The 136,795-nt window shown below is 64.7% G+C and overlaps 5 protein-coding genes across 8 annotated transcripts; 2 read left to right on the top strand and 3 right to left on the bottom strand.

Annotated features, from left to right (window-relative positions):
* The first annotated feature begins 3,406 nt into the window (after positions 1-3,406).
* Positions 3,407-16,341, top strand: FADS1 (fatty acid desaturase 1). The gene is made up of 12 exons (XM_055141041.1): positions 3,407-3,793; positions 5,641-5,751; positions 6,139-6,336; positions 6,596-6,697; positions 6,813-6,941; positions 10,354-10,414; positions 11,656-11,732; positions 12,654-12,751; positions 13,380-13,476; positions 13,581-13,660; positions 13,762-13,887; positions 14,134-16,341. Exons 1-12 carry the CDS (start codon positions 3,602-3,604, stop codon positions 14,183-14,185), a joined length of 1,323 nt encoding a protein of 440 aa, XP_054997016.1. The 5' UTR covers positions 3,407-3,601; the 3' UTR covers positions 14,186-16,341.
* Positions 16,342-22,719: 6,378 nt separating this feature from the next.
* Positions 22,720-28,417, bottom strand: FEN1 (flap structure-specific endonuclease 1). Its single transcript, XM_004620797.2, has 3 exons — positions 28,146-28,417; positions 25,295-25,413; positions 22,720-24,842 (listed from the first exon to the last, which is right to left on the bottom strand). Exon 3 carries the CDS (start codon positions 24,823-24,825, stop codon positions 23,683-23,685), a length of 1,143 nt encoding a protein of 380 aa, XP_004620854.1. The 5' UTR covers positions 24,826-24,842; positions 25,295-25,413; positions 28,146-28,417; the 3' UTR covers positions 22,720-23,682.
* A 107-nt stretch (positions 28,418-28,524) lies between these two features.
* Positions 28,525-31,941, top strand: TMEM258 (transmembrane protein 258). Its single transcript, XM_012935547.2, has 4 exons — positions 28,525-28,600; positions 30,213-30,322; positions 30,681-30,815; positions 31,829-31,941. The coding sequence occupies exons 1-3, from the start codon at positions 28,598-28,600 to the stop codon at positions 30,805-30,807; spliced, it is 240 nt and encodes a 79-aa protein (XP_012791001.2). The 5' UTR covers positions 28,525-28,597; the 3' UTR covers positions 30,808-30,815; positions 31,829-31,941.
* Positions 31,942-32,601: 660 nt separating this feature from the next.
* On the bottom strand, positions 32,602-60,572 carry MYRF (myelin regulatory factor). Of its 4 annotated transcripts, none has more exons than XM_055143145.1 (27): positions 60,419-60,572; positions 51,410-51,497; positions 51,066-51,314; positions 48,574-48,635; positions 47,519-47,813; positions 46,340-46,596; positions 46,121-46,244; positions 44,607-44,802; positions 43,799-43,875; positions 43,208-43,318; positions 42,856-42,946; positions 42,428-42,628; positions 41,646-41,757; positions 41,155-41,264; positions 40,755-40,915; positions 40,587-40,659; positions 40,138-40,226; positions 39,674-39,742; positions 39,359-39,439; positions 39,130-39,218; positions 38,885-39,049; positions 37,891-38,142; positions 36,102-36,189; positions 35,913-35,987; positions 35,623-35,728; positions 34,646-34,720; positions 32,602-34,359 (listed from the first exon to the last, which is right to left on the bottom strand). In XM_055143145.1, exons 1-27 carry the CDS (start codon positions 60,462-60,464, stop codon positions 34,279-34,281), a joined length of 3,423 nt encoding a protein of 1,140 aa, XP_054999120.1. In that variant the 5' UTR covers positions 60,465-60,572; the 3' UTR covers positions 32,602-34,278. The 4 variants fall into 4 exon arrangements, with proteins under 4 accessions (XP_054999120.1, XP_054999121.1, XP_054999122.1 ...); XM_055143146.1 differs by having other exon boundaries at positions 39,130-39,215; XM_055143147.1 differs by lacking the exon at positions 39,359-39,439 and having other exon boundaries at positions 39,130-39,215.
* A 7,425-nt stretch (positions 60,573-67,997) lies between these two features.
* On the bottom strand, positions 67,998-113,506 carry DAGLA (diacylglycerol lipase alpha). Its single transcript, XM_055141663.1, has 20 exons — positions 113,348-113,506; positions 88,648-88,786; positions 88,263-88,474; positions 87,312-87,413; positions 87,011-87,149; positions 84,294-84,381; positions 82,060-82,194; positions 81,731-81,808; positions 80,428-80,552; positions 78,011-78,164; positions 77,389-77,472; positions 77,205-77,282; positions 76,947-77,027; positions 76,177-76,319; positions 75,499-75,567; positions 75,219-75,291; positions 73,733-73,929; positions 73,118-73,247; positions 72,662-72,849; positions 67,998-70,956 (listed from the first exon to the last, which is right to left on the bottom strand). Exons 2-20 carry the CDS (start codon positions 88,740-88,742, stop codon positions 69,978-69,980), a joined length of 3,150 nt encoding a protein of 1,049 aa, XP_054997638.1. The 5' UTR covers positions 88,743-88,786; positions 113,348-113,506; the 3' UTR covers positions 67,998-69,977.
* Positions 113,507-136,795: the final 23,289 nt, after the last annotated feature.

Genomic DNA, 136,795 nt, shown 5'->3' with positions numbered 1-136,795 from the left:
TAACCCCTGCGAATCGCCAGGTATGACCCCCCCCCAAAAAAAAATCTTGGCACAATCTGCCTGCTCCCCATTTTCTTAAGAGTAAAATTATTTCATCAAAGAGAACAAATGATATTCTGACTATTGCTGTACTCTGCGAAATAGGGCAAGATTGGTTATAATTATTGTTTCACAAAAAGGGACTGGTTTACAGGGACTGGAGCAATAGTACAGCGATAAGGGCATTTGTCTTGCACGTGGCAGACCAGGATTTGATCCCTGGCTTCCCACATGGTTCCCTGAGCACAGACAGGAGTAACCCCTGAGCATGGCCGGGTGTGATCCCAAGAGCTAAAAAAAGCAAGCAAACAAAAAATAATTGATTGAATTGATTCACAGAAGGGCAGCTACATAGTGACGGCCGGAACTGAAGCTTCCCCCCAAACTTGCCTCCTTTATCTGATCTACCAGGAAGGACCAAATGGGTTAAAATCTGTTTCTACTAGAAACCTAGCCCCCCATCTCCCTCACCCCTCACCCCCACCCCTGCTTCTGCATCTCTGCAGAATCCAGGGCTGTCGCTAGCTCCAAGGCTGAAACTTGACCTTGGACCTCTGGCCACACATTGGCAGGCTGCTTAGAATGTGCACCCCCCAAAATGTTTCAAACCACTCAGGAGCTGCTCCCTGGCCTGAAAGTGATGAAGTCAATCAAAGCTTCTGCCTCCCAGGGCTGGTCTGAGAATGAACCCAGCTGACGTTTGCACAACCCCAAGATTGCGTCTGGCTTTTAAGTCAGGGATTTATAAGAAGCATTTGTTGAGCCCATCAGAGAAAACGCAGGGGCCAGAGCAATAGCACAGCATGAAGGGCACTTGCCTCACACGCGCATGACCGGGTTGGACCTGGGCGGGCATCCCATGTGGTCCCCTGAGCCCGCCGGGAGTGATTCCTGAGTGCAGAGCCAGGAGTAGCCCCTGAATACTGCCAGCTGCGGCCCCAAACAAACACACAAAAAATTGTTCAAGCACGCTGATTCTCCAGGACGCAGCAGAGACGCCTCAGCCTGAAGACCAGAGTGTTTCACATCGGGGCTCCCAGAGGTCAGGGAGGCTGGACCGTTTCCTTTTTTTCTTTTTTCTTTTTTTTTTTAAGGGTCTTGCTCTCCGAGTGATAGCCCTACAGTGGGTAGGGCATTTGCCTTGTATGCGGCCGACCTGGGTTGGATTCCTCCGTCCCTCTCGAAGAGCCCGGCAAGCTACCGAGAGTATCCCGCCGGCACGGCAGAGCCTGGCAAGCTCCCTGTGGCGTATTCGATATGCCAAAAACAGTAACAAGTCTCACAATGGAGACGTTACTGGTGCCCGCTGGAGCAAATCGATGAGCAATGGGATGACTGTGATACAGTGAAGGGTCTTGCTCTACTTGAAAGCAAACTCAGAGGGGCCGGAGTGATAGTTCAGCGGGTAGGGTAGTGCCTTGTGTAAGGGCAACATGGGTTTGATCCCTGGCATCCCCACGTAAGGCCAGGAATGATTCCTGAATGCCGAGTCAAGGGTGACCCCTGAGCATCACCCAGTGTGGGCCAAAAGCAAACAAAAACGAAACCGAGATGACACACAAATTCGTGAAGCGTTCCATATTTTTGCTCTGCATAGACAAAAGATGTGCCTGAGTTCTGACTTGGAGGGGGGGAAAACTCCAAAAAATAAATAGTGAATTTTTTGTTGAAATATTGAATATAATCAAAGTAAAGAGAAAGTAAAGTGAAATTTATCAGCAACACAGGCGGGGGGTGGGATGGGAGATCGGGAAGGGGGGAACATATACTGTGATTCTTGGTGGTGGACTATGTGCACTGGTGAAGGGATGGGTGTTCGAGCATTGTATAACTGAGACTTAAGCCTGAAAGCTTTGTAACTTTCCATATGGTGATTCAATAAAAAAATTTTAAAAAGCTATGCCTGAGAAACACATACCATCTGTACGCAACCACTGAATATCATGGATATTAGTAACAAATGATAAAGCTTGTGTACAGTAGACAGCATATTTCGGTTTGGTATTCTACACGCCCAATATGTAAATAAATTACTCTTAATAAACAAAAACTCTAATGACAGATAAAAAAAACACGAAATCGAAGCCAACGGAGAGATAGTACAATGGGTGCTTGCCTTGCACGCCATTAAGGGTTCGATTCCTAACACCTCTTATGGTTCCCCTTGCCCTGAGAGGAGTGATCAGTGGCCATAGGTCAAGGATATACCCTGAGCACCCTGGATGTGGCTGGAAAAAAAAAATAATAATAACATTTAAGGGGCTGGAGCGATAGCACAGCGGGTAGGGCGTTTGCCTTGCACGCGGCCGACCCGGGTTCGATCCCCGGCATCCCATATGGTCCCCCAGCACCGCCAGGAGTAATTCCTGAGTGCAAAGCCAGGAGTAACCCCTGAGCATCGCTGGGTGTGACCCAAAAAGCAAAAAAAAAAAAAAAAAAGAACCAATAATAACATTTAAGAAAACAGCAAATCAGGTGCTGAAGAGCTAGCACAGTGAGTGGCAGATATGATAGGACAGTGAGTGGACAAGGGTAAGGCTTTGCTTTTCACCAAGCTTGGATCCCCTGCACCCCTTAAAATCCCTGAGCACGCCAGGAAGAAAGCTCTGAGCACTGTCAGGTGGGCCCCAAACACCAAAAAAGGGGAAAAAATAAAAAATGAAAACCAACACAAAATACAAGCATAGCAGGGTTACATTCTTTATTTTTAAATTTTTTGCTTTGGGGGTCACATCCAGCGATGCTCAGGGGTTACTCCTGGCTCTGCACGCAGGAATTACCCCTGGCGGTGCTTGGGGTATGGGTTGCAGGGGATCGATCCCAGGTTGGCTGCATGCAAGGCAAATACCCTATCCCGCTGCACTATCACTCCGGTCCAGTAGGGCATTTTTTTATTATCCTACAGAGCAAAGAAAGACCTGAACACCCGCAAAAGCCCCACCCACCCCCAAACCCCCAATTAGCCGTTTCTGAAGCAAATTACTGTGGGGACTCTTACCGGGAGGCCGCAGAACCGTTGGATAGTGATAATTATAATGATAATGTGGAGTTCCTCAGAGGGGAAGGGGTGGCTGCCGGTCAGCGCCCCTCAAATATTCCCCCCCCTCCCCACCCCGTCCAAAGATCAGATGCTGAGACAGCAGCGCCCCCACACACCCTCGGGCCAGCCCTCCCTCCGGCCTCTGCCCACCCAGCCCGGTCCAGCACCGCATCCCTCCCCGAGCCGGAGGCGAGAGAAGGGGTGGGGCAGGGGCGTCCGCGGAGCGCGCGGGGGGCCGAGCGCAGGGGTGGGGTCGCGCCACGCGGCTCGGCCAATGGCAGCGCGCGCTGGGCGGCCCGGCGGTCCGCGCCCCGACGGCTGAAAACCAGGCGCGCCGAGGGAGGCGGCGCGGCGGGCGGACGCGCGCAGCGGACCCGCTCCGAGCCCGGCGCGCGCCACCCCGCGGGACTCCGAGCGCGTGCACGCCGGCTGCTCCTGGCTGCTGCCGGCCAGCCCCTGGCCAGCCAGCCGGCGTCTCCGAGGCCCCCACCCCCGAGCCACCCCCCCCCCACCCCAGCCCCGATGGCTCCCGAATCCCCGGCCCAGGCGCCCGGCCCGCGCTACTTCACCTGGGACGAGGTGGCGCAGCGCTCCGGGCGCGAGAAGGAGAAATGGCTGGTGATCGACCGCAAAGTGTACGACATCAGCGAGTTCGTCCGCCGCCACCCGGGGGGCTCCCGGGTCATCAGCCACTACGCGGGCCAGGACGCCTCGGTGAGCGCGCGCTGCCCGGCCGGGGGTGGGGCGTGGGGGCTCGGGACCGCAGCCAGCCGGGCACCGCGGGCAGCAGGGGACCTGTTGCCTGATGTGCCGCGCCACGGGAGAAGCGGGGCGTCGTGCCAGCGGACCCCCGGGAGCCCGGGGGTGGGCTGCAGGCCTGCAGCGTGTGCACGCACGAACAAAGGGGCCGCGGCGCCCGGCCCAGCTCGGCCGTCTCTGGGCTCGGCAGGGCCCGGAGCTGGCCGGGCAGGAAGGGGACAGCCCCGGGCTGTCCCGCGCGCTGCTGGCGGGGAAGGGCGCGCATTGGCCGCGGGAGAAGAAGGCGCCCTTGGGGAACCAACTAGGCCGAGGCGGGAAGCCACCTGCGCGCGCCGCTCCCGGGACTCCCTGCCCCGGGTGATGGCACGGGTAGGGTTATGATGGGCTTTGGGGCACTGGGGGGTGAAAGGCGGCGAGCTGCAAGTGAGGGTCTCCGGAGCGGCCTCGACCACCCTCCCCAAGCCCCAGCCATTCGCCGAAAACCCTGGGCTCTAGGGCCGGCCTGGGGCAGCGGCGGGGGGGAGGAGGGACACCCTGGGGGGTCAGGCGCACCCCAGCCCCGGCCCAGCTGCTTCTAGGGTCTTGGGACCCAAGGGTCGGAGCGTCCGCGCGCTGCCCCTCTGTGCCTCTCCAGTCCCATCTGGGGCCCGCGGTGTAACCATCCGGTGTCCCCACCCCCTGCTCTCCCAAAGTGTGCCTGGGGCCACCAGGGTTCCGTCCCGTCGCGGCCGAGTTTGGATGGCAATCCGGTGGGTGGTCGCGCCCCCCACCATCCGCCGGGGGTCCGGGGCGGGGGTGGGGCCGCGGCCCGAGGCTGCACGCGCCCCCGGAGTCCCGCGGCAGAGTGGGACCGCGGCGAGGCGTGGCCCGGCGCCTGCGCACACGGAGCCGCCGCCTCGGCCCCCGGGCTTCCCGCTGCGCGCCCTTGGGGGCCGGGGCGGCCGGGGCGGGGGCCGGCGATTGGTCTGGGACGCGTGGTGCCACCAGGCTGCCGGCTCCGCCCCGGCTCCCGCCGTCGTGCCGGGCCTGGGGCCTGACCTAGGGACGAGGAAGGATGAGCCCCACCTCCCCCTAATCCAAAGGCGCCGCCCCGGGCAGAGGGGCGGGGAGGGGGGGGGACGCCGAGTTTCCCGGGAAACCTGGAAGTTCCCCCCGATCCGCGCTGCGCGTGCAAACTTCCCGGGCTCACACACTGGAGTCTTGTCCCCCGGCTCGCGGTTTATGGGGGAAGAGGGCTTTGCTAACAAGACTCACAGCGGGCACTGTGCTTGCCTTGCACGCGGTCTGGATTTGATCTGACACCCCATGTGGTCCGCAAGCCCTGAGCACAGCCAGAAGTAAGCCTGGGCACTGCCAGGTGTACCCCCAAATAAATAAATAAAAACTTAAAAAAAAAAAAGGGCCGGGGTCCGAGTGACATATAGTGCAGCGGAGAGGGTGTTTGCCTGGCACGTGGCTGACCTGGGTTGCATCTTGAGCATCCCATAGGGTGCCTGAGCACTGCCAGGTGTCATTTCCCAGCGCAGAGAGCCCTGGCACCTTCGAGTGTGGTCCTATGCCCCTCCCCCCCAGATATTAAAGGGCCTCGGAGAAATTCCCAGATGCCTCCATATCCCGCCAAGCCCTCTGGCCGCTTCTCTGCTCTACCTAAGGTCCTGGGGTGCAGAACTGACCCCTCTTTGTGGTCTGTCTCACGGGCTCCTGGTAGCAGAACCCAGCTGCAGGGTGAGCTGGGGCTCCGGGTGTCTGTGAAGCTGGCCCGCCCACCCGCCTCACGCCCACCCTCTTCTCCTCTCCCGCAGGAACCTTTCGCGGCCTTCCACATCAACCAAGGCCTGGTGCGCAAGTACCTGAACACCCTCCTGATCGGGGAGCTGGCCCCGGACCAGCCCACCCTGGAGCCCAACAAGAATGTAAGACCCCCCCCCTGCCTGTCCCCACTCCGCCCCACCCCATGCCGGGGAGTTGGGGGCCAGATGGACCCCCCGGAGCCCCCTGTCTGGAGTGGCTGAGGGAGCTGGGCCCAGAGCCCGTCGACTTCCAGCACCCAGCACCCAGCACCCAGCCGTCCCCGCACCTGCCCCGTGGACAGGCAGCCGCCCCACCCCACGTGCAGGCTGAGAGGTCACCCGCCCCTACAGAGGCCGGGCCGCGCCTCCTGCAGCCCCCTTGCTCCTGGGGGCTGGGCTCACCTTTCCCCATGGCCTCCCCTCAGCCATGCTGGAGGGGCTGGGGGGGGGCAGCTGGGGGGGCAACACTGGGCCCAGTGACAGGCCTGCCCCCCTGCCCCCCCCCGGCAGAAAGCCCTGTTGGAGGAGTTTCGCGAGCTGCGGGCCAACGTGGAGCGGATGGGGCTCCTGAAGGCGAACCCCGTCTTCTTCCTGCTGCACCTGCTACACATCCTGCTGATGGACGTGGCCGCCTGGCTCACGCTGTGGTTCTTCGGCACGTCCCTCGTGCCCTTCCTGCTCTGCGCAGTGCTCCTGAGCGCCGTGCAGGTGAGGGAGACGGGCCCGAGAGAGCAGACAGAGCCGGCCCGGCCGGGACCCGAGCCACGCGGAGGCTTTGCGTCCTCATGGCCGTTCCTCCTGGGGGTGCGGGGGCCCTGCTTCCTGCATGGGGGGCCGGCCCAAACTGTGACCCGGGGAACGCTCCAGGCTGTGCTCTGGGACTGGGAGGGAGGGAGGGAGGGAGGGGGGGACAGCCCCCACTCCCCCCACGCACGCACACACTGCACACGCTGCCCTCTGCCCCCAGGCCCAGGCCGGCTGGCTGCAGCACGACTTCGGCCACCTGTCCGTCTTCCCCACGCCCGCGTGGAACCACTTGCTGCACCAGTTCGTGATGGGCCAGCTGAAGGTCCGTGGGGTTGAGGGCGGGGCGGGTCCCTGACGGTGCTGGGGCGAGAGGGGCCGGGCCTGCCCGCGCCCACCCGGCTCTCACCCTCCACATCCCTGCGGTATGTGTGCCCCAGGGGGCCCCGGCCAGCTGGTGGAACCACCTGCACTTCCAGCACCACGCCAAGCCCAACTGCTTCCGCAAAGACCCGGATGTCAACATGCACCCTTTGTTCTTTGCCCTGGGGAAGGTCCTGTCTGTGGAGGTGAGCGGGGACCCCTCACTGATGCGGGCAGGGTGGGTGGTATAGCACGTGCGGGTGGGCCGTGGGAGTGCAGATGGCAGGCTCGAGGCTCGCCGCCGTGCCGCAGAGAATACCCCTCTTCCTCACCCCCCTCCCCAAGCCCCTGCAACGGACCATCTTTGCTTTTTTTGGGGTCACACCTGGCAATGCTCAGGGGTTATTCCTGGCAGTGCTCGGAGGACCCTATGGGATGCCGGGGATTGAACCCGGATCAGCTGTGTGCAAGGCAAACGCCCTACCCGCTATACTATCACTCCGGCCCCTGCACGGGCCGTCTTCGGGGGGTGCTTTTTGGACACGCATCCCTGTGTCGGCCACACCCCCCTCTCTAGCGCTCGCTCGAAGCCCCACGGTGTCAAGGCCTTCTCTGTCAGGGGTGGGCTCGTTTGCTATTAGATGCTCAGGGCCCGGAACATTCCATCAAGGGGCATCGCTTCCCGTCTGGCCCAACCTCGAGTGACCTCCTGAGTGCCCATCACTGGGTGTGAGGTGACTGCCATGGGTGTGAGCCAAATTCTGAGCGAACTCGAGGCAGAAGGAGACGCGGACGGCCAGCCCTGTTCTTCAAAAGAATGCTGGGGGGCCGGAGCGATAGCACAGCGGGTAGGGCGTTTGCCTTGCACGCGGCCGACTTGGGTTCAAATCCCAGCATCCCATATGGTCCCCTGAGCACTGCCAGGAGTAATTCCTGAGTGCAGAGCCAGGAGTAACCCCTGTGCATTGCCGGGTGTGACCCAAAAAGCAAAAAAAAAAACAAACAAACAAACAAAAAAAAACAACCCAAAAGAATGCTGGGACCCTTTGTCCAGAGACCCCGGGTACAGAATTCTGCCCGTTCCCCTCACCCAGAGGGCACAGACACACGGACAACTCTGCAAAGCCTTCAGTCCCCTCCTGGGTGGCCCCAATCCCCACTCCGTAAGCACGTCCTCTGTGGGTGGCACGTGCAAGGCCGGGGACCTGCCCTGTCCCCACCAGCCACTTCCGGGCAGTTACTTATTGGGCAGAGGGGTGGGGGGGCCCTCTGGGACTCAGCGTCTAGGGTCAGAAATTGGGGCCTGAACCACAGTCTAGAGAGCAGGGCTCTGGCCTTGAAAGAGGCCGACCCAGGTTCGATCCCCGGTATCCCCTCTGCCCCACCCCCCCTGAGTCCCCACCCGAGACATCCCTGAGTGCAGAGCCAGGAGTGAGCCCTGAGTGCTGCCGGGTGTGGCCCCCCACACCCCAAATAAACAAAGCATAATCCCAGTGGGTGTCTGAGTGGGACGGACCTTCCTGCCCCGCTGTCCTTTTGGGGTCGAGCCCCTTGCTGGGTCCCCGGAGCCTCTGTCTGAGACGCAGAGCAGGAGGTGCGGCCACTGGCCAGTTTCAGCCCTTTGGGGAGGGGGCACAGCTGGCTTTTTGTTTTTTTTTTTTTTTTTTTGCTTTTTGGGTCACACCCGGCGATGCACAGGGGTCACTCCTGGCTCATGCACTCAGGAATCACCTCTGGTGGTGCTCAGGGGACCATATGGGATGCTGGGATACGAACCCGAGTCGGCCGCGTGCAAGGCAAACGCCCTACCCGCTGTACTATCGCTCCACCCCACAGCTGGCTTTTGATTCAGGTTGGCGGGTGCCCACCTGGCCGCCCAGCCACGCACCTCAGCGACCCCCAACTCTCCCAAGGGTGTGGGGTTCCCGGACGGACGCCTCGATGGCTTCTGAGGGTTTGGACACCGGGGGGTGCAGGTGCAGGGCTGCCTACGACCTTGGCTGCCCATCGAGGGGGCGGCCGTGGTGGGGGGGCCCTTCCCCAACCCTGCTGGGGTGCGGGAAGCTTTCACCAGAGGTCGCCCCAGACCAGACTCTCCTCTCCCACTTCCACCCGGCAAGGTTCCGCCCCCTGTCCCCCAACGCACCCCAAGTCCAGCTCCCTGGCTCCGCCAGTGCCCAGCCAGCAGGACCCCAGTGTCCCCGCAGAAGCCCTCGCGGGGTACCCAGCAGGTGGTCATCCCACACCCACTGGGAGCAAGCGCCCCCCCTGCCCCTCCTGACCTTCCAGAGCTGGATTTGGGGTTTCATTTTGGGTTTTTGGGGGGCTACACCCGGCTCCTGGCTCTGCGTTCAGGATCACTGTTGGCCGGGGAACCAGAAGGGGTCTTGGGGATCGGACCCGGGTTGACCCATGTGTGGGGCAAGCACCCTACCCACTGGACTATCTCACAGGCCTCCCTGGAGCACAGCCCAGGTCCCTCCACAACTCACACGAGGCAGATTTCGTGTCTGACCCCCGGCTCTGGGACGCCACCTCCGACCCCACCCCCCGCCCCCCTCCCACGCCCGCCTTCCCTTCTGTCTTGTTTTCCTGATCTTCATCCATCATGACGATGGATCACCCACGACTCTCTCGCCCCTTCCGGCCACCGTCTCTCCGAGGGTCCGAGTCCTGTGCTGCCCACCGAGGACTGTGACTGTGTCCTCAGCACCCACAACTCCTCCCGGCCCGGCTTCCTAGAGACGTGTCGGGCCGGGGAGAGAGAGCAGGAGGCCAGGCACTTGCTCCGCCTGTGGCCGACCGGCCCCCCCTCCCCCCCCCCCCCCCCCGCCTTCCCCACACCCCCCGCCCCAGAGCCTCAGACTCTGAGTGCAGAGCGCAGAGCCAGGAATGGCCGCAGGACAGTCGCTGAGGCAGCCCCCAAATCCCTGCTGCCATACTTGTCGCCTAGACCAGCACCCAGAGCGGGCAGGGGCCCGGGGCTTGGTCTAGCAGGAGCGCCTGGCGCGGGAGGGGCTTACTGGATAGGCTGCCCCGGGCGGGCCCCGGTGGCCAGATCTCACCGGGACCAAGACAGGAGACGCCACCGGGGGCAGCTGGGTCTTCCGTGGCCTCCCAGAAGGGTCCTTCAAACTGGGCTTTCGAGCCGGAGCGATAGCACAGCGGGTAGGGCGTTTGCCTTGCACGCGGCCGAGTGAAGAGCCAGGAGTAACCCCTGTGCATCGTTGGGTGTGACCCAAAAAGCAGAAACAAACAAAAAACAAACAAACAAAAAAACTTGGCTTTCAAGCGGTTCTCTGAGGCTTCTGCCGAAGCTGGATGGAGCCAATAGGATTTAAGGGGGCGGGGCCAGGCGCTGGGCGCGGCGTGAGGGCCTGTGTAGGGGTGCGGGTGGTGTCCCTGGAGAGGACAAAAGCACCAGCAGGGGAGAAGGGAGGGGAGAAGGCAGAGGAGCCTGAGTCGCTAAGTGGGGGGTTCTGAGAACGGGCGGGGGGTCAGGCTGGCCTGTGGGCGCCTTCCGGTGGCCCCAGGAAGCTGGTAACGCCACCCCCCTCCCCAGGGGGCTGGGCCGGGGGTGCGGGTGTTGGTGCTGACCCCGTGCGCTTGTCTCCACAGCTTGGGAAGCAGAAGAAGAAGTACATGCCGTACAACCACCAGCACAAATACTTCTTCCTGAGTGAGTCGGGGTGGGGGAGGCGGGGAAGGTGCCCACCGTCTCCTGAGCCCAATCTCTGGGCCAAGGCCGCTTCGGGTGGTGGCAGGAAGCTGTCCACCCCCCACACACACATCACCACCCCTGTCCCACTGTGTCCCCTCCCTCCCTGCCTGATTAGGCTTTTGACCTCACTCCCAGCCTCTTCAAAGCGAGATCTGGGTCAAGGTCACCTGTGGGACACGGCGTGAGGGACAGGGAGGCCTGCGCTGGGCCGAGGAGGAGGCCCCTTCCGCCCTCACAGCACGGCTGGGGGTGGGCTCTGAGGCGGGGGGGGGGGGGGGGCCCGCAGAGGCAGCAGACAGGGACTAGGGCAGAGGAGTACGGGGGGCTTCCCGCCCTCAGTTAGTCCCTCTGCTCCCGTAGCCTGTCCCCAGGAGAGCTGCAGTGACATCACCCCGGGCTAAGGAGTGAGCGTCTGGGGCCCTGAGAGGTCAGCAGGGACACACACACACACACACACACACACACACACACACACACACACACACACTATCATGGACACACACATTGTCCTTACTCAGCATCTTATATACACACACACACACACACACACACACAAGCACATCTTAGACATACAGTGTCTTTTCTTCGTGTGAACACACAGACACACCACACACACCACATACACACATACACGTGCCCACGTATACACACATACACACACCACACCACACAAACACACACAGACACACATGCTTCCATGCACACATAGGCACATTGCCTTACTCAGCATCTTAAACACACATACACACACACACACATCTTAGACATACAGTGTCTTCCCTGCATGTGAACACACACACATACACGTGCCCACGCATGCACATGCACACACACACACCACACAAACACATACACACACATCTTAGACATACAGTGTCTTCCCTGCGTGTGAACACACAAAGACACACAGACATTTAGACATAGTGTCTTCCCCACATGTTCCCCACACGCACTCTCTCTGCCTTACAGTCACACTCACACACACACACACACACACCTTACGGTACCTTACATCCAGTGTCTTATCCTCAGTGCCTCACACACATAAATGGGGGCAGGGGGCAGCCAGGGCCGGCAGAGGTGAGGGACGGCCCCGCTGGGTCAGGGAAAGGCCTGGGAGGCCCCCTGGGGGTGGCGGGCAGCCCCCGATGGACACTCCCCCCCACCCGCCCCCTCACTTCTCCCGTCCCCGTCCACAGTCGGGCCCCCCGCCCTGCTGCCCCTCTACTTCCAGTGGTACATCTTCTACTTCGTCGTGCAGCGGAAGAAGTGGGTGGTGAGTGCCCCTGACCCAGTGCTCCGGCAGGTGCTGTCCCCGTCCCCAAGGCCGGGTGCGGGGGGGACGGTGCCGAGGCTGACACGGCCCCGATCAGAGCAGTCACAGAACCGGGTCCAGACCCTCCTTCCCGCCAGGCCTGCGGCTCAGGGCTCAGGGCAGGGGGGTAGGAGACAGCCTGGCCGGCAGTCGGGAAACTTCTTTCTCGCTCTTTTTTTTTTCTTTTTTGCTTTTTGGGTCACACTCGGCGGTGCTCAGGGGTTACTCCTGGCTCTGCACTCAGGCATTACTCCTGGCGGTGCTCGGGGGACCCGGTAGGATGGCGGGGGTTGAACCCGGGTCAACCACTGCGAGGCAAACACCCTCCCCGCTCTGCTATCGCTCCGGCCCTTCGGGAAACTTCTGGGACTGGAGAGGCGCTGGGGGTGGAAGTTTCAGGGCCCCTGGAGGGGGCTGACCGTGTGGGTCAGGGAGAGGCGCCAGAGACGCTTTGTGGAGGCCGTTTCCTAGCTGGCCGTGGGGGCCTCTGGACAGAACCCTGGGAACTGGGGCAGCGGAGCCCAGAGCCCCGGCGCCAGGCAGGGGAGGGGGGTGCGGTGCCCGCATGGGACCTGGGCGCTGGCCAGCCCGAGCCTTGGCCTGGAAGCCTCATCTGGCCGCGTGATGGAGGGGTGAGGAGTAGAGGGGTGGGGGGGCCTCTGCGCCTGCCTCGGAGAGAGGTGGGGGCGGGGTGGGGGGACTGGGGTGCATTGAGCATGGGAGGGGGACCGTGACCCTAGAAACTGGGGGATTCGGCAGGGAGGAGCCGCTGGCAGTGACGTGGGTACCGGGCCTGGGTCTGGGGAGGTTTATGCAGGGGCGGGGGAGTGGCAGGAGGGAGGGAGGGAGGGGCCCCGTGCCTGACGCCCACCCTCTCCGCAGGACCTGGCCTGGATGCTCACCTTCTACGTCCGCATTTCCTTCACCTACATTCCCCTGCTGGGCGTCAGCGGCTTCCTGGGCCTCTTCCTCCTGGTCAGGTAGGAGTCCACGGCGCCGTGGGGAGCAGGGGGGTGTGGGAGGGTGAGAGACCTGCACAGGGGGGTGTGCTTCGGGGTTGGGGGGCTCAGTGCTGGCGTGGCAGGTGGGCGTGAGGTCAGGCCCGTTATCCAGGAGGCCCTTAAGAACTCTGGGCCCCTGGGCCTGGAGTGATAGCACAGCGGGCAGGGCATTTGCCTTGCATGCGGCAGACCCGGGTTCGATCCCCAGCATCCCATAGGGTCCCCCAAGCACCTCCAGGAGTGATTCCTGAGTGCAGAGCCTGGAGTAACCCCTGAGCATCGCCGGGTGTGATCAAAAAGAAAAAAAAAATATATATATATATATATATATATAGAGAGAGAGAGAGAGAGAGAGAGAGAACTCTGGGCCCACCGGGCTGGAGTGATAAGTGACAGCACGATAGCACAGCAGGGAGGGCGTTTGCCTTGCACGCAGCCAAACAGGGTTCGATCCCCGGCATCCCATATGGTCCCCTGAGCACCACCAGGAGTAGTTCCTGAGTGCAGAGCCAGGAGTAAGCCCTGAGCACCACCAGGTGTGAGTGACCCAAAGAGCATCAAAAAGAGAACTCTGGGCCCGGCCCGGCCTGGGCACTGTCCCCCCCAGGTTCCTGGAGAGCAACTGGTTCGTGTGGGTGACGCAGATGAACCACATCCCCATGCACATCGACCGAGACCAGAACAAGGACTGGGTGTCCCTGCAGGTGAGGCCCCGAGGTGCAGGGGCAGGGGGCAGCCTGCACACCCTCTCCCGCCGCCGCCGCCGCCACCTCACCTGGCCCCTTGCTCCCCCCCTACTCCGCCCTAGCTCCAGGCCACGTGCAATGTCCACAAATCCGCCTTCAATGACTGGTTCAGCGGGCACCTCAACTTCCAGATTGAGCACCAGTGAGTCGGGAGACCGGGGATCCCGGGCGTCTGGGCGAGGGTCGTGCTGGCCGGGTGGGGTGGGAGATGGTCACTGACAACATGTCCCCTGTTCCCGGAAGCCTGTTCCCCACGATGCCCCGACACAACTACCACAAGGTGGCCCCGCTGGTCCAGTCCCTGTGTGCCAAGCACGGCGTCACGTACACGTCCAAGCCCCTGTTCGTGGCCTTCGCCGACATCGTCCAGTGAGTTCCCGGGCCTGGAGGGGGATGGGGGACACGCGGAGGGTGGGGTAGGGGGGTCTGTCCCTACTATCCACGGTGGTGGTGACCCACCGGGTCGTGACAGCAGCACCACGGGCCAGCGCTTAGCCAGCCACAGGGGTCTGGGATGGGTGGGGGGTCTCACTGCCTCATTTTGGGGGGGTGCTTGGGTTTGTGGGCTCAGCCCCCCGCCCCCACCCCAGCGGCTGTTCCCGTCTCGCCCTGCAGCTCGCTGAGGGAGTCCGGGCAGCTGTGGCTAGACGCCTATCTCCACCAGTGACCACAGCGCCCCCACCTGGACGAGCCCGGGACTCGGCCGAGGGGCGCTTCACACACCACCAGCACCGTCCAGGGGAGGGGCGCTCGGGGGGCCACAGACCCCCCACCTCCTGCCTTTATCTTCTAGGCCCAGCACTTAGGGCGGGCCGGACACCCGGCAGCCCCCACGCAAGGGGCGGGGCCGGGGAGGGAGTTTCTAGGGTTTTCTTTCTAGTGGGTAGAGGAAATTGGGTACCAGGAGCAGGACGGGCTGAGGACCGGGAGCAACCACTGGGCCCAGCAACCAGGAGATTCTGCTGTAAAATCCCCGCCCCTCCCCCCCAGGTCTGCAGTGCACCCGTCCCACGCGTGGCCCCCTGTGGAGTGAGATCAGAAGGGAGGGGCCAATGCCAGCACCCCGGTGTCTTGGGCTCCTGGGGCAGCATCCGGGCCAAGGTTCGTGCTGGCACTTCCGGGATATTCGGCCCCGAAGGATCCTTGCGCTGAAACTCGGGCCTCCTGTGCTCAAAAGGCCCGAGCAAGCACGAGGCAGGAGGCTCTGCCGAAGAGCCGGTCCTGGCCATCCACTGGCAGGGGAGGGAAAATCTTCGGGGGCCAAAGAGATAGTTCAGTGGTTAGGGTGCTTTGCTTGCGTGCAGTTGATCTGGGTTTGATTCCTGGCACCACATATGGTCCCCCGAACTCTGCCAGGAGTAAGCCCTGAGCACAGCCAAGTGTGGCCCCCAAAACAAACAAACAAACAAATAACTCTCCAGGAGCTGGAGATGTGGCACCAGGCACTGGCCTTGTATCTGCCCGAGCCCACGTGTGTCCTCTGCACACTGTCCAGTGACACCAGACGGGTAAGCCCCGAGCACAGCCGAAGAACGGGACTAAACCGGAGTGTCTGGTGCGCTCCCGAGACGAGAGCCCTCTCCTAGCCTGCCGCCCAGAAGGAAAGCTCCCCCCTCTTCCTGCCTGCCATTCTGCCTTAAAAACAAGAAACTGAGGGGCCGGAGCGACAGCACAGCGGGCAGGGCATTTGCCTTGCACGCGGCCGACCCAGGTTTGATCCCAGCATCCCCTATGGTCCCCTGAGCACTGCCAGGGGTAATTCCTGAGTGCAGAGCCAGGAGTAAACCCCCTGAGCATCACCCGGTGTGACCCAAAAAGGGAAAAAAGAAAAGAAAACAAGAGGTGGAGCTGGGAAATGCTGAAATAGGCGGGGAAACTCGGGCCCTGAGGCAGTTTCTAGAACCCAAATCCTGTGACGGGACCATTTTGAACACCAGTGGAGGATGAAACATACCCAGAGGTGTGGGGGGCTGGGGGGGTCTTGTAGCTTCGTTTTTGAGCCGTGCCGGGTGGGGGTCAGGGATCGCTCCTGGGGGTGGATGCAGGGAGTGAACCCGGATCAGCCAGAAGCAGGAAGGAGGGGCCGCCAGGCCTGGCTCCCCACCTGGCGGGGGGGAGGGGTGTGTGTGCTGAGAGCAGGAAGAAGCAGGGCCTCGGGTGAGATCACGTGGTGTGAGAGTAGCCAGGGCGTTGGCATGTGTTGGCATGGCTTCACGGCAACCCCCGGGGGAAAAGCTGTTGGGATTACAGGCTTGTCCAGACACACGGGGCGGGGGAGGGAGACAGAAGGTGGGAAATGGGTGGCTAAAGGAATGAAGTGCTTGGCCCCGTGCCCTGGAGAGCCTGGTTTGCAGCAGCCCGGGTGGGAGTGCTCCCTCTGGGGTGTTCCTCCACCCCCACCCCCGTCTTGTCATCTCCCAACATCCCGTCACAGTCCCGAGCTGTGGGCCCGGGTTGACCAATCGGAGCAAAGCCAGAGAGGCTGACGGGGCCAGGTACCACCTTTGACGACTTGCCGCCCACGGTTCAGCCAGTTGCCGTATTGGCGGGATACCAGTGGCGTTGCGGCCGTCCCTGGCGGTGACACGGGGCTCTCCGTGCCAACCGCGGACAGACGACCAGCTCGGAACGGACGCTCCGAGCCACAGGTCCCGGCAGGACTCTCGCTTGTATCCGCTTCCTGAATATCCTGCTCTGTATCTGGGTGGTTTGGGGTCTGCCTACGTCCCCGGAGGCTTGTTTTCTTTCGCCCTCGGTCCATGTTGCATTTCTGCCAGGTGCCAACTTTGTTACGACTCGATGAAGTAAAATAGAAAAGCTGCATTTGACCAAATCCAGGCTGTTCATTGGTGACGTGCGGGCGTGTGTCCCCAGGAGTCTGTCTCTCTGGGGGTGGTGGAGGGTGCTCGAGATCAAGCATGATCAGACTAACACGTGGTGCCGGGGGATCAAACCTAAGTCAGGGGCTGGAGCGATAGCACAGCGGGTAGGGCGTTTGCCTTGCACACGGCCGATCCGGGTTTGATTCCCAGCATCCCATATGGTCCCCTGAGCACTGAGTAATTCCTGAGTGCAGAGCCAGGAGGAACCCCTGTGCATCACCGGGTGTGACCCAAAAAGCAAAAAAAAAAAAAAACAAAAAAACAAAACCTAAGTCGGCCACAGGCGAGACAAGTGCCTTAGCCTTGTCCTGCCTCCCTAGGCCTGAAGTAGCTGTTTGGGGATGTTTTGGTTCTCGTCTGGGGTCACTGGCAGTGCTCAGGGCTTACTCCTGGCTCTGTTCTCAGGAGACACTCCAAGGATGGGCTTGGGGTGCGAAGGGTTGAACCCGGGCGGGCCACGTGCCAGGCAAGAGCCTTACCCGCTGTATTATACTCTGGCCCCATGTCCTAGCCACAGGAGGGCCCCCTCACAATGCGACCACAAAAAGAATGGCAGTGACGGTTTCTTGACCACCACACGCTTCATTCAGAATCAGTCCCATCACGGATCTGGGGTATTTCCGGTATCATTTGCCCACCGGCTCTGCATTTTTTTTTTAATATTTTTCCTTTTTTTTTTTTTTAAATTGAATCACAGTGAGATAGAACATTGCAATATTAGTCATGATTGCATTTCAGTCCTACAGTGTTCCAACACCCATCCCTTGATGAGTGTACTTTTTTTTTCTTTTTTTTTTTTGGGGGGGTCACACCTAGCAATGCACAGGGGTCATTCCTGGCTCATGCACTCAGGAATTACCCCTGGCAGTGCTCAGGGGACCATATGGGATGCTGGGATTCGAACCCAGGTCGGCCGCCTGCAAGGCAAATGCCCTACCCGTTGTGTTATCACTCCAACCCGAGTGTACTTTTTTTTTAGTACCAGTGTCCCCAGTTTCCCTCCCACCCCTTCTAGTCACCCCCTGCCCCAGCGTGCCTCTATGGCAGGCACATCTCTCTTCCTCAGTTTAGGCTTACTGGGTAGCAGTTACGATACAGATGCTGAAAGGTTCTGTATATTCCTCTTTACCGGCTTCCAACATTCAGTTCTTGTCCCCCACTCTGTGTTTTTTTTTTTTTTTTTTTTGCCTTTTGGGTCACACCCAGCAATGCCCAGGGGTTACTCTTGGCTCATGCACTCAGGAATTAGTCCTGGCAGTGCTTGGGGGAACATATGGGGTGTTGGGAGCCAAACCCGGGTCGGCCGTGTGCAAGGCAAACGTTCTACCCACTGTACTATTGCTCGGGCCCCTTCTTCCACTTTTTTTTTTTTTTTGCTTTTTGGGTTATACCTGGCGATGCACAGGGGTTCCTCCTGCCTCTGCACTCAGGAATTACTCCTGACGGTGCTCAAGGAACTATATGGGATGCTGGGAATCGAACCCGGGTTGGCCACATGCAAGGCCAAACGCCCTCCCTGCTGTGCTACCGCTCCAGCCCCTAGGGCCTACTTGAATGACAGAGGAGGAGGCCTGGGCTGGACTCCTTGTTCCCCATGACCCCCCAGCACGGCCAGGAGCGACCCCTGGGCACTGCTGGGTGACCTACCAGTGGCCAATGGCAGTGTTCCTCAGCCTGGGGCCTCGCAGCCCCCAAAGACCCCCAGGATACTCCGATGGGCCACAGGTCAAGATGACATAATAGGGGTCCCATGGCACAAGATTTCCGGGCCAACTGGTAGGACGGGGGGGTGGGATGTGGGGCAGAGGGAGGAAAGGATCCAAGCCCTGCTGAGCCCCCTACAAGGGCCACGGCCAGGACCCACCAAGAGGTTTCACCCATCCGTCCTTCCGGAAGCAGTGGCAGGAACGTGGCGTGTAAGACTCTCGAAACCCTGTGGCCTGGCCTGGTCCCTGACAGGAGAATGTATCCTGGGGGCTGTCCCCGGTCCACCTGCCAGTACTGTGACACCATCAGATGAAGTTCCCAGCACCCACATGGCCCTGGGTCTAAGTTCCCCACCTGTCCCCTGTCCTATAGGAGTGATGCTGTCACCTTGCTACTCATCATGTTTTTAAGCCACACCTGGTGGTGTCCTCAGGGAAACACTCCTGGCGGTGCTCGGGGGGACCCTATGGGGTGTCAGGGATCAAGTCTGGGTCAGCTGTGTGCAAGGAAAGTGTCACCTTCTGGACTCTCTAGCCCTTGAACCATTTTTTCTTTTTGGGTCACACCCGGTGATGCACAGGGGTTACTCCTGGCTCTGCACTCACGAATTACTCCTGGCGGTGCTCAGGGGACCATATGGGATGCTGGGAATCGAACCCAGGTCGGCCGCGTGCAAGGCAAACGCCCTACCCACTATGCTATAGCTCCAGCCCCATCCATTTTTTTTTTTTAAGTTTTCAGGTCCCACCCAGCAGTGTGCTAGGGTTACTCCTGGCCGAGCTCGGGGGACGATATAGGATACCAAGTTCAGCCGCATGCAAGGCCAAAACCCTAACTGCTCTGGACCATTTTTTTTTTTTGTCTTCTTTTTTAAAATTTTTTTTTATATATTTTTAAATTTTATTATATTGAATCGCCGTGAGAAAAAAAATACAAAGCTTTCAGGTTTAAGTCTCAGTCATACAATGATGGAACCCTCATCCCTTCACCAGTGCACATGTTCCACCACCAAGAACCCCAATACACCCCCCTCCCACCCAGCCCCCACCTAAGTAGCGAATGATCTTCATTTTATTCTCTATACTTTGAATACATTCAATATTTCAATAGGGAACTCACTTTTTTTTTTTTTTCTTTTTGGGTCACACCCAGCGATGCTCAGGGGTTACTCCTGGTTCTGCACTCAGGAATTACTCCTGGCAGTGCTTGGGGGACCATATGGGATGCCGGGGATCGAACCCGGGTCGGCCGCGTGCAAGACAAACGCCCTACCCGCTGTGCTATCGCTCCGGCCCCGAACTCACTATTTTTGTTTGGAATTTTCCCCCAACAATCAGGCCCGCTGAAAAGGCATCATTTAATAATTTCATTGCTGAGAATGAAGATTCTATGAGCTCTTTGGTTTTGGATTTCTGATACTTTAGTTCAGTTCACAGTCTAGATGCATGTCTGCAAGAAGCCGCTCTGGGTGCCAAAATGGGTTAGAAGACCTCTTGGATGATAGTCTGTAGAAGCAGAGGGTCTGGACCATTTTTTTAAAAAAAAAAACAAACTCATTTCTAATCTCCAGATTGGGTAGTCTCCATAGATTTTGGCTAATCTGCCACAGAGCTGGAGAGCAAAGCCATCCATCAACTTTCACTCTGCTATAACCTTTCCTTCTAAGCAACCATGTTAGAATGCGCTCAATAAAAACCTGCAAAGGGCTGGGGGCCGAAGAGATAGTACAGCAGGTAGGATGTTTGCTTGCATGAGACCAACCTGGGTTCAATTCCTGGCAGCCCATAGGATCCCAAGCACCATCATGCATGATTCCTGAGCACAGACCCAGGAGTAACCTCTGAGCACTGCGGGTACGGCCCCAAACAAGCAAAAACTTGCACAACACAGGGGTGAAGGCACTTAACTTGCACGTGAACACAGCCTGGTGTGGTTCCAAAACCCCAAACCAAAATCAAACTTGCAAGTCTGTTTTCCTGGCACTGTACCATGTTCAATAAGCTTTTAAAGACGGCTGGGAAACTGAAATGAAATGTCAGCCTGTCACTGGCTTAGCCGCAGTTACAGGCGACTCTGGGAGTGCTGTGAGCACAGTACACCCTGGAGTCAGAAAATGAAATTCTTGGGCTGGAGTGATAGCACAGAGGGGAGGGTGTTTGCCTTGCACACAGCCGACCCGGGTTCGATTCCCAGCATCCCATATGGTCCCCTGAGCACCGCCAGCGGTGATTCCTGAGTGCAGAGCCAGGAGTAACCCCTGTGCATCACCAGGTGTGACACCCCCCCCCAAAAAAAAAAAATGAAAAGAAAATGAAGTCCAAGTCCATTTCAGAGCTTGGTTCAGTCTGAAGAGATGAGTTTTGTTTGTCAGTCATCACTTGCAGAAGCAGTGACCAACCCTAAGAACCTTACCCTCAGGATAAAATTTTCTGGCTGCACCAGTCGAAAAGTCCGCTAGTTACGGGGGCATCCTGGAGGGGACCCCCATGCTTGCTTCCAAAGCTCTGAGATCTCACATACGACTTCCTTTGAAAAGTTACCGCAGGGGCCAGAGTGGTATTATAGCAGGTAGAGTGCTTGCCTTGCACGCAGTGGGCCACGGCTGATTTCAGCACCACACACGGTTCCTCGAGCACAGCCAGGCGTGACACCTGAGCACAGAGCCAGGAGTAAATCCTGAGCACCACCAGGGATGGCCCAAAAGCCAAGAAACTGGACAGGGGCCGGAGCGATAGCACAGCGGGGAGGGCGTTTGCCCTGCGCACGGCCAACCTGGGTTCGATTCCCAGCATCCCATAGGGTCCCCTGAGCACCGCCAGGGGTGATTCCTGAGTGCAGAGCCAGGAGTAACCCCTGTGCATCGCCAGGTGTGACCCAAAAAGCAAAAAAAAAAAAGAAAGAAAGAAACTGGACAGTCCCAGGGTTTGGATACGTATCTTGCACATACCTCACTACGGTTCAGTCCCTAGCACCAAGCGCTGCTGAGTGCCCTGACCACAGAGCTAGCAGTAAGCCCGGTGCAGATCACATCTGCCCCTCCCCCACAACTGAAAAACAACTGACCGTGGGGACTGGGAGAAGGCCCCAAGAAACCGGGTTGTGGTTCTTGTTTCGCCTGCAGGCATCCCTCGTTCAACAGCTGGAAACGGCTTCTGAAACCGCCTGCGTGTGTGCCAACCCTCTGAAATAAAAACCAAGTGTCTAGTCTTCCCACCTGCGCTGTGTCAAAACACCACAAACAATCAGGCTGGCAAGGAAGCACAGTGAACGATTCGCTTGTCTTGTATGCGGCTGACTCTGGTTTGATCCCTGGCACGCCATATGGTCCTCTGAGCCCGCCAGGAGTTAAGCCCTGAGCATTGCCGGATGTGGCCCAGAGGGGAAAAAAAAATTTAGCTAGGGGCTAGAGAGAGCACAGCGGGTAGGGCATTTGCCTTGCACGCGGCCGACCCGGGTTCAATTCCCAGCATCCCCTGAGCACCGCCAGGAGTAATTCCTGAGTGCAGAGCCAGGAGTCACCCCTGTGCATCGCTGGGTATGACCCAAAAAAAAAAAAAACAAAACTGAGCTAGAGCCATACTAGAGCTGGTAAGGTGCTTGCCAGTCATGCAGCCAATGTGGGTTCAACTCCCCACACCCCATCTGCTCCTCTGAGCCCCGCCAGGAGTGACCCCTGGGCGGAGGCAGGCGTAAGCCCTGAGCACAGCTGAGTGTGGCTGAAAAGCAAAAATATCTGACACTGAGGGGCTGGAGCAATAATATAGCGGGTAGGCTGTATACACAGCCAACCCAGATTCGATCCCCAGCATCCCATATGGTCCCCCGAGCACCACCAGGAGTAATTCCTGAGTGCAGAGCCAGGAGTAACCCTTGTGCATAACCAGGTGTGACCCAAAAATAAATAAATAAATAAAATCTGACACTCAGCTTGAGTGTTCTTGTTAACGCCAAACGGCAGTGACAGAAATGCTAAGAAACGGGGGCTGGAGAGATAGCACAGCGCGCGGGTAGGGCGTTTGCCTTGCACGCGGCCGACCCGGGTTCGATTCCCAGTGTCCCATAGGGTCCCCTGAGCACCGCCAGGGGTAATTCCTGAGTGCAGAGCCAGGTGTGGCCCCTGTGCATTGCCAGGTGTGACCCAAAAAAAAGCCAAAAAAAAAAAAGGAAGAAAAGAAATGCTAAGAAACTACAAACTCCAACGGCCAACCCTGATTCTCTCAGGAATTTAAAACATTCAAGTGCAGAAACATTCCATCTATATGAGAAAGGGGCTCGAGGAACCTCAAGTCCAGAACAAGTGCAGTGCCCAGGGGTCCCTCCCCGCGGTGCTCAGGGTCAAGTCTGGGGTGCTACCCCGTGCTCCCGCAGGCAGCTTTCGCCGTTTACAGAGTGGACGCTACTGCCTCGTGTCGACCGAGACGGATCAGGCTACACGGGCTGGGAGCTAGAAACAAATCCAGTTGACCTCAGATTTCTTTCCCACTGTGGCCATTCTACGGTGCACGGCGCCCCCTGGCGGCCACTCCCCGAGGCCACCATCCTGCATGTTAAGTTCTCGGTCTCAAGAGAGAATCAACTCCATAACTGGTTACTTTTAGAACTTTATTGACTCTTCTCATTATCTCAAAACCAAGAAAAGCACGTGACCAAAACGTGTCCCCTCCCCACCCCCGATGTCTCCACTCTGCTGACCCAACTCCCAGAGAACACTTTTGTCACCTAACACCTCTGAAAAATAACACTTTCATTTTGTTTGGGGACATTTTGCATGGGATGTCAGGGATCGAACCCAGGTCCTGTGCAAGGCAAGCGCCCTACCAAGCGCCCTACCCGCTGCAGCCCTCATGATTTAAAAAAAAAAACACACACACTCTAAAGACTCAAATTCCAGTTTCTGCCCAAGCGAATCGCCAAGCGCCGGCAGTGGACGCTAGCTAGGCCCCCAGCCTTCCCCGCCTCTGCCCCCAGCAGCCCTTCTTTGGCTACCGTCCAGCGCGGGGCTCGAGCAGAGGGCAGCGTGTCCCCCCACCCTGACACCCTCCTGGGCAGCCAGGGAGTCGTCCTGTCTCCTTCTCCCCGCTAGGAACCTGGCGCTATCACACTCATGTAACAACAGCTTCAGTGTCCACTAAATGGCTGGCGAGGCCATTTGGGCCTGAGCTTCAATCCTGAGCTAAAATAACAACAACTAGCACAAAAAAAAAAAAAAAGAAGAAAACAAAGTACTTCTGTAGCCTTATGGTCACGAGACTGAATAAAAAGCGGGGAAGGGGCTGGAGGGATAGGACAGCAGGTAGGACATTTGCCTTGCACGCCACCAACCCGGGTTTGATCTCCGCCATCCCATGTGGTCCCCTGAGCACTGCCAGGAGAACTTCCTGAGTGCAGAGCCAGGAGTAATCCCTGAGCACCGCCGGGTGTGACCCAAAAAGCCAAAGGAAAAAAAAACAAAAAAAAAAACAAGCGGAGAGAAAGCGCAGGGGAGACTTGGGCTGACGCCCCGCCCGGCCCCTGGCCGACTCCCCGCCGCTAGCCCTCGAAGGCGCCGTAGGGACATCCCCAGGGAAAACCCCGTTTATTTCCCCCGTCGGCCCTTGCCGGCCGCCCCGGTCTTTGCCTTCTTCTTGGCGGGCCCCTTGGGCTCCGGCTCCTTGCGCTTGGCGGAGGACAGCGAGCCGGTCACCTTGAAGAAGTCGTCCAGGCGGCCCTGGGTGCTGCCCTGGCGGCTCTTGCTCAGGCGCCGCACGCCGCTGCGGATGCGCTCCTCCGAGAACTGCTTCTCGCCGCACATGAAGCGCACCAGCGCCTCCTCGTCGGGCTCGCCCCACTTCAGCTCCACGGCGGCGGGGTCCAGCACCTCGGGCTCCAGGAAGAGCTGCTGCGCCTCCTTGTGCAGCCAGTTCTCGGGCACCGGGTACTTGGCGGGGTCCAGGCGCCGCACGATCTCCTCGATGCTCTTGTGCTTCTGGATGAGGTCCACGGCCCGCTTGGGCCCGATGCCGCGGATGCTCTCGCAGTAGTCGCTGCCCAGCAGGATGCAGAGGTCGACGAACTGCGCCTGCGTCAGGCCCAGCTCCTGCAGGACGCGGCCCAGGTGGAACTCCTGGATGGGCAGCTTCTTGGCCTCGCTGGCCGTCAGGTGGCGCATGAGCACGGGGCTGCCGAAGGTCAGGCAGTCCATGTCCTCCGTGGCAGCGGCGTAGACCTTGCCGGCCTTCACCAGGGCGGCGCAGCTGGCCTCGGCCTCGCTGGGCGCGTCCAGGTAGGGCACGCCCATGAGGCGCAGAAGGTGCTTGCACTCGTCGCTGTGCTGCGGGGTGACCTTCACCAGCCGCTTGGTGAACTTCTCCACCTCGTCCTCGGCGCCGGCCGCCTGCGCCTGCTGCAGCTGCCGCTCGGCCTCGGCCCGCCGCTCGCTGCGCTTGGCCAGCTCGCCCGACTTGAGCTGCGGCGGCTTGCCGTCGAACACGTACACGGGCTTGATGCCGTTCTCCATCATGCGGATGGTGCGGTAGAACATGCCCACCAGGTGGCTGGTGGTCTCGCCCTCCTCGTTCTGCAGCACGTCCCCGCCCTGGCGCACGGCGATCAGGAACTGGTAGATGCTCATGGAGGCGTCGATGGCCACCTTGCGGCCAAAGTAGCTCTTGATGTCGTTCTCCCGGATGGCGCCGGGCGCCACGTCGGCGATCAGCTTGGCCAGGCCCTGGATCCCCATCGCAGCGGAGGGGCTACCTAGAGAGACGGGCAGACGGGCAGACAGACAGACAGAGAAAGGCAGGTAAGATCAGGGAGGACTTGGAGGAGGCCAAAGGAGCAAGGGTTCGAGTGGGCGCTCTCCCTGGCTTCACTCTTCCGTCCCACACGTCCCCCACAGCACAGACACAAAGTCGTGCTCAGGGCTGAGTCCTGGCTCTCGGCTTGGGGAGCACTCCTGGTAGGCTTGGGGGACACATGGGATCCCCCCTGGGATCAAATCCCTGCCCGCTGTCCTACTGCTCCAGCCCCCAGCACCCTCCACCCCCCGCCCCAGCACCCAGCCGGGCCTTTGGCCTGTTCGCTTTTTATCTGTTTTTCGGGTGCCAGGTCCTGCAGGTGAGGCTCAGGGCTCTTTCACTGCCCCATCTGGGCCCTCCGGGGGCTTTCGATCTCCTCCCCACCCTGGAAGTGGTGTTACTGTTGCTCACCTGAAGGGATTCCAGCCACCAGCAGGGAGGTGTGGAGTGGCTGTCGCGAGGGGCTTCTTCAACCTGTCCCACTTTCTGCCTGAGACGTTCTTCTGGGACTCCCGGTGTCTGAGACAGGTCTACAGGGTGGGTGCGAGAGTGGACGGGGTAAGCGCGGGCAGGAGGTCGTGTCCACTCCCCGCACTGCTTGGTCCCCAGAACACTGCCCAGAGCTGCCTCTCCCACAGAGCCAGGGACAGCGCCCCGGCACTGCCAGGTGTGCCCAGCCCCGAATCCAATAAATAAGGAATGGATCAGGTATGCAAATGAAACCTTTACTCATAATCACCAAGGGGGAAAAAAATTCTTTTTTGCTTTTTGGAGCCACGCCCAGCAATGCTGGGGGGATTCCCTGGCTCCATGCTCAGTCAATACTCACTGCCGGGGTGAGCTGATTGGTCCACTGAAATGTGTTTCTTTTTTTCTTTTTGGGTCACACCCGGCAATGCTCAGAAGCTACTCCTGGCTCTGTACTCAGGAATTACTCCTGGCAGTGCTCGGGGGACCATATGGGATGCCGGGGGATCGAACCCAGGTCAGCCGCGTGCAAGGCAGACCCCCTACACGCTCCAGTCCCTGAAATATATTTTTTTTAATTTATTTTATTGAATCACCAAGTGGAAAGTTACAAAGTTCTCAGGCTTATATCTCAGTTATACAATGCTCAAACACCCATCCCTTCACCAGTGCCCATATTCCACCACCAATAAAAACGAAAACCAAACCAAACCAAAACAAAAAAACCAGTATACATCCCACCCCTCACCCCCCAACCCCCCCCCCCCGTGCGTGACTGATAATTTCACTTCCTTTTCTCTTTACCTTGATTACATTCCAGATTTCAACACACAACTCACTATTGTTGTTGGAGTTCCTGAAATGTATTTTTAAAGTGTCTTAAAGGGGGATTGGAGATAGCACAGCGGGTAGGGGTCTTCCCTTGCACACAGCCAATGCAGCTTCAATCTGCAGCATCCCACATGCACCCCCACCCAGCACCCCCAGGAGTGATTTCTGAGTGTAGAGCCAGTGTGATGCACTGACAAACCCCCTCCCCGCCCACTACCCAAAAAATAGCGTCTTAAAAAAAAATGTTCGAAATGTTCAAAATAGCTGGAAAGGCCTTGGCTTGCATGCGACAGACCTAAGTTCGATCCCCCGCCGCCCCAGAGCACCGCCAGGAGTCACTCGAATGCACAGCTGGGAATAATACCTGAGCATCGCCAGGTGGGGAAACAAACACCCACCAGGCAAGCGCTCGGCACGGCGCCAGGCCCTCGGACGGGGGTTCCGTCAGTGTGGGGAGGTTCGGGATCTAGGTAGCCAGTTTCTGTTGCTTTTCATTTTTCGGTGCCGGGGACTGAACCCCAAGTACTGCGGGACATCCCCAGCCTATTACTCCGTCCATAATCCAAACACAAATCCTGTGTTGCAGGGGCTGGAGCAATAGCACAGCAGGTAGGGCGTTTGCCTTGCACGCGGCTGACCTGGGTTCGATTCCCAGCATCCCATATGGTCCCCTAGCACCGCCAGGGGTAATTCCTGGGTGCAAAGCCAGGAGTAACCCCTGTGCATCGCCAGGCGTAACCCAAAAAGCAAAAAAAAAAAAAAAAAAAAAAAAACCTGTGTTGCAGTGGGGGGAGGGGGGCAGGTGTGAAACTGGGCAGATGGGTGGAGGGAAGCAGGCGCTGGTGAAGGGACGTTGGATGCTGAAACTCAATCGTGAACAACTCTAATGCACGATGATTCCATTCAAAGAACATCCTGGTGTTGCCGCGAGGGTACTCTGCAGACTTGGGGACCCCCACCACAGCCGACTGCGAGCCCAGGGGGCTGCGCTCAGAGAAGTGGGTGAGGCACCTGCAAACGGAAGCCACAGGCTCCCCCAGGGGAGAGTCACAGGCTCCCCCAGGAAAAAAAAGAAAAAAAAACCTGCCTCCAGGTGGCAGCACCCAGTCCCGCGGGCAGCAAGTCTCAAATTTGCCCGGCTGACATGACAGTCTTCTACCCCCCGCAAAACATCTGAGCCCAAACCCTTCTCGACATGCCATGGCTCCATCCCTGGGGCATGGACTGATGCTGAAATTCCGCTTCCCTGGAACATTCCTACTGCCCCTCCAAAGACAACCTGACCTACGGAGCAGTTCCAGCTCCGTCTTCCGGTGCAGCGCCGACCCCGGGCCTGTTTTCTCTGCCAAGTACAGGGAGCAGGTCCCCCCAGTACCTGCTGTGCTCCAGGCCCCCTAGCAAAGGACTCCCCGGGGGACTGTTTCCCGCAGCCTCAGGCGCAAAGCGCCCCCATGAATTTTCGCGCCTGCCAACTAAAACCTGCTGCCCTGAAACAGGCACCGTTTTTCTTTAAACAACAACAACCAGAATAATTAATTATTGGGTCCAGAGAGAGAGAGAGAGAGTTACACCGGGCACCGGGAGGGGCGCTTGTCTTGCACGCAGCAGACCCGGGTACCATCCCCAGCATCCCATTTGGTCCCCCGCGAGAACCGCCAGGAGTGATCCCTGAGCACAGAGTCAGGAGTCAGCCCCGAGCATCGCAGCGCGAGGCCCAAAAGCCCAATCATAAGTACAACAAAATGAACGCTGCGCGCCCGGGCCCCCCCTAGAGCCGAGCCCCAGCCCCCCGGTCGAGGACGCGAGGGCCCGGCAGCCCCGGCCACTGGCCGCGGCCTCCCGGCGGGGACCGTGGCGGAACCGCGGCTCGCGCGGGCGCGCCAACACGCACGCGCAGGCCCCCGGCTTGGCCAAGGCAAGGCGGAACGTGCCGTGGCCAGAGGCGCGTCCCCAGGGGTCTCACCTGGCCTCTGGGCGCGAGAAACTCAGCAGCAGGCCCTGGGTCCGGCGCTGCCCGGGACCCCGCTCTCAGAGAGGTTGCCGCTCTCCTCCCGCTCCGCCGCCTTCAGAAGCCCGCGCTCGCGTCACGTGACCGCCCGCCGCGCAAAGCCCCCTGGGAACTGTAGTTTGGGCCGGAGGCGCTCGGCCCGCTTCCCTCGCGACCAACAGCCCCGTCCAGGGTGGAAGGACTCTCTCAGAGCCCGTACTCTAGGCGTCTTCAGGGATTTTCCTCAATTCTCCCAGGCCTTCACGGGGCCCCATTCCCGCTGTCTCCCAGCCCCCGCATGGGGACTACAAGTCCCACAATGCCACTCTCCGCGGGCGCGCTTCCGCTTCCGGCGGCCGGCGCGCCGGCTCCTGCCGACGTGTTCTTCCGGTGGTGCTGGAGCGGAGGTTTGCCCTGTGCCAGGCAGAATGGTAAGCGGCTTGGAGGGCGGGAAGGACTGGGCGGGAGGGCCCTGCGGGCCCGACTGCTTCGCCGAGGCTGCGGACCGCCGAGACCCGGCGGGCAGGAGGTTCCTTCCGGGTGCTGCGGCCGGGGCCGGGGCCCGGGGCGGGGGAAGCCCGCGGCCGGGATGCTCGGAGCGCAGCGTGCCCGGGGCCCGGGGCCGTGGGGGGCGTGCCTGCTGCCCGCCCCCGGCGCCGGGACCTGCGACCGTGCTGTGGCTGCCCAGCGGAGCGCGCGTCCCCCCGCCGCCCGGCTCGTCTGCGTCCTGCAGAGCCCCAGGCAAAGGGGCCCCGGCTCGCAGGAGCGCCGCCCCCGTCGCGGGGCCCGCAGCCCCTTTGTGAGCGGTCATGTCCGCGGCCAGTGACCCCCCGGCTGACGTGCTGCAGCCCGGGCTGCTGGCTATTCATCTTTGTCTCCCTTCCCCGGGGGCCCCCGTGAATGGCCCCGATTGTCCCCCCATCGCTTTCATCAGGGTGGGGGGCCCGGGGGGGGCATCCGTGTTCCCTGAACTGAATTCCTGTGTCTCCGGGAACAATGGGGCCAGTTGACTCCCCCAGCGTTGTTATGTTCTGGGCCGCGGCTGGCGGGTGACAATGGGGCGCTCACACGGGCCCAGAACTTTCCGCGGGCCGCCCTCCTCTTCTCGGGCGTGATCTCATCCTCTTCTCCATCACCTTGGGCAGGAAACAAGCCCCGATTGAGCCGCCTCCCCCCCCCCCCCCCGTAGAATCACGCAGCCCCCTCGCCCACAGCCCCACCCCCTGCCTGCCTTCTTGCATTGTCACCCCCTTCCAGAGATGCAGAACCCTCACGCAGTGCCGGGGCTTGACCTGTCCGGTCTCTGGCTGGTGGGATCCTGAGATTCATCAAAATACCGAATTTGAGGTCTGAGCTCTTGAGAATCCCCAGTCCAGGCTCTGTGACTTGAGGCTGGGTGTCTACAAACAGGGTTCCCAAAAAACCTCTAAAACTAGGGGCTGAGAGAGAGCCAGGGGGCCAGGCGCTTGCCTTGCCCACGGCCACTCCCCTGGCTCCACGTAGGGATGCCCGAGTCCTGCCAGGAGTGATCCCGGAGGGGCTGGAGCGACAGCACAGCGAGTAGAGCGTTTGCCTTGCACGCAGCTGACCCGGGTTCGATCCCCAGCATCCCATATGATCCCCCGATCAACGCCAGGAGTGATTCCTGAGTGTAGAGCTAGGAGTAACCCCTGTGCATCGCTGGGTGTGACCCAAAAAGAAGAAGAGAAAAAAAAAAGGAGTGATGCCTGAGCCCAGACCAGGAGTAAGCCCCAAGGACTGCCAGGGTGGGGCCCAAAAAAAGAAGAAAAAGAAAAGACGGAGAGTGCACCCAAGCGGTAGAGATTGTCGGGCTGGTCACTCCCGGACAGGTCCGAAGGATTTCTGTGTCTTCCGGACCCAGATACGCCTCTGGCAGCCCCAGAAGCTTGAGGCTCCCCAGTGAGCACAAGCACAAGCACGTGTACACACACACACACACACAACACACACACACACCACACACCCGCCCCCGGCTTGGCTCAGGGCGGCCTCCCGGGGCTCTGACCACGCGTCTGCCTGCAGGAGCTCGAGGCCATGAGCAGATACACCAGCCCGGTGAACCCCGCCGTCTTCCCCCACCTGACCGTGGTTTTGCTGGCCATCGGCATGTTCTTCACCGCCTGGTTCTTCGTGTATCCTTCGCGGCCAGAGCTCACGACATGGGGGGGTGGGGGCAGCGAGAGAAACGGGCCCTGGGGACATGCCCGTTTCCTGGCCGGGGCCTTGCGGGCCAGGGGGTGTGGAGGGCGGGTAACGAGGCCCAGAGTTGCCCCGCAGGTTAGGTGGGGGCCTTTCCCTGCTTCAGATTCCCAGGACTGGCCCGACTGGAGGGTGGGCTCGGGGCACCGTGAGGGCAGGGGGTGCTCCGGGGTCTGGAGCAGGTGCTCCCACCACCCCGGGGCCGGGGCAAGTGCCCTCCACCCGCCAGGCCCCTCTCCCTGTCCGCCCTCTGCCCTGCCGGGCCCCGCGGGCCTCCTTAGCCCCCGCCAGCTACGAGGTGACCTCCACCAAGTACACGCGGGACATCTACAAAGAGCTGCTCATCTCCCTGGTGGCCTCGCTCTTCATGGGCTTCGGCGTCCTCTTCCTGCTGCTCTGGGTGGGCATCTACGTCTGAGCCCCCCGGTAAGAGCCTCAGCGGGGCGGGCGGTGGGGGGGGGGCGCGCAGCTGAAGAGGCCACAGGCCGCCACCCCAGGGTGTGTGTGTGTGTGTGTGTGTGTGTGTGTGTGTGTGTGTTGCTGGGGGCAGCCTCTGTGTGTGTGTTACTGGGGGCAGCCTGTGTGTGTGTGTGTGTTGCTGGGGGCAGCATTTGGGTATGTATGTGTGTGTTGCTGGGGGCATCCTTGGGGGGGGTGTGGGTGTGTTGCTGGGGGCAGCGTTTGGGTATGTATGTGTGTGTGTTGCTGAGGGCATCCTTGGGGGGGTGGGTGTGGGTGTGTTGCTGGGGGCAGCCTTTGGGTGTGTGTTTGTATGTGTATGTGTGTTGTTGGGGGCAGCCTTTGGGGGTTGTGTGTTGCTGGGGGCAGCCTTTGGGAGTGTGTGTGTGTGTGTTGCTGGGGGCAGCCTTTGTGTGTGTGTGTGTGTGTTGCTGGGGGCAGCCTTTGGGAGTGTGTGTGTTGCTGGGGGCAGCCTTTGGGAGTGTGTGTGTGTTGCTGGGGGCAGCCTTTGGGAGTGTGTGTGTGTGTGTGTGTGTGTGTGTGTGTGTGTGTGTGTGTTTCTGGGGCAGCCTTTGGGGGGGTATGTGTTGCTGGGGGCAGCCTTTGGGAGTGTGTGTGTGTGTGTGTGTGTGTTGCTGGGGCAGCCTTTGGGTCCTGAGACAGACTCCCTGTCTGACCGGGAACAGGCTGGGTCCACGTTTGTCCTTATAAGTCAGACAGCGGCGGGTGGGCTGCTGTGGGACTCACCGCTTGCAGTGCTCCTCCCGCAAATACAGCACCAGGGCGGACAGGACCCCGAGTTCAGTGCAGAACATTGCGTGCCCACCCACACTGCAGGGGGGGGCCTTTGTTCAAGGCCAGCGCCCCCCCAACCCACAAAGCCAGGGCTGATCCACCCGGGAGGCCGAGGGAGGGGCCGGGCTGCGGGGAGGCGGGGAGGCAGCTCGGCCGGCCTCACCTTGGCTCCTCTCTCCTTGCAGGTCCCTTGCCTGGCGGCTGCACCGAACCCCCACTTTTGTAAATTAATTTTTATACCATCTTGTCGGAAACCGTTGTCCTGCGTGGTGTTCACAATAAAGGCAGACGGACGACAGTCCTGAGTGGCGTCCACTGGGGACGGGCAGGGGGCAGGGCGGGGCCCACCCGGGCCACGGACTCCTCTGTCCCCACTTCCGGTTTCTCTTGAGCCCTTCGGGTAGTTCCCACTGCTGGGGGCAGGGGCAGGGCGGGAAGGGACCTGCTGGCCTGTCCTTGGGGTGTTAGACCCCCCTGGGACAGGAAGGGGCCGGGCCTCTGCAGGGCCCAAAGCAGGCTTTTCCGGGTTTTGGTGGTGGTGGTGGTGGTGGTGATTTTTTTTCTTTTTTCCCTTTTTGGGTTACACCCGGCGATGCACAGGGGTTCCTCCTGGCTCTGCACTCAGGAATTACCCCTGGTGGTGCTCAGGGGACCATATGGGATGCTGGGAATCAAACCCCGGTCGGCCGTGTGCAAGGAAACGCCCTACCCGCTGTACTGTCACCCCAGCCCCCCAAAGCAGTCTTGTCTGCGAGCGCACAGCACGCCCGCGCCTGCCCCCCCCACCCCGTCTTTGGCCACACCCTGCTCAGGTGGCCGGGCGGGACCTCAGCACCCTGGGGCAGCTTCTCCCTGGGGTGCTGCCCTGAGCCCAGGGAGGCAGTGAGGAGGGGGCAGAGGGGCACGGAGGTTCCCGCTAGGTTCTCCCCAAGGAGAGCCGGGGAGGCAGGCTCGGATACAAAGCCGTATCATACATTTATTTATATACGAGGATTTCCTTCACACAACAGAACCGTCGGGGTTGGGGGGGACGAGACCCTGCCCGCCACGGGCAGGCTCAGCACACGATAAATATGAGATGCTCGGGGACAGGAAGTGGGGGTTACCTGGGGGGAGGGAGGGGCGCTCTAGACACACGTGGGCTTCGGGGTGGGGGGGCTGTGCGTTGAGGTCCTATGTACAGCTTGAAGCTTGGGAGATGAGCCCAGTGGCTACAGGAACGATGCCAATGCGGGGAGGGTGGGCCACAGAGACCCCACTGGGGAGGGAGCCGAAACACCCCACGGGTGCTCACAGGCCCGCGCCTTCCCGCCAGGTCACCGTCCCACACGCCCTTCTACCCTGAGGGGGCTTCAGGGAACTTTGGTCCAAGGTTGACCCCGCCCTGCTCGAGCAGCTTGGAGCCCCAGCTCGGGCCCCCCCATCCCGTCCCGTGCACTGTGGACCCCCTCCCCAAGCAGGGAACAGCCAGCTGCCCACGAGTTGCTGGGGTAAGGGGGGGTCGGGGGGCTGCCGTTACTCGGGCTCCAGGGGGCAGCGGAGGGTCATTTTCCAGTTGAAGGGCCCAGACTGAGGACTCCCCAGATTCCCGCCCTGTTTGCGGGGCAGGTCACCTTAAAGCGTCCCGGGCGGGTCCCTGTGTCCAAAGGAGGTGGTGGAGTCGCTCTGGGGCGGGCGCGGGCAGCGGGGACTCCCGCGAGCCCCGAGTTGGTGTTGGCCTCGCCTGCCTGCCCGCGGGTAAGTGCTTTGGGATCCGACGCTTCGGCTGGACACGGCCCGATGCTGGCCGTGCCTCCTCCCAGCAGCTGGACGTTCTGGGCCGGGCACTCGAGAGGTGTCCGTTCCCCTTCTCCACGCCAGGGAAGGGTGGACACACGGGCCTGCTGCTGAGCTGGGCCCAGGGGGGTGGGGGGTCCCCCGGGGACCAACACAGGAGGCCATTGGCAGGGCAGTGAGCGTGGAGGGGGGCTGTGAGTGGATGGAAGCGTCCTCGGAAAGCGTCCCCGCCCGCGCCTCCCCTCCACTCCGGGTTTAAGTGCATTTTAGTAATTATTTCATTAATTGGAGCCAAAGCTGCTTGCATCCCCCCGCTGGCCAAGAACAGCCCTGCTGCCTCGAGGGGGTCCCAGCTCTGCTCAGAGTACGGGGCAGGGGGGGGGTGGGCAATAAGCTCCAGACAACTCCCGAGACCCCCAGTCCTGGGCCACCACCCTCGGGTGCTCCCAGGGTTCTCCTCCGTGTCCAAGGCTTACCTGGCCCCGGGCCCCTGCTGCCTCGGCCAGGCACTAACGGTTCATAAGGCACTTGGGGGTCTCCTGGACCCCCGGAGCTCCTGTGAGCCAAAGAGACCTCCTGGGCCTTGCTTAGAGCTTAGCAGTCCGAGTCCAGTGTAACAGCCGCGCCCCCCGCTGCTCTCCGAGGGCCGAGGAGGGTCAGGCCAGGCCTCGGAGACCCCGTCCAGGGCCCCTGCTGTCTCTCAGAGGCCCGGAAGAGGGGTGCTCCTTGTTTGCGGGCCTCCGGGCACCCCCCGTGGACAGAGGGGGAAGGGGATGTCGCGGCCGGACAGGCTCCAGTGTAACACGTGGCATCCAGTGTGGACGAGGCGCGAGGCCCCCGGACCCGGGCTCAAGCCGGCTCAGTCACACAGGCGGTAGAAGTGGAAGTAGTAGTCGGAGGCCGGCCGGCCCGCGGCCTCTGCGCTGCAGTTGGCCTGCCCCTGGCGGGGGTGCAAGGGGAGCCGTCAGGTCCCGCCCACCCCTACCCCCCACTTTTTTTTTTTTTTTTTTCATTTTGAGTCACACCCGGCGATGCACAGGGGTTTCTCCTGGCTCCATGCTCAGGAATTACTCCTGGCGGTGCTCAGGGGACCACATGGGATGCTGGGAATCGAACCCGGGTCGGCTGCGTGCAAGGCAGACGCCCTGCCCGCTGTGCTATCGCTCCAGCCCCCTGCCCCCTAGCCCACAGGCAGGCGGGAGGGGAGGGCGGGGGAGGCAGCTCACCGGCAGTGCCACCCGGAAGTGGTAGGTGAACTCCCGGAAAGACAGGATGGTGACGGGCCACTGGTGCGAGGTGCCCTGCGGAGGGGGGAGAGGGTGAGGACGGCGGCCCCGGGCCCTGCCTGCCCTGACCCACGGCAGCACCCACTCTGCAGACTCCATGCCAGGTGCTCCCCGATCCCGCCCCACCAGTGCTCCGGGCCCACGGAGCCCAGTCCACGGCACCTGACAGCCGAGTCCCGCCCGAGGACGCAAGTGCCTGGCCCCTGTGGGCTGAGTGGCAGAGCCCGGCTCTCCCTGGTTCGGTCCAGGCCAGGGGACTCTGCCTCCAGTGCTCCTCCCTCTCGGGCCCTCTTTGGGGCTCCTGTGGTGTCTATGCTCTGCCCCTCCCCCCAGCTGGAGCCCACCTGGCAGGCAGCGTCTGTGTCTGCCCGCCTCTGCCCCCCGCCCACCTGGCACTGAAGGGGGTCCAGGAACTACTTGCCCAAGGGCCAGGCTACATCCTTTGCATACGGGAACCCCCACCCTACACGAGGCCCCTGCCAGCTGTGGCCCCCTCAAAAGCAAGAGTGGCCTGTTGAAGAAAATCCCATGCATAGGTGAGGGGAAAAAAAGATCCTTAAATTGTGCCGAGTGTCACCGGTTTTGGGGTGACGGGCCATGGGGGCGCTGGGTCACGGACCCAAGAGCAGGGTCCCTGAGCCTGAGGTCAGGGGCCCAGGGGGGCTGCCGGCCCTGCCCCAGGCCAGGCCACTCCTGGGACCCCTCCTCCTTTTCTCCCCCAAGTCACGCTGGAGTCCCCCCTGAAAAGGACGCGGCCTTGGGCCTGTCCTCCCTGCCCGGACTCCCAGGACCCCTCCTCTGGGGCGAGTCCCGCGTCTTCCCTGGTGACCCCCCGTGAGCAGAGCCGCCCCCCACCCCCCTTGCCCACACCCCAAAGCGCAGGCTCCAGCTCCCTCCCCTCACCCGGGCGCCCCTACCTGGGTGTCCTGGTGGGGCTGGGGGCTCTGTGGCACGACCCCCTCCTCGCACGGCTGTTCCTCAGACGCCAGACTGCACAGCACCACCGACACGGGCGCCGAGGAGCTGGCAGGGAAGCCCAGTGAGCAGGGCCCCGGGTGGGGGGTGTCCCAGGGCTCCCCTCCCCCACGGCCTCCCTCACCCCAAGGGGGCAGCACGCCAGCGGGGAGACAAGGACGCATCCTCGGGACCCCTCGTCCAGCGGCACCTGAGGAACCAGGGCCCCCCGCACACACACCCCCCCACTCACTTCATCTGCAGGGTCAGGCTGAGGTGCAGGGGGGTGCTGCTGCTGACGGGAATATGGTAGGTGACGTTTCCGGGCCTGGGGGCACACAACGGGCCCCTCAGCTCAGGGGACCCCCCACCCCCCGTCCCGCCTGCCCGGGGACAGCCACCCCAGCTGTGGGAAGGGTCAGAGCTGGTCGTCCGAGCCCACCTGCAGGCGTCTCCTGGGGCACAGTACTGGGAGGTGATGGGCATTGAGTTCTCCAGCAGCTGCACAGAGCTCAGGACGGGGGCTGCGCCTGGGGGGAGAGGAGATGCCCGCTCTCAGGGCAGGCCTGGGGCCGCCCGGCAAACCCCCCTACCCCGCCCCGAGCCATGAAGCGCCCGGGAACTAGTGCCTGACCGCAGGGCAGGAGGGCGTTGGCCTTGCACGCAGCCAACCCAGGTTTGATCCCGGCACCCTGCACGGTGCCCTGAGTCCTGACCGGAGTGAGCCCTGACCACGGAGCCCAGAGTGAGCCCCGAGCACAGAGCCAGGAGTCAGCCCTGAGCACAGAGCCAAGTGTGAGCTCTGAGCACAGAGCCAGGAGTGAGCTCCGAGCACAGAGCCAGGAGTCAGCCCTGAGCACAGAGCCAGGATGAACAGAGCCAGGAGTCAGCCCTGAGCACAGAGCCGGGAGTGAGCCCCGAGTACAGAGCCAGGAGTAGGCCCCGAGCACAGAGCCAGGAGTCAGCCCCGAGCGCAGAGCCAGGAGTGAGCCCTGAGCACAGAGCCAGGTGTGACCCAAAAGACATGCCAAAAGAAGTGGCAGATAATTCTAGAAAAAGCCTGGGGTTCCACCCGCTCCTCCACCGTCCCCACTGGCCCTGAGACAGGCCCAGCCGAGCTCCGAGTCCTGGACAGACCAGGGGCGCCCAGAGCCGGGACGGTCTTTCCGAGCTGTGTCTAGGACAACCAGGACCCCACAAGACACCTCTGAACCTAGGTCCAATGGCCTGGGGTAGCAACTTGTCATCGAACTCAGATCGGGGTGCTGACCCCTCCCAGTTACTTCTCGGCCACCCCCTGCCCCACCCGGGGCCCTCTCTGTGGCCTCCAGAGGCCGGTCAGCGGGCGGGGTGGCGGCCTGCTCACCCTCACCCCAGCCCCGCACAGAAGGGAAGTGCGGGGCACCGATTTTTCTTTTCTTTTCCTGGAGCTGGTACATTTTCACCTCCGTGAGACACAAACCAGGCACCCAGAGACCCCAGTGGGACCTCAGACAGCTGCCAGACAGACAAGGGGGCACGGGCTCCCCGCTCCTCTCCCACTCCCTTCGGAGACTGGGCGCCAGCCGCACCTCCGGGGAGCCCGCCCTGACCACCCCCGCTCTCCCCAGACACCAGACCGAGCCGCCTCATCACCCGGCCCCAGTTTTCACATCTGCGCTGCAGGGTGCACCTGGGGGACCAGGGCATGTCCGGCTCGGTCGCCCCCAGAACCCTGCGCGAGCCAGCGCACATCCCTTCCCGCAGGGACAGGAGACCGTGCAGGCACACGCCGTCCTCACGCGGGGCCCGGCAGGGGCTGGGAACCGTTTTTTGTTGTTGAATTTTGTTTAGGGGAACACACCAGGGGTTACTCCCGGCTCTGTGCTCAGGAATGAGTCTTGGTGGTGCTCGGGGGACCATGTGGGGTGGCGGGGACCGAACCCTGGGTGCCTGCAGGGCAGACACCTCACCCGCTCGCTGGACTCGGGCACAGGGCATCAGGGGTGGAAAACTGGGACTTGTAAGCGAAACGGCATCTAACAGCGCCAGCCCTGGGCTGACGCCACCCGGAACGACGGCAGCCAGCACCCACGGCAGCCGGGACGGTGCTGCCCCTCGCTGACCACAGGACGACCGCACGAAATGAAGCCGGGGAGGAAGGCGTTGCTCGGAGCCCGGCACTTGGTGCCCCGCAGATGTCGTGGGCCCGCCTCTCCTCACCCTGCCCAGGCCAGGCGGGAGGCGCGTACCTGGCTGGGCCCCGGCCTGGCTGGGCCGCGCGGGTCCTGCGCTGGGCTGGGGGGCCCCTCTGCGGGCGCGGCCGTGGAGCCCGAGGCTGGGGCTGTTCTTGGCTCTGCTCTGCCCGCCGGGCAGGGGGAAGGCAGGGCTGGCCATGGGCGCCGGGCTCTTCGCGGGCCTGGCGTGGCCGATGCCGTTGGCCGAGATGCCCCAGGACTTGGCTCTGATGTTAGTGACGGGCAGCAGGGCCACCGGGCTCGGGGCTGTGGACAGACAGGGACAGGCTGAGGGGGGGGAGCTGGCTGTCTGGCCCAGCCCAGTGGGCCCTGGGAGACCTCAGGCTCCAGCCCCTCAGGGAAACGTTCTCCACTGACTTCCCCGGGCCTGGCTCCAGGTCCCAGGGAACCCTCCATCGTGGGGCCAGCACTCGGCTGCCATGCTCACCGCCAGCCTGACCTCCTACACACACTCACACACTCACATACACACTCACACACTCACTCACTCACACACACACTCACACACTCATACACACGCATGCACATACACACACATACACTCATACACATGCTTGCACACACTCATACACACATACATGCACACACTCATACACACACACTCATACACTCACATGCACACACTCACCCACACGCATGCACACACTCATACACTCACACACTCATACACACATACATGCACACACACACATGCATACGCTCACATACACACATATACACTCACATGCACACATTCACACACATACATTCACATACACTCACATGCACATTCACACACATGTACAGTCACACACAAACACTCATACACTCACGTGCACACACACATACACACACATATATATACGCCACATGCACACTCATACACGTACACACTCACACACACAAACATACACATGCACACACATACACATATACATACACGCACACACTCCTTTACACACTCATACACACATGCACACACACATACACACACACTCACACTGACTACCTGAGCTGTTGGTGGGGGGACCGGGGCTGGGGCTCAGGCTGCGGCCGGGGGCCGTGGGGCTGGGAGGGGTCGAGGCACAGCAGATCACGGGGCATGGACGGCTGGCGCAGAGGTCCAAGGTGCGGAGGGCTGGCCCCGGGTCCAAGCCGCTCAGGCTGGTGGGAACTGCGGAAGCCAGAGGCGAGTGAGTGGGTGCAGGCAACACCCCCACCCCTCACGCCCCTCAGGGACTCCTGGGTGCCCACCGAGCAGCAGAGCGGGCTGCGTGCCTGGGGGTCCTGAGGTCACGGGGGCCTGCCGGAGCTGAGTGGTCCCGAAGTTCTGGTTAAACCTGCTGGGAAAGGGGGTGGGCTGAGCTCAGCGGGGCGGGCCGCGAGTCCCGGGGAAGGAGGGCCAGGAGACGGCGGTCAGGGGGGGCAGGAAGAAGGGCAGCCAGAGGCAGGAGGGAGCGAGGGGCCTGGCAGAGACACATACCACGGGCACTCGGCCTCACCGTCCCCAGGGTGCTGGGGCCGGAGCAGGGCCAGGAGACAGGAAGTGGAGACGGCAAGAGAGCTGAGAGACCGCGCAGAGGAAAGCGGGGTGCAGGGGGAGAGAGGGAGAGAGAGAGAGAGAGACAGTCAGGAACAGCACGGGAGCCAGGGGGACGGTGGGTGGACGGACGGAGCCCCACATCCCACGCCGGCCACCCCCACCTCGTCCCCGTGTTCCGGCCTGGGCCCCGCCCCCATGGCCTGCCTCTGAGACCCGGAGGGCAGCCCCGCCCCGCAGGCGAGCCCCGAGACCTACCCGTCCATCTCCACCACGTCCTCCTCGGAGCGCAGGCTCAGTACGTACAGAGTGGACATGGACGCCACGCTGGGGCCAGAGAGGGGGCGGAGTGAGGGGCGCAGGGGCTGGGGCGGAGTGAGGGGCGCAGGGGCTGGGCCGGGCTAGACATCGTCCCCACCGCGCCCCCCCCCCCCCATCTCCCTTCCAGAGACCTCAGCCCCCTGATTCCACCCCACGGGGTTTCTTTTTATTTTGGCTTTTTGGGTCACACCCAGCAGTGCACAGGGTTTACTCCTGGCTTTGTACTCAGGAATCACTCCTGGCAGTGCTCGGGAGACCATATGGGATGTTGGGAATCGAACCCAGGTCGGCCGCGTGCAAGGCAAACGCCCTCCCCGCTGTACTATTGCTCCAGCCCCCAGCCCCCTGATTCCAGAAAAGCTCCGCGTCTTCCCCCCCAGGGCCCCAGGCCCCTGAGTCACCTAAAGGCCATAACTACCACCAGCGCGATGATGGTCCCCTGCAGGAAGCGCTGGCTGACGCACGCCTGGTCCGGAACCACGGACGAGGGCTGAGGACGTGGGGAAAGAGGAGAAAGACAGGATCCGACTTAGTCCCGTCCGTCAGTCTGTCCACCCCTCTGCGTGCACAGGCTGACCGGGAGGAGGACGCATGACCGAGCCTCCATCCGGCCCAGGGTACAAACACTTGGCGTTGCTGCGCCGGGAGAAATGCAGGCTGGGAAGGGAGGGGCGGGGGGGGGTGGGGTGGGGGGAAGCTCCCGCCCCCCCCACACACACTCACATACACACACATAAACACAGTCACACACTCACGCTCACATACACACACATAAACACAGTCACACACACATACACTCACACACACACACACACACACTCAACACACACACACTCCTGACCACCCTCACCTTGCCGGCCACCTTGGGGGGCCTCTTTTTATGGGGGACGCTGCCTGCCCGGCTGAACTGGCTCCCGGCATGGCTGTAGCAAGAGGAGCAGGGTGAGGGGTGGCCCCAGGAAGAGGCCTCGCCCGCCGCCGCCGCCGCCCCTGCCCGGCTGCCCCCCCCGCCCCCCACCTGAAGGCGCCCGAGCTGCCCGTGGACTTGAGGCTGTCCAGGCGCCGCAGCTTGGCCAGCTTGTGGCTCCAGCGCTCCAGCTCGTCGATGCGCGTCTCCAGGTTGTCCGTGAGTTTGCACAGCTCCTTCACAGCCCCCACATTCTCCATGAAGATCCGCTCCTGCCCGGGGCCACGGGCACGGTCAGCCCCCAGCAGCCCCCGGCCCCTCCTGGCCTCAGTGCCCCCAGACTGCCTCCAGGCTCAGGCGGCTGTCTTAGTGGGCCCCCCCCCTGCTTTGGAGAGGAATGATCCCGGGACGCCCATGTGGAGGGGTACAGGAGGCCTCTCCCCCCCCTCTCCCTGTAGGCCCCGCGCCATGTGGGGCTGAAGGCGCCGATGCCCCCCAGGGCTCCACAGACCTTGTTCACCACCAGGAAGTTCTCGATGGTCTTCCCGTTGGCAAACACCACATCTCCGGAGTCCTTCACGGCCTCGGGAAGAATCTCCTTCACCTCCTGGGCAATGACGCCTGGGGGCGGGGGGGACACTAAGTGTGTGGAGAGACCTACCCACAGCCCCTCAGGGAAGGCGCCCGAGCTGCCCCGGGGCCCTGGACGAGAACAAGTGTTCCCAGGGAGGTCACAGCTGGGGTGGCGGGTATCCAGGCACCCGGAGCCCTGGACGGACAATCATGAGTCCTGGCACCCCCATTCCTGAACTCCAGTGTCAAGGGAGGAAAGAGCCCAGGTCAGCTGAGATAGATGATTTTCTGGGCGCGGGAGAAACTTCTAGAAGGGAGGCACAGTTCCAGGGCCAAGGGGAGGGTTCCTGGATGTAATGCTCCGGATGGCAGGCTTTTTTTTGGGGGTGGGGGCGAAGTCATGGTGTTGCACCGTGAGGGGCTCCCTACCCGTCTCGGGGGAGGTGGCCTCAATGCCAGCGGTGGCCGCAAACTCAGGCTTATATCGGTAATGCACCAGCCGCATGCGCGAGATCCGCTTCAGCTGCTCGGTCGTGTCCACCTGCGTGGGAGCAGGGCACACACTGAGCACCGAGCAGTGGGCAGCGGCACGGAGGCTAGAGTGGAGGGGCGGATTCGCCATCCAGGTCCTGGGATCCTGAGAACCCAGGGGCCCAGGCCCACCTACTCCCCTTACAGCCCCGCCTGCTGTCTGACCCCGCCCCCAGTGGGCACCGCCCACACCTAACCACACCCACCTGTAGCCCCGCCCACCCGCAGACACACCCCTTCTAAAGCCCGCCCCATCTAGCCACGTCCACCCGTAGCCCCGCCCACCACCACACACACACACACACACACACACACACACACACACACCCCTAGAACCCCACCCCTATGTAGTCACACCCCATCTAGAGCTCGCCCCATCTAGCCACACCCACTGTGGCCCTGCCCCTTACCAGACACACCCCCTAGAGCTCCGCCCCCTAGGCTATAGAGCCACACCCACGTGCAGCCCTGGCTACAGGGTCCCGCCCCCATCTAGCTACACCCGCATCTAGAGCTCCGCCCTACCTAGCCACACCCACCTTAGCCGCACCCTATCTAGCCACACCCACTGCGCCCCGCCCCATCTAACCACGCCCATAAGATCCTTTTGGCCACGCCCCCGTAAGCCCCACCACTACCAGCCCCGCCTCTGCTTCTGCCCCGCCTCAGCCCCACCCCACCTCCTGCACGTGCTCCTTGGCGCGCAGGTCCGAGGGGTGCATGAGCGAGCCCATAACCTTGACGTTGCCATGCACGACCAGCGCTTCGTCGGGCCGGTCCGTGTTGATGCCCACACGGCCATGGTGGAAGACAGTATCGGGCACCTGTGCCCGCTGCCACAGCACGTCGCTGTCACTCTCAAACTGGCCTGGGTTGGAGGCCTAGCAGGATTGGGGTTGGATCAGAAGGAGGTGGCAGCGGGGAGCGGGGGAGACACCCACAGCCTCCAGCCCTCGCCTGGCAACCCAGCAGGCCCCCAGCACCTGTCGGGGTGCCCCGAGGGTGCGAGCCTTGCCCAGGGCCACAGCGTCAGTGCCCCGCAGGGTCAGCACCCGGCAGTGCGCGGGGCAGGGAGCTGTTTCTCCCAGTTAGGGGACGGGACCCTCACCCGCACGATGATGCGCTCCGAGATCTGGGCGGCCAGCGTGTAGTTCTGGTTCTGCGCGTGCGCCTGCAGCGCCACCACCAGCATGAAATACCTGGTGCGCACAGGGGTCTCAGAGACACCGGGGTCCTGCCTTCTGCGCCCCTTCCCCGTGCATGGCAGGACTGCCGGCTCTGCCCCACTGCGTGTCCACTAGGGGGCAGAAGTGGCCCAGCGCCCAGGAGAGAGCGAGAGCTCAGCCCAGCCGCTATGCTGGGTCTCCGCCCCTCATCTACCCATCTCTGGGGGGTGTCCCCCCCACCCCTCCCGTCCCTCCTGCTCCGGGTCGGGGGCTGGTGCAGGGTCAGCTGCTCACCTCTGGTCCGGGTTGGGCTTGCCCTTCTTGCGCATGTTGTTGGCGGTGGTCTCGCTGAAGTGCAGCCGCCCCACCGTCACCTTCGTGACCTGCTCAGGGGGCAGGTTGACCCTGCAGAGAAGGAGGGGGTGCTCAGGCAAAGGGGTGCAAGGGGCAGGGAGCAAGGCCTCCGGGGGCACTGGGTCAGGGGTGTGCGGGAAGTGGCCACTGAGGGCACCCGCCTGGCCCCCCTCAGCGCCAGAGCCCGTCCTCGGTTGGGCCTCTGGTGTTACACACACACACACACACACACACACACACACACACGCATACACACACATACATTATACATACATGCACACACACCACAGAAACAGACATCACGCACACACGTGCACACAAATACCTCACACATACAGGCACATGCAGCACAGACGCCACACACACGCACGCACATACATCACATGCATGCACATCTATGCCCACATGTATACACGCATGCACAGGTATACACCCGTATGTAGTCACACATATACACATACAGGCACACGTGTATACACAGACACATGCACTCACGGGCTCACGCCGCAGCCCCCGCGGCATGGCACTCACGTGACGGGGTTGAAGGGCCTCTTGCTGCGGTCGGACTGGGACTGCTCGATGTTGATGGACTGGTTCAGGGCCTCCAGCTGCGGGCGAGCACACACGGCACCTCAGGGCCCGGCGCCCCACCTGGCCGCTCCCCTCCAGCACCTCAGCCTAAGGAAACTGAGGCACGGTTGCCCCACCTGGCCGCTCCCCTCCAGCACCTCAGCCTGAGGAAACTGAGGCACGGCCGCCCCACCTGGCCGCTCCCCTCCAGCACCCCAGCCTGAGGAAACTGAGGCACGGCCACCCCTCCCCACCAGATCGGGTGGCTTCTCTGACAGCACTCTCCCCCACCCCACCCCTCCAGGGTCCCTACCTTGTCCCACGTCAGCACCCCCAAATCTGCCCCCCCACACCCACTCACACCCGAGCCCCCTCACCTCCCCCAGGTCTCCCCACACCCACAGCCCCCCCCCAGCCCCTCCAGCGGTGCACCCCACTTGGGGCGCGGAGACGCGGGCGGAGAATGAATGAGGAACCTGGTGGAAGGTTCCGTCAGCTTCCACGGGGCATAAGGACGCCAGGGCAGGGCACGGGGAGTGAGGACCAGCAGACGTGAAGGCACAGGGAGGATCCCCCCCCAGGAGCGAGCAGGGGGGGCCCACATTTGCAGGGAGCTGAGGAGCCGAGGTGGCTGGCAGAGGGGTTACACGCGGGGTCGCACGGGCGGGTGAGGTCCCAGAGCCGGGGCGGGAGCGCAGGAGGCCCGTGGGCCTGACCCGGGAGCAGTCACGCCCCCCCGCCCCCCCGCCCCCGCCGCGCCCCAACGTGCCTTCACTCCGTGCAGCTTGAGGTAGAAGCAGTCCAGGGGCTTGAGGCCCTCGGGCGTCTTCACGAACTTGGGCTCGCCCAGCATGCCGATGTACACCGTCACCTGGAAGTGGTTCTTCTTCTGGCACACGAACGCGTCGTCGCCCACCGAGAAGTTGAAGCCCTTGTCTGCGTCCACGCGGTAGGTGAGCATGGGCCTGGGGGCGGTGCAGGACGACACTCATCCCGGGTCCTCCCCCAGCAGGGCCCCCCACGGCCTGCACCAACCCCCTTCCCACCTCCCATCACTTTGCAGAAAGAGCAACCGAGCCCACGGGCGGCTTTGAGTGCAGGTGGGGCCAGATGGCGGGGAGCAGGGTGGGTGGGTGGGGGGGGGGCCTGGACAGCCCCTCGCCACACTTGGCTCCAGCCCAGGAGGCTGCCCCCACCCGCCCGCCCGCCCGCGCTCAGGAGATGGGGTGAGAGGGGAGAGGTCTGGGGAGCCTCACTGGCCTGTCAGCTGGTTGCCATGGAAACGGTGGAACCAGGCGCCGCCAGCTCTGCACTAAGGCTGAAGCCCCCACATCCTCATCCTCATTCCAACACCCCCCACCACCCTGGGGCTGAGGGGGGGAAGAGCACGTGGGGCTCCCTAGGTTCTCTCTGCCTTGGTTTACCGCTCTGTTACCAGGGGGGTTTTCCAAGTCTGGGCCCTCGGAGGGGGATTGATTCTAAGTGGCAGCAAAGAAAGGGCGCCCCCCCCCCCCCCGCCCCATGCCTGTCCCTTCCTAGATGTCCGGGGCCTGCCTGGAGGAAGCCGGGCAGGCAGAATGTCCTCAGCTTTGGGGAGAAGCTTCGGGCCAGGCTGATGTGTGCAGCAAGGCCGGGGCCAAAAGGGGGGTCCGCGGCCAGTGTCCAGGCATGGGGCTTGGTGTGGCACGGTTGCTATGACACCTGGGGGACCCCCTGCCCTGATGGGGCCTCCAGGGACTGTCACTCTCCCCCCACGTGCGCGCGCGCACACACACACACACACAAACACACACTCTCCCTGTCCCGAGAGCTTCTGGCTAAGAATCCCACTGCACCCAGGACACCCCTGCACCCCTGCGGCTGGTCTCAGCGCCACGTGTCCAGAGCGAAATGAGGGGAGCCCCACTGGGCACCCCCTTGCGCTCCGCCGGCCTTCAGGGGAGCAATCCCAGCATGCTCTGGGCCAGGCGGGGGCTGGACGCCCGGCAGGGTGGGGAGGGCAGCCGGGGCCTGGGCCTGGGCCTGGGCCTGGCCGGGCAGCGCCCCACCCCTGATGGGCCCTTCCCGCTCAGAGGACAGCTTCCGGCTACCTTCCAGGAATGTGGGGAGGAGGAGGGGGAGGAGGTGGGGGGGCGATCAGAAAACACCCACTTCTCCCCCGGTGAGTGCGCATGCGCACCCGCCCGGCCCGCCCGGAAACACCCACTTCTTAGGAAGCCGGGGTGGGCAGCAGCGGGCGCCAGGCCCGAGGCCGCGTCCCCGCGCAGGGAGGGCGGGACTCACAGCTCCTTGTAGTTAGCGTCGCACAGCGTGGCCCACTTGCTCTGCTGGTGCGGCTGCCACTTGATAGACTGGTAGTTGGGGTCCAGGTAGGAGCCGCTGAGACTGTCGCTGTCCTGCAGGATCCCTGGGGGGGCACCGGCGTGACGTGGGCGCCGCCGCCTGGGGCCCCCCACCCCACCCCCGCCGCGGGGCAGTGCGCCCCCCACCCACCCGCTCTACCTGGCGAGGGTGCGCCCGGCGGGTGCCAAGGCGGCGTCTGCACGCGGGCAATGCTGAGGGGCAAGGAGCCAGGCCCCCCCGGGGACAGCGGGCCCTGGGGGGGCCAGGGCGGGGACGGGGCGCGGCTGGGGTGGGGGGGCGGCAAGGAAGTCCCGGTCCCCGGCTCCTGTTTGATCATTCCGTTCAGCATCTGGGCGTTGAGGGTGCTGGGGGGCGATTCCGAGTGCTTCCTCTTCTTGGAGAGGTGTGGGGGGACCCTGGGGGGGGACAGAGGTGGGCACCGTGGAGGGCTCCGGCCACAGTCCGCCCTGCCTCCCTGCCCCTCATCACCCCGCTGGCACCCCATTTCTGTCCTCCCTAACCCTTGGGGAGGGCCGGAGTCACCCCCACAGGCCCAGCCACGGGGCTCCACACTGGACCTGGTGGGGGGTGGGCAGGGGAGTGATGAGACCCCGGTCACCCCACCCCAGGGTGGTCCCCTTCATCAAAGGGCCTGGACAGACGTCAGCCCCCACCCACGGCGGCACCACACAGCCTCTGGCACCAGGCTGTTTTTTTTTTTTTTTTCCAGCCGGGGAGGAGGTAGAAGGTTTGGGGGCGGCAGGTCCAGCCCGGATCCCACTTCTAGGTTACAAAACATCTGGGCGCTGCAATCTGGCTCTGCTCTAACTCTTTCTCTTTGTCATTCGTACTCTATTTGCTTAGTTTGGGGGCCACACCCAGCAGTGCTCCGGGCGTACTCCTGGCAGGGCTGGGATCACGCCTGCCAGGGCTCAGGGGACCATGCCGGGGCGCCGGGGACGGAACCTGGGTGGGCTGCGTCTAAGACAAGTGCCCTCCCCGCTGTACCAAGGCTCGGGCCCCTCCTGGCGCTAAACCTCTCAGCAACTCTCCAACAGGGCCTGGCCTGGCCCTTGGCTGGGGCCGCAGCCCCCCCCCCCTACCCCAGATGGCGGGGAAAGTTTCAGGGTCTGGGGGCGGTGGGGAGGTGGTCAGCGGTCAGCGCTCCAGGGCCCTGTCCAGCTCGGGACCTGGGCCAGCAGTTCCCCTTCTCAGAAGCCCACTTTCCCAGTCTGCCCATGCGGGGCAGGCCAGCGGCCAGGGGCAGTGACCGCACTGGGCACTTCCGCCCGCAGAGGAGACCCTCCCTCCCCGCGGCCCAGCCAGGGGGTCGCTTACTCAGCTCCGTGCTGCAGCAGCTGGTGTAACATCTGCGACTGTGGGGTGTGGTGGAGGTCGGGGGGCACGAGCCCCTGCCCCATGGCCGCGTAGGGGGGCAGGGGGGGCTCCGCCTTCATGTACAGCTCCCGCTGCAGCACCGGGTAGTGGGGTGGGGGCGGCGGGGGCGGCGGGGGCGGCGGCGGCGGCGGGGGGCCGGGCAGGTGGGCGGGAGGGGGAGGCGGGTGCTCCAGGCGGGAGGCCACGCCCACGTGGCACAGGGTGTCGGGGGTCAGGGTGCGCAGGAGATGGGGGTCTGCGGGAGAGGTGGGGGTGGGCGTCAGTCCCCAGCTCGCCCGCTGGCCCGGGCCTGGGGCTATCCGCCCCCACCCCCCCCACCCCACGTGGGAAGTGGCTGGGCCTTGGCCCCCCCCCCCCCCCGCAGTGTGTGTGACCACCACGTCCAGGCCTGTCCACGCATCCTGGCCAGCGCCTTCCCCGTCCCCCTCCCCCCCCCCACACCAGCCACCTCCCAGTGTGGCCGGCAGCTTCCTCCAGGCCTCAGGAAGGATCTTCCGGGACCCCGGCCCTGCCACGGCCCCCCACCGCCCAGGCCGCAGCAGCCCCTCGAGCAGGCCAGGGACCAGCCCCCCAGCCTGAGGGGGGAGGCCCCTCCTTTGTTCCCCGGGAGGCATTCCAGAGATGTTTTTGGTAAGATAAACAGAACTCTTGACCCCATTCTGGCTGTGCCTAGCGTCCTCTGGCTCCCTTGCCCCTTCTGGCGCCTTCCATCTCCGAGCACCCCCGTTCACCCACCCAGGTGCGGGGGGCCTCCCCGGCCACCACCGGCCACTTACCGCCGAAGGGCGCGTCCATGATGGCGCAGCAGGCGCCAGGCGGGGGGGCATCCCGCGGGGACCCTGCTCCCCACCCGCCCGGAACCGAAGCAGCACCCAGAGTATTTGAGCAGTGATAATGCGGCCCGCGGGGTGGCCGGCCGGCCCGGCCTCCTCCCTCCCCGATAAGGCCGCCCCAACCACTCGCCGGGCCCGGGAGGGCGGCACCCTGGGACTCACCGTTCACCTGCGGGGGGGAGTAGGCCTCAGAGCCCGAGTCGGGGGGCGAGTCTGGCAGCGTGCTGTGGGGAGTCGGGGGGGGGGGCGGGAGAGGCCAGTGGGCGAGCAGCACCCTCGGGTGTTTCTCTGTCCCGACCTGGGCAGCGGGCCTCAGGGTCCTGCCATGCACACCCTCTGACCGAGTCGGGGCCGGAGGTCAGTCCCAGGGTCCCCGGTGAGGTCACAAGGATGCAGGTACACCCCGGGGTCCCCAAGGGGCCATGCTGTCCCCTCCTCGCACCCGCCCCAGCCCCCTTCCTGGCTCCGGGGGCTGGGCCGGGACGGGGGTGCGGGTGGCCGGGAGGCGGCCCCGGGCAGGTGTGAGCCGGGCAGAGAGCCAGTGCCGCCGGCCTGTGCGTTTATTTTCTTCCTGCCTTTATTTTTATCAGTGGTTCGGGGAAAAGAACAAATTCGACCCTGAGAGGTCAACACGTCCTGTGTGGGGCCCGAGCTCACCTGGCCAGGAGGCCCCTCCCCCAGGCCCTGCCCTTGGCCATCCTGGTGGCCACACCTGGAGGCCCTGTCTGTGCCCACACCCCGGCCTGTCCTCTCCCTGGGCCTCTCTGGACCGAGGGGCGCTGGACCGGCAAGGCCCCGACAGCCCTAGACACCTGGGCCTGGTGTGGCCTGTTTGAGGGGCTCGAGGAGCCGGCTCCTGGGGAAGGCGGCAGAGAAGCGGGGCACCGTCCCACCCCTGCCCTGCCTGGGCCCTGGGGACAGATGGACAGACGGACGCTCCAGCCCTGACAGGGCATAGGGGGCCACTGCAGGGGCTGGACGTGGGGTGAGATGGGCCCAAGCTGGCCAGTGTCATGCTCCTTCCCACAGGCTGGGACCCAGAACCTGGTCCCCTGAGGTCCCTGCGCCCCTGCTGTGGGTGGGGCTGTCCTGGGGCCTGGGGGTGTACCAGTGCCTGCCCCCTCAGGCCGGGGCCCTTTGGGCCTTTCCGGAGGAGGGGCCCCTGGCTGACGTGGACTCCACAGGGAGGCTTTGGGGAGCCCTCTGGGCCCAGGGAGCAGTGCAGGAGGGAGGCAGCAGCCAGATGCATGTGTGTGTGTGTGCATGTGTGTGCCCTGCATACCCTACCCGTGCATGTGTGCACGTGTGCTATGCATGTATATTTGCCCTGCATGCCCTGTGCATGCATGCATGTGCCCAGCATATGAATATGTGAGTGTACATGTGTCCTATGTGCCCTGTGTATGTATAGTGTATGTGTGTGCACATGCATGCCCTACGTGCCCCATGTGTATGCGTGCCAGTGCATGTGTCACTAGGTACTGTTATGTGCATGTGTGTGCGCCGTGACCTGGACACCTATATGCCTGTACATCCTATATGTGTTGTATGGCCTGCATGTGTGTTCAGGTGTGCTCTGTACATGTGTATCCCATGCATATGCACTTATGTGTTCCTCTGTGTGTACACGTGTCCTGTGTGTGCACATGTCCTTGTGCAGTGTGTTCATGTTTGTGCACAATATGTGTACATGCATGCACATATGTGCCCAGCATGTATATGTGTTCATGTGTGTACACATGTGCCCTATGTTTGTGTGTACTTGGTTGTCCCGTGTGCATGTGTGTTCATGTGTTTGCATGTTCACTTGTGCATATGTGCCTTTGTGCAGTGTTTGTGCACATATGTGCCCTGTGTGTGCCATGTAGTGCATACAGGCATGTGCCAGTGTGTGCAAGCATGTGCCAGTCTGTGCAGCTGTGTGCAGCCATGTACTGGTGTGTGCAGCTGTGTGCTGGTGTGAGCAGACGGGTACTGGTGTGTGCAGCCGTGTGCCAGTGTGAGCAGCTATGTACTGGTGTGTGCAGCCGTGTGCCAGTGTGAGCAGCTATGTACTGGTGTGTGCAGCCATGTACTGGTGTGAGCAGCTATGTACTGGTGTGTACAGCCGTGTGCCAGTGTGGACAGCCATGCTCCAGAGTGTGCACGGTTGTGGCCTTCAGTCTCACCACTCCGTCCTCTGTCCACGGGGCTCTGGGGTTTTTCTAGCACTGAGTCGCCTCCTTGCTCCTCTGCCCAAAACCGGGCCGGGCTGTCTCCTGCCTCCCCTCACCCCCCTGTGCCCCCAGCCAGGCCCCGAAACCACCCCCACACCTCAGGGTGGTCCCGGGCCCCTTCCCCGCCAGCCACCGCCCCACCATAGGCACCCCGCTCACCCTGGGGGGTACGCCCTTCCCCCTGCCCAGCCCCCACCCCACTCACCCTGGGGGGTACGCCCCTCCCCCCGGCCCAGCCCCCACCCCGCTCACCCTGGGGGTACGCCCCTCCCCCCGGCCCAGCCCCCACCCCGCTCACCCTGGGGGGTACGCCCTTCCCCCCTGCCCAGCCCCCACCCCACTCACCCTGGGGGGTACGCCCCTCCCCCAGCCCAGCCCCCACCCCGCTCACCCTGGGGATAGACCCCTCCCCCCCTTAGGCACCCCTGCCCCGCTCACCCTGGGGCGTAGGGAGCCTTGGGCTCTGCCTTGATGGGGGGCCCGGAGCCCCCCAGGAAGGGCTTGGGCGCTGCGGCCAGGCCGTTGTTGTTGTTGCAGTTGAGCGGGGCGCCGTAGCTGGGGGGCGCGAGGGGCCCATGGCGGCCCGGGGAGGGCCCGCCCGCGTGGACGCCGCTGGAGCCGGGGAGAGCGGGCTGCCCGTGCGGGAAGGAGGCCGCGCCGGCCGGGGCCGCGATGTCAGGGAAGCAGCTGCGGAGAAGGGAGGCTCAGGGGCGCCCCAGGCCCGGCCCTTCCCCGGGGGGGCGGGCGGCGGGGGGGTGCGCCCAGCAGGCCGCGGGACTCACAGGTCCGAGGCGTCCTCCTTGCTGATGTACTCCTCCAGGATGCTCGTGTCGATGTTGGACGGCTCCAGGGCCCCATTGATGTCGTGGCCTGCAGAGACGCCGCGAGTCAGGGGGACTCGGTCGCCCCCCACCCTGCCGGCCAGGCCCCCCCAAGCGGTGTCCACGTGGGAAAGAGCCCCTCCACCTTCCCCTTGGACCCCCCCTGCAGCAGCAGCGCCAACACGGCTTCCAGCCCAGCAGGCCCCGGCCGTGGGGGTCCCACACGGCACTTCCTGTCCCTCGTCCCTCGTCCCTCGTCCCCATGGGCTCGGGCCACACCAGCCTTCCCGCCTCTGAAACACGAGGTGACCACCCCCGGCCTGTGGTGTGGGGGGGCTCCGAGGAGGTGAGTCCAGCATCCTCCTGCCGGCAGGAGCCTGGGGGCCCGACTGAGGGGCTGGACCCCACACCCTGGGCTGTCCCCGAGTCTGGGGCCTCCCCAGAGGCAGGGCAGAGCCGGGGGGTGGGAGTTGGGCTGCCCGGGGGCGGGCCACCTCTCTTTGGAGATGCCCATCACCCCCATAACGGCCCATGGTTAGGGGGTGCCGAGCCTGGTTTTCCAGAGGCCGGAGAGGGGCAGGAGGGCTGGTGAGGGCTCCTGTGGCCCCCCGAGGCGGGGGCGCTGGGAGGCAGCTGGACAGAGGCGGGGCTGGCCTCTCCCTCCCGGGGTCACCTTGCGGGGGGGTGCGGGGGGCAGCGAGCCAGAGGGCGGGGTGATAAGGGGGCTGACGTGAGAGATGCGTCAGCCTCGATAATGGGGGAGGGCCCCACCCACACGCTGACCCGCGGCGGCCCCACTGAGGCCGGCGTCTAGGCCCAGGGACCGAGCCCGCACGGGTCCAAGCACTAGCCCCGCTGGGCTGTGTGACCTTGGGAAGCTCGCCGACCCTCTCTGAGCCTCAGTCTCCTCGCGAGTGAAACGGCACCGTCAACAGCTGACACCGGGTTTTCGGGATGGGTCTGCGGGGTGACCAGCCCTGGGTAGGGGGCAGCTCTGCCCACGGGGTCCCCGGGAACCACTCGCCCCGGCCCCTCCATGGCCCTGGCTGGCATGTCAGGAATGCTGAGCCCCGCTTAGGTGATTAATGTGCGGCTAAGCCCTCCCCAGAGTCACGCGCTGCCTGAGACGGGCCTCCCGGGGGGGGGCCCCCATCCTGCTTCACCCAGCGGGGAGCGCAGGCACCCACCAGGTGGCCCCGTGGCCACACAGGCCCTAAGCAGCACGACAGAGATGATGGGGCCACCCTGGAGGCTGGGCTTCTGGGGGCTCTCCCAGTCCGGGGTTCCAGGACCCCCAGCCCCCGTTCTGGTCACCCACGAACCAAAGGGGCCTCGGACCCAGCTGCGGTGGATCAGGGCGTGGGGGGGCAGTGTCCCCCAGGGCCTGACCCCTCCTCCCCTGCCGGCCTGCGGCTGCCAGACCAATATTTGGGGGGTCTCACTGCCCAGCCCCCCTGCAGACTCGGTGCTAGGAGTGTCCGCTTCTCCCCCGGGGCCAGAGACCCCCTGTCTGCTTCCCGCCTCCCGCAGGGCAGCGCCGTGAGGACAGCCTGACCGGGGTAGGGGAGAGAGGGTGGGGGTGCGGTGCTGAGACTTCCCGGGTGGCTCCTCCTGGGAGGCTGGCGGGTGGGGGGGGCCTAGAGGAAGCAGAAAGCTCGGGGCACCCCAGCACCCACAGGCACTGCTGAAGCTGTGGGTCTGGAGGCTGACTCGAACCCCGGGTGAATGATGGGGTGGCGGGGTAGGGTGGAGCTATTTATAGCAGCCGCCTCCTCCCTCCGCCCCTAATCGCCCCTAATCCTCCCGTCCACCTCCCCTGGGCAGGGGCCCTCCCGGAGGCATCCTGGAGACCCTAACGAGAACCAGATGTGGCCGGGGGAGGAGGCCCCCTCGTGCCAGGGCCCGGGGTGCACGGGAGCCTGGTGGAGGGAGGAGGGCCAGGACGCGGGTGGGGGGGCGGGGCAGGGCGATGGGTGTGGGGGGGCGTTGGAGGGTCTCTTGAGAAACTCCTCGGGGCCGGAGCAACCTCGCAGCGGGGTAAGGCTCTTGCCATACACACAGCCAGCCGACCTGGGTTCAGCCTCCAGCACCCCTGTGGCCCCTGAGCACAGAGCCAGGAGTAACCTCTGAGCACTGCCGCTGTGCCCCCCCCCGAAACACCCCTTCGTGCTCCCCCGGGAGCCCAGGCCCCAGCCAGGAGGGCCAGCCGGGGTGGGGGAGTCGCAGACGCCGCCTGGCAGGAAGCGGAGTGGCCTTGCTCCCCACCCCGCGAGTGGTACTGCCGGGCTACGGCCCTGTGCATCCCACGGCCAATCCCCCAGCCCCCAGCCCCCTCCTGCTCCCTGCCTCCCCCCTCAGGCCCCTCCCTGGTCTGGCCTAAGTCTCCATCCCTCTCAGGCCTCATCGCACTTTTCAGGGCCTTTGAACATGCACTTCCCTCTGCAGGGGGAGTGCTGTTCCTTCTCTGGGGAAACGCTGTTCCCTGCTGTTCCTTCTGGGGGGAATGCTGTTCCCTCTGGGGCGATGCTGTTCCCTCTGGGGGAATGCCAACACTCATTCACTCTCTAGATTCCATCTTCGGGAAGCTCCCCCAGGAGGTCCTATCTGGCCTGCCCTCCCCTCGATGGGGGTCCCTCACCCCCTATGACCGTCTTGGGGGGGCCTCCAGCACCTGGGAATGGTCCCAGGCCCCGCCCACGTCACATGCTTCATGGCTCCCTGACCCCAGGCCTGCAGGGGGGGAGTGGGGGGGAGGTGTCCGTGACCGAGGAGGGGACAGTGCGGGGACCAGGAGCCTGCGGGCAGGAAGCGTCTGGGCATACAGCAGGCGGGTAATAAATGCACCCTGCGCGAGCAGAGACTGCCCTGGCCCCGTCTAGGAATCCTCCGGCCGGCCGTGCGCGGTGGGGGCGGGGGTCCTGGGTGGGGCCGGGCCCCACCAGGTACGGGTACGAGCCCCGATGAGCTCTGCGCCGGCCGGCGGCCCCCTTAATCCGGCCCTTTACGAGCTGCCTGTAACAGGAGCCAGACGCAGCCCCTTCCCGCAGGCCGGGGTCTGGGCCGTGGCGGGGGACCGACCGTCCCTCCCCGCCAGGCCGGCCGTCTAGCTGCGGGACAGGCCAGAGCAGCAGGTGCAGGGGGGGGGCAGGTGGGGGCCCAGGTGGCCCCTCCACCCTGGGCCCCTCCCGCCCCCCTCTGGTGCCCAGGCCCGCCCACCCCACCAGCTGTGCCCACTGGCTGAGTCTCGGCCATTGTCCCGGGGGACGGGGAGGGTGGGGACCGGGCACAGTGGGAGGCTTGTGCCCTGCCCCCCCGCCCCCCCCGCCCGTCAATGGGGCACTTGTCAATTCATGCCCCAAACATGGCGGAAATCCCGTGGCCCACGTGGCTGTGGGCAGGCCAGGCCAGGCCCGAGGAGTGGGCCTCACCCCGCAGGACCTGGGGCCCGGGCACCTGGGCCACCACCCCCCCCACCTGCCCCCAACGCCCCCGACGCCCACATCACACCTCACACCAGGCGCCAGCTCTGGCAGGCTTCGAAGGGGCGTCCCCGCTGCATCACCTGAGCTGGGCGGGGGCGCGGGGAGGCCCTCACTCGGGAGGGGTCCCCACGTCCTGCCCTCAGGACCCCGCCCCCTCCCCGCCCCCCACCTTCGTGGGCCGCTTCTCCAGGTTGCTCAGTTGCCCTCCCTCGGAAGTTGGACCCCCGCTGCCCTCTGGCCCGGGGATGGCATCACCCCGTCCTCAGGCACCCCTGCAGCGGGCAAAACCGCCCCTCCTCCATCGCCAGGTCATAGGGGACCCGCCAACGGGACCTCACTAACCGACCTGGTGCCCAGTGGGAGCCGCGGTGCAGGCTCTCACCTCCTTTGATGAGGACGCTCTACCTTGGTTCACCTGACCGGAGACTGACTGACAGGGAAGTGCTGGCTTCAGCCTTGAGCTTGGGCCCACCACGGCCTTGGGCTCCACTGTGTGATGCTGCTAGTGTCGCCTTGTCAACATGCCACATCATTGCGCGTGGGGCACACCCAGCTGGACACAGCGCTGGAGGCCTTTGTCCGCTGGGCCCCGACCGTGGAGCGGCCGCATCCCGGTTCGCACCCAGCTCCTCGTCAGAGATGGAGCAGAGCCTGCAGCCGGCGGCCCCGCTGCGGCCGCATGCCGTGACCCGTCCGGCTCCTCCTCACCAGGCTGCACCACAGCCCCCCGCGGGGAGCCCCACACCAGGGGAGCCCCCCCGTGCCCTCCGGAGGGAGCCTGCGGTTTGGGGGAGCCCATGGCGCCTGTGCTGTGGCGCACACGTGTGTGCACGCGTGTGAACATGGGCTTGTCCGCTCCGCCCAAAGCCTCAGCCGACCGCCTGCCCCGGGAGGCATGCGGGACACGGCAGCAGGTGGAGGGGGGGGCCAGGCAGACGCTCCCTTCCGCTCTCCAGCAGGTGACAAGTGCTGGGGAGAAATCAGGTGGGTGGCCAGGGCCACCCCGGAAGCCCCCTCCCTGCCCCCCACCTTCCTGGGCCCGGCCGCCCCCACCCCCCACCCTCTGAGTCCCTCTGAAGTGGGACCCAGCTGCCCTGCGGGGTGGGGGAGGACATGTCCATGCAGAGTGGGACCCAGTCAGGGTCAGGGAAAGCAGCAGGCGCGCCTTGGGGGGTCCGGGGGGGGACCCGGACACACCCCCGTCCCCCCAGATCCAACTACACAAATGGCGCCTCTGACGGGGTCCACCGCCCCCCCCCCACAAAGCAGCCCCGTCTCCAGGCTAGCAGGACATGACCCTGAGGTTCATCTCCAGGTCACGGGGGGGGGGGCGGGGGGAGAAGCCAGAGAGGCTGGGGGGGCCCCGGGGGTTCCCAACCCCACCAGGACAGACGGTGCTGGCTCTAGTGTGCACTCAGGCCTGGGGGGCGCGAGGAGGCTGAGGGGGGCCTGGATACCCCGCCCCCACCACGGGTAGTCGGGGGAGGCCTGTCATGGCACCCCCGACTCCCTGCTCGTCGCCCCCCAACTTTCCTCACTGGGGACCCCAGGGCCCGGGCGGGGATGAGCTGGGTGTGGGTCACGGCACCCCGAGGTGCAGGGCCCAGGGCCCCGTGTGACCTGGGTCCTCCTCATCCTCTCCCACCTCACACCCCTCTCAGGAGGATGTGGGGACAGCCCTGCGCTTCCGAGGCACCCCGGGGCCAGCGGTGAGCTGAGGGAGTGGACGAGGAGCAAGGCCAGTCCCCGCCCACCTCCAGGCCAAACCCCCACCGTCCCCAGCACGTCTGGGCGCCCCGCTGCCGGTGAGGCCCAGAGACGGTGAGGGGCTGTCCTGAACACACAGCACCAGATTGGGGGGGCAGGGCAGAAAATGGTCCACGTGTAGGACACGGGGCTCAGGCGGGCCTGTAGACTCAGGGTCACAGCGGCCACCCCGGCCGGCACCCTGGGCAGCTCCGCCCTGCAGAAGCCCGGAGCGGGGCGCCCTGGGGTGCAAATGCGCCCCCGGCACACAGAGTAGAGCACGGGGCCCTCCTGGGTGGTGTCTGGTACTCCCGGGCTGTGTTGAGGGGGTCCCTCCTTGCCCCACCCATCTGCACCCCCCCACAGGCGGCAGTGGGACAGCAGCGCCCCTGACCCCAGCCGCCCCCCAGGCAGAGGGGAAACTGAGGCGCAGCGGGAGAGAAGGAAGAAGTTTTGGGAAAGGAAGGGCAGGGCGGGGCGGGGCGCCCCGTTAATGATTTAGTTAATAATTCCTGCCCGGCCTTATCGGGAGGGCAAAGTCCAAGGGCAGCAGCCAATCAGCAGCCGCGCTGGCCCTTCCCAGCAGCCTCTGCGGCGGCACCCCGCCCCCAGGGCCGGTAGGTAAGCCCGGGGGAGCCGGGCAGTGGGGGCACAGCGTGGCCCATCTGTCTGTCTGTCTGTCTGTCTGTCTGTCCCCCCACACGCCCTGCCCCGTCCCCCGACTCAGGAGGGACCGAGCCAGAGACAACCTATCCCCCCCACACCCGTGCTGGTCGCGGTCCACGAAAAGCCAGTGTCGGGGGCACCCCGCACCCCCGCATCCCCTCACACACACACCCAGCGTTGCCTCCGTTGACCCTGAGAACGATTCCTGCACCACACACACACACACACACACACACAACCCCGGGTGGCCCTGAGCTGGGTGTGGGGACACGGGGATGAGTCAGACCCCCCAGCCGGGGCCCCGGATGGGGACAGGAGTCCAGGGGGCCAACAGCGATCCCCAGGGGCCAGGGGTCAGGGCCTCCCGCCCTCCCCACTGACCGGGTCCCTGGACGTGCTTCAGGCCGGCGGGGGTGACCCTACACGACCCGGTCTCTAGGCTCAGCAGCCCTGGGGAAAGGCTCATCTCTGCCCCCCGGGGGGCTTTCAAGCCAGGACCCTGGAGGCTGGGGCGCTGCTGTGTTCCTGGGAAACTCCCGTCAGATCTGGAGGCGGGGGGGGGGGGGGGGGGGGAGAGCGCCCTGCACCTCAGGAGCCTCCGCAGGGCCTGCCGGGGACCCAGCACCCCTGGCTGTCCACACTGGCCCCATGGAGCCCCGAAGCCAGGGGGTCCCGCTCCCCACCCCGCGCACTGAGCCACCCTCCTCGCAGCCCAGAGACAGCAAGAGTCTGCCCAGAGCCACACAGCCTCCGGGGGCCTCAGGCTGCCCAGCCCTGTCCAGGCTGGTCAAGGCAATGCAGACAGCTGTCCCCAAGCCCTGGCACCTGCCCGGGTGCCCCCTCTCTGCAGGCCTGTGCTGGCCCCTCCAGATAGCCTGGCCGTCTCCCTGCCAGGGGATTAGCAGGCCAGTCACGGGGGCCACCCCCATGCCCCCGGCGGTACCAGCCTCAAGGGGGCCACCAAGTCGAGGACAAGACACCTGCACTCCCAGCTCAGCACCCGGGGACATGTGCCCAGGTGTGCCGGCCCGGGCCGGGTCAGACGAGGGCACCCCGGCCTGCAGCACAGCCCCCCTGCTCCCCAGGACGCGGGCCCCACCCCCACCCCGCCATACAGACTAGGCCAGGTGGGGGCCGGCTGACAACGGGGGTCCCAGCACCAAGTACAGACACCAGGCGAGGGACAGCACCCCCAAAAGCATACCCCCCGTACCCACACTCAGGGGCACCCCCCAGCGGCTCACAGTCCCCCCCCCACTTGGGCCCACCTGCTCTCCGCCAGCCCTCGTCCCAGCCGGTGGCCCCCCAAAGCCCACCCCAGTGCCAGCCCGCGTGGCCCCTCTGGGCCCTGGCCCCTGGCTCGCGCCCTGGCCGCACCCACAGACATTCTTGAGTCTCCTCTTATCTCCCTGCATGGCTGAGCCCTGGCGTCAGCCCCGCCCCCACCCACCGCCAGGAGCTCACCGCCCGCTCCCCTGCCGGACGCAACAACGACTCTCCCCCACCCCAGGCCCCCATCACAGACCCCCGGGAGCCCCTGCAGGCCGCGTTGGGGGGTCTGGGACGCGGGGCCCCCACGCACACCCCGGGGTCCACTTTTCCTTCCCAAACCCTGTGGGGCTGTGGAGGTGCTGGGGGGGTCCCTGAGAAGGGGGAGGGGGGCTCGTCTGGGTGGACAAAGGCCCCCCCCCCCGCCACCCCGATCACGGGCAAGGAGAAACAGGGGCACAGAGCCGCTTTCTCGCTCCCCGACAGCCCTGGGCTGGGATCCCGCCCCCCCCGCCCCCCCTCCCCGCTGTGGCCCCACACCTCAGCCCAGCTTCCCTCCGGGAACACCCAGCCGCCCTGGGCAGGCGCCCACGACCTAAGGCTCCGGGGCCTGGGCTCTGGGCAGCAGGAGAGGCTAACGGACTGGGGAGACGGGGAGGCAGAGGCTGGGCTCCCCAGGGGGTGGAGAGGGCCACGGAGGGGCCCCCCACCTGGCTGGAAGCACCGGTGAGGGCCTGTGGGGTGGGGAGCAGTCAGCCTGCACCTTGCCCCCCCCAACACACACACACACACACACACACACACTCGGTCCACTGGCTCTGGGATGGATGGATGGGGCAGAGACCACGCAGACAGCTCAAGACCGCATGGTCCCCAGAGCACTGCCAGGCGGGGACCCCAACACCACACTCCCACCCCAGTACGCAAATATGGTGTATGAAGCCCCACCCGGGCCGGCGGGGCGGGGGCACAGCCTGAGCAGACACGCTCCAGCACAGCTCTGGGTGGGGGGCAGCAGGGGGACAGCTCACAGCACAACCAGGAAGACCCCAAGCCCCTGCCCCCGCAGGAGCCACCCTTGAGCTGCTCCAGGTGGGGGGTCTCCTAACCCTCCCCCCCGAAGAAGGCGGCTTCAGGACTGGGGGAGGGGGGTCCAACTCAGGAGGAAAACCGGGCAGGGGTGGCACATGCCCGTCCAAGGCCCCCCGAAGTCTACTAGTGGGGGGGGGAACAAACCTGAGAGACCCCTCGCCCCCCGCCCCCCAGTCTCAGGGAAGGACGGGAGCGAGGTCCCAGCGCCTGGAGGTCAGGCAGGAGGCAGGCAGGAGGTGACTTCTTGAAAAACAGGAGGGGAGGCGGGAAGGGGGTAGTGTGCAGGGGGAAGGGGGGTCCCAGCCTCTGGGAGCACATGGTGAGGGGATACCTCAAGACCGCGGGCGGAAAGCCGGCGGGGGTCCCCATCTCCAGAGGATGGGCCCGCGGGATGGGTTTCCCCCGACCGCGGCGCAGGGGTGCGGTACCAGAAGGAGGGGGCGCTGCAGGATTCGAGCGCCCCGAGAGATCGGATCGAGCGCCAAGGAAGCTGTGTTAGGGGGAGTCAGCCCAACTTCGGGGGGTGGGAGGCAACTTCGCGCGACTGAGTCCCCAGCACCCCTCGGCCCACGCGTCCCGTGTCCTGCGCCCCTCGCCAACCCGCGTCCCGCGCCCTGCACGCCCCCCTCCGTGCCCCCCGCGCCCCGCCGGTGCCAGCCTGGAGCAGCCTGGAGGGGTCTCCGAGCCTAGAGCCGGGGGTCCCGGCGCCCCTCACCTTCGAAGAAGCGCTGCAGCGCCTCCGTCTCGTCCACCACCTCCATGGCCCGCCCGCCCGGCGCGCTCTCCGCCGCGGCCCCGCTACAGCCCGGCCCGGGGGCGCGGCATCGCCGGCGCGGCCCGCGCCACAGTCCCCGCTGCGCTCCGGCTGCCGCCCGGCCCGGCCCGCAGCCGCGCTCGCCCCCCGCGCCGCCCCGGCCCGGCCCCCGCCCGCCCCCCGCGCCCCGCCCGCCCCGCGCGCCGCGCCCCCTGCCGGCCGCCCCGCGCGCGGCCCCTGCGGGTGGCCCTGGGTGCGGGGCCACGGAGGGTCCCGCCGCGGGGAGGGTGCGGGGGGGGGCGCGCGGGCGGGCCGGAGAGCACCAGCCGCCCCCCAGCTCCCGAAGACCCTCCAGCCCTCGGCTGGAGCAGGGAAAGAAGAGTCCGGGCGTTGGCGCGGCGGAAACAGCCCCAGCTCGCAAGAGTAACAAGAACAGTAACTGTAGCAACAAGAGCCCGCACCTGGCACACCTGTATTCCCGCCCCACCCGGAAGGCGCGGGCCTCCGGCACGTTACAGACAGGGAAACTGAGGCTGGTGACGGCCCGTGTGGCCCCCACATGTCTTTCTGCAAACCTTTCCTTTCTTTTTCTTTTCTCGGGGTAGGGGTGGCACACCCTGCCATGCTCAGGGGCTCCTGGCGTTGTTTGAGGGACCATACGGGGCGCCGAGGATCGAACCCGGGTCCGCCGCGTGCAAGGCACACGCCCTCCCCACTGTGCTATCGCTCCAGCTCCAGCCCCCGTGTAACTTCTCTCCAGGGTCCCGGCCCCAGGTCTGAACAACTGACTCCTCCGTGTGATGTCTTAAGCCCCGACTTCAGACGTTAACAGGGCAGCAGGGGCGCCTTGCACGTGGCCAACCCAGGCTCCATCCCTGGCAAAGCACAGAGCCCCCGGGGCCCACCAGGAGTGATCTCTGAGCACAGAGTCAGAAATAAGGCCTGGCTATAGCTGGGTGTTGCCCCCAAACAAAAACCAATCAAATGTAATGCAAACCAGGTCAGAGAGAAAGAACAGGGGGCAAGGCTGTTGCCATGCTGGGAACACGGGTGGTGGAGAATGGGCACTGGGGGAGGGGTGGGTACTCGAGCACTGTTTGATTGAAACATAATCACGGAAGCTTGTAAATCTGTAATTGCATGTCACAGTGATTCATTATTATTTTTTATTTTTTTGCTTTTGGGGTCACACCCGGCAATGCACAGGGGTGACTCCTGGCTCTGCACTCAGGAATTACTCCCAGCAGTGCTCAGGGGACCATATGGGATGCTGGGAATCGAACTCGGGTCTGCTGCATGCAAGGCAAACGCCCTACCCGCTGTGCTATCGCTCCAGCCCTTTGATTCATTAAAATTCAAAAAAAAATCAAAAAAGCTGTCGCTTTGCAAGCTGCCAACCCAGGATCCATCCCTGGCACCACAAATAGTCCCCCAAACCCCCCCAAGAGTGACCCTTGGGCTCTTGAGCCAGGAGTAGACCCCTGAGCACCACTGGGTGTGGCCCACAAAATCAAAAGTAAAAAATATATAAATAGTAAGATGTACATTAGATCATATCATCCCTTTGCTAAATCCAGTGGTTTCCCTTTGTGTTTAAAACAGTATCGAGGGGCCGGAGCGATAGCACAGCGGGTAGGGCGTCTGCCTTGCACGCGGCCGACCCGGGTTCGATCCCCGGCATCCCATAGGGTCCCCCAAGCACTGCCAGGAGTAATTCCTGAGTGCAAAGCCAGGAGTAACCCCTGAGCATCGCTGGGTGTGACCCAAAAAGCAAAAAAACAAAACAAAATAAAACAGTATCGAGGGGGCTGGAAATAGCTGAAGGGCGCGGGCACACCCCCAGCACACAGTAGGTCCTCAGCAGGTATGTTCCGCGTAGAAGACAACACGTCTTGGATGGCTGAATCCTCCTGCTTTGCATGCAGGAGGCCAGGGTTTGATCCCCAGCACCATCCGGTCCCCTGAGTACCAAGAGTGAGCACTGAGCCAGAAGTAGTCCCTAAACAGCTCTGGGTGTGGCCGCCACACAGTCAAACACACACAGAGTATCTAAACCTCTTGCCCGGTTTCTAACGGCCTTGCATGGACTGTCCACATCTTTCACACACCTCTGACCCTGGTCTCTACCTCCCTGGCTGTTGCTCACTAGTCACAGCCGGATGCATGCTGGCCACAGGGCCTTGGCACATGCTCTTCCACCTGTCTGTAACATCATCCCCCCCAGAGCCTGTCCCTCCTCAGCTCCCACAGCAGCTCTCTCCCCAGTGCAGTGCCCTTGGCCAGGCCCTTCTTCCTTGCCAGGTCACAGATTTCTAGTTCCTGGTGTGAACAGTCCCCAACCAACAGGGGCAGCCACGGAGAGCAAGAGATTTCCTCGGCTCCGTCACTGCTCTTGCTCCAGCCCCAGACCACAGTGGGTGCTTGATGGATACGTTCGCAATACTTTTTTTAAAAATACATTTGCCGGGGCACATTGGGGAGGGCGTTTGCCTTGCACGCGGCCGACCCGAGTTCAATTCCCAGCATCCCATAGGGTCGCCTGAGTACCTCCGGGAGTGAGTCCTGAGTGCAGAGCCAGGAGTAACTCCTGTGCATCGCCGGGTGTGACCCCAGAAGGAAAAAAAATTTGCAAAACTACTTCTACATTTGTACTTTTACAGTTCTGCAAAAGGTTGCCAACAGAAAATTCTGGAATCCAGGGGCTGGAGTGATAGCACAGTAGGTAGGGCATTTGCCTTGCATGCAGCCAACCCGGGTTCAATTCCCAGCATCCCATAGGGGCCCCCGAGCACTGCCAGGAGTCATTCCTGAGTGCAGAGCTAGGAGTAACCCCTGAGCATCGCTGGGTGTGACCCAAAAAGCCAAAAAGAAAAGAAAAGAAAATTCTGGAATCCAGAGCCTAGCAAATCATCTCACTCCAAAGGTGTTCAACCCAGTCGGAGGGATAGGACAGGGGCTGGAATAATAGTATAGTGGGGAGGAAGCTCACCTTGCACACGGGGGACATGGGTTCGATCCCCAACATCCCATAGTGTCTCCTGAGCACTGCCAGGAGTAATTCCTGAGTGCAGAGCCAGGAGGAACCCCTGAGCATCACTGGGTGTGACCCAACACTCCCCGCCCAGAGAGCAGAGAGAGAGAAAGAGATAGAGAGAGCAAGAGAAAGAGAGAGAGAGAGGAGAGAAAGAGAGAGAGAGAGAGAGAGAGAGAGAGAGAGAGAGAGGGAGAGAGAGAGAGAGAGAGAGAGAGAAAGAGAGAAGAGGGGGTAAGGTACTTGCCTTGCACATGACCAGCTCAAGTTCAGTCCCAGGCACCCCTAGAGGGTCCCCGGGTCCCTGAGTGCGGAGCCAGGAGTAAGCCCTGAGCACTGCTGGGCGTGAGCCCCCAAACACAGAGTGAACAGAGGGGCTGACCCCACAGCTTGCCGGGATCCTCAGACACAGAGTCAGCTAGGAGGCCCCTCCCGCCCCCCCACAACCTGGTGGCCTGATGGCCAGCGGGGCCTGGACATCACCAGACTAGCTCTCAGGTCCAAGACCCCCTAACTCGGCTCTGTCCAGCTGTGAACCCCAGCAGGAGAGTGAAGGGGGGGCTGAGCTGGGATGCCTGGCTCTGTGGCTTCGGGGGTCCCGTCCTGTGAAGCTGCTTCCTCCGGGGTTGCCCTACCCACCCCCACCCCCCGCCCAGTGTATGTGTGTATGTGTGTGTAGGGGGAGGGGGGTGGCCTGCCCTGAACCCACGTGTGCCCTCGTCTGCCGCCCGCTGCAGCCACCCGGGAGGGTCAATGCCACGACAGTTCTGGGGTGGGGGGAGGGGCCGCCAGGCCGGCGGGTGCCTCACAATGAGGTTTTGTCCCTGGGGGCCGCTCGGGAAGCTGCTGCCCCTCGATATATAGACGAGATCTTGCTGGACGGCCCAGCTGTGCGCGCCGGGGCTGGCCGGAGGGGGCGCGCCTCACTGAGGCGGCTATTCTTTCCCGGCCCACGCACCCCAAGCTTGCTCCCCGCTGCAGCCTCCCTTAAGACAATTGTTATTCTCTGCCCTGCCCCCCCCCGCCCCCGCCCCCGGCCCCCCAGCCAGGCCAGGCCGCCTGGGCCTGGGGCCAGTCTTTTTTTTTTTTTTTTATAATAATTGGATTTGGGGGCCACACCCGGCGATGCTCAGGGCTTACTCCTGACTGTGTACTCTACTCTGGGGGGGCTCAGGGGACCAGGTGGGGTGCAGGGGATCGAATCCGGAGCAGCCGTGTGCAAGGCCAGCACCTTCCTGCTGTGCTCTCGCCCCGGTTCCCGCCTGAGATTCTTGACCATGAATTTTTTTTTTTTTTTTGCTTTTTGGGTCACACCCGGCGATGCACAGGGGTTACTCCTGGCTCTGCACTCAGGAATTACTCCTGGTGGTGCTCAGGGGACCATATGGGATGCTGGGATTCGAACCCGGGTTGGCCACGTGCAAGGCAAACGCCCTACCCGCTGTGCTATCGCTCCAGCCCCCAGACCATGAATTTCTTGGCAGTTGTGCAAATCCAGCCTCTGCCCACTCACTCGGGTCTTTTTGTCCAGATGTCCACCGTCCTGGGGCCTTCCAGTGGGCAGGTGTAGAGGGAGGGAATGTGTAACTTTTAATATAATTTTGTTTTGGTTTGGGGGCCACACCTGGCGATGCTCAGGGGTTCCTCCTGGCTCTGTACTCAGGAATCACTCCTGGCGGTGCTCAGGGGACCCTGCAGGATGCTGGGGGTCGAACCCAGGTTGACTGCGTGCAAGGCAAACGCCCTCTCTGATGTCCTATTTTTTTTTCTTTTTGAGTCACACCCAGCGATGCACAGGGGTTACTCCTGGCTCTGCACTCAGGAATTACTCCTGGCAGTGCTCAGGGGACCATATGGGATGCCGGGAATCGAACCCGGGTCGGCTGCGTGCAAGACAAATGCCCTACCCGCTGTGCTATCGCACCAGCCCCTCTGCTGTCCTGTTGGTCCAGCCCTGGGAATATACATCTTGCCCTCAGCACCCCTACTGCTCAGAGGCTGGGTAACTTGGAAAATTGGGGGTGGGGGTGGGAGTCTTCCACTCCACAGGCAGTTGCAGGGCTCACTGTGCCTTGGGGGTTCCTTCCTGCCGTCCCCCCGCATTTCGGAGCCAAGAGAACAGTGCTCGGGATCTTTCATGTCTGGGCTCCGGGAGGGCTGAGTCCAGTGTCCAGACAAGTCCATATAGAAGTCAGGGTCCAAACCCACCAAACCCAGCTGGACACTGGGCTTGGGCTGGAGGCCCCTGGAGTGCCAGGAGGGCAGGGGGAGTTGCAGGAGAGAGAGGGCGCAGGGACTGGGAGGCGTGTTGAGTCCCCTGCAGGAAGCATCGCTCCCCCGCCACACCCTGGGAGAACAGAGCAGAGGGTACTATAGGAGGAGGCTGCACAGCAGGGCGGGGTCTCTGCAAGGGACCCCTCCCCCTCCTGCGTTCAAGGCGCTGGGAGAGCCGGCAGGTCTGTGTTCCCTGCTTTTTTTTTCTATATTACTATACTTTGGGCTGGAGTGATAGCACAGCAGGTAGGGTGTTTGCCTTGCACGCGGCCGACACGGGTTCAATTCCTCCACCCCTCTCAGAGAGCCCGGCAAGCTACCGAGAGTATCCCGCCCACATGGCAGAGCCTGGCAAGCTCCCTGTGGCATATTCAATATGCCAAAAACAGTAACAACAAGTCTCACAATGGAGACGTTACTGGTGCCCGTTCGAGCAAATCGATGAGCAATGGGGTGACAGTGATATAGTGATATTACTATACTTTATTGTTACTATATTTTATTTGTTTTTCTATCTTTCTTTTTCTCTCTCTCTCTCTCTTTTTTTTTTTTTCTTTTTGGTCACACCTAGCGGTGGACAGGTTACTCCTGGCTCTGCACTCAGGAATCAACCCCTGGCGATGCTCAGGGGACCCTATGGGATGCTGGGATTTGAACCCGGGTTGGCCGCGTGCAAGGCAAACGCCCTCCCCGCTGTGCTGTTGCTCCAGCGCCATCTGGTGTGTTATTTCTTTGGCCCCGGGCGCCAGCACAGTTTTAGCAGTGGTGCCGCCCAGGGTGGGCTGAGGGGCTGCTGAAGCTCTCGCTCCTACCCCTGTGCGCACACAAGCTTGCACACAAGTCCTCGGCGGTCACACTCAGAGCCCAGGCACAGGCGTCATAGCCGGGGTGCCCATCGGGGCTGTGCTCATGTGGTGCTCGCTAGGCTATGGTGCTCTCTGGGACTCGCAAGCCGTTCTGGGGTGGGGCCCGCAGGCTCCCTGGCTGGGCAGTGACCCGGCTCAGGGCGCCGGGGGTCATAGCTGCCCGGACCGTGCTGGGTGCAGGTGGGAACCGGGGAATTAGAACTCAGGACCATCTGCTGGCAAGGCAGATGCTCGAAAGCCCCGTGTAGTCCTTCAACCTGGCCCTTGAGTGGGGCCGGGGAGGTAGAGCGTGACCCCAGTACCAGGGCCCAGTCCCTGCGTCATAACACACCCCTGCCACCCCCCTCGAAGGCCCACAGCCTTCCAGCCCCCTCTGCACTCACCGGTAGTGGTGAGACCGGGCTGCGAGGTGGGGAGCACCCGGCCACCCCTAGGTGACTGCGAGGCAGAGTCCTGGGCATGGGGACTGTCCGGTGCCCCCCTGGGCTCCTGGACGATAGGAGCCAGCCTCAGCTCCTCTCCCGGCCAGGGGCCGTGGGGGAAGGTACATTCTCTTCTCACACTTTTTTTTATTTTGCTCTTTGGGTCACACCCAGCGATGCTCAGGGGTCACTCCTGGCTCATGTACTCAGGAATTACTCCTGCCCTGGCGGTGCTCCGGGGACTATATGGGATGCTGGGGCTCGAACCCGGGTCGGCCGTGTGCAAGGCAAATGAGCTCCCCGCTGTGCTATCGCTCCAGCCTCTTCTCCCACTCTTGAACCCTGAACTGTGCCCCGCGGTGGGAACACTCAGGACTCGGAGTGGCGGGACTCAGGGACAGTCAGTCAGGGGCAGGTCAAGGCCAAGGTGGGGGGCCTGGCTGGGCCAGCCCTGGGGTTCTGAGTGTGGTACTGGCTGGGGAAACAGCGCCACCTGCTGTATGGAAGGGGCAGGGTGGGGTCCGGGACTGGCTGGGGAAACAGCGCCACCTGCTGTGTGGCGGGGGCAGGGCCGGCTGGAGAAACAGCGCCACCTGCTGTGTGGCAGGGTCAGGGCAGGGTCCGGGATGGGCTGGAGGCACCAACAGGTGTTTTGGGCGCTCCAGGGAAGGCTCCCGTCCGCTGCCCAGATCCCCGGTGGCCCTGTTGTTTCCGTGCTTGCCCGCTGAGGGGCCAGAGCTGGCAGTGGAGGAAGGGAAGGGTTTAACAAACCAGCGCGCAGCACGGGGTAGACGGGTGGGCACCCTCAGCCCACCCTCGTACCCCGCATGCCCGCTCTGTGTTCAGAGCAGCCACTGTGCCCTCCCTGTGACTCCAAGCGTGGCCCCCGCCGGGATCCTGAGCAACGCCCTCCCCGCCCCCACGGCCCCAGGGAGCAGACTGGCAGCTTCTGCATCCAGTTTATACACAGCTCTGTACAATATACAGAAACCTTATATACAGTCTATACAGGCGGCTACGTCCTCTCTCTGTACAGCGTTAGTCCAGCTCTTTCATACAGTAAGTACAAAAAGGCGGGGGGACCAGCACGCGGAGTGCCGGGGGGGGGGCTGGGGGGGCGGGGCGGGGGCCTGGCTGCCTTCGACCCAACTGCGGATGGGGGTCAGCCGGGGCCCTGGGGGGAGGGACAGGCCAGTGCACGGCTGGGGGAGGCGGAGGGTTTGTGCTGCAGGCCAGGGTGGAGCGGGGGCCGGTCTGAACCATATGGGGGGGTGGCTCAGACCCCCCAAATGTGTGGGGGAGGGGCAACAGGCAGCAGGTGGGGAGCTAGGAGGGGGCGGCTGTCCCTGATGGCCCGGCCCCCGGTGGGGCCACTGCACCCAGCGGGGAGGTCCCAGGGCCTGCCCTGGAGGGGTTAGAAGGCTCGACCCCAAGTCTCCTGGCTGCGTGCGGGGGTGCGTGGTGGGGTTCTGCTGACTTATGATTGAACTTCACTTTTTTTTTGCTTTTTGGGTCACACCCGGCGATGCTCAGGGGTTATTCCTGGCTCTGCACTCAGGAATCACTCCTGGTGGTGCTCAGGGGACCCTATGGGATGCTGGGGATTGAACCCGGGTCGGCTGCGTGCAAGGCAAACGCCCTCCCCGCTGTGCTATTATCGCTCCCGCCCCGCTTTTTTTTTTTTAAACTCTAGGTGGTCACTGATTTGATTTTGTGTCTGTGCTGGGCACAGGCTTGCCAGAGTGGGGGTGGGGTCGTGCCTCTGAGGGTGGGGGAGAGTCCGAGAGTTAGGGAGACCCAGCTCCCTGCTCTGTCCCCGCTTGTCCAGACGGTGTCAAAGGGCAGGTCCAGCGATCACAAGGTGGGGGTGGGGGAGGCTTGGTCAGGGGCTCACTGAGCTGACCCAGAGGAGGGGTGTGGGGAGAGGGGACAAAGGCACAGGCCCGTCAGAGCTGCCCGGAGTGGGCAGCATCCCCAGAGCCAGCTCAGCCACCCCCCTTGCGGGTTATGTGTCAGGAGGGGCAGGAGGCCAGCGGGAGGGTGCACATGCCCGCGAGCCCACGCTAGCACGCACCCCTACAACCCTGCATTGCCTCCCTGCCCTGGAGGGAAGGGAGCCCTTAAGTGAGGGCCATTGGGCATCCGGCAAGGCGACAGGACAGGGGCGAGGGGAGACGGGCTGGGGACAGAACAGCGGAGGGGATGACGGGCTGCCTGAGCGTGGGGGTGATGGGGGTCCCTGGGAGAGAGGAGGGCTGAGTGGACTCCCCCCACCCCCACCCCTGCTTGCTCCCCAGGCCTCTGGCTCTGACGCCACGGGGCATCACTCCAGGGAGCAGCTGAGTGGGGGTGTGTTCGGGGATACGGTGGGGCCGGCTTGGGGGCGGGGATGATTCAGATCCCCAGACCCTGCTGGCTGCCTTGGGCGGGGGGTGGGGGGGGGGTGGGGGGGGGCTGCTCAGAGGGGCTGCAACGTGGTGTGGGTGGAGGGGCCAGCCCACAGCTTCTGTAAACATCTGTAGCACTGCGGGGGGGGGGGGGGCGCCTTGTGGGGTCACCTCAGGGCGCTGCCCGCAGGCACATCTGGGGATGACCAGGACACAAGCAGAGGGGCTCCGCCGGTCTGACCTGCGGTGGGGGGCGGGGGGGCAGAGACAGGGACGCCAGGGACCGGGATGCGTGTGGGTGTGGGGGGAGGGACAAGGAAGGGGGCAGTCAGGGCCCCTCCCACCGGCTGCCACTCCGGGCGGCCCAGATCCCGGCCTCGTCTTGGCTCTGGGGGTCCTAAGCTGAGGTAGGGAGGCGGACCCCCAGCTTAGCAGCAGCGCCCCAGGCCCAGCCGGCCCCCTGGGTGCCGGAGGAGCGGCGGGGGGTGGGGGGGCGGGGGACGGGGGACGGGGGGCGGGGCGGGGGCGGCCCGCCCGGTGCTAGCGGGCCGAGATGGCCAGGTCGTCCTGCTTGACCGGGCTGGCCCCGTGGGCCGCGGGGGTCGAGGTCCGGATCGTGTCCACCGCCAGGCACTCCTGGCTGCTGAGGCCCGTGGGGGTGAGGTCCGTGAGCTCGCCGGACGAGCTGAGCGGGAAGGAGGGCGAGAGCGAGATGCCCGACGAGGGGTCGGCGGAGCCCGCGAAGAGGCGCGGGGGCTTGGGCACCAGGTTGGGCTCGAACTGCGCGCGCAGCAGGAGGTCCCGCTGGCCGGGCGAGCGCGGGCCCTCGGCGTAGTCGCTCGTGGGGCTCTCGGGCACCACCATGCAGTAGAGGTCCTGGAACGAGCCGCTCTTGCTGTCCAGGTTGAAGAGGCTGTCGATGAACTCGGCGAACTCCAGCACCTGCGGGCTGGGCGAGTCCCCCAGGCGCCCGTTGTGCAGCGCCAGGTCGGCGCGCGGGGCGTCCCCGGCGTCCCCGGCGTCCCCGGCGCCCCCCGCCGCCGCCGCCGCCGCCGCCGCCTCCTCCTCCTCCCGCGGCGGCCGCTCGGGGGTGCCCGCGTCCAGCGGCTGCGTGTCCTGCGAGTGCTTGGACAGGCTGTCGGCCGCCAGCAGCTCGGTGCGCGAGCTGAGCGACGGGTTCTCCTCGGGGATGGCGGGGTCGATGTAGAAGAGCGGGCCCTCCTCGCGCTCCAGCACGGCGTGCAGGCTGGGCGAGCCGCGGATGCTGCGGAAGCCCGACGAGCGGCGCGAGTCGAAGCTGTACAGCGACTCGGTGTCCGACAGGCTCTCCATGGTGGCCAGCGGCGCGCGCCGGGCCTGCAGCTCGGCCGCCAGCCGCTCCTGCGTGGACAGCAGCAGCAGCTCCACGGGGTCCGGCCGCGCCGCCGCCGCCGATGCCGTCGCCGCCGCCGCCGCCGCGGGGGACAGCAGCCGGCCCTCCGAGAAGGCCTCCAGGCTCATCTCAGACTGGCACTTGGTCCTGCAGGGGGCGGGGCAGGGCGGGTGTGAGACTCAGGAGGGGCAGAGACAAAGACCCCCAGGGCCGGGGATGGAGGGAACTTGGGGGGGAAGGAGGAGGAGGGAGAGTCAGTTAGGTGGTGGTTGCGCGGCAGGGGGACGGCAACCCTGGTTTCCTGTTTCTCTTTTTTTTTTTTAACCTGGGGCCACACCCAGCTGGGGTCACTCCTGGCTCTATGCTCAGGGGTCACTCCTGGCCATGCTCAGGGCCATACCCAGTGCAGAAGGTTAAGTCACAAATGCCCCCCTGCACTATCTCTCTGACCCCAAACTACAGTATTTTATTAATAAATAAATATTTATTAATACTTATTTTATTAATAAATATTTATTTAAATACTTAAATATTTGATTTTTAATTTAAATATTAAATTAAACATTTAATATTTGTAATTAAATATTAAATAAATTAGGGGGGGAGTGGAGGCACACTGGGTGGTGCGCGCAGCTCCCTCCTGCCTCGGCTCAGGGCATACAGGGTGCCCGGGACGGAGCATAAGCCGGCGGTGCCCACGGCAAACGCCCCTCCGGCTGTCCTCAAACCTAGCCTATTTCTATTTCTTTTCTTGCCCTCTGGGGAGGGGACTGTCTACACCTGGCCGTGCTCAGGGCTGACTCCTGGCTCTGTGCTCAGGGGTGCCTCCCGGCAGTGCTCGGGGAACCATATGTGCTCCCGCGGATCGGGCCTGGCTCCATCACATGCAAGCGCGCGCCCTAACCCCTGCGCTGCCTCTCTGGCTCCCTTTTCCTCGGTTTTTGCAGCCCATTCGCAAGCCCCCCGCGAGAAAGGCACAGGGCCGCTGTTGGGTTGAGCCAGGGCTGTAGGCTGGTGGAGGGCTGGGAGCGGGGCGGGGGGGACATCAGCCAGGGCTGCCCTGTTCGTCCAATGCCCTCCAGAGCGTGCACCTGCTGCTCGAGCCTGCAGAGAAGCAGGAGATAAGCGTGGGGGGGCAGGGGGCCAGGAACTGCTGTGAACAAACGAACGCGGCACCCCCATCTGGCCATGCGCCCCCCTCCAGCAGAGTGCCCCGTAGGTCGGGAGCGAGGTCCTGGGTCCCCACGCGCAGCTGGAAGCAGCCGCCGACCCTCTCGGCAGCCTCAGGGCCACATCGATGAGTCCGGCTCAGGGTGCGGGCGCGAAGGGTCCCCCGAGAGGCCGGGGCGGGGACCCCTCCCCCCGCACCCCTGGCGACCAGCGCGACCCCCGTCCGGGGCGTGGCAGAAGCGGGTGTGATGGCTGTGTGTCTGCCTGCGAGAGGGGTCACTAGCCAGGCCTGGCCGCGGCCGCGTCGGGTCCGGCGTGCGCACGCTGCCCCCTCCCTCGCACCCACAAGCCCAGAGTGCGCCCTTGGGTCGTTGGCGATGCCTCGGGCCCTCGCCGTGTCCTTCAAACGCGTCGGGCACGCGTAAAGGCTCCAAGCGCATGTGTCGGGGGCAGGGACACACGTGATCGCGTGGGCGTGCGTGGGCGTGCACGTGCCGAGGGTCTGCCCGGCTATGGGAGTCGAGGAAGGATGAAAAAAAACGGCGTGGACACAGGGACGCAGGGGAGGGGGCGGGAACGGGGGCGGGGACGGGTTTCGCCACGCCCCCCGCATGCGCACAGGGCGGCCAGCAGGTCAGGCAGCGGGACGGGCAGCGCGGGTGGACGGCGGGGCGGGCCTCACCTGATGCTGCTGTTCCGGTGGTCTGGCGGAGGCAGCTCGACGGCGAGGCCGGTGGGCACCGGCGGCCCGGTGGGCAGCGGCTGCTGCTGGAAGATGAGCTCCGGGGTGAGGTCCACCTCGGTGGGGCTGACCATGACCTTGGCGGCGGACAGCAGGGCCGTCTTGCCCTTGTTGTAGTTCTCCAGCACCTGGGGACAGCAAGGAGTGGGGGCAGCCGTGCTGGGGGGCTTCTCGAGCCTGCGCCCACCTGCGCCGCCCACATCCCCAGCCTGGTCAGCCTTTCTGGGCAGTGGCGGAGGCTGCCCACTGCCCTCCAGGCCCCTTGGCCGTGTCCTCCCTGGGGTCCTTGTGGGAATGGGGACAGAGCGGCTCTCGGGGGGCTGTGGGGCTCCAGCCCCAGCAATCAGAGGCCTCAGGGCACTCTGCGGGTCTGTGCCGGCCAGGCGGGGGCCTCACCTTGTTGAGCCCCTCCATGACCACGTAGGGGAGATGTTCGTGCAGCATGGCCGGCGAGATGACCACCTCGTTGAAGGCCTTGTTGTCCCCCCAGATGGCGAAGTAGGTGGGTTCCTCCTGCTCACAGCAGCTGACGGGACACGGCCAGGGGGAGGGTGTGGGTGGCCCCCTCAGCTGCAGCCCCACAGATGGCCCGCTGGGGGCAGGCTCAAGTCTGACCCCCCGAAAGAGCACAGAGGGAGGAGCCCAAGCCTTTCTCTGTGGCAGCTGACGCCTGCGCCAGCGCCCTGCACCCTTCCTGAGCCACTGAGCCCGGGGATCCCCAGTAGCAGGGTTGTGGGGTCACCTAAGCTCCAGCAGGGAGGCACCAAAGCCTTATACTACTGAGCCAGCTTCCAGACCGCTGCACTCCCCCTCCAAGCAACCCTTGTGCTGGGCGGCCACTGGGGTGGGCCAGGGCCTCAGGGGACCCCTACAGGGCCTTTGCTCTCATGCACCACAGTGGGGTGCGGTGCTCCGGGGAGCCAGGGGGCCCCTGGGTGCAGGAGAAGGCTGGCCCGTGCCCAGTCCCTGGAGGATGCCGTGCCTGCCGCCCTGGGTCCCGGTGGCACCCACCAGCACTGCTCGGCCGGGTGGTTGTGGACCACGTGGATGATGCGGCCAGGCGGGTAGAGCGGGGTGCTGGCCGACAGGGCGATGGTCAGGTCGCTGGGGTGGGTCCAGAGGCGTGTGCTGGCCAGGGCGGTCACCTCCACCTCCTCGGGCAGCTCTGACTTGGGGATGCATTTGGTGGCCCCCACGATGATCCGCCACTGTGTTGGGGGTGGGGGGAGAAGGGCAGTGAGCTGAGCAGGGACAGGGGGCACTGGGATTTCAGGGCTGGAGACCAGCCAAGCCCCCAGGCCTCTGGGCTGTCCTGGGAGTTGGGGGCAGCAGGCCCCTGTGCCGTCCAGCTGCACCGCCCAGGCAGGGCCCGACTGAGAGGTCACCACCTGCCTCCAAGAGCCGGACAGCGCAGGGGTGGGGCTGACCGGCGTGGAGGAGGGGCTTATGGGAACATGGGTGGGGCTGACAGGAGCAGGGGCGGAGCTTATGGGGGAGTATGGGTGGGGCTGACAGCAGGGGCGGGGCTGGCATGCTCAGGGGCGGAGCTTATGGGGGAGTATGGGTGGGGCTGACAGGAGCAGGGGCGGGGGCGGGGCTGGCATGCTCAGGGGTGTGGCTGATGGGTTCAGGGGCAGGGCTGACGGGAGCAGGGGCGGGGCTGGTATGCAATGGAATTTATGGGGGCTGATGGATGCAGGGGCAGAATTGACAGGCATGGAGGCAGGGCTGACAGAAGCAGGGGCGGGACTATGGGTGCAGGGGCGGGGCTGACAGGAGTAGGGGCGGGGCTATTGGTGCAGGGGTGAAGCTTATGAGAGCAGGGGCAGGGCTGACGGGAGCAGGGGCAGGGCTGACGGGAGCAGGGGCGGGGCTGGCATGCTCAGCAGCAGGCCTTATGGGAGCAGAGGGGGGTGCTGATGATTGCAGGGGCTGAGCTGACAGGCGCGGGGCAAGGCTAGCAGGTGCAGAGGTGTGGTCTACAGGAGCAGGGGCGGGACCAGGGGCGGGGCTAGCAAGAGCAGGGCTGATGGGCATCTGGGGGCGGGGCTCCTGGATGCAGGGGGCGGGGCTGGCAGGTGCAGGTGAGCCTCCCAGAACCGGCTCCTGGGGTTAACTCAGTCCCCCAGCGTCCCCCCGCCCACAACCATCCTGCACCTGGTGCAAGGCCACAGGAGCCAAGTTTGGGCATGTGGGAAACCGTGCAACTGGCAATGAGATGCACGGGGTGGGAGTCACAGATGCAGTGCCCCTCCCGTCGGCGTCTCGGAGCCTGGGCTCTCCCGCGCTGTCCGCCCCCGCCTCCCAGACACCCCCAGCCCCGGAAGTGGGCCAGGTGGGGCCCTTCCGAAGGGCCTGGGGTCGCTTCCGAAGGGAGCCCTGGGCTCAGTTTCCCGGGTGATCAAAGCGAGTTGCCTGCCCACGGGGGCCCCTGCTGGGTTCCCCATTCGCCCACCCGCGGGGGCTGGGGGAGGCGCCGGGCAGAGGGTGGGCTCACTTTGGGCTTGGTGCTCCGCTGCAGGACGTCCAGGAGCTGTCTGCGGAAGCCTTCCAGCTGCGAGAGGCCGATCCTGGGGGCGCAGCGAGCCGGGCACTCAGCCTGGCTCAGGGGGCCTGGGGGGTGGGTGGGGGGCGCGGGCGGCTGCCGGGAGGGAGGAGTTCCAGCGTGGGCGGGGGAGGCTGAGGGCCAGCAGGGTGAGGGGTAGGTGGGGTGCTGCAGGGAGACAGAGGGTCAGGGGAGGCCCCTCGGAGGGAGGGAAAGTGGGGCGGGCACTCGCCTGGGAACCAGGTCCTTGCCCAGAACCACGGCGGTCACGAACTCCTTGGAGTATTCCATGGCGTCCTCGCTGCAAGGAAGGGGGGCTCAGGTGGGGAGGGGCTGCCTGCTCACTGCTCAGCCCCCTGATCGGCACCCCCCACCACCATTTCCTGCCAGTAAGGCTCTGTGCGGGCTGTGTGTGCGGCTGTGTGTGTGTGTGTGTGTTGCTCTGATTCTACTCTCACTTTTCCTGATTGTTTTGGGGCCACATCCAGGAACACTCAGGGATCACCATCACCGACGTGCATGAGCAAGGCCAGACCCCCCCACCCGGCCCTCCACCCCCACCCCCACCCCGCTCTCTCTCCAGCTGTGGCGTTAGTGCAGGCTGCAGGCCGAGGACAGCGTGCACACTTCTGGCTCAGGGGCACAGTCGCTCCACCCCACCACCTCCAGAGCTCCGGGCCCCTGAACCAGTGTCCTGGGGCCACCTCTCCTGTCCCTTCCCTCCCTGCTGGCTGCGCCCGACAGCCCAGAGCCCAGGGCCTGTCCACCCTGATGCTCCTGGGATGACCCTCTCTGAACCACACTCGGGGCGGGGATGTGTCCTCCTCCCTCTGACTTCCTCCCCTCCCCCCAACCCCTACTCTCCCCTGCTCCCGGGTGACCCCCACGTGACCGGAAGCCAGTGGCTCACCTCAGCAGGCCCCCCGGCGGAGAGTAGGCGAAGCACTTGAGGGTCGGGTACTGGGGGCGCAGGAGGAAGGAGAGGATGGCGGCGGTGCCCGCGCCCAGGGAGTGGCCCACCACGATCAAGCCGTAATGCTTGGTGCCGCGGCCCTGGGGACCGAGACAATCCTGAGAGCCCCGCCTGGCCCCAGTGGACACCACGGAGGGGCCGAGGGGGTTTCTTCTCTGAGTCTGGGGGCCCGGTCTGTGCTGCGGGGCCAGGGGAAGGGTCAAGCACGGCCCCTATCGGGGTTGGGCGGGAGGGGGAGAGAGCTGATCCCAACAAACTCCTATTCATCCTTCAAAACCTTTCTCAGAGTGACCTCCCTGGAGAAACCCTGACTTCCTCCCTCCCGGACCTGTGTTCAACCCTCACAACACAGCGGCTGCCACGCCCCCCACGCCCCCCCGCCCCGTCACAGCACAGCCTCTCCAGGACCCAGTCCTGGTCACTTGCCACCAGCCCTCGGCCCGTCCCTGACGCCGTCTCTGGGGGCTGGAAGACCCAGATTACTCCAGCCCCAGACTGACTCCCCGTTTCTCCTCTCTGAAACTACATCTGCTGTGTGTTTTGGGGGTGCCCCCACCCTCCAACCAGAGCCATCTCGAGCGGGTGTGCGGAGGGGGCAGACCGGCAGAGGAGCTGGTTGCAAAGAGGCAGAGGCCGGGGCAGGGGAGGGGGGTGTGGGGAACGGAAATGTGGGGGCAGCACCCCGCCCCCCACGCCGTGGTCCTCACCAGGTCGCGCCCGAAGGCCTGGGACAGCACCATCTCCTGCTCCAGCTTCTTCTTGATGTACTCGGCCGAGAGGACCATGCCCTGGGGACGGCACCAGCACGGGTGGGTGGGTGGGGGGGGGGCAGGGGGCTCACGGCAGCCGGGCTGCGTCCACCCGCCCCCCCGGGAGGTAGCGGGCTCCCTCCCCAGCTGCGGGGGTCCTGGCGGGAGCAGGTGGCGGGCAGGGCGCAGAGAGGGGCGGGTGCGCGGGGCGGGTACCTTGTGTCCCAGCCAGGTGCCGTGGTGCCCCTCCACGGGGAGGCGCTCGGCGTCACCTGTCAGGTCGGTCAGGGCGTCCTGGGGAACGGGACACGGACGGGGTGGGAGGGTCAGGCGGAAGGCAGTGGGCGGGCGCTCCTGGGGGCCGCGGGGTGCGCAGGGTGGGGGGCCCCGGGCGGTGTACCTTGGGGGACAGGGTTCCCCGGATGCTGATCACCACCTTCTTCTTGTCATGGTCCACGGCCACGTAGAAGGGGGTTTCATAGACCTGGAGGGGGCGGCCGGTCAGTGGTGCCCAGGCGGGACAGAGCTACCGGCCTCAGGGCGCAGGTATGAGCCCCCGGCCCCCAGCTAGCCCTGGACACAGGTGTGACTCCCCCCCACTCCCACGCTGGCCCTGGCATAGGTGTGACATCCAGGTTCACTGGCTGGCCCTAGGAATAGGTGTGAACCCCCCGACCCCCACTGGCCTTAAGCGCAGGTGTAAACCCCTCAACCCCCTCGGCCCTGGGTGCATGTGTGACCACCCCCCCCCACCCTGGGCACCTACTGGCAGACGCAGGTGTGACCCCCCCAGGTGCCATGCTGGCTCTGGGTGCAGGTGTGGCCCCGGGGCCCCCACTGGCCTTGGGTGCATGTGTGACGCCCCTTGGGCTTCCACTGGGCCTGGGCTCACGTGGCCCCGCACCCCCCCCCCCCAGCCCCGGGCTCACGTGGCCCCGCCCCCGCTGGCCCTGGGCTCATGTGGCCCCGCCCCCACTGCCCCGGGCTCACGTGGCCCCCGCGCCGGCCGGCCCTGCCCTCACCGCGTCGTGGCAGGAGGTGTAGACGATGTCCACGGCCGTCATGTTCTCGTCCAGGAAGTGGCGCCGGATGGCGATGGCGTTGCAGCCACAGCAGTTGTCCTCCTCGATGGTGACGCCGGGGGCGAAGCGGGGGCGCGCGGGGCACAGGCAGCACCTGCGGGGGGGGGGGAGGCTCAGTCCGAGACCCCACAGGGCCGGTGCCCACCCCCCCCAGGTGGCTGGTCAGCGCCAGCCTCTCGGCCACCAGGGGCAGCGGGCCTGGGCCTGGCGAGAAGGCTCTCCGTCGGGCCCCACCCTGCCCTTCCCAGTCTCCGGCTGCACCACGGTGCCAGGGGCGGCGCCCAGGGCCAGCCAGCAGGGGCCGCTCCACACCCGCCCTCCGCTTCCCTCTGCCCTGGAGACTGGGCCGGGTCCCCGGCTCTCTACTGCGCCTCTTCAGCGACACCCACCGCAGGGCCAGGGGGGCTCCTTGGCACAGCACCTGCCCTCGTGGCTGAGGTCCTGGGGCCAGCCCTGGCACCACGCACATCAGACACAGAGATCACACTGCACGTAGCACACACACGACACCAGACAGACCCACACTACTTACTCCCATGCTACACACAACCATCCATACACATGCCCACACTACATACACGTCTCATACACATGTTCACTACATACATGCGTCATACACATGTCCACTACATACACATCATATACATGCCCACACTACATACACACAACATACACATACCCACTACACACGCACATCATATACATGCCCACTACATGCACGAATCATACACAGGTCCACACTATGTACACATGTCATACACATGCCCACCCTACATACATGTGTTATACACATGCCCACTACATACACACATCATACACCTGCCTACTACATACATATGCCATACACATGCCCACACTACATACATGTGACATGCCCACACTACATACACATGTCACACACATGCCCACACTACATACATGTGCTATACACATGCCCACTACATACATCATACACCTGCCTACTACATACATGCACCATACACATGTCCACACTACATACACATGACATGCCCATATGACATGTATACGTCACACACATGCCCACACTACATACACGCGTCATACCCATGCCACAGTGTGACCCCCCCCACACACACACACACAGTCAGCGAGCCCCTCCTGACCAGGGCACCTAGCTAGGGGGTGCAGGTGCATCTCTGGCCAGCAGAGGGAGCCAGCAGAGCGCGGACGGGCCTGGCCTGCGGATTGGGAGCCCGAGAGGCTGCGGCCCACACGCCCCCGCAGAGACGGGCCCTTCCGGGTGGGAGCGGCTCTGAGGCCTGGGCGACTGTCTCCCTGCCCACGGGGGCCCCGTCTGCAGAGATGAGCCCCCAGCCCACCCACACTGCGGGCCCAAGGTGGGGGTCAGCCCGCCCTTCCACTTGCCACCTCTTCCCCGGGGCCGGGCCATTGGGTGGGCGACACCCTAGCTCTGGGGGTCCCTTCCTGACCCGGGAGGGCTGCCGGGCCTGAAGCGGGAGCTGAGGCCGCCCCCCCCACCCCGGCTGGAGGAGGCAGAGCGGGGGCGGGGAGGATGGGGGTGTCTTGGGGAACACGAGGCTGGGCCTGAGGGGTTCCGACTGACCCCAGGTCCAGGGTGAGGCTGGGGCTCAGTGGGGGGCCGGGCTGGTTGGGGCCCCCTGGGCCCCCCACTCCAGGCCTGCCTCTCTCTGCACCCCTCCCCGGCACCTGAGGGCACGCAGCACTGTCTGCTGGCCTCCCCGGGGCACTGACCAGCTGCCACCAAGGTCTTTTGTGTCCCACGCGCCAGCAGCAGCCTGCCCCACGCTGCCGGCGAGCCCAGCCGCAGACCCGTCGGGGCCTGTTGGGGGCTGGCTCCAGGGGCTCCTAGTCCAGTGCTCACTCGAGTGTGCGGGGCACCTCTCAGCCTTGCCAGGGGTGCCCCTGGGCACCGGGAGGAAGGGCAGCTGTGCATGGCGAGTGGGAGGGGAGTGGCCGGGTCCACCCGGCCTTGTGGGGGGATGACCTGGGCGGGGCAGGGCAGGGGGGCCAGTGCAGACACCCAGCTTCCTGGGGGAGAGGCCACAGGAGGGGCTGCACACTCGCAGGCTTTGGGGGTCTCTGTGGGCCTCGGGGGACGAACCCGGGGACAGGAGACGTCCTCCGGGCTGTGGCCCAGTCGGGCCCAAAGCAGAGCTGCCCGCTGCCCGCTGTGGGGGTACAGAAGCCTCGCGAGCACCCGCCACGGCTGGGACCTAATGCCCAGGGCTGCCCAGGTGCCCTTTCCTAGGACCCCCGTGGGTGGCCTTCCGGGAGGGCGGGGAGCCGGGGGGTGTGGACAGTGGGGTGGGTGGGCGCCTGATCTGTGGGCAGGGGAGGGGCAGGCGGGCACTCACGAGCAGGAGCGGGCCAGGCGGCAGAGGCCGCAGGCGGGCTTGCGCATGAGGTACATGGGCCAGCCGTAGGCGGCCAGGGCGAAGAGCATGTAGTAGCAGACCTCCTTGTAGCGCTGCATCTCCAGCTGGAAGAGACGGGCAGGGGTGGGGGGGCAGGGCGGGCGGTCACCTCGGGGCAGGCGGGGGGCACCCCCCCACCCCCGCCCTGGAAGCAGGGCGGCTCCTCCCGGGGCGGATAATTGTGTTTCCCTAATTATCTCCCTGCAACTGGGCCACCATCCTCGGGGGAGCGGGGGCTTGCGGCTCCCGGCACGGAATTAATGATTCGGGGACAAAGAAGCGCAGCTTGCAGGGCGCTGGATCAATTTCCCAGCCCGCCGGAGTCTGGGAGGGCGCCCCCGGCTGCCTGACCCCCGTGTGTGGCCGCTGGGCGCCCAGACGGGGCGGGCGGCCTGTGGCTGGTCTGTGCTGGGGAGACGCCCCGGGGCATGCCCTGCGTGGGTGTGTTGGGCAGGGGTGAGGGGCAAATGGGTGAGAGGGAGGTGCCCACCGCGTGGAGGTATCTGAGGCCCGTGGCTGGAGGGTGGCACCCGGGTGCCCCCAGCCCAGCAGGATCTCGGGGACCCCGGGAGTTGGGCTCTCCCTGAGGGAATCGGTCACCTTGTCACATGAGAGAGGACAATTAGTCACCATGGGGCGGGGGGAGATGGAGACAGAGGGACAGAGACAGAGAGAAAGAGAGAGAGAGAAGAGGAGAGAGGGGGAGAGATGGGAGAAAGGGACAGAGAGGAAAGAGAGGGAGAGAGAGAAAGAAAGAGGAGGGGAGAAGGAGAGAGGAGGGGTGAGGAGGGGAGAGAGGGAGAGAGGGGGAGAGAGACCTCTGCCTCTCAGGCCCAGGCTGCAGGGGTAATGCCCCTCTGTCTCAGGGCAGAGCCCGGTGGGGGCCAAGGCTGACCCCTGGCACCTTCCCGGTGGGTGGGGGAGGCTGGGGCATTTGGGGGGGGCCTTCCCGTAGGCCCTTGGTTCTGACGCTGAGGCTGGGGAGGGCGTGCCCCGTGTCCCCGTGCCACAGGGACAGCCGTCAGGTGACCCGGCTGTTCAGAGCGCCTGGGACGAGGTGGAGAAGAGGGTCCTGGAGAAGGGGGTCCCGGAGAAGGGGGTCTCGGAGAAGGGGCCCGGCGATGGGCGGGGGCGGGACCAAACACCTATCCAAGGAGCCCCACGGGCCCCGCCCGCACGCCGGGGTTCCTCAGGGAGGAGGGGGTGCGGCGGGGGGAGCCGGGGTGGGGGCGGGGGGGCTCACCGAGTTCTTCAGGTCCAGGTACTTGGTGTTCCTGGTGACTGGCATCCCGGACAGGAAGGCCAGGATGTCATTGTTGGCCTGCAAGGGCGGCGCCTGAGCGGGAGCCCCCAGGCCGGACCCCCGCCCCCGCGCCGCCCCCCCCCCCAGCCCCGGCTCTTCCCATCTCCCACCTGCTCCCTGCCAGCCCAGCCCGGGGGCCGGCGGGGGAGGGCCATGCACCCTGGGGGCCAGGGAGCCCCGAGGCGGGGCCGACCCGGCCGACCCCCAGCTCAGCCCTCGCGGGGACCCGGTGCGGGCCGGGGGGCGTCCGACGGGGCGTCCGGGCGCACCTCGTCCAGCACGGCGCTGCGCTTGGCCCGCTGCCGCTGCCGCAGCAGCACCAGCCCCGCGATGATGTCGGACGGCACGATGTCCAGGTCTCGGAAGAACTCGGCGAAGAGGTACGCGATCTCCGAGTAGGCGTCCTGCACGGGGGAGCGGGGGGATGGGAGGGGGGAGGGGGCGTGAACCCCGGGCACTCCCGGCCTGGCGTGTCCCCCCACACCCAGCTGGCCCCAGACCCCGCCCACGCTCCGCTCAGCTGGTTCCTCCCGCCAAGCTGCTGCCGCTTCCTGCAGGTCCCTCCCCCCTACACCCCGCAGCAGGCCCTGGACCCTCCAGGGGGGGCCTGGACACGGAGCAGGGGCCCTGGGAGCAGGGGTCACGGCTGGCCGCTGTCCCCAGCCTGGCCCTGGCTCACGGGCCAGTGAATGAGAATCAAGGGCCAAACTCAAAGCTACTTCTTTTTTTTTTGCTCTTTGGGTCACACCCGGCGATGCTCAGGGGTTACTCCTGGCTCTGCACTCAGGAATTACTCCTGGCCGTGTTCAGGGGACCATATGGGATGCTGGGAATCAAACCCAGGTCAGCCGTGTTCAAGGCAAACACCCTCCCCGATGTGCTATCGCTCCGGCCCCTGGAAGCTACTTCTGGACACGCCACTTGGGAGAGTGCAGGGAAGCCTGGTGGGTAGGGCGAGGTGTTGGCAGGTGCCTGGTCCTTTCTGTTTGGTTTTGGTTTTGGGGCCACGCTGGGAAGCGCTCAGGGTTGACTTCTGGCCCAACACTCAGGAATCACTCAGGGGGCCGTCTGGGCGCAGCTGCGTGCCAGGCAAACGCCCCCCCTCCCCCGCCGTGCCGTCCTGGGGCCCACACGCCCGACCCTTAACCGTAACCCTCAACTCGAGCGGGCGACGCCCCAGCCCGGGAGACGGCACGCGGGGCTGGGTGCGGGTCCACAGCGCGGCCGTGACCTGGGCTGACACGGCCGATCCAGCACCTCAGGCCTGTGGGGGCCCAGCAGGCGCAGCCCCCCTGCTGCAGAGAAGCGACCCCCACGGCGCCCTTCAGCCCGAGGGAGCCTGGGGGCTCTCTGCCAAGTGCTCACTCACACCACACCCGAGGGGTGGGGAACCCCCGGGAGCTGCGGCCACTCTGGGCCTCGGGGCCGCCCTGCAGGGCAGGTGCAGGACTGGGCACCCGCTACAGACCCTGAGGCTGGGGTCTGCCTGAAGCCCCCGGGCTGCCCAGCGCCCCAACTGTGAGCAGCGGCCGAGGGGCCCCTTCTCTGACTCGGGCTCCTGGTTTATACCATCTGGGGACCTCTGGCAACACCCCAGGGTGGAGGAAAGGCCCTCCCCTCCAAACCCAGCCCCCCCCCCACACACACAGACACTCAGACATTTACAGAGACACACAGACACAAAGACACTGACACACACACAGACACAGAGACACAGAGACTCACAGACACACAGAGACACGACAGAGACACAGCAGACAGACACTCACACAGACACATAGTGAGACACACTCAGAGACACACAGACACACAGAGGTACATACAGAGACACAAACACACACACAGACATACATAGATACACTCACACAGACACACATTCACAAACACAGATGCAGACACACAGGTACAGACACATATACACACAGACACACATATACAAATACATTCACGCAGACAAAGAGAAACACAGACATACATGCAAACACACATACATAAACACACAGAGACACAGGCAAACATTCATACAGATGCACATTCAAACACACAGACACACGCAGAGACACAAAGACACACACAGACACATGCAGAGACAGACTCATACACATACACACACACACACACACACACACACACACACACATGCATACATACTGGCCGGGGCCCCGGCACTCACTGGCTGGGCCCCTGGTACTTTCTGGCTGGGCCCCCGGTACTCACTGGCCGGGCTCGGTACTCACTGGCCGGGCTCAGTACTCACTGGCCGGGGCCCCGGTACTCACTGTCGGGGTTCAGTACTCACTGGCTGGGCCCCGGTACTCACTGTCTGGGCCCGGTACTCACTGGCTGGGCCCCGGTATTCACTGGCTGGGCCTGGTACTCACTGACTGGGCCCAGTACTCACTGGCCGGGCTCAGTACTCACTGGCTGGGCCCCGGTACTCACTGTCTGGGCCCGGTACTCACTGGCTGGGCCCCGGTATTCTCTGGCTGGGCTCGGTACTCACTGACTGCGAGTCCTTGGTGCGGGTGCAGCAGAGGAAGACTTTGAGACGGCGCGACCAGCTGGTGGCCTGGCCCTCCTCCAGGCGGTGGCTGCAAAGGGCAGGGGGCGTCGGTGTGAGGGCGGGGCTCACCCTGCGGACTCAGGTGGCCTCCCTGGACCCCCCCAGGGCACGGGGGCAGGCCAAAGGGACAACAGCCTGGGCTGGGCCACCGCCAGCCGATGGGGACACACAGACCCTTGCAGGGCCTCTGTGGCCAAGGCCAGTGCCCACGTGCCAGGTCTGGACAGGTGACAACAGTGTGTGTGTGTGTGTGTGTGTGTGTGTGTGTGTGTGTGTGTGTGTGTGTGAGAACAAAGCTGGGAGCCTGGCCTGAGTGATAGCACAGCAGGGAGGGCATTTGCCTTGCACGCAGCCGACCTAGGTTCGATCCCAGCATCCCATAGGGTCCCCGAGCACTGCCAGGAGTAATTTCTGAGCACAGAGCCAGGAGTAACCTCTGAGCATCACTGGGTATGACCCAAGAAGCAAACAAACAAAAAGCTGAGGGTCAAAGTAGGGGGGTGTCTCTGCAGCACCCAGGCCTGACGCTCAGACCCAGCCCCCAACCCATGCCCAGATCGCTGAGCTCTGGGTGGGCAAACCAAGGGTCTGAGACTCCAGGGGCAAGAACCCAGTGCTGGAGGCTCTGCAGGGGGGGCCACGGGCGGTACAGAGCCCTGCCGCCAGTGCGGCCGGCTGGGCAGGGGCAGGCCTACTGGAGAAGCGAGAGAGGGAGCGGACCCCACGCGTCACGCCAGACATCGGAGGCGTGTGTGTGTGGGGGCACTGCTGTTCCCAGGCTCACAGCTCAGAGCGACCACGTCCTGGGGCGCAGGGACGTGCGGGTCGAGAGCGCTTGGCCGCAGTACCCCCGCGGCCCACCAGGGGGCAGCAGGGGCCGGGGCTCCTCCGAAACCCGCCAAGTTTCGGTGCTGACACCCAGACAAGTTCTCCCGCCCCTCCAGCGCCCCTTCCTGCAGAAATCAATCCCGTCTCAGCTCGCGGGAGCGGCCAAGCCCCGCCCGGGGTGGCTGCGGGGGGAGAGAGAGGGGTCGCAGGGCCGGCGGTGGGGCGGGGGCGGGCCGTGGGGGGGTCCCTGGGTGGAAAACAGGTGGTCTCCGGGCGGCGGGCCAGTGCGCTCACCGGAGGGACGCCAGCCGGGGGCACGCGCACCTGCTGCACCCCTACTGCCACCTGCGCGCCCCCCGCCCCCGCCCCACGCACCCCATACGCACACACGCACCCCAGGCGCACCCCTCCCGCGCGCGCGTGCAGCCGACTGACCCGACCCTGGCCACGGGCAAACTTCCTAATTAAAATAACCGGTCCCCGCCCATCACCCCGAGGGCCCTGGGCGGCCCTGGGCCCCAAAGGCAATTTACCCGGAGTCAGGGTGGGGGAGGCGCGTGTCCAGGGCCCCAGGAGCCCAGAAACCAGGTCGGGTGTGGGCGTGTGGCTCAGAGCGAGCAAAATGGGCCAGGGCGGGCGCCAGAGGGACCCACGCGCGCGGCTCCGGCTCCGGTGGGGGCCGCTGGGCCCGGCTGGGGGCGGGGCGGGGAGGAGGTGGGGGCTGGCAGTGCCCGGCTGAAGGGCGAGGAGGGCCCTCCGGAGGCCAGCACGACCCCTGCTCAGCTCCTGACCTTGGGGTGCGGCCGTCCAGCTCCCCACGAGCACGAACCTTGCAGATGACCGCCTCGCTGGACAGGGGCCCTCCTTCCCGGGGCCACATCTGCCAGCTCACTGGGGTGGGCGCCCAGACCTCGGGCTGCCCCTCCCCCCTCCCGCCACTCTGCAGGCTGCCAGAGCTCACTCCAGCCAGGGCCCCGCCCAGTCCTGCTCCAAGTCACCGAGGCCAGCCTTCCCCCGTCAGCCACCTCTGGCCGCCTTGCGCTGAGGACAGGGTCTCCCCAAAAGGGTGACTGGCCCTGGGATGGGATGAAAGTTCCTTTGTTCGATGAATGAATGAATGGTCTGTATAGACTTCCGGTTGGTTTGCTTTGTTCGTGGGCCACATCTGTCAGTGCTCCTGGCTCTGTGCTCAGGGATCACTCCTGGCAGTGCTCAGGGGACCAAATGAGGTGGCCGGGGATTGATACCCAGGTCAGCCACGTGCAAGGCGGGCACCCTGCCTGGTGTCCTAAGGCTCCAGCCCTCAAGGTACATTGGGGGTGGGGTACGCGCTTGAGGGGTGCTGGGTGGATGCATTTTCCGCGGCTGGGAGCCTGGCCCAGCGGCTGCCAGCAAGGGCGCCAGGGCTGGGCACACGCTCTGCACGCAGGAGCCCTGGGTTTTTGTTCTGACACTGCATGCTCCCCCCAAACGCTGAGCACAGACCCGGGAAGCGACCCTGAGCACGGCTGGGGGTGGCACCCCAGAGAAAAGGAGAGGGCCAGACCGGGGATGGGGCCGCCTGGGCGGGCTCGGGGCCCCTCTCTGCTCCGTGCCTGCCCCATCGGTGGGTGGGGTGACGCAGGGACCTCCCGAAGTGCTTCACCTGGCTCCGTGCACAGTGCTCCTGGCCCTGCCGAGGGCTGCTGACTCTGGTCCAGATTGTCTGACTCTCCGGGTGGAGGCAGGGGGCGGGGGGACACCCCCGGCCCCGCCCACTGCCCAGCCCAGGGGAGCCCAGGTCAGAGAGGAGACTGGGTGGGGGAGGGGGAGGTGGTGACGTCACTCACCGTAGGTTGTAGGTGCGCAGGTTGCGCTGCCTCCTCTTGGTGGCTCTGAGCTTGACGAACGTGCGGCCCGTGGGGTCGAAGACGCAGAGGACGGTGATGCAGACGCTGAGGATGACCACCCAGTTGCACACGACCATCCCTGGGGACGGCAGTGGGAGGCGCCGGTGCTGGGGCAGCTCCCGGGCAGTCCCCGCAGCCTCCTCCGCATGGGGGGTGGTCCTGCCAGCTCGCGAGCCCCTACCCCCGCCCCCCAGCCTGGGGCGCGCCACCCCCACCCGCAGCCTCGCCCGCGCGCCCGTACCCAGGGTGACGTTCTTGGCTGTGAGGTCGTTGCAGGTGGTGTAGTACTGGGTCAGCCACACGATGCCCACGATGGCGTAGATGAACTCGATCACCAGGATGGCTGCGGGGAGAGCGGCCGAGGTGGGCGCGCAGGCCCGGAGAGTCCCACAGGGGGCGTGGGGGGGCGGGGCAGGCTCCCTAATCCGTCGGGGTCTCAGTTTCCCCCTCGACAGGGAGGGCACGATGTGTGGCAATCAGGGCAGAGGGGTCCAGGACACTGTCGCTCTCTCCCCACAAGGCACCGGGGGTGGGAGGCGGGTGGGAAGCAGTAAGGGGGCTCCAGTACCCCAAGCAGGACCCCCCCCACACTCCGTGCGCAGGGGTCTGCGGGGGACACAAGCGGCCCCCCTGGGGTCCCCATATGCCTCACCTGGAAAAGGTGACCCATAAATGCTCCTCCGCACGCTCCTGCGAAAAAGCGCCCCCCAGGAACCAGCCAGAGCCCTGCCAGGGCCGGGAAGCGGAGCCCGGGAGGGGGCACCAGGCTGGCACGGGAGTGGGGGGGAGGGGGCAGCTCGTCCAAGCACCGGGCCTTCTACTTTCCAGGGAGGGGGGCTGCGGGGTGCTGCCCCGGGGCCAGCAGACACGCATGCGCCTGGCTCGGGGGCGGCTACCTTCGTCTGCCCACCGCAGTCTGCGGGAGCCGCCCTCGGTGCCAGGGTCACTGGGTGCCAATAAAACTATATTTGCTGCCCGCCCACCCCCCACAGAGCAGACGCTGGATTTGGGCATTCGGGCTGTCCGTGACCCCCCACCCCTGGTCTGGAGTGGAAAAATCCAGCGGGGCTGCTGGTGGGCGCCCCCGTATCCCGCGGCTGCGTTTGGGCGGAGGCGCGCGCGGGCGCAGGTGGGTGCGCGCGGTGCAGGTGGGTGCGCGCGCGGTGCAGGTGGGTGCGCGCGCGGGGCTTACCCAGGCGCACGTAGAGCACGTACTGCATGGACTCGCGCGGCTCCGTGTAGAGGATGCCCCCGCGCATGCTCAGCCAGATGATGGCCATCTCGGCGATCATGCAGCTCAGGAGGATGCCCAGGTAGCCGCGGCCGTGGTCCACCAGGTTCAGGGAGCAGGCCTCGTGGGGGTTGTACACCAGGCCGAAGAGCACCACGGACAGGATCACGAACCTGGGCCCGGAGCAGGGGGGACACCGGGGCCGCGTGAGGGGGACGGCGGGGGCAGCCGGGCACAGTGCAGGGTGTGGGGGCAGGGCCATGCAGCGTCTCCCCGGTGGCACCGCCCCTGAGGGGCGCGGGGGCGCGCGGGGGGCCGGCCGCGGGCCCCTTCTCCCCGGACTCACCACGTGGTGTGCAGGAGGAAGAGGAAGATGGCCGGCAGGACCAGGTCATCGCTGCCCACAGACCAGCGCCGCCGGAACACCACGATCCCGGGCATGGCTGGCGGCTCTGCGCAGGCTCAGCGGGCCTGGCGCGCACCTCCTGCAAGAGAGCAGGCAACCCCGTGGCACCCGTGCCGCCCCCCAGAGCCATCCTATACCGCCCCCCTGCAGCCCACAGGCCTCGAGGCCGGGACTCAGCCCCGCCCCGCACAGTATCCCGCATTCAGAGCGCGCCCCCTCACCCCCACCCCCCACCCCGGGAGCCTGAGCAAGGCCGGGGCGCGGGGCCGCACCGGGCACGCGGCGCTCAGTGAACTAGGGCTCCAGGGGCTTGTGCTTAAAAGCTTTATTTGGGCTCTGCAGCCACATCCAGCGGTGCTCAGGGGTCTCTCCTGGCAGGGCTCAGTCTCACAGCGGGGGTCCCCAGGTTCCAACCCGCAGTGGGCTGCGTGCGAGGCAGGCGCCCTCCTCCCCGCTGCCGCCTGCCTCTCGCCTTTCTTGCTGGGCCCAAACCATGTGCCCTGCGCCCCTCGGACAAGCCCCCACCGCGAATGCGATAAGGCCCGGGAGTGTGTGTGTGTGTGTGTGATGGGGGGACACAGAGACCCCCACAGGGGCCCAAGGACCACAGGCAGCAGCTTCCCTGTGTGTGGGGGGCGAACCTGCTGGGGGAGTCGTGCCTCTCCCCCGCAGGAAGTGACATCATCGGCCTCTCTCGGAGGAGGGGCGCCCGGTCTGGGAAGTGGGGAGACGGAGAACGCCCCGAGCCCCACCCCCAGCCTCCTGTGTCCCCCACTGGGCATGGGGACCCCCGCTCGCGGGAGCAGAGTGGGGGTTAGTTCCAGCAACTGCTCCCCTGGGGACAGACCACCTCCCCAAGGAGAAGGTCCCCAGCCGCCCCCCCCCCCCAGTCACAGCGCGGCTCCACCTGCCTGCGTAGGGGGGCGGTTCACAGGGGCGCCCCCATCGGGTCTGTGGCACACCAGGGCCAGAGTGGGGGGCTGGGGGGGGTGCCGTCTCCGCGGCCTCCGCCCTCCCCCCGCCCTCCCCCCTCACTTACAGCCACTGCTGTGCTCTGCACAGGGACGGTTTGGACCCCTGGCGTTCTGGGGTGGGGACCCCCTGCAAGCCCTCCGTCCCCTCCCCCACAGTCAGAGCAGGAGGCCTGGGGGGGGGGCCTCGGCTGCAGGTCACTGTCCGGGCAGCAGGCAGGACCGCGGGGCCTCTGCCGAGGGTCTGAAAGGGCCTTTCTCTGGAGCCGGCCCTCACAATGGGGGGCCTGTCGCCCTGCGGGGGACGTGACTTCATCTGGAGGAAATGTCCCAGGGGGCAGGGGGCACAGGGAGCAGGCACCCCCGCCCCTGCAGGTGGGTGGCCGGTGGAGGGGGCCCTGGGGTGCCCCCTGATGCCGCCCCCACCCAGGGCCCGTCCCCTGGTGCTCAGGCGGCCGCCACTCAGGGAGGTGCTTTGGAGAACGGCCGGGTTCCTCTCTGTGACACCCACAGGGCTGCCACGCGGAACCCTGCAGGGTGAGGACCCCCCACGCCCCCTACTCCACCCCCCAGCCGCCCGCCACCCCCAGTGCCGCGCGGGAAGGGCCCTGCCCCCTGCTTCCAGGAAAGGCCTCCTCGTGGCCAGGTCGGCCAAGGGTCACCTCCCCAAAACCCCTCCCTGGCCCCCGCCTCTCTCTCCAGTTCCTCTCGGTGCTCAGGGCTCTCGAACCCCTGCAGGCTTGCGGCCCGGGCTGGCCAGCTCCGGGGTGGGGGGGTCCCGAGGGCGGGCAGCAGCACCTCTCCTCTGCCCTGTGCGTGTGGTGAGGGGACCCCCAGCCCCCCGAGGCCTGTTCCCCGCCCCTCCCTGCCTGGGCCTCTGCCTGCCTGCGCTCCTGCCCTCTTAGCTCAGGGCCTGGCCCCTTTAGGCCGACCCCGCCCAGACCCCAAGGCCGGGGGCTGGGGGGAGGGAGAACCACAGCCCCTTTGGGAACTGGCCCAGCTTCAGTGCATCTGCGAAGGGGGTGATGCCCCCCAAAGCTGCTGGGCTGAGGAGGCGCCTGGCCAGGCTGGTCTAAGGGGGCTTCTCAGCACTCAGTGGGGGGCTTGTGAAGGGCCCCAGGGCCCAGCGGGGGCCGAGGCTGGTTCCAGCCGGTGGCCGAGGGCTGGGCTGACCCCGGGGAGCTGTAGCAGGTCTTGGCCAAGGCCCGGTGGGCGGGGACAGGAACCAAGGCAGGCCCGCCTGGTGCCGGCCAGGAGAGGACAGGACGACCTCGGGTCCAGGCCAGGGGCCGCGTGTGCTGTCCGAGCCCTGCGCCCCTGCTGTGTGGCCCTGCAGAGTCCCTCCACCTCTCTGGGCCGGGGCCGAGCAGTGTTCCCTCCCGGGTGAAAGGTCCCCAGCACCCCCCGCTCCCCCCATCCCAGGGCACCAGTGACTCCGAGGCTCTGCGCCCCCTTCCATCCCTCGGCAGGGTGCAACCCAGAGGAGCCCCCTCCCCACGCCCACCTGGGGGCCCCCAGGGCACCCCGGGGTGGGTCTTTGCCCTCTCCCTCCCCGGGGGAGGGGGGTCACAGGGCTTATGCTCCAGCACTCCAGCTAGTGGCTGTGTGGCCCCGGGACCCACAGCGGCTGTGGTGGGGGAACCTCATGGGCACCTCAGGGAGGAAGCGGAAGGAACTCGCAGACAGGTGGGCTGGAAGGATAGCACAGTGGGTAGCGCATTAGCCCTGCAGGAGGCCGACCCGGGTTTGATCCCCAGTATCCCCTCTGGTCCTCAAGCCCCACAGGAGTGGTTCTGAGAGCAGAGTCAGGAGTAAGCCCTGAGCACGGCTGGATGTGCCCGCTCCACCAAAAACAGAAATGTAAAACTAAGCCTGAGTCTGCCTCTGCAGGGGGCCGTGGGGAGGGGCGCGGGCTGCTGGGGCCTGGTGTCCTCGGGAGAGCCCAGGACAGCCTTTCCCCCCGAGGTCAGGGCGCCCGGATGAGGTGTCGCTGACCTTGGACGGTGCCGCAGGCAGGGACGGGAGGTGGGACCCCTCACACCCTCCCTGCTTCTGGGTCGGGTGCGGCGGGGGGAGGGGCTGTGGCAGGACGGGGACAGGTGGGCGCGCTGCGTCCCCAGAGGGGCCCTGCCGGGGGGCGGGTGGAGGCGCCTGCTCCCCACCAGAGCCAGAGATCCAAAGTAAATTAAAGGAAAGTCCGCAGCGGGTGGGGAGGGCGCTTGCCTTGCATGTGGCGGCTTAGGTTCGATCCCCGGCACCCATGCAGGCTCCAAACAGGACCCCGAGTGATCCCTGAGCACAGAGTCAGGGGCAAGCCTTGAGCTCAGCCAGGTGTGACCCCAAATCAAAAACCAAACAGTGGCTCACCCCACTGTGTGGCTGGGCACGAGAAGTAGAGGCGTGCATGTACATCTATGAGTGTGTGTACATGCGTGTATATTTGTGAGCGTGTGCATCTGTGAGCATGTGCATCTGTGAGTGTGGACTTGAGTGTGTGCACTTGTGAACACGTACATGTGTGTACATTTGTGTGTACATGTATGCATTGTGAATGTGTGCCTGTACGTGTGTGTACATGTGTGCATAAGCATGTGCATGTGTATCTGTGTGCGTGTACATGTCTGCATCTGTGTGTACTTGTCTGCATTTGTGAATGTGTGCCTGTATGTGTGTGCACATGTGTGCATAAGCATGTGCATGTGTATCTGTGTGCGTGTACATGTCTGCATCTGTGTGTACCTGTCTGCATTTGTGAATGTGTGCCTGTACGTGTGTGCACATGTGTGCATAAGCATGTGCATGTGTATCTGTGTGTGACATGTATGTGTATCTGTGAGTGTGCATGTAAATGTGTGTGCACCTGTGAGCATGTGTGCATACATGCATATGCACTATGAATGTGTGCATCAGTGAACATGTGCATCTATGAGTGTGCACTTGCGTGTACGTGAGCATGTGAGTGTACGTGTGTGCATCTGTGCACATGTACATAAGAGTGTGTACATGTGTGCATCTGTGAACATGTACATGTGTGTGCAATCTGTATGTACATTTGTGTGCATCTGTGAGTGCTTGCTTGTACATGTATGTACATCTGTGAGCGTGTGCATGTGCACGCACAGCGGGGAGTGGGTGGTGGGCCCGGGAGTTCGGGCGAGGTTCCTCTGTGCTGGGGTGAGGACGAGACTGAGACGCCCCCAGCCGGCAGATGCCAGTAGGACGAGGCCCAGGCGCCTGGTGCCCGCCCACGGGTCCCACTTGGCCCCAGCAGGGCTGGGCTCAGAGAAGCCGGGCGGGAGGTGTCAGGGGGTTGCGGGGGGGGGGGGCGGCCCCGGGGCGGGGGGGCTCGGCTCCACACGGGATGGGGAGACGGGGTCCCTGCACGCCCCGCACAGCCGGGGTATAGGCCAGGGCCAGGCAGGAGGGGAGCAGCCACCCCCAGGGTCGCAGGCACCGAGCACCAACACAGAGAGCCTGGGGGGCCGGAGCAGCATCCCCGGTGCCCCCCCATCCTCCTGGGTGGGCATGTGCCTACGGCAAGGTGGGGAAACTGAGGCTCCAAGGCCTGGCCCCCAGCAGAGGAAGGAAACAGCAGACGGGGCCCTCTCGCCCACCCCGGCACCCCCCAGCACCCACTCCTATCCCCCCAGGCCCAGGTGAGCTGATCCCCCCATCCCCGCACCCCCAGCACCCACTCCTACCCCGGCTCAGGCGGCCGGTCCCACACACCCCCACACCCCTCAGCACCCACTCCTACCCCGGCCCAGGCGGGCCAGTCCCCCCACCCCCGCACCCCCAGCACCCACTCCTACCCCGGCCCAGGCGGGCCGGTCCCGCACACCCTAAGGGCCCTTTGTCTCCGTGTGCACTTGCAGGGGCGCCCGGGCCAGCAGGAGTTCACGGGTCCGGCCACCCTCCCGAGGAGCTGTCAGGGCCTCCTTTATGCCCCAGGCCCGGCTTTCCTTTCTCACGCTCATTATTTCATTATTCCGGCTGTGACCCGCGGAATCTGCCATCTGCCGCGGGCCCGCGGCTGACAGGGTCTTGCTGGACGGCCATCAATTGGGGCCTTTGGTCTCCTGGCCGCGGCTGGGGGCTGGGGGTTCACCCGCTTCTCTCTCCGGGACTTGCCCGGGGCTCTCTTGGTCCCAGCCCCCCCCCCACCCGTGGCCTGTTTTCCAGGACTGGAAAGTTCTGGGCTCACTTCTCCATGGAGACCGTCTGTTTTCCAGACTCGAGGTGGGGGGTGGGGTGGGGTGGAGGGCCGAGTCCCACACTGGGCCAGGCAGGCCTGGGTGCCTGGGCGAGGGCCCCGCGCCTGCTGCCCCTCACGGAGTGGACAGCTGCTCCGCCCCCCCGCCCCTGCCCATCACGCCAGACCTCGCTTCCTCCGACCCCGTCACCAGGTGTGGCCCCAAAACCAAACCAATAAACAAACCCAACAACAAAAAGGCCTGGTGTGTGTGTGGGGGGTCCCACCCACGTCCCCCTTCCCCACTGCCTTCCCGGAGGGCGTGCGTGTTGGCACCCGCCTGCCCCACCCAGCCTCAGTGCCCGGACCTGCAGAATGGGCTCAGGAGCGGCCGCCGGCACCCTCCCCCCAGCCTCTCCTCTCCCTGACTAGGTTCCCGGAGAAAGCCCTGCTCCTCCCGGGGGGGGGGGGGGCCGGCACCCCCAACGCAGCGTCTGGCCCAGGGCGGCGGTGACAGTGTGGCAGGTGGGGGAGCGGGGGGGGGGGTGCTCCTGGCACTAGCCAGCCCTGCCTTTCGGGTTTCGAACTCAGGCCCCCCCCAAGCCCCTGTTCTGGGGGTCTGCGTCTCTTGCACTGGGAGCAGCCGCCTCCTCGTCGACCCCCCAAGGTGGCAGGGGCCCCCCTGGCCCTGCTGGTTCCCTCAGAGCTTCCCCGGGGAGGCCCTGGTGCTGGCAACACCTCGGAGGAATTAGCACCTTCCGCTCCATCACCCCGGCGGCCCCCTAACGAGGCCGTTAATGAGGCTGCTAAACGGGCCTCCCCCGCGCCTCCCGCTCCCGCTCCCGCCGAGAGTACGGGACCGAGACCGCGTGTGCCCGCCAGCCGCGTGCAGGCTGGGACGCAGGGCATCTAGGACACAGGCCTGCCAAGGGGCTTGGGTTACAGGCGGCCCGGCCCTGGGCAGCTCCCCGGACACCCGGGCGGGGATCGAGTGACAGCCGCTTCCCTGGGGGAGGAGGCGGCCGCCAGGCAGAGCCTGCGGTGCCTCCCGAAAGCCCGGGCCGGCCGGCCGGCGGGCGCCCTCTCCTCCAAGGCCCCCCCGCACTGGGCAGGACAGTGCTCTTCAGAGTGAGCCCCGGGGGCAAGAAAAGATGCTGGGCTGCAGGCGAGCACTGTGGGCCGAGCGGCTCCGGGAACGTAGCGGTGTCTAAGCGCTGAGCCGGGCCAGGCTGGGCTGGGCTGGCTGTGGAGGAGCTGTCAGGGGCCCGGGCACAGGCCTCACCCACTCCATTCTGCCCCGGACTCCCAGAGCACCACCTGCTGATGGGCCAAGATCCCCGGAGAGTGCAGGGCTGAGGGGTGGGGGGTTCATCACGACCCCGGGGACCCACGGGGAGAGAGCAGGGCCCCGGGCACCCACAGAGGGGAGGGGGCAGGGCCCCGGGGACCCACAGAGGGGAGGGGGCAGGGCCCCGGGGACCCACGGGGGCGGGGGAGAGCAGGTCCACTCTGCCCGAGAGCTCCCTAGCGCCCCACGCCTGCCAGGCCTGCCGAGAACGCGGGGCAGCCGAGGGCGGGCAAGGCAGCTGTGGACAAGGGCCGGGGGCGCCTGCAGCTCTGACCGGATCCACCCTCCCAGGAAGAACACTCCTGAGCCCCCCCCCCCCATGCCAGAAACTCCTGCCACCCCCCCAGCCCCCACCGGCCTCTGCTGGGGCTCCCCACAGCCCTGGCTCCCCAGTGAGGACTCGGGGGTTCCGGAGACCCGGGGGTGCCCACCCCGCCTTTCCTCTCGCCCCTCCAAGGCTCCACCCCTGCTTCTCACGGGGGAGCCCCTATGAGTAGCGGCCGGGGTGGGTGGGGGACAGCTGTGCACCCGAGGGCCAGCCGGGGCCGGGTCACCTGGTCACTGGCCGTGGATGTGCGGCCCCACTGGCCCGTGCTGCAGAGGTCAGGAGGGGTCGGGCTGTCCACTCGCCCTTTACCAAAGTGGCCCGGGGCTCCGGGGGAAAGACCTTCCCAAGAAGGGCCGGTGGCCGCGGTCAGCTGCACCGCGGAGACTGACAAGGCCCCGGCCTGGGTGGCGAGAGGGGCCCCCGCCAGCAGCGAGAGCTAAGGGACCCGGAGTGGGGCCGTCCTGGCCACGGCGCCTGCTGACTGAATCCTGGGTGACGTTGCGGGAGCTCAGCTGCCCGAGCTGGGGCTCCCAGAGCACCCCCCACCCCGCCCCGCTGGAAGCACAGGCGACCAGGACCCCACCCACCCCCGCAGCCCGGGCTACCAGCCCAGCCAGGGGCCGTCATGCCCCTCTAGTTCCTGCAGGGACCCTCCACAATGCAGCCTGCATGCCCAGCCCAGCAGCCCCCGGGGTGGGGGGCAGGGGGGGCGGGAGGTCCCGGCTGGGGGCTGCTAGGACGGTCCAGGGTGGGGGCCGACAAGAGGCGCTGGGCATTAAGGCCGAGCCCACAGGCAGGCGGGCAGAGGCCACAAGGGTCAGGCCCCACAGGAAGAGGGAGGAGGAGGAGGAGGAGGAGGAGGGGCTGCTGTCCCCCAAGTCCTGTGCTGCCCCCCTGCCCCACCACCCTGTGTGTGTCCCCCCCAGCCCCCAAACCAAGAGGAGGGGAAAGAGAAGTCAAAGCGCCTGAAACCAACTGTCCTGCGCGTGCAGGGGTGAGGAGGGCGAGGCGCGGGACGAGGGGCCGGCTGGCAGGAGGCAGCGGGGACAGGGGAGGTGGCCGAGGCAGGGGGACCGGGGGAGAGGTGACCCATCTGGGGGCAAGGAGGCCCGATGCAGAGAGCCGGGGGCCTGTGGAGGGGGGTGGGGTCAGCATCGCCCACAGGGACCCCCCAGGCCCACGGCCAACTCTGGTTCCTGCGTCCAGGACGGACCGAGGGAGCAGGAAGGCGTGTGCCCCCAGACCTCCTTTAGCTCAGGCCTGCAGGGGGGGTGGGGGTGGGGGCCCCAGCACTGAGGTGTCCCTGCCAGGTTGGGGGGAACCCCACTCGGTGGGGAGGGGGTCGCCGTCCCCCACCCCGGGACCCCTGCCCTCGGCTGCTGGCCCCACAGTCTAGACCCCCGGGGCCTCCCCCATCTGGACATGAGCCCCGCCCCGGCGACCCCGCCACGGGGCCCTCCCGGGTCCTGCTGGGCTCTCGCACTTCCCTGCCAAGGGTGCGGCGGGGTGGGGCAGGGGGGGCTCCTACGGGCCCCTCTGCCTCCCTAACGGGCTCCCCGCAGAGTCGGCACAGCACAGGGCAACGGGGCGCCCGCCGTCGGGGGCAGAAGCCGAGGAAGGGGCCCGGGGCCAGAGACCAGGCCCAGGGCCACAGGGGTGAGGCCACGGGGGGCCGGGCTACCCGTGCGCTGTCTGCTCTCACCGCCCTGTGTCCCTACACCGCCACTGCCGGGGCGCTCAGCCTCCGGGCCCCCCAAGGCCTCCCTGGACGCGCCCAGTCCCCTGCAGGTGCCCCTGGGAGCCAGTCGGAGCTGTGAGCTCGGGCCACGAGCAGGACCCCCCCCCCCCCTGCGCCCTGCCTACAGCCACCCCCGTCCCACTCTCTGAGCGGACCAACAGGCAGCGTGGAGGCTTCTGGAAACGCCACCCCCAGCGGGCCAGGAGAGACTCTGGGGGTGTCACCCGCTTCTCTCTGGGGAGCACTTGGGGTCTGCAGAGGGAAACGGCCAGAGGGGCTGGGGGGGGCTTCCCTGGGGGCAAGGGGGCAGCCGGGCATGAGGGGCCGGATCCCAGGAAGAGAGGGACGGAGGACACGGCCTGTGGGCCGAGGGCCAGGACGGCAGGGAAGGCGCTTGCCTCGTGGCCCTCGGCACCACCAGGAGCGACCCCCGAGCACAGAGCCAGGAGTCGGCCCTCGCCGCCGCCCCCCCCCCAAAGAGATGCCCCGGGGGCGTTTCACTGCAGGGAACCGCCCGCTCCAGGAGCTGTGCTGTGTGCCCATGGCCAGCGCGTCCTGCCCTGCGTGACCGCTGCTGGTGGGGGCAGTCGGGCTGTCTGCAGGCTGCCCTGGCCCAGACCACGGGGACCAGCCGGCCCCACTCCCCGCCGAGAGCGGGGAGGGGAGGGACAGGGGCCCGCACCTCGGGAGGGAGTGACCAGGCCTCCTCCCACCCCGTGTGCCCCAGGGGGTGCCCGGGGACCGAGCCCGAGCAGGAGCCCGTGAGACTGGCCGGTGGACGCTGTAGCAGGCTGAGGGGGGGGGGGCTGCCTCCCCTGCAGCCCCTGTTCTGTCTTCCCGCCCACTCCCTGGCCAGCCTGCGGTGGGCTCGGGAGGGCAGGGCCCCCTCCCCGCTGACTCATCAGACAGGCGCGAGGGGCAGGCAGGGGTCTGGGACCGGGAGGAAGGGTGTGGCGCTCGGGGAAGGAAGGACAGGGCCGGCGGGCCGGACCCCAACACACACACACACACACACACACACACACACACACACACACACACACACACACACACACACACACACACACACACACACACACACACACAAGGTGCTGCTGCGGGCGACACTGGAGTCACCTGCTCTGCGGCCCCGCTGGCCCGCCCCCAGCCCCACCCCTGCGCCTGCCCTGCCCGCCAAACCCTTGGGCAAACAGCCGCAGGTGTGAGGGCGCAGCCCGGCAGGCCGGGCAGGGCACACGGGTGGGGGCGGGGGGGCACGCTGCACCCCCCGGCCCCGTCCCAATCTCCCCTCGGGCCCGGGCAGTGCCTGGTGACCCCGGCACACTGACCCGGCAGGCCTCTGCCTGGCCGCGCGGCCGGCGGCCGACTTGGACCCTTGCCCCAGCCCCGGGCAGCCGGGGAAGGTGAACCGAAGGGCAGAGGACGGGGCGGGCAGGGCCCGCGGGGGGCGGGGGGGACGGCCGTGGCTGTCCCGTGTGGCTCAGAGCCACGGAAGGGGGGAGGGGGGCACCAGGGAACTTCCGGCCCCGCCCTGCTGAGACTCCCAACCTGCGGCCCCGAGAGAGGCCCCGCCCCCCACAGCCCCCGCCCCGCGGCACTCCAGCAGCTGCCCACCCGCATCTGGCCCACCCTGTCCCTGGGCGCTGCACGGTCAGGCCCGCCCCAGTGCCCTTGCTTTGTTTTATTTTAATTTTTTTAAAAAATTTAATTATTTTTGGGGCTGGAGAGATAGCACAGCGGGTAGGGCGTTTGCCTTGCACGCGGCCGACCCGGGTTCAAATCCCAGCATCCCATATGGTCCCCTGAGCACGGCCAGGGGTAATTCCTGAGTGCAGAGCCAGGAGTAACCCCTGTGCATCGCCAGGTGTGACCCAAAAAAGCAAAAAAAAAAAAAATTTTAAAAAAAAAAAATTTAATTATTTTTTAAAATTTCGCTTTTGGGGTCACAGCCGGCGATACACAGGAATCACCCCTGGCGGTGCTCAGGGGACCCTACGGGACGCCGGGAATCGAGCCGGGCCGGCCACGCGCAAGGCGAACGCCCTCCCCGCTGCGCTGCCCTCCAGCTGCTCCCGGCGCCTGGGCAAGGCCTCTCTGCCCACGCGGGCTCCCAGCGGGCGGTCAGCCTGCCGCCACCTTCCGGGAGCCCCCGAGCCCCAACCACGGCCCACCCTGGTTGTTCTGCTGCCCTGCTGGGCTGGGGGCTGCAGCAGCTCTGCCCGGGGCCCTGGCACACCACCGGGGCTGGCGGCCGGCAGGGTGGTCGCTGGCGGCTGCTGGAAAAAGCCAACCAGGCACCCCTGTCCCTCTGCTGGACGCCACAGGCAGAGACCTGGGCAGCACACAGTTGGGGGGGGGCTCTCCACGCCTTGGGCCTGGAGTGAAGGGGGAAGGGCAGGGGAGGGGAGGGGAGGAGAGGAGAGGGACTGGGAGGGAAGGGGAGAGAAGGGGAGGGGAGGGAAGGGGAGAGAAGGGGAGGGAAGGGAAGGGGAGGGAAGGGATGGGGAGGGAAGGGAAGGGGAGGGGAGGGGAATGGAAGGGAAGGAGAGGGAAGGGGAATGGAAGGGAAGGGGTGGGGAGGGAAGGGGAGGGGAGGGAAGAGAAGAAAAGGGGAAGGGGAGGGGAGAGAAGGGGAAGGGAAGGGGAGGAGAGGGAAGGGGAGAGAAGGGAAGGGAAGGGGAGGGGAGGGAAGGGGAATGGAAGGGAAGGAGAGGGAAGGGGAATGGAAGGGAAGGGGTGGGGAGGGAAGGGGAGGGGAGGGAAGGGAACAGGAGGGGAGGGGAGGGAAGGGGAGGGAAGGGGATTGGAGGGGAGGGGAGGGGAATGGAAGGGAAGGGGACAGGAGGGGAAGGAAGGGGAGGGAAGGGAAGGGGACAGGAGGGGAGGGGAGGGCAGGGGAAGGGAGAGATGGGGAGGGGAGGGGAGGGAAGAAGAGGGGAGGGGAGGACAGGGGAAGGGAGAGATGGGGAGGGGAGGGGAGGGGAGGGGAGGGGAGGGGAGCGCAGCCGGAACCGGGGCTGGATCGTGGCTGCCATCTGCCGCGGGCAAGCTGTTAGGAGAACACGCGCTCCCTGGCTCCGGGTCTCCCAGCCAACTCGCACGGGGCAGATGGGAGCTGTCGGGGCGCAGCCGAGGCAGGCGGGCCAGGGCCCCCTCCACCCCCCACTACCCCCACCTGCCCCAGCCAACCCGGTGGGGGCCAGCCCAGGACACGCTCCAGCACCCCCCACCCCCAGGTGCAGCGCCCGTGACCCCCGCTGGGCTGCTGACCCGGAGCCCCGCCCCCGTCCCCCCACCCGTCCCTGCAGTCTGGGGGAGTGCACCCCGAGGGGCGGAGGGGCCCCGTGGCCAAGGGCCCAGGCCATGGAGCCACCCAGCCCCACGAGCACCATCCAAGGAGGGAGGGGAGGGTGGGGACGGGGGGTGGGGCTGGGTCCCCTAGAGAGCCCCAAGCTCCCGCAGCCTGCCCACCCCCCACCCTGCCCCGCCTGGAGGCTCCTGGGGCTCTGGGGGTGTCCCGGGGGGCTTCGAATGGCCAGTGGGCAGGAGGGGGCAGACACTGGGCAGCTGGCGGCAGGCCAGGCGGGCAGGGGCAGGGGGCTGCGAGACTGGGCCCTCCAGTCTCCGCCCACAGCCTGCCTGGCTCAGCCCCACGCCCCAACTACAGCCGCACCTCCCCCTCCCTGCCTCTCCTGGGGCGGACGCCAGCGGGGGGCTGGGGGGTCCCTGCCCACCCCCACCCTGAGTCCCTCGGCCCCCACGGAGCCCCATCCTGCTTTTCAAGGGTCCCCTGCCCCTCCCCTGGGTGTCGGCACCCTCCCCTCAGAGTGCTCCACACCCCCCGGGGCGACATGGGGCATGCAGGGGGGAGGGCGGAGGGGGACCCGGGCCTCCTCCTGCTCCCAGACACCTGCCAACGGCTCCCGCGTGAGTCACCGGGAAAGCCCCGCAGTTCCGGCAGCTCCACTGACACCTCCAGGGCGGGCGCGGCCTCTCCCTCTCCCTCTCAGGGCACCAGGAGCACCGTCCCCAGGGAGGACTCCGGCCTGCCTCCGCCCACCACTGGCTCCCAGGGTCTCCTGCCACACACCCCAAGGCAGGCAGCCCACCCCACAGAGCAGGCAGCGATGACAGTGAGGGGACAGTGGGGACAGTGACGGGGACAGTGAGGGGGACAGTGGGGACAGTGAGGGGGACAGTGAGGGGGACAGTGACTGGGACAGTGAGGGGAACAGTGAGGGGACAGTGAGGGCGACAGTGAGAGGACAGTGAGGGGACAGTGAGGGCGACAGTGAGAGGACAGTGAGGGGGACAGTGAGGGCGACAGTGAGGGGACAGTGAGGGGGACAGTGAGGGCGACAGTGAGGGGACAGTGAGGGCGACAGTGAGGGGACAGTGAGGGGGACAGTGACAGGACAGTGAGGGGACAGTGAGGGGGACAGTGACGGGTACAGTGACGGGGACAGTGAGGGGGACAGTGATGGGGACAGTGAGGGCGACAGTGAGGGGACAGTGAGGGGGACAGTGAGGGCGACAGTGAGGGGACAGTGAGGGCGACAGTGAGGGGACAGTGAGGGGGACAGTGACAGGACAGTGAGGGGACAGTGAGGGGGACAGTGACGGGTACAGTGACGGGGACAGTGAGGGGGACAGTGATGGGGACAGTGAGGGGACAGTGACAGGACAGTGACAGGACAGTGAGGGGACAGTGACGGGGACAGTGAGGGGACAGTGAGGGGGACAGTGATGGGGACAGTGAGGGGACAGTGACAGGGACAGTGAGGGGACAGTGATGGGGACAGTGAAGGGAGAGTGACGGGACAGTGAGGGGACAGTGAGGGGGACAGTGAGGGGACAGTGACAGGACAGTGAAGGACAGTGAGGGGGACAGTGATGGGACAGTGAGGGGGACAGTGAGGGGACAGTGACAGGGACAGTGGGGGGACAGTGAGGGGAGAGTGACGGGACAGTGAGGGGAGAGTGACGGGACAGTGAGGGGGACAGTGAGGGGACAGTGACAGGGACAGTGAGGGGACAGTGATGGGGACAGTGAGGGGAGAGTGACGGGACAGTGAGGGGACAGTGAGGGGAGAGTGACGGGACAGTGAGGGGACAGTGAGGGGGACAGTGAGGGGACAGTGACAGGGACAGTGAGGGGACAGTGATGGGGACAGTGAGGGGAGAATGACGGGGACAGTGAGGGGAAGTGAGGGGACAGTGATGGGACAGTGAGGGGGACAGTGAGGGGACAGTGAGGGGGACAGTGACGGGGACAGTGATGGGACAGTGAGGGGGACAGTGAGGGAACAGTGAGGGGGACAGTGACGGGGACAGTGAGGGGACAGTGACAGGACAGTGAGGGGACAGTGAGGGGACAGTGACAGGGACAGTAAGGGGGACAGTGAGGGGATAGGGAGGGGACAGTGACGGGGACAGTGAGGGGAAGTGAGGGGACAGTGATGGGACAGTGAGGGGGACAGTGAGGGGACAGTGACGGGGACAGTGAGGGGACAGTGACAGGACAGTGAGGGGACAGTGAGGGGGACAGTGACAGGACAGTGAGAGGACAGTGAGGGGACAGTGAGGGGGGAGGGAATAGTGATGGGCAGTGACAGGTGTGAGTGGTGACAGACCCGAGTGGGGACAGGGGCACGAGCGGGCAAGGCCTGAGGGGGCACAGGCCAGCCCGAGGGCGGACAGGCCAGGTGCTGAGTGCGCCCCCCGGCCAGCATCCGTCTGATCCCCACAGACCCACGAGACCGGCTGGTACCAGCGGCGCCTCCACGAGACCAGCTGGGTACCAGCCCCAGCCCTGCGCGTCCTTCCACAGAGCAACGCCCGTGGGCGCCTGTAGCTCCTCTGCGCACGGGAGTGTCTTGAGGGGCACTGCTGGAGGGGAGGAAAGGGAGGAGAGGGGAGGGGGAGGGAGGGGAGAGCGGAAGGAAGTAGAGGGGAGGAGAGAGGAGAGGGAAGCAGAGGAAAGAGGAGAGGGGAGCAGAGGGGAGAGGAGAGGAGAGCAGAGGGGAGAGGAGAGGAGAGGAGAGGGGAGAGGGGAGGGGAAAGTAGAGGGGAGCAGAGGGGAGGGGAGAGCAGAGGGGAACAGAGAGGAGGGAAGAGGAGAGGGTGGAGAGGGGAGGGGAGCAGAAGGGAGGGGAGAGAGGGGAAGGGAGGGGAAGGGAGAGAAGGGAGCAGAGGGGGGAGAGGGAGGGGAGGAAAGGGGAAGGGAGAGAAGGGAGCAGGGGAGGGGAGAGGGGAAGGGAGAGGGGAAGGGAGAGGAGAAGGGAGCAAAGGGGAGGGGAGAGGAGTGGAGGGGAGGGGAGAAGAGTGGGGAGCAAGGGAGGAGAAGGGAGCAGAGAGGAGTGTAGAGGAGGGAAGAAGAGAGGGGAGCAGAGGGGAGAAAGGAACAGAGAGGAGTAGAGGGGAGAGGAGAGGGGAGCAGAGAGGAGGGGAGGGGAGAGGAGAGGGGAGCAGAGGAGTGGAGGGGAGGGGAGAGGAGAGGGGAACAAGAGAGAAGGGAGCAGAGAGGAGTGTAGAGGAGGGAAGAGGAGAGGGGAGCAGAGGGGAGAAAGGAACAGAGAGGAGTGGAGGGGAGAGGAGAGGGGAGCAGAGAGGCGTGGAGGGGAATGAGAGGAGAGGGGAGCAGAGGGGAGGGGCGCGGTCTCCTGTGACCCTGCCCTGGCCCGGCGGGAGTGGCCAGCTGGGCGGCCGGATGTCCAGTGCAGCATGCTGGTGGCTGGCGGGGCGGGGTGGGGGCTGCGGTCCCTGGTGTCCCCTGGTGGCCATGGCCGGGCCCCCTCCAGCTCTTCCTGACACTGGCCCCGCGCGTGTCCCCTCCCCGTGGGGACACAGGCTGGGGACGTGACTGCCCGGCTCCCAGGGGCTTACCCAGATGGCCTCGGACACGGAGCGTCCGCCAGAGTCGCACGGGGATCCCAGGACCCAGGAGCACCCTCGGGGGACCCTCCGAGCCAGGAGCAGCCTGCTGGGGCGGGGCTGCGGGGCTTGGGGGGGCTCTTCATCCTCCCCCTCCCCTGGAATTCAGGGTCAGCGGCCAGGGGTCTCCCCTCACTGCCTCCCCAGCTGTGACGGAAGGGCTGGGGCAGGACGGGGTGAAGGGAGGGAGAAGGATCAAGGAGCACTGTCCTGGGAGTCGGAGCCCGCTGCCCGCCCTTCCTCCAGGTGCTCCACGGAGCCGGGATTCCCAGGGGCAGGGTCCTCCCCCACCATCTCTCGGGCCAGGCCAGCACCCCCGCCCCCCCTTCCAAACGTGACGGGGGCAGGGGGAGGGGTCCACACTGGTTCCCAGGAGGAAGGCGGGGACCACCGTGGGGGTGGGGGGCTCTGCCCCTGCCCCAGCGCCCTGCTCGGAGGAGGGGGCACTGTAGACTCCTGACCCCCGGGGCGCCGTGGCCGCGCGCTCAGGGGCCGCACACAGGGGCCGGGCTGGTACCGGGCGGCGCCTAGCAGCGCGCCCCAGGCCACTGGCACTTACTAAGCGCTTCCCGGGGCCAGGCGCCACTGGACGTGGCACTCGGGGCCTCTGCGCCCGCCCGCAGCAGGTGTGGGGGGCGGCTTCCCCGGCGCCCCTGCACGGCCCGCACCTCCTGCGGGTCTGTCTGTGCGTCCCCGCGGGGCCTGGGACACAGCAGCGCCTGCCGGGGACCCCCCTGACCCCTGCCCCTCCCATCGCGGGGTGCAGGGCCCCCCCCAAGCAGCGGCGGGCGGGGGGAGGCGGAGAGAGTCCCGAAGTGTCCACCCATAGAGGAGGACGCGGCCGGAAGAGGGTCCGTGGCCCGGGGAAGGACAGGGCGCAGCTGGCCCCGCGCCAGAGCCTGAGCTGGCGGCCGGATCCCTGGACCCCCCTTCCCCCCTCTCCCCCCCCTCCCTGCCCCACGGCTGACCGCTGCGTCCCCACGCCCCCCCCTACAGGCCGCCCCTCCCCGCCCCACCCCCGCAGGCCCCGGGGCGCCAGGGCACAGAGCCTGGGGGTCCCGCCCGCAGGCTCCCAGAGGCGGTGGGGGGCCGGAAGTGGGCAGCCAGTGGGGCGGGGCCGGGGGCCGGCCTGGGTTCAGGCTCCCTAGTCAGCCCAGCTGGGCCGGGCCCTGGAAGGCGCGGACAGGCCTTGTCAGCCCCCTCCTCCCCCACCCCCTGCACTGGCCCAGCCGCCACCCCCAAGCCGGGACCACAGCAGGGGCCTCAGCTACTGCCAGGGAAGGGAAGGAGGGGCGCGGGCCCAGCGGGGGGCCGCGGGGATGCCCAACTCTCAGCCGGGGGAGGCCCCAGGGGCTTCCTGGGGGAGGACCCTCTTCCTCCATGGCTCACAGGGCCCCCAAAGCTGGCGCAGGCCCGGGGCGGAGAGGACACCCCAAAGCCAAAGCCAAAGCCAGACGGGGCTGCCACGGCCAGCCTGGGCCGCCCCCTCGATCCTGCGGGACCCCGGTGCTCCCGGCCAGCTCCTCTCCCCCTGCAGTGCTCCTGCCCAGCCCTTGCTCCCACAGTGCTCCCTTGCGGCCGCTTCTCCCCACAGTGCTCCCACACGGCCCTGCTACCCCTGCAATGCTCCCACAGTGCTCCTGCCCACCCCCTGCTACCCCCACAGTGCTCCCGCCTGGCCCTGCTACCCCTGCAGTGCTCCCACATGGCTCCTGCTCTGACAGTGCTCCTGCCCACCCCTTGCTACCCCCGCGGTGCTCCCACCCAGCCCTGCTACCCCCGCAGTGCTCCTGTCTGGCCCCTGCTGCCCCCTGCAGTGCTCCCACACGGCCCCTACTCCCCCTATAGAGCTCCCACACCTGCCCCCTGCAGTGTCTCTGGCCCAGCCCCTGCTCCCACAGTGCTCCTGCCCTGGTCCTCCTCCAGTGCTCCAGGCCCAGCTACTGCTCCCACCCAGCCCCTACCCCGCAGTGCTCTTGGCCCAGTTCCTGCTCCCTGGGCAGTGCTCATGCCCAGCCCTGCCTCTCTCCCGGGCTGGGACCAGGGCACGCAGCAGTGCCCACCCCTCCCCGCCCTCTCCTCCACCTGCCACGGTCGGCCCCCTCCCACCCCAAGGCAGGCGCGAAGGCGACCCTGTCAGGGTCTGAGCAGGGGCAGGGGTGTGGCCTGAGCACCTGGCGGGCCCTCCTGCCCTGCCGTGGGGTCCATAGTTGGGACATCCTTTCGGACACCAGGACCCACAGGCTTTCTTCCCGCAGCAGGGGGGGGTGGGCGGGCCTGGGGAGGGGGCGCGGGAGGGCCCACGGGGCCACACTTGCTGGCTTCCCCCAAGGCCTCAGGGGAGGAAGAGGTGGACAAAGAGGCCAGCGGGCAGGAAGGGGCCAGGGGAAGGCGCGCGCAGGGGCCGGCGGGGGGCGGCCGGGAGGGGGATGCGTGCGTGGGACCCTCCAGACAGGGAGCTTCTCAAGCGCCTGCCCAGGGTGGGTCTCAGGGGCCCGGGCCGGATCCCGGCCACAGGGCGCCAGGCTCCCGCGGGGCCCTTCCGGCAGCGGCAGCGAGGCCATCGGGGCGCAGAGCGACCCACCCAGCCCTGCACAGAGCAAGAGAAGGAGCCTGAGTGTGTGTCTGGGGGGTGTGCACGGGGGGGAGGGGCAGGGGAGCATGGCGAGGGAGGGGGGCAGGGAGGGCAGGGGTGCGTAAGGAGGGTGGGGTGTGTGGAGAGGGTGAGGAAGTGTAAGGAGAGAGGGGTACATGGGGAGGGGTGCCTGAGGCAGGTAGGGGTGCGTGGGGAGAGCGGGGTGCATGGGGAGGGTGAGGCGAGCAAGGCGGGTGGGGTGTGTAAAGAGGGTGGGGAGCATAAGGATAAAGGCATGCATGGGGCGGGCAGGGGTGTATGGGGAGAAGGGGCGCGTGGGGAAGGTGCGGGGTGAGAGGAGGACAGGGGTGCTGAGGAGGGTGCGGGCAGTGGCCGGCAGGGCCCCCGGGTCGGTGCCTGCAGGACGTTCGAGTCGGCCTCTGCCGTGGCGGGCCCGGGGGGCCGAGCGGGAGGAAATTGGGAAGTGAAAGCAGGACGTCAGCCCGGGCCGGGCCTGCGGATTCCAGGGAGCAGGGCCAGGCGGCCGCGCCCCTCCCCGCAGCCGGCCCTGCCCTCTGCAGCGCTAGGCGCGCACGCTGGCGGCGGGGAAGAAAGCGGCCGAGAAAGCAGCGGAGGCCGGAGGCCGGGAGCGGATGGCAGGGGGATGGCAGGGCGAGCTGCAGGGCTGGGTCCCAGCCAGGGGGGTCGGGGGCCGGGGCCCTCCTGACCCGCCCGCTGGTCGCACGAGTGCTCCGGCGCGTCCTTGCCAGCTGGCATGCCACGTGGCGGCAGCGCCCTGGGTGGGAGCACATGCCCGGGCCCGGGGGCGTATTCCGGGCCAGCCGGGTTCTCACACTCACGCGTGCTCGCGCCCAGCCGGGCCCGGGAAGGTCCCACACGCGCCGGGCAGCCGGGCGACGGAGCCCGAGTAGAGAGCCAGACCCCGCCCCCCGCACCCCTCTGATAGGAGGGTGGTCCTGGGGGGGGTCCAGGCAGCCACAGGGGGTGGTGGTGGGGGCGGGGCCGGCAGTGCCCTGGCGCTGCCAGTGGAGTCCCTCGGGGTCTCCCGGGGCCCTGGGGCAGACAGGCTGGGTGGGGACGGGGAGGGACATGGAGATGACCCCACCGGGGCGCCCACCCGCCCGCGCCACCTCTGCCGTGCGTGTTCGAAGGCACGTGGGGGTCCCTGAGGCGCCTGTCTCGGGGAGAGATGCCATCTGGGATGGTCCCGGATGGGGACCCCCGGGTGGGCGCTGGGGCTGGGTGCCTGCGCTGTGCCTCCCGGAGGCCCGGGGTCACACTGCCCTCCCAGGCCCCCCCTGCACCCCGGAGGGCTCCCGCAGGCTGGTGTCCCTGGGGGACAGCCCCGGGCGGAGGGGTGCGGGCACCGTGCGCCCGGAAGGGCCGTCAATAATGGATGAGCTGGTGCGTCCGGGGACATCCATCCATCAGCAATTAATTACGCGGCTCCGGCCGGGCCCAGGGCAGGGCTGCATCATCCGGCTCCCCTCCACGCCAGGGCCGGCGGCCAGGTGCGGGCCTCCCCCCTGCTCCCCGCACACACACACACACGCACAGGTGAGCACAGCCCCGGGCGCCTTCCTCCCCCACCCGCCCCCCAGCGCCGAGAGCGCGCCCAGGCTGAGAGGGGCTGATGGAACTTCCCAGAATAGTAACCTCCTGGGCTGAACTCCGGCAGGCGCGACTTCAAGGGGGGATCTGGTGAGAAAGCCAGATCCAGCCTGGGAGAACGGGGGGGGGCAAGGGCGCCCCCGGGGGTCTAGGGGTGTGTGTGGGGGGGCAAGGGCGCCCCTCAGGGGGCCTGGGGGTGTGCAGGTAGCAGTGGGACCCGTTCAGGGCCCGGGGGGTGTGAGTACAGCCTCACGGGGGCCCCCGGAGGACATTCAGGCGACACACAGGCCAGAGGGGCCCCCGGCTGTCCCCCCCAGGCCTGCCCGATGGCCCCCGGCCCCTGCCCGGCCCACATCACACCCTCCCACCCCAGACCCTGTGCTCCCGGCCCGGCCAGCCGCTCTCACCAGGTGGTCGCTGCCCTGCTGGCTGCACGCGCCCCCCCCCCCCGCACCCCCAGGGGCCTCTCTCCTCCTCCTCCTCCTTTCCGAGCTCGCCCTGGCACGGGAGCCCCCGCTCACACGCGTGGCCCTGACGCGCCAGGTCCCCTCAGATCTCCCTGGCTCAAGTTGCCCCCGTGACCCCGGCCCGGGGGCGCTCAGGAAATGCCTCTCAGGGCCGGGGAGGCGGCCCAGTGGTCGGGGCGCCTGTCCTGGCACGCGCCTGGAGCGGGGCTTGAAGGCCAGCCCTGTCAGGCCCAGCACTGGGCTGGCCCGAGGGCCCCCGCGGGTGCCCTCCCGCTGCACGGCAGGCTTCCCCACCCTCCACGGGAGCCCCCACCACTGGAGACAGCGGGGCGGGGGCCAGGCGCGGGCGCACTGCTGATTCCGGCCGGGCCGGGCAGGGGCAGCCAGCCTCATACCAACGGGCGGCCTCGGCCCGACTCGGGGCCTGTGGCCAGGGACCGGGCCGGCTGCGGCACCGCACTAGCCCCCAGGGGGGGGCGCTGGGCACAGGCCAGGCTGGCCCCGCCCACAGAGGAGCCGAGGGCGGCGGAGGGTGGTGGCCCCCAGGCTGCAGCCCTTCTCCCGTCCACGCGGTCGGACCACAGCCGACGATCTGGGGGTGCAGCCGGGGTGGGCTAAGGGGCGCAAGGGCCAGGGGGAGCCCCACCTCCAGCCCCGGCTTCCGAGCAGTCCCCAGAAGGCACCCAAGCACTGGGCGCCCCCGGAGGGCACAGGCAGGCAGGCAGGGAGCCCCGCGGGAGGCCAGAGGCACCCCTGCCCATGCCCGTGCTCCCGGGCCCCGGGGTGGCCTCCTCCCGGCCCCCCCCCAGCCCGTTCTCGGCTGCTCGCTGGCGCCCAGCAACGCCCGCGGCAGACACCCACCGACACCAGGGCCAGCCAGACACGGGAGCCCACCAGTTCCCACCCGCCAGGCGCTCCACGCCCCCTCAGCCTGCGCTTCCCACGGAGACGCTGGCGGGCACACGTGGCCGCACACGCGTGCAGTCCCCGGGCGCCCCACTGCAGGGACAGCCCCCCGCCAGGGGTGGGGGTCCGGGTGCCGGCCTGCCGGGCCCAGGGCTCCCTGTGGCACACGGGGCAGGGCGGCGTGGGCAGGCTGCCTGGACCCAGGGGGGCATCGGGAGGGAAACCAGGGAAATCAATAGCCCGTTTCCAGCCCTGCCCGCGGGGACGGTAACCACATCCTGCACCGCCCGGCCCCGCGGCTCCCCGAGGTCTTTCCCGCCCTGACCGCACGCTCAGCAACCTGGCGTGTCCCTGGGCGCCGCTTGCCCGGCCTCGCCCGCGTGGAATGCACGAGGACGCCGTGGGGGACCCCGGGGCCAACAGGTGCCGGAGCCCGGCCCGGCCCGGCCCGACCCGGGAGAGAGGGGCCGGAGGCAGGGGCGGGGGGGGGGGAGGCGGCGGGCGCGCCCTCGGGCGACTCTGGCCCGCTGGCACGGAGCGGCACCCTGCTCGGGGCCAGCAGCCTCTGTCCAGCGAGGCCGGCCGGCCGGGGCAGCGAGGAAGGGCCGCATGCCAGCCGCTGAGTTCAGCAGCTTCTGGGGATGTGCGCGGGGGGGGTTGGGCCGAGGCTGCCCCCTGCCCCAGCTGGAACCGGCGCTCCGGCGCGTCCGTGCCAGCCGTGACACCAAGCGGCCGTCTGGCTGGGTGCCCCGGGGAGGGGAAGAGCTCGGCCCTACTTTGGAGGGAGCAGGGGCCGGCGCCTCCACCTCCTCCTCCACACCCCAAGCAAGCAGATGGCAAGGGGTGGCTGCAGAGGGCCCCGGGGGCCCCCAGCCATACGGCTGAGCCTCGCACCCAGAACAGACAGGCTCTGGGGTGGGTGGGGGCCAGCTGTGGGTGAGGGGGCACGCGGCAGGGGGCTGCTCCTCCGTGCACCTGCCTGCAGGGGTCTGCTGGGGGCGGGCGGGGACAGAAAGAGGCCCTGCGCGGGGCGGGTTGGGGCAGGGGTGGGGGGGGAACGCCGGGCCCAGGGAGGGCTGGCCACACCCCGGCAGTGTCCGGCATCCAGCGCGGGGCGTCCCTGGGCATGGAAAAGTCAGCTCACCACTGGGCCTGGTGGGGCTGGCCGCGGCAGCCTGGACGCCAGGGCGGGGAGAGGCCCTCTGACCCGGGGTGCGGGCCCAGGCCGGACACTCCCCGCTGGAAGGCTCCAGAAGCGAGCAGGGCTCTGAGAGGGCCTGGAGCCGACCCGACTGAGACACGGGCCTTCTGGGGCTGCCGCACCCCTGCACCCCGGGCCCTTGTGCCGGCCTGCAGCGCCCCCCCCCCACCGCCCGGCGAGACCCGAGTGCTCCTCCTCCACGGACCCCCCCCACTGTCCTCCGCGCCTGTGTGTAGTGACACCCTCGCCCCCCCCCCCCCCCGCCGCCCCGCACGCCCCCTGAGACCCCCTACCGGCCAGTCTCCACCTGCCTGGCGGGAGCACCTGCCCCCTCCCCCCGGCCTGCCTGCCCCTCTGGCAGCTCTGACCCACTTTGCTTTCCCGGGGCCCTGACGCCCCCTTCTTCCCCCCCGCCCCCCCACCCCACATGGATGAGCCGGCTCCCCACCCCCAGCCTCAGAAGCCGGAGCCGGAGCCAAAGGAAATTCTCGAGAGAAAACACACACACACTCTTGCAAGCCTCCCTCCTACACAGGTAGCCCAGATCTGTCAGCCACAGGCTCCGCCAGCCCCGCGCCCGCCCGCCCGGGGCTCCCCTCCCGGCGCCCCGGCCAGCCCCGGAGACCTGAGGCCTGGTGCCAGCCCTGCACAGCTGACTCACAGTGTCCATACATCCCCCCCACCCCCCGCCCCCCGGCCCCCACCCCAGGCCCCCCCACCTGCTGAGCTGCCCGGACCTCTGACCCAGCGCCCGTGACCACGGCTTCCCCACGCTCCTGTGGCCTCCGAGACCACCTCGGCCGGGGTGCCCAGTGGTCAGTCACCTGCTCAAGGTCACCCGGGCCCGCCGGGGAACTCGAGATGTCAGGAGACCCCCCCCCCGCCCAACCCGGGACCACACACAGGGCTGGGAGGAGCACCCTCGGTGGCACCGGCCCAGCACCCAAAGTGGCACACGAGCAGCCTCCCGCCCCCCTGCCCCGCGGGTGGCCCACGCCCTCCCCACCGGCTCTCCGGACACCAGGTGCCTCCCCCAGACCCGCCCCGGCTCAGCCCAGCCCTTCTGCTCTCCTCCCCCCCCACCCCCCGACTCCATCTCCCCAAGCCTGGACCCAGGAATCTCCTCTGCCAGTCCCCCGACTGCCCCGGGTGGCTCACCTCGCCCCTCTGCAGCACGGGGCGCCGGGGGACACGCGGGGTGGGATGCGAGACGTCCACAGCGTCCCCCAGAGGCAGATGTGACACCCTGGCCCCCTGCCTGGCAGGCTTTATCCCGCCCCCCCCTCCTCCCCGGCCCGACCCAGGCGCCACCCCAAACCTCGGGACCCAAGGCTTCCAACCACCAACAGGAGACGCAGCACCCAGGCACCCCCGCCCCCCAGAAGGAGCCGTGCCCCCGAGGGGGCTGGACCCACTGCCACCCCCCCTCTCCAAGAGCTTGGGAACAGCCACCCCATCCTGTGTCCCCGAGGCGGGTAGAATTTGCGTGCCCAGGACAATGCCAGTCCCGGGGCCCGGCGCTGTTCTGCTGTGTGTGGGGGGGGTGGGGGGTGGGGGGTGGGGGGTCTCTTTCAAGTTCCTTAGAGAGGGTCCGGGCCTCCCGCAGTCCCGGGGGGGCCGGCCCACCCAGCAGGCATGGAAGCAGCTGGGCCAGGCGGTGTCCTCGTCATCCGCAGAAAGGGAGGCCGGCAGTACCCCCTCCCGTCCACCAGGGCCTCAGGGCCACTGCCTGGGCCCCCCACTGGGCCAGGCAGGTCCCCCCCCACCCACCCACCTCCACCACCAGGACCCCCCTGCGCCCAGCCGTTTCTCACGGTCACGGCGGAGCTCTCACATCCTGCAAACCCCGGGTGGCCTGTCCGCCACCTCCCCGCCTCCCCTCGCCCCCGCCCACCCCCCCTCCCCGAGCGGGCTCGGCCACTCCTGACCGCGTCAAGGCCAGCAGCGCCCAGCCCCGGGCCGGACAGCACTTCCTCACGCCCATGCCCCGGGCACGCACCGCGGCCACCCGGGCGGGGAAACGCGGCGGGAGCGCCCGGTGCCCACCAGCAGCCGTTCCCGGGGTGTGTGTGTGTGTGTGTGTTGGGGGGGCTGCACCGCGCCCCCCCCCCCGCCGCAGCCCCCACCCCCCGCGAGGCCGGAGTGGGGGGTGGGGGCGGCGGGCGGGCTGAGTCCTCCCGCGAATCCACGCCGCCAGGGGCCGGACCCACGCGGCCCGCGGGCGTCGCCCTGCCCACGCCGCGGCTCCCCGGACCTCACACCTGCCACGGGCGCGCGTGGCGGCCCCGTCGGGCCGGCAGCGGCCAGCGCCCGCCCTGGACAGCGGGCGGCCCGCGGAGCCCCCCTTACCTCCCGCCTGCCGCAGGGCTCGGCCCGCCGCCGCCGCCGCCGCCGCCGCCGCCGCCGCCGCGACCGCCACCTCCATCCTGGGCTCCCCAAGGCCCCGATTCACTAACGCCGCTTCCGCAGGGCGCCGGCGCCGGCGCGGAGGCCGCCTCCGCCCCCCCGGGGACGCTGCGTCCTTTACGTAAACCCCACTCCGCTGCCAGCGGTGACCATGGCGACGGCCGTGGGGCGCCAGCGCCCCCTGGCGGCCGGGAGGCGGCGGCGCCCGGGGCCCTGCGTGCCGCGTCCGTGGCGGGCGCCGGGGGCCCCGCGTGCGTGGGGGTTTCGCGGGGGGGGGTGCCGGCGGGCCCGGCGCGGGTGCGGGGCGCAGGGGGAGCGCGGGAGGGGCCGGCCGGGCCGCGCCGCCTGCCGGCCGGGGAGCCGCCTGGGTCCCCCCCCTTCCATCCCCTCCCTCGTGTCCCGCGTGACCGGGTTTAGCGTGGGTGAGGCAAGACAGCCAGTCGGATCACTGGGAAACTGGTTCATTTGCGGGGAGGAAGGCGAGAAATGGTTTCCACCTCTGGTGGGGAGTGGGGGACACTGCGAGCGCCTGGCAGGGTGTGGGGGGGGCGTCGGAGGAGCACAGCATCCTCATCCCTGTCCTGGCCTTGCACCGACCACGAGGCTCTGCAGGGGGCTTGGCTTGGCCCATTTTTTGATTCCTGGTACATGAAATCCATCGTCCCTCAGTGCTGCTGCACGCATGCCCCACTTAGTCGTTTAACACACCTTCTTTGGGAGCCGCTCCTGAGCGGAGAGGGTACCACCCTCCAGGATGGCGCAAGGCAGACCCAGGCCCGGCCCTCCCAGCCCACGCGGCTCCATCCCCAGCCAGGGTGCTCCGGGAGAGGGTGGCCGAGCTGTTCCTGGGGGTTCTGCATTGCAGGGAGCCCCGGAAGCTGCAGGCCAGGGCGTGAGAACCCAGCTGGGTCTCCCAGGACTGGTGGGAATTCATCGGAGGAGGCGTCAGGGCCGTGGAGTCCTTACAGTTTCACAGGCACCATGCCCCTAAATGGCTCCCCAACCCCCCGCACCCTCCCGGGGCCCTGATTCCAAAGGAAACAGGATGATGGACAGACGTTCAGAGCAAGTGGGAGCCTGGGCGCGGCATATGGAGCTGTGTGTCACGGGGTTGACTGAGGTGGCGTCGCAGCCTGAAAATTACCAGGACATTTGGATTCAAAGAGCAGTGTCGAGGCAGGTGGGAGCGACTTCCGGGGGAGTTCTGTGTTACCTGCAGCTAGCTACCTGGAAGGCGCACTCGGAGGGAAACAGAACAAGGAGGAAACTCGGGGAAGGGGAGGGCCAAGAGCGGGATGCCACGGAATTCCAGAGCAAGTCTGAGCCCTCCCAGCCGCTGGAAGAGCGGGGAGTTCGCAGAGACTCCAAGGGCTGCTGTAGAAGCAGCAGTTTGGGGACTTTTCAGGATAACTGAGATCTAATCACGATCAGAACTGTCCGGCTTCACAAGGTTTGTTCCTGCGAAGTTCTAGATTCCCAGAAGAAAGCATCTGGTTGGTCCAGCTTTTGCACGGAGAAGGCAGCCTACCATGGCTGGAGCGGTAGCACAGCGGGGAGGGCGTTTGCCTTGCACGCAGCCGACCCAGGTTCGATTCCCAGTGTCCCACAGGGTCCCCTGAGCACTGCCAGGAGTCATTCCTGAGTGCATGAGCCAGGAGTAACCCCTGTGCATCACTGGGTGTGACCCGAAAAGCAAAGCAAAGCAAAGCAAAGCAAAAAAAAAAAAAAAAAGCAGGCTACTGGTCCAACTTTTGCACGAAGGATCGGTTGGTCCAGCTTGGACACCTTCGTCAGCCAGGACCACACGCACGCACACCAGTGGCAGATAGGCCCGGACTCCAACTTTGGAGAAAGCAAGTGACCTCCGACAGCCACTTCACAGAGTTTGTGATGTTGCATCCTTATTTTCCCCCCAACACACACGTCCTGGTTCCCATAGACCCAGGCCTGCCTTCACTAAAACCAAGTCCCAGCATTCTGAGCACTGGAATGTCCCAAGCTTTTTTTTTTTCTTTTTGGGTCACACCCAGCAATGCTCAGGGGTTACTCCTGGCTCTGCACTCAGGAATTCCTCCTGGCAGTGCTGGCTGGGGGAGACCCTATAGGATGCTGGGAATTGAACCCGGGTCGGCTGCATGCAAGGCAAGCACCCTACCCGCTGTGCTATGGCTCCAGCCCCATGTCGATCCAAACTTGATCAGGATTTTTTTTCAGCCTCCAGACTTGATGAAGATTTTTTGGTTTGGGGCCCCACGCAGCGGTGCTCAGGGGTGACTCCCGTCGCTGGTGGGGCTGTGGGGGGGCGTATGTGGTGCCAGGGAGAGTACTGGGGTGAGCCGCATGCAAGCAAGGACAGCACTTTTACTAAACCTAGTCCTCGTAGAACTGGAGTCTGAGATTTTCAAGGCGTTTCCACCTCGGGCTTTTCCCAACAGAATTAATTCAGCTAAAGGGTGTGTTGCGGGGAGTGGGGGCTGGAGCCATAGCACAGCGGGGAGGGCATTTGCCTTGCACGTGACTGACCCAGGTTCGATCCCCAGCATCCCATAGGGTCCCCCTGAGCACCGCCAGGAGTCATTCCTGAGTGCAGAGCCAGGAGTAACCTCTACGCATCACCGGGTGTGACCCAAAAGAGCAAAAATAAATAAATAAAATAAATAAGTAAAGGGTGTGTTAAACTATCCATCTTCCGAACCCTCCCTCGCTCGAGCACGCAGTAGACGCACTGTTGGAAATGCTTTCTCAGGCCCCGAGAACCCCGACATGCGAACAGGAGCTCCAGATGACTTGTGGGCACACCCAGTTGGAGAGGCACAACCGACAGAAGCGTCAGGGGGAGCGAAAAACACACAGATATGCCCTCATCGCGCTCCTTCCTAGTGAACGGGGCGGGGTGGGGGGGTGGGGAAGGCTTGTTATTTCCTCTTCAGCCATTTCAAGAAGCCAGCTCGAGTCCAAGATGCCGCTTTATCTTGATTTTTTTCCGGCGGTGTGGGTGATGAAACCCAGGGCTTCAGCCACGCAAGGCTATCTATCGCTCTACCACGGAGGCACAGCCCCGTCCGGCTGTCTCGATTCTTGCACTATTTCGCAAGTTCCTAAGATGACTCTCTTCGGCCTCCTCAACTCTGTTCTCCAACCCCCCCCCCCCGCCTCCCCCTGCCTGAGTCCCCTTCGCTCGGGTCTCCTGCCCAGTGGACCGAGTCAAGTCCTGGTCTCTGGAGAGCGGAGCTATGGGCCATCCTGGCCTCGAAGCATCTCAGGTCGATTTCCACCTGCATCTTCACCGGCGGGAGGATGTATGGTGTGTTTGTGTGTGGGGGGGGAGTAGTGGGGGTTGGGGGGGTCTCCGCCTCCACCCGGATGTGGGAGGGGGCCCCCAAATGCCCAGGTGGCCAGTCTCCATTTCCAAGGCAGGGAGTCAGATGCTGCCTCCTGGTGGGACAGTTCCTCCCCTTCCCTGCTCCAGTCACCTGGAGCCAGTCAAGACCCGGAGTTCAGAACAGGAAGCCGGGCCCGACCTTTTGCTGCGGGTGAAAATCGCCTCTGACAGTCCATGCTGTGCTGAAAAGCTTTCCAAGCCACTTACCACAGGGGGTGTCTGACTCGCTCCAGCTCCCAGGCGGCACCCCGCCCCTCTCCTGCCCCTCTACCCCGCTCACACCCCGATTCCACAGGCATCCAATCAGGTGTCGCCAGGGCTGTGATTGACAGGAGCCGGGGAGGCGAACAGCCCTCCAGTGCTCCGGTCCTGCAGCCGGGCTGGATCCCTTCCGCTCCCCGCCAAGTTCCCCCACTCTGGCCTCAGTTTCCCCCCGGGTCCCAGTGGGGATAATAACACGGCTCCTCCTCCCAGGGGGGCCGTGTGGATTAACTAATTAGTGAGTGTGACACCGTCTGCTTCCACACAGGGGCTGATTAAATGCTGAGTGTTGTTATTAGAACGATGGAGGGGGGGGGGGTGTAGCCAGCGGAGTGAGCTGGAGATGGATCTGTTCCCCTCGCCTCCTCCCCACCCCCTCCCTCCGTCTGCCCCACACTCGCGCGCGCGCTGAACATCTTGCAAGACAAAACCAAGATGCTTTCTGGCACCCCGGAGACGGCGGGGAACTTTTGTACATTTTTTCCCCCCTGTGCCGGCACGTGAGTCACGAGCGAGCGATCGTAGGGCGCGATGGAACCGCGTCGCTGACAGCTGGGCCCCGAGGTGCCGAGCCCGGCAGACACACCCAGCTGCTGGCGGCCACCGGTCGCACCAGGAGTCGGGTTACCCGCAGAATGGCACCTGAAGACTTTCCGCACTGCCCGGGGGCATCCCCTGGTCCCTCGGCCCCTGGAAACGGAGTGGCCGGTCACCTTTCCACCTGGGGCCCTGCTCGGCAGCTGCCAACCGGCTCCATGACCGGGGGCCTGGAGGAATCCAAGGCATGCAAGGGTGTCCAAGGATGAAGTTTCTGCCCCCCGGCCCGGGGAGCTCCCAGCGGCGCTGTTCTCACCGTGCCGGTGGGTATTGGGTGACCGGATGAGAGCCCGAGCCGGGCCTTGGGGATTCTGCCGGAGCCTCGGGCCAGATGCAGAAAGCCCGTGGAGGCTGCGGAGTTAATAATGGATGTGATTCTCCCCAGGAGTCCCAGTGAGAACACCTCCATCCCCAGAGGCGGGGTCCCCGCCCCACCCCCGGGCCTGAGTGCGGTGGTAGGTAGGGTGCTGGCTCTCACACCCAACCCCGGTCCCCACCGTGGGGTGGACGGGGAAGGCGGCATGCCATTCCCTGCGCCCACACCCACGCCCGGGCAGAGAGCCTCTGACACCCGTGGGGAATGTTGTTTACCCAGAGAGCCTGGTTGGAGAGAGAGAGAGAGAGAGAGAGAGAGAGAGAGAGAGAGAGAGAGAGAGAGAGAGAGGAGGGAGGGGGAGGGAAGGAGGGAGGGAGGGAGGGAGGGGGGAGGGAGGGAGAGGCTCTCCAGGCAGAGTGCTCAGACTCCCACAGGGAGAGATATGAGTTCATTGCTGAGGTCTAGGAAATGCAGGCATCAGGGGTCAGAGACGGGGGCACCACTGTGCATGGCGTCCTCTGCGTCGTTGACCCCCTGCAAACGGCCACGCTTCCTCTTCTTCCTCTGGATGAGAGAGGCCTGGAAGGGTCGTGAGGACACAGAGCCTGTGAGTGGAGCGGGGCCGCCTGGCACGACATGGTCAGCGGGCGCCGGCGGGCAGCGGGCAGCAGGCTTCCGTGGCCAGGCGCTTGCTCCCTCCCACCCGCGGGAGCCGACAGGCCCGGCTATTGTGCAGCAAGCCCCAGGTCTCGTGGCCAGAGTCCCAGGCGCATCTGAGTGACCCTGGCGGGGAGGGCGGTGGAGATGCTGAGAGCAGGGGGTGGGGGGAAGGGGGTGGCCCGAGGAGGTGAGAGGTGAGAGGGTGGAGGAACTGCACCAGGGGCGTTCAGGGGGGAGCTCTGGGGACGTTTTTCCATTCCGGCCTCACTCTCCGCTCACTTGGGCGTCACTGCACTTCTGTTGGAATGCCCACAGGGCCCGGGATCCTTGCGTCTCATTAATCCAGCCCGTTTGTAAGTGTCGACTCCCCAGTGGGCTTGGTAGTAACTAGTTTTTCTCCTCGGGGCACCGGGGAGCCGCTGGAGTGTAAACACAGATGTCTCCGAGGAAGGCTCTCGTGCTCTTCAACGAGACCATCGCCTCTGCCTTCCGGGCACCAGGAGCGAGGGGAGCGCGTCTGTCCGCGTGAGGGTGTCGCCCACCCACCCCTCACCCATCCGCCCACCTGCCTCCGTACCCACCTGTCCGTTACATTCAGCTACTGACTCCCTTCTTGTCCACCTTCCTACGCGTTCCTCTACATATCTATCCGGTCACTCACTGGTGCATCCACCCATTTACTCATCCACCATCTATCGAGCCACACGTTTCTTTTTCTTTTTTTTCTTTTTTTTTTTTTTGCAGAGGGGGGGTGGTTATTCCTGGCTCTGCACTCAGGAATTACTCCTGGTGGTGCTCGGGGGACCTTATGGGATGCTGGGAATCGAACCCGGGTCAGCCGCGTGCAAGGCAAACGCCCTACCCGCTGTGCTATGGCTCCAGCCCCGACCCACACGTTCTCCATCGAGTCATAAATACATTTATCCATCCACTCATTCCCGCATCCGCCCACTCATATCACCATCCATCCTATCAGACTCACCGTCCTTCCACTCATCTCGCCATGCAACCACTCGTTCACACATCCAACCTCTCTCAGCACTATCCATCCACTCGTGCCACCATCCACTCATTCTATCATCAATCCACCCATTCACGCATCTACCCACTCAAACCCACCATCTATCCACTCGTACCACCACCCACCCACTCATCCATCATCTATTCACTTCATCATCATCCAGTTGATTATCGAATTTCTTGAGCAGTTTCAGCAACCTCTACATTCGTCTATCCCTGAGACTTTAGAAGCCTCTCTACTTAGCTTTCCCAACGATGCCACATTGGAGGCTCTTTCAAGGTCAGGAGAATGAGACCCAGCTTGTTACTGGCTTTGGCATATGAATACACCATGGGAAGCTTGCGAGGCTGTCCCATGTGGGCAGGAAACTCTCAGTAGCTTGCCAGTTTCTCCCAGAGGGAGAAGTAGGTTATAAGATATTGCGTGGCCACAAAGTGGCCACGTGCTTCTGTTTTTTTTTTTTTTTTTTTTTGCCTTTTGGGTCACACCCAGAGATGCTCAGGGGTTACTCCTGGCTTTGCACTCAGGAATTACTCCTGGCAGTACTTGGGGGACCATATGGGATGCCGGAGATCGAACCCAGGTCGGCCGAGTGCAAGGCAAACGCCCCACCTGCTGTGCTATCGCTTCGGCCCTGCCACACGCTTCTGGGAGCTCGCTTTTAAGCCTCTGGATGTTGGCCGTTGATGGGGTTACACACACCTGGGTTCCTCTGCCAGTACCTTCATGCATAAGGCCTGTTCGAGTGTGTGGAGAGGGGCCTTGAGCATGGCTGTGGCTAGGTTCCGAAGGTCTTCGGCCGCCAGGAGCTCTGCTCGGGGCAGGGAGGGAAGCTGGAGCCCATCCCCACTGAGGGGTCCCGGGGAAGAATGCCAGGCGTGAGGGCAAGAGACTCTCTGCATCTATTCACTTATTCCACTCATCCACACACATATGCTGATGAATGGCCATTCACTGATGAATGCATCCATCCATGCACACACCCAGCATCCATCCACACACCTGTCAGCCCGTGCACACACTTGCGAGTGTGTTCATCCACACACCTCCCCAGCCACACATCACCCGTCCACTCTCCATCCTGTGTGATCCCAAGCAGCTCTTCCACCCATGTGCCCATTTATCAGGTCAGCCGTATCCTAGACCTTGTCCTGTTGATTTCCCCTCCCTAATATACTTGAGACGCCCACATCTGTCCATTTCCAGCCACGCCAGTCCAATCAGGTGACCCTGTTCCTCCTCAGGGCGCCAGCTGCCGCTTCTTGACTTTCACGTATCTCCTTCCACCCCACAGATAGAGTGACCTTTCACAAATGAGATTCAGATAATGTCATGGCACTGTGTAAAACCTTGCCATGATTTCTCATGGCTCTTAGAACTCAGACCCCATTTTTTTTTCTTTTTGGGTCACGCCTGGTGATGCACAGGGGTTACTCCTGGCTCTGCACTCAGGAATTACCCCTGGCAGTGCTCAGAGGACCATATGGGATGCTGGGATTCGAACCCGGGTCAGCCTCGTGCAAGGCAAATGCCCTACCCACTGTGCTATTGCTCCAGCCCCCAGACCCCAATTTCTTTAGCTATAACATACTCATGTAAAGTACATGGATTGATGACTTTTGACCACACTCAAATTAAGACAGAGCGTTTCCATTTCTTTTCTTTTTCATTTTGTTCCTTTTCTCCTCTTCTTCCTCCTCCTCCTCCTCCTTCCCCCTCCTCCTTCATCATCTTCTTCCTTTTTTGTTTTTGCTCTGAGGCCACACCCAGCTGTGCTCAGGGCTCACTTTTGCCTCTGAGCTCAGGGCTCACTCCTGATTAGGGGCCAAAATGTGACGGTGATACCCGGGAATTTGATCTAGGGTGAGCCACGCAATCTCACTTCTCAGCCTCTTAGCTCACGACACAAGGTCACCACGAACTTTCTCTTTTGGTGCGTGCTGGTGAGGTAGGGAGCATCAGGACCCAGTGGCATCCTGGTTTGAGCCTGTGAAACAGCTAGGTGACAGGGTATAGGGAAATGAAGTCTGCTTCCCCCCCTTTCTCTCCTCTCTCTCTCTCTCCTCCTCTCTCTCTCTCTCTCTCTCTCTCTCTCTCTCTCTCTCTCTCTCTCTCTCTCTCACTCTCTTCTTTTATGGGCGACACCCAGCGATGCTCAGGGGCTACTCCTAGCTCTGAACTCAGGAATTAGCCCTGGTGGTGCTCGTAGGACCACCAGGGATGCCGGGGAGTGAACCCGGCATTCCCTCTGGGCTGGCCGCGTGCAAGGCAAATGCCCTCCCTGCTATGCTATCACTCCGGCCCCCGACGGCGGCTCTCTTGACCTGGGGAGGAGGAGCAGGTTCTGGATCAGCGTAGTCACAGGGTTTTTCAAAGGAGTCCAGAGAGACCCCAGGGAGAGAACCAGAGAGCCAGAGCGTGGGAGACGCAGCCGGTCCTGCTGGCTTTGAAGGTGGACAGGGGTCATGGGCAGCTGTCACGTGCCAAAGACCCCGGAAGGAACAGCTCTGCCAATACCGCCTCTCTGTATTGTGGCCACACCCAGCAGTGCTCAGGATTGGATTGCTCCTGACTCTGTGCTCAGGGATTGCTCCTGACTCTGTGCTCAGGGATCACTCCTGGCCGCTCGGGGGACCATATGGGGTGCCAGGGATTGAATCAGGAGGGCTGCGTGCAAAGCAATCGCCTTACTCACTGTACTACAGCTCTGGCCCCAGTGTTGCCTCTTGAGCTCAGTGATGCATTCGAAGGGCATCTGGCCTTCAAAACTGCAAGCCAGGGGCTGGGGAGGGGTTGCCCAGTGGTCAGGGCTCTGGGACTGGTTTGTGCAAGGACTGAATTCAACCCTGAGCACCACTGGGGTCAGCCTGGAGGTCCTACGGCTTCAATAGTTGTGACCCCTTTAGCCATCTGCACCCCCGAGCCTGAGCAGCACCTGATCACCAGGCCACTGTCACTGTCACTGTCATCACTGTCATCCCATTGCTCATCGATTTGCTCGAGCGGGCACCAGTAACATCTCCATTGTGAGACTTGTTGTTACTGGTTTTGGCATATCGGATATGCCACGGGGGAGTTGCCAGGCTATGCTGTGAGGGAGGGATATTCTCGGTAGCTAGCCGGGCTCTCTGAGAGGGACGGAGGAATCGAACCCGGGTCTGCCGCATCAAGGCAAACGCCCTACCCGCTGTGCTATCACTCCAGCCCATCACCAGGCCCAGCATTGAACATTGAATAATCAGTAATCAGGTGCAGGCCCCCTTTGGCTGAAGCCCTCAACTCTCTCTCCCTCTCTCTCTCTCCCTCTCTCTCTCTCTCTCTCTCCTCTCTCTCTCTCTCCTCTCTCTCTCTCCCTCTCTCTCTCCCTCTCTCTCTCCCTCTCTCTCTCTCCCTCTCTCTCTCTCCTCTCTCTCTCTCCCTCTCTCTCTCTCCCTCTCTCTCTCCCTCTCTCTCTCCCTCTCTCTCTCTCCCTCTCTCTCTCTCTCTCCTCTCTCTCTCTCCCTCTCTCTTCTCCCTCTCTCTCTCTCCCTCTCTCTCTCTCCCTCTCTCTCTCTCCCTCTCTCCCTCTCTCTCCCTTCCTCTCTCTCTCTCTCTCTCTCTCTCTCTCTCTCTCTCTCACACACACACACACACACACGTGTTCTGGAAGGGGGCCAGAGAGATAACACAGCGGATAAAGTACTTGCCTTGCATGCAGTTAACCTGGGTTCAAATCCCGGCTCTTGGTCCCCCCCGAGCATCACTAAACAACATTCCCCACGGGTGTCAGAGGCCCACGGGTGACCTGCTGTGGGTGTAGGGTGTGGGTGAGGGGAATGACACGACGCCATTCCTTCCCCATCCACCCCCATGGTGGGGACCGGGGTTGGGTCTGGGTGTGAGCACAGCTGGGTGTGGCCCAAAAACCAGGAGTGGAAAAAAAAATAGAGAGAATCAAGTCCTTTGAAGCCCCAAGTTCGTGGCCATTTCAGCAGCAGCAGGAGAGGAGCAGAGAGGGGCCTGGGGAACGGCGAGGTGAGAGGGAAGCCAGAGGTGGGAATTCTCCGGGTTTCCCACTATGGAGCAGAGGCTGAACCCCGCCAACGCCTCCCTCACCTCAGGCCCCTCGCTGCCCACTGCTCCCTCCAGCCTCATCCCTCCTTAAAGGGGCCCTGCGACATGCTGTTCCCCACCCCCCGCACCCTGGCCCCCTCCCCAGGTATCATCTGGAGGGCTGGTGCAAGAAGGAAGGCTTGCGGGGGCGGGGGGGGGGGGGCAGAGTGATTTCACAGCGGGTGGGCAGGGCGTTGGCCTCGCACCCAGGCCCCTGACTCAAGTTTGGTCCCTAGCATCCATAGGGTCCGCATGGAGTCACTGCCCAGTGCAGAGCCCTGAGAGACCCCTGAGCACTGCTGGGAGGGGTCCGAAACAATAAAACGTGATGCTGGACTTCTTAAGTGTGGGTTCTCCATTTAGGTGGGGAGGTTGGGAATGGGAATGAACCCTGACTCCCCTCCCCCCCCCCGCTGCTCAGAGGTTATTCCTGGCTCTGTGCTCAGGATGGTGGTGGGGGGGGGGCAGTGTTTCGGGGACCAGGCGGTGGCAGGAGTCCAACCGGGCCGCCTGGCACCCTCTGCTGTTCCTCTGGCTCCGGGTGAAACTCTGCAAAGCGCTGGAAGGCGCCGAGGGCTGGCGAGCGGCTGAGTCCCGCACGGGCCCCGCCCTGCACGGCCAGGCCCTGTGACTCACTCTCCGCTCTGGAAACTGCCAGCCGGCCCCGGGGACAGACCCGCACCCGGCACCCCGCACCCAGCACCCCGCGGGCAAGCGGGGACTCCCAGGGGGCCTCGAGCTGCTGGATCTAGCAAATAGAAAACCCCCCAAGGAACCAGGGCACCGGCTGCATGTTGAATTTCAGGAGAACCGCGAATCCTCTCTTTTTCATCTAAGTGGAGCCCCTAGGTGACACGGTTGTTCGCCCGAAATTCAAACGTGGGGGTCTTCTGGCAGCCGGGGAGGGGGTGGGGAGGGGCTTGTCCCCCAGCACGGCTCTGGGGACCTGAGCCCTGTGCTGTTGGGGACACAGCCTGCGTGCCCCCCCGAACAGAGAGGCCCGTCCTCCTTGAGTCCGTCTGAGCAGAGCTCAGCCTCCTGCGCCTCAATCTAGAACCTTCCGCCCAGGCTGCATCCTGGGCGGGGGCTGGAGCTGGGGCTGAGAGCTGTTAAGAACCCATCTGCCCTGGCTTCATTCCTGGAAGGCCTCGACCCTGTGGCTGGACTCCTCCCCCCGCCCCCCCACCCCCGCCCTTGTCAGGCCCATCTCCCCTGGGTCCCCACCACCCTCCTGCCTGCTTCCGGCAATTTCCGCCTGTCCCCAGGCTCGCCAAGGAATCGAGGCTGCGGGCGGGCGCCCTGTGCCTTCAGGCCTGGAGCATCCTGCCCAGACTCGGGGCTCCGAGCTGGGCTCTGAGTTGTTTTTCTGTACTGAGACCAGGTCTCCCGGCAGGGGGCGCTCTGCAGGCCGTGGGCTCCCCTCCCCCTCCCCCTGGCTTTGCCCCCTGGGCATGCTGATGGCGTCTGTGCTCCCCCACTCCGGACTCAGCCCCCGGAAAACAAGATGCAGCCCCCCACTCTGGGTCCCCGGGGGGATTCAGCACTGACCGCAACCACGCCTGGCACAGTCAGGAGGGGAGGGGACACCCGACTCTGCACAGCACGAGACTCTCTTAGTTTAGACCTAGGCTCTTGGGCCTCAGGTCTCCAGGACTGACCCACGCCCTTGCTCATGTTCAAGGCTAGCTCCCCAACACATGCACACACAGATACGTACACACATGGACACACACATTCACAGACACACACATGCACACACATGCATACAAAGACACACACATGCACAGACACATACATGCACATACACATGCATACAAAGATACACATATGCACACAGACACACATGCACACACATGCATACAAAGATACACACATGCACACAGACAACACATGCATACCAAGACACATATACACACAAACACACACATGCATACAGACACGCAGACACACACACATGCAAAGACACACATATGAACACAGACATACATGCATACAAACACACATATGCACACAGACACACATATGTACACAGACACACATGTACACACATGCATACAGACACACATGCACACAGAGACACACATGCACACACATGCATACCAAGGCACACAAACACACAGACACACACATGCACACACACCTGCACACACAGAGACATACACACATGTGTACGCACACAGACACACACGTGCACACAGACACCGCGCCCTCCAACTTCCCTCTCTGAGGGCCCCTGGAGCATCTCTCCCTGGGGCCGGTCCCTGCCTCTGCCTGCAGGTGCACCAGCCATTGGCCTTTCCCGTGACCCTAAGGGAAACCCACCGGGACGGGGGGGGGAGGGGGGTGCAGAACTGCAGTGTAGACCAGGCGGACGAGGGTGGACGAGCGTCCAGTAGGGTGCGTGGGGCCGCGCGCTCTCCTGCTCTCTGGAGGCAGATGTTGGCTGTGGAGGTCCCGCAGGAGCGCACCAGGCCCTTTCCTAACCTATGAACATTGGGGCGCCCCCCCCCCGGCCTCCCTCGCCCCTGCTCCAACTAACCCGCCTCTCCACCCAGGCAGACCCCCGACCACCGAGGAAGACAGTTCCTTCCCTTGCTTCCTCTCTGAGGTCCGAGCCAGTTTTTCAGCTCCCAAGAGACGCAAATGCAACTGCGTCCCCACGACGGACTCCGCGTTCCCAGTCTCAGCGCGCAGCGTCGATTGTCCCGGGCTGGCCCCCAGTTGAAGGCACGTGTGTGACATGGACCAGTGAGGGCCCCCCCAACCGGGCCTTGTCTAAGCCCCACCCCCAGGGAGTGGCGTTAGGATCACCCAATCAGAGCCTTTCTCAGGGCCCAGCGCGGCGGAGGGGGCGGGGCGGAGGGGGCAGGTGAAGTCACCCAGAGGCGGCCCAGGGGGGTGATGGGCGAGGGAGCGGGGTGCAGCCACGTCCCCTTCTCTGCCAGTCCCCGCGCCCCACCACCTCTGCCCTTAATCAAGCATCGCCAGGGGTTCCTCGAACCTTGTGGCTGTCTGGCTGCGGCATAAGTAATGTTTTTCAAAGGGCTCCGGGTGCCATTGTGATTAATAACATTCAGATTCCCTGAAAGCTTTTCTGAATTCACAGCAGCCTTTTATGTTCTATTTTCTCAGCCAACGAATACATCAAAAATACAGCTATTAACTAATGGGGTGGGAACAGGTGAGACTGGAAATGCAAGAGCTCAGAAAACAGAAGGACGCAGGGAGGGTGGCGGTCCCGGACACATTCCTCGGGGCATCTGGGGAAGGGCGGCTGGGTGGGAGTGCAAAGCCTCGAGGGTCCTGGTCTCCCACCCCTCTCCCTAAAGAATCTGCCGGGAATTGTGAACTCCTTCCTCCAGCTCCCTGCAGCCTTGCCCAGATAGCACTCACTGCTCTCTGTCTCTCTGTCTCTCTCTGTCTCTCTCTTTCTCTCTGTCTCTCTCTCTGTCTCTCTCTGTGTCTCTCTCTCTGTCTCTCTCTGTGTCTCTCTCTGTGTCTCTCTCTTTCTCTCTGTCTCTCTGTCTCTCTCTGTCTCTGTCTCTCTCTGTCTCTCTGTGTCTCTCTCTGTCTCTCTCTCTGTCTCTGTCTATCTCTCTGTCTCTCTCTATCTCTCTCTGTGTTCTCTCCCCCCACCCCACCCCCGTCTCCCCCCACCCTGCAGGAGGGTGCCTTGCTAATGGCTAATACTGTTTGAAGCCAAGCCCATGGACCGGAGAGATAGTCTAGCGGGGAGGGCATGGGGGGCGCCTTCCTTGCACGTAGCCAGCCCAGGTTTGATCCCTGGTACCACATATGGTCTCTTGAACCCCCCGGGAGGGATCCCCGAGTGCAGAGCCAGGAGTAAACCCTGAGCACTGCCAGATGTGGTACAACCTCCTGAAAAAATGGAAGAGTTTCTGAAGGCCAGAGCAGCTGGCTGGTCCTGGGCGATCTCCCCAAGATTGGGGAGCTCTTGTGCCCCCCCCTCACTGCTTCCCTCCCCCCGTCCCCCTTCACTGGTGACCAGGGGACATGAATCTCGTCAGTTATCCAGCTGCCCAACACTAGAGCCTGTAAGCCACCTCTGGCGAGTGTCGGAGACCGTGAGCAGGAAGTACAGCACGCCAGAAGTGGACCAGAGAATCAGTTTACGCCGGCCTCACCACCATGGCCTCTCTTGCCCTTCCCTGTCTCCCTCCTGAGTGCCATCTCCCTGCTTCTGCAGCTTCCCCCCCCTCCACCACCAATAGAAAACGCAGGGGCTGGAGAGAGGGCTGGGGGCGGGGGTTGTACAGGACTTGCATGCAAGAGACCTACAGTCAGGGGCTGGAGCTTTAGGACAGCAGGGAGGGGGGTTTGCTTCGCATGTGGCCGACATGGGTTCGACCCCAACATCCCATAGCGTCCCCTGAGCACCACGAAAAGTGATTTCTAAATGCAGAGCCAGGAGTAACCCCTGAGCACTGCCAAGTGTGACGCGAACATGGGGGGGGGGAGACAGAGAGAGGGAGGGAGAGAGAGAAAAAGCAAGAGGGAGAGGAAGAGAGAGAAAGAGGGAGAGGGAGAGAGAGACGCGGAGAGGGAGGAGGAGGAGAGGGAGAGAGAGGGAGTGAAGGAGGGAGGGAGGGAGGGATGGGGAGAGAGAGGGAGGGAGAGGGAGAGAGCGAGAGAAAGAGGGAGAGAGAGAGGGTGAGAGAGAGGGAGGAGAGGGAGAGAGAGAAAGAGAGAGAGGGCAAGAGAGAGAGAGAGGGAGAGAGAGAGAGAGAGAGAGAGAGAGCTGGGTTCTATTCCGGGTACCGCATGGTGCCCCAGGCACTGCCAGGAGTCACAGCCCCCAGCCCCTGAGCCTAGCGCTGGGCACAGTGGGACCCCCAAACAACCCAACAAAAACAAAGCCATAAAGAGGAAAATGCCAAGTTGCAGGGGAGGTGCAGCTGGGACTCGCTCTCAGTGGCTGTCCTTGGAGAAAAGGATGGACACAGTGACCTTAGGGAGGCCAGATTAACCCCTTTGGGGTTCTGGAACAGCATTTTTCTTCCTTTTCTTTGGAACTCTGTGTGTGTGTGTGTGTGTGTGTGTGTGTGTGTCTGTGTGTGTGTGTGTGTGTGTGTGTCTGTGTGGAGCAGGGAGGGAGGGGGAGAGGGAGAGTAGAGGGACCTCTTTCTTTTGGGAGGGTCACACCTGGCAATGCACAGGGGTCACTCCTGGCTCTGCACTCAGGAATTACCCCTGGTGGTGCTCAGGGGACCATATGGGATGCTGGGAATCGAACCCGGGTCGGCCTCGTGCAAGGCAAACGCCCTCCCCGCTGTGCTATCGCTCTGGCCCCACCTCTTCCTTTTTTGCGTGCCTTTCAGACCCTCCCCTGTGAACTTGACTGTCAGGAAAGAGAAGCCTGTCTGGACACCCCATCACCCGTCCTGGACATCACCTGGACATGCCACTGGGCCCGAGTGTCCCTGCTCTGGCAGCGTGTGTCTTCCCACACCGGCTCACACCGGCCGGCACAGCTCAGGGTCAGTCTTGGCTCGGTGCTGGCCTGTGACCCCTGGCGGTGCTCGGGGACCCTCTGGGGTGCTGGGGACGGAAACTGGTTGGCTGCGTGCAAGGCAAACGCCCTCCCCACTGCACTGTGGCTCTGGACCTCTTGAAACTGGGGAGTCACCCACAAGCCGGGCAAGTGTGGTGCCCACTGGGGACGGGGAGGGGAAAGTGAGGAAGCTCAGGCCGCACACACCGTCTGAGTTAGGGACAGGGCGGAGAATTTCTCTCATGAATTGATTCCGTGATTTTTCCAGCCTCCCAACGAGTACCCGGATATGGCCCTCAGGGTCCCCCCAGTGGTGGTGCGCCATGAGGCTGGGCTGGGGGCTGGGGGCAGACGCCCAGAGAGGCCCTGTGTGCAGGGACCAACCCTCAAGCCCTCAAACCCGGGTGGGCGTGTGCCCAAACTCCCAGCACTATCTCCCGGCCGTGGTCACTTCCCTCACTAGAAGGGAACTTTGTCACTGGTGTGCAGGGCTGACCGTGGGGTCAGCAGCCACGGGAGAGCCCGGCCTCGCTCAGGCCCCGGCCACGGCCAGGGCTGGCGCAGCGGCTGGCCACCCCCGCCCGGCCCTCTCAGGCGTGCACTGTCATTTTCCTCTTCATCCTGCCCCTGCTGCAATTCTCTACGCTGTCCTTTACCGGCTGACAGGCCCGGCCTCTCCTTGGCCCTGCATTCTTTTCTTTTTTTCTTTTTTTTTGCTTTTTGGGTCACACCTGGCGATGCACAGGGGTTACTCCTGGCTCTGCACTCAGGAATTACCCCTGGCGGTGCTCAGGGGACCATATGGGATGCTGGGATTCGAACCCGGGTTGGCTGCATGCAAGGCAAACGCCCTACCCGCTGTGCTATCGCTCCGGCCCCTGGCACTGCATTCTTATCTCACCACCCCAAGGGGCGTGTGTTTCAGAGGCCGGAGCCATGATGGTCCGGCGTGTAGGGAGTCTGCCTTGCACGCAGCCGGCCCCAGTTCGATCCCCAGCACCCCCTAGGGTTCCCCTGAACACCGCCACGAGGGATCCTCGGGTGCAGAGCCAGGCGTAAGCCCCGAGCATCGCTGGGTGTGGCCGAGTGCAGAGCACAGACGCTCGTCTCTGCCTCGACGCTGTTATCCATGGGGAAAGGCTGGCCCGGCCTCTTCTTTCCTCTGGTCCCAGCCCGAGTCCAGTCGGGACACACGCGGCCCCCAGGCCCTGCCTTTCCGGGAGACAGACCGTCGCTCCGGGCCGAGGGCTGAGGACGCGCACGGCTGTCCGGACCCCAGAGGTGCAGACTCGGGGGCTCAGGTTTCCCTCTGGGAGTAAGAGGAGCCTGGCCGAGTTTAGGAGCAGCCGGGGCCCGAGCTGCTTGCCGGCAGGTCCTGCTGGGTATAACTCGAGTCTCAGAGTCCGGGAAGCAATTGGCAACCCAGCCAGGACTTCCCAGCCCAGGGGGCGGCATGAGTGATACCCGCTTCCCCAAACCAGCTCCAGGGGGAGTGACATGGCCAAGGTCCCCAGTCGAGTCCAGGGCAGGGAAGTGGGGGTCCAGGGGCTGGAGGATGGGGCCAGAGCCTTAGCACAGCGGGGAGGGCGTTTGCCTTGCATGCAGCCGGCCTGGGTTTGATCCCCAGCATCCCGTATGGTCCCCTGAACACCACCAGGAGTATTTCCTGAGTGCAGAGCCAGGAGTCACCACTGAGCATTGCTAGATGTGGCCAAAAAGACACACACACACACACACACACACACACACACACACACACACTCACACACACACACGCACACAATCAAGGGCGGAGGGGACAGGCTTTGCAAGAGGAAGCCCAGGGTTGGGTCCCCACATGGCATGGTCCCCCGAGCATCACCAGGCGTGACCCTGGAGCAGCAGCCGGATACGGGGCTCGGGGCCAGCCCAGGACTCGTCCCTCGTCCACCCACACGCCTGTGGCCAGGTGTGAGCCCAAGTGGGAACCCAGAGCAGGATCTGGGGTGGGGGCAGGGGTGGGGGACTGTCCGTTCCTACGCTCCACGCACGACTCACCGCTTGGCCCCAGAATGACCTCTCAACCCTGCGTCTCACAGGGCCCGTGCGGGCTGCTGGCGCGAGGGTGGTGGCCTGCGGCTGTGTGCCGGCCACCGGCCACCGCTCCACGCACTGAACCCAGAGGCGTTGGTTCCCTCGGCCCCAGGGAGGCAGGTCTGGCCACTTGCTGAGAGCTGAAGCGACGTAGGCCGAGTGACACAGCTGACCAGTGTTGGAGCTGGGGGCACAGCCACAGAGCCTGAGCGGGGCCACCTCCCCGCTCCTGCCCCCTCGTGGTGTGCTGGGTTTGGGGGCCACGCCGGGGCCTGCATTCAGGGACCACTCCTGGCAGGGCTCAGGGGACTACATGGGATGTCGGTGATCGAACCCAGGTCTGCTGCCTGCAAGGCAAGTGCCCTGTCCGCTGTCCCATGGCTCTGGCCCTCCCTGTGGCGTCACTGGGGACCCCCGAGAGGAAGTTTCTTCCTGCCCCAGGCTGGGCCCTGCAGGTCCTCCGAGGGCAAATGCTCGGGGCAGACCAGAGAGACAGCAGGAGCACTGCAGGGAGGGTGCTCACCCTGCCCATGGCTTGATCCGGGTTCGAGCCCTGACACTGCCTCTGTCCCTTAGCACCTCCAGGAGGGACCCCGGAGCACAGGGCCAGGCGTCAGCCCTGAGCACCGCCGGGTGTGGTCACAGCACCCTCTTTCTTCCCCGGTGAGGAGTCGGGGACCTGTGGGAAATGGGACACGGGCTTGAGGTCATCACCCCGAGTTCTCCTCTCCTGGGCCCGGGGTTCGAGGCCCTTCCTCTGGGTCAGGAGCAGCCCGGCTCAGAGCTGTCTTCTTCTGCTATTGTTGCTGTTTGGTTGTTGGCTCAGGGGCCACACGGGCGGTACTCAGGGCTCACTCCCCGCAGGGTTTGGGGGGACATTCTGTGGTCCAGGGACTGGACCCCGGTTAGCCCAGGCAAGCGGCCTCCCCGCTGTCCCGTCTCCCTGGCCCCTTTGTCTTTTCCTGTGCTTCGTTTGGTTTCTGGGCCTCCCCCGGCAGTGCTCAGAGCTGACTCCCGGCTCTGTGCTCCTGTATCACTCCTGTGCTTGGCAGGTCGGGCTGCCTGTGTGCAGGGCAAGCGCCTAACCCCCTGTGCAATGGCGCCTTTGCTCTTTCCCCGAAACTCAGACCGAAGGGGTCAGGCTCTCTGGGGACGTGTTAACTAGCTCTCGTGGATACGCCAGGGAAGTAGGGGGCGGGGGGAGGGAATGAGTTCACCCCCTCAAAAAAAAAAAAAAACACCTTTCGAAAAAAAAAACCACCTGTCCGCCTCATAGCCCACGGAGCAAACTCGAAGTCAAGAGCAGGGGGCAGGAGCTGGAGCGGTAGCACAGCGGGGAGGGCGTTTGCCTTGCACGCAGCCGACCCAGGTTCGATTCCCAGCATCCCATAGGATCCACTGAGCACCGCCAGGGGTAATTCCTGAGTGCAGAGCCAGGAATGACCCTGTGCATGACCCGAAAAGCAAGAAGAAAAAAAAGAGCAGGGGGCAGAGAGATGGTACGGGGGGCGGGGGGCGCGGATAGTGTCGCCTTGAGCACTGCTCACCCCAATTCAGCCTCCCGAGACCCACCGAGACTCAGCCCCGAGCACCGCGGAGTGCGACCCTTTGAAGCAAAGTAAAAGGGACAAATCCGAAGCAGGGCTCCCCTTGGCGAACCCGGGCGGCAAGGGAGGGGCGCTCCGGGGGGAGGAGGGAGGGGTCCGGGGCTGGCCTGGTGGGCCCGCGGCCGGGCGGCAGGTTGAGAAGCTCTCGAACGGGGCCGGAGCCGCGCTGGCACGGGGAGCCCCGGGCTCATTAAGGAAACCCAGCCATGCTAATGAGGCTGACAATAATTGCTGCATCTTTGAGATGTTTACATTGGACAAATTAATGCCTGGCCACCACAGGCATTGCCAAGAAGTGCAATTATGCTATTCACGGGAAAATAACAGGATTGATGGCAAGAAGGGACCGCGGGAACCCCTGGACAGCGCGGACCAGAGGTAGAAATTTCCTGGTTTTCTGTTTCTTTTTTTTCTTTTTTTAAAATGTTGGTTGTGAGCCATCGTTGGCAGTGCTGAGAGGCTATTCCTGGCTCTGTGCTCAGGAGCCGTGACAGCACTTGGGAGGGGCCAAATGGGGGGTTTGAACCAGGGCTGGCTGCAGCCAAGTGACTTCATCCCACTACTATCTCTCTAGCCCCTCCGTAAGTTTTCTTTTTCTTTTTGGGTCACACCCAGCGATGCACAGGGGTTATTTCTGTTTCTGCACTCAGGAATTACTCCTGGCAGTGCTCGGGGGACCCTATGGGATGCTGGGAATTGAACCCGGGTCGGCCGCGTGCAAGGCAAATGCTCTGCCCGCTGTGCTATAGCTCCAGGCACCCCCCCCCTCCATAAGTTTTGCTTGTGTTTTATTTAGGGGTCACACCCGGCGATCCCGGCGATGCTCCCAGGGGTTACTCCCGTCTCTGCACTCAGGGATCACTCCTGGCGGTGCTCAGGGGACCCCATGGGATGCTGGGAATCAAACCGGGCTTCGCCACGTGCCATGGGCCAGGCAAACACCTTCCCTGCTGTCCTGCTGCTCCGGCCCCTCTGTAAGTTCTCTTGAAGGCCGGCCGGGATCTCATTCTGAGGTGACTCCCTGGCGAGAATGTGTCCGGGCACAGAGGAAGCCATTGCCTCCCTCCCGGGCACCTCGGGGCCCGGCTCACACGCCGGCAGCGTCAGTCAGCCAGCGAGCAGGAAAGCTAAGGGGGATGTGTTCACAGCATGTCTGCCTCCTACGAGCGTGTGAGCGGTGGGGAGGAGGGAGCGATCCGGGTGCGGAGTTTCAGACCAGCTCCAAAACCTTGGGGCTTGAGGTCAGCGCCATAGACCAGCACAGCCTTGCATGCGCCTGATCTGGGTTCGAATTCTGGCATCCCACATGTTCCCCCAAGCCCGCCAGGAGTGATCCCGGAGCACAGAGCTAGGAGTAACCCCTGGGCACTGCTGGTGTCCTGAATATCACCAAAATTTCACCCTTAAGATTGAGGGTAGGGGGTGCAGTTAGGGTTGCTGCTGGAGAAGGTTCAGTGAGACCCCTCTCTGTAGATTTCAACGCCAGTTTCCAGAGAGAAGTGTGCTTGCAGCTCTTGTGTGTGTGTGTATGTGTGTTTGTGTGTGTCAGAGGGGTCCCACTCAGGGCTTACTCCTGGCTTTGTCTCATATCACTTCCTTTTCTTTTCTTTCTTTTTTTTTTTTTTTTTGGCTTTTTGGGTCACACCCGGTGATGCTCAGGGGTTCCTCCTGGCTCTGCATTCAGGAATTACTCCCAGTGGTGCTCAGGGGGCTATATGGGATGCTGAGAATCGAACCCGGGTCGGCCACATGCAAGGCAAACTCCCTCCCCACTATACTATCGCCCCAGCCCTGGCACAGCCAGGGATCGAACCCGGATCGGCCGCAGACACGGCCCGCGCCCTCCCCACCTGACTAACTCTCTGGCCCCAAGAGCTCTTCTTTGGCAGGTTTCAAAGCCCCTCCCTGGAATAATCCACCTGTGGCCCGGGACCTAGCTGGGGGTTGCTGCGTCCCACGAAGCTAAGTCGAACAGGGTCCCTGAGGAGGAGGGAGAAGGACAACGGGGTGAGGAGGGATGACAAGCAATGCTCGTGTTTTTTGAACAAGCAACAGACTTTTATAAGTCTCTAGAAGGAAGCATACATTGGAAAAGTATACAGAAATGTTCAGGATACGTAAGCTTACAATGTACTGGGCTTGGGGCCGGACCAATAGCACAGCGGGTAGGGCATTTGCCTTGCACTCGGCCGACCTGGGTTCGATCCCCGGCATCCCAGATGGTCTCCCAAGCACTGTCAGGAGCAATTCCTAAGTGCAAAGCCAGGAGTAACCTCTGAACATCGCTGGGTGTGACCCAAAAAGAAAAAAAAAAAGAATGTACTGGGCTTCTAGGCGTCAATGATGTTTTTCTAGAATTCCAAAAACAGTAATAAGTCTCATAATGGAGACATTACTGGTCCCTGCTGGAGCAAACCCAGGAACAACAGGAGGACAGTGCTACAGTGTTACAGTGCTACATCCTTTCAAAGATATTTTCCTTGGTTCTATATTGATACACCGTAGCAACGTGTTCCGCCACAAGAATGGGGAAGGAGCCCGCTAGAAAAACAAGAAAGTCAGCCCTTAGATTGCGTAACCCGAAGACAATGTTTCTAATAAACCAGCCTTTAGAGGACACGTCCCTAGGACAAGAACTTTCTTAAATATTAATTAGCGCAGGCTCCCGACAGGGGGTAACACTCTTGACTCTCCTGTTATACCCTGACATTCTCCACGTGCCTTGGAAGCCCGGGTTAGTTGTTGCAAATGCTCATTCTTGGGTCCCCCCACCCAAAGTTCCTGCCTTTACAGCGTTGTGGGGTGGGTATCGGTGCACTCTTTGGGGGCTGCAGCGTGCGGGGGGGGGGGGCGGGGGGGGGAGGAAGGAGTGCTCAGGGGACCGGGCTGTGCAGAGGGCGGTGCTCAGGCCTCTAGTGCGCCCAGCACCCCTCTCTTTCCAGCCCGGGGGCTGTGTGTGTTTCTCTTTGTTGGTTTTTTGATTTGAGGCCAAACCTGGCTCTGTGCTTGGAAGTTGCTCTGGGGGTGATCGGGGGAGCATGTGCTGCTGGGGATCAAACCTGGGCTCTGGGAGACAAAGTATGAGCTCAACCCATTGGGCTACATGTCCCCCCGGCCCCCACATCACACCCACTCTAAGTTTGTGGTGGTGGATTTTGTTTTTTTTTTTTGCTTTTTGGGTCACACCCGGCCATGCATAGAGGTTCCTCCTGGCTCTGCACTCAGGAATCACCCCTGGCGGTGCTTGGGGGACCCTATGGGATGCTGAGAATCGAACCCGGGTCTGCCGTGTGCAAGGCAAATGCCCTCTACCCGCTGTGGTATCGCTCTGGCCACTTGTGGTGGTTTTTATTTGTTTGTTTTATTTGGTTTGGGGCCAAACCTTGCAGTGCTCAGGGCTTACTCCTGGCAGTGCTCAGAGGACTATGTGGGATCAGACCCAGGTCAGCCACGTGCAAGGCAAACACTTTACCTACTATTCTGTCACTCCAGCACTCCCCCCAAACGTCAATAGAAATACACAAAGAAGGCTGGTATGTAGAATTAAGCACCCAGGTTTAATCATTCATTTTATCGTCTTTAACTTTTTGTTTTGTTTTGGGGGGGTCACACCTGGCGATGCTCAGGGCTTCCTCACGGCTCTGCACTCAGGAATCACTCCTGGTGGTGCTCGGGGGACCCTATGGGATGTCGGGGATCAAACCCTGGTCAGCGCGTGCGTGGCAAGCTCCCTGCCCCTTCCCCCCCGCCGTGCTGTCACTCCGCGCCCCCAGGTCTGTGTTTTTCAAACTCTCTGTGTGATTCTGACGTGCCCTTTCAGGCCGAAGAGCTGCCGGGCGAGGGAGGCCAATCTGGGCCAACTGGAGATAA

Source organism: Sorex araneus, chromosome 6 (assembly GCF_027595985.1).
Source record: "Sorex araneus isolate mSorAra2 chromosome 6, mSorAra2.pri, whole genome shotgun sequence".
Lineage (NCBI taxonomy): Eukaryota > Metazoa > Chordata > Mammalia > Eulipotyphla > Soricidae > Sorex > Sorex araneus.
Note: the sequence above shows the minus strand (reverse complement) of the source record. Positions and strands in the feature narration are given on the sequence as shown.

Excerpts from the sequence above, each read along its gene's own strand:
- FADS1 (XM_055141041.1), top strand. The coding sequence starts at position 3,602 with ATGGCTCCCGAATCCCCGGCCCAGGCGCCCGGCCCGCGCTACTTCACC. Across the intron at positions 12,752-13,379 it reads GGCCTCTTCCTCCTGGTCAG|GTTCCTGGAGAGCAACTGGT; the intron begins GTAGGAGTCCAC and ends TGTCCCCCCCAG. Across the intron at positions 13,661-13,761 it reads AACTTCCAGATTGAGCACCA|CCTGTTCCCCACGATGCCCC; the intron begins GTGAGTCGGGAG and ends TGTTCCCGGAAG.
- FEN1 (XM_004620797.2), bottom strand. The coding sequence starts at position 24,825 with ATGGGGATCCAGGGCCTGGCCAAGCTGATCGCCGACGTGGCGCCCGGC.
- TMEM258 (XM_012935547.2), top strand. Across the intron at positions 30,323-30,680 it reads TTCACCGCCTGGTTCTTCGT|CTACGAGGTGACCTCCACCA; the intron begins GTATCCTTCGCG and ends AGCCCCCGCCAG.
- MYRF (XM_055143145.1), bottom strand. The coding sequence starts at position 60,464 with ATGGAGGTGGTGGACGAGACGGAGGCGCTGCAGCGCTTCTTCGAAG. Across the intron at positions 51,498-60,418 it reads GCTGCAGCGCTTCTTCGAAG|GCCACGACATCAATGGGGCC; the intron begins GTGAGGGGCGCC and ends GCGTCTCTGCAG. Across the intron at positions 39,050-39,129 it reads GCAGCCCGCTCTGCTGCTCG|TTCCCACCAGCCTGAGCGGC; the intron begins GTGGGCACCCAG and ends TGGCTTCCGCAG.
- DAGLA (XM_055141663.1), bottom strand. The coding sequence starts at position 88,742 with ATGCCCGGGATCGTGGTGTTCCGGCGGCGCTGGTCTGTGGGCAGCGAT. Across the intron at positions 87,150-87,311 it reads AGCCAAGAACGTCACCCTGG|GGATGGTCGTGTGCAACTGG; the intron begins GTACGGGCGCGC and ends TGCCGTCCCCAG. Across the intron at positions 78,165-80,427 it reads CGCCTGGCCCGCTCCTGCTC|GTGCTGCCTGTGCCCCGCGC; the intron begins GTGAGTGCCCGC and ends CCCCCCCCGCAG.